The sequence below is a fragment of the Polistes fuscatus genome, unplaced genomic scaffold (assembly GCF_010416935.1).
Source record: "Polistes fuscatus isolate 324 unplaced genomic scaffold, CU_Pfus_HIC Scaffold3, whole genome shotgun sequence".
Lineage (NCBI taxonomy): Eukaryota > Metazoa > Arthropoda > Insecta > Hymenoptera > Vespidae > Polistes > Polistes fuscatus.
The window spans coordinates 5350477-5459415 of NW_025113107.1; the positions used below are offsets into that span (position 1 = coordinate 5350477).

Consider the following 108939-nt stretch of genomic DNA (forward strand, 5'->3'; position numbering starts at 1 on the left):
ATCGATCGGAAAAATCAAACAATAATTAAATTTAATATCGATGGTTCATCGATTAATGGGTAGCAGCTATCAAATTACTACCTGCCAACGTTTAAAATTCGAAGAATATTATGCAGTAAATTATTAGAATGTTATTATAGAATGAAGACAGAGAAAATCACGTAAAGTTGTTATTTAAGAGTTTGAAATATCACAGGGCTCACCGATGAATCTTATTCGGTTTTATCTTTTCGAACAATACATTTAATGTTCTACATACTTATAAAAGTAAATTTAAAATACATTAAAAATACGGATATAAAGTACGTATAATTATATGTGTTATATTTTCATTGATTGTAAGTTTGTATTCTAAATTTTTTATGCGACAAAGGTATAACAAAGACAAATAATGGAATAAATTATTTCCTGGAATATACTGAAAATAATTGTCTGACTCGAGAGACATACATATGTATAAAGGTTTATCCAAAATCATCAGAGCATTAAATCATTAAAATAATTAACATTAAAATATTATTCACTCAGGTCATTATTCAAAGAAGAAATAAAACAAGAGTGATAATATTCTGATCGGTATGGAAATGTTGGCAGAGGAGGCCGCGAAAAAAATATCAGCGTACGACTCATCGAAAGTAAATTATATCCTTGCAATATTTATCTATCCACATGTGTGTACAGATGTCGAATGCACGTGAAATAATATTACATATCAGGAATTGTTTTGTTTAGATTAGAACGCTCGAATTTGTTGTCGACCGTCAATTGAGCATCCTCGATTCAATCGAAAAGTCTCGAAAATGAAAATGTTCGAAAATGAAAATGCTCGAAAATGAAAATACTTGAAAATATTCGTTTGAATCGTCATATTTCGAAGAATCGTTTCATACCAGCAATATCGTCCAATCACCTACAAAATTTTCCATTTGTGAAAAGTACAAAAGCATGTACGAAGAATCACCGAAGATCCAACAACGGCGTTGTTAGTTATTAGTTTTTGATACGAACGTGGCTGACGCTATTGATCATTATAATACTGGGAAATACCCACACTGGCGAAAGTAGCTTATCTCGTACGTAATAATTCATTACCATGAACAACGATTTCATTCCGTTCTTTAAAATCTATTTTCCTTGATACGTCGATTGATAAAATTCATTATCAAGGTAAGCAATAGTATTCTCGTTAATGTTATTTTAAAGATATCTTAACGAGACAATCAATTTAGATTAGAAATGAAAATATTAATAAATTCGATACACAATATTTGTAATTCTTTCAAGATTGTTTTATTCTTAAGAATTTATAAACATACTATAATCGAAAAGAGAGTTTCGTCATTCATCTTTCAATGTACAAATTCCACACGTGACATTAACAAATTCTTTTCTTGTCAAATGAAATATAAAGAGAGCTCCTGTTTTAAGCACACCTTAAGTGCTATAAAATAAGGAAACAATTCCAAGCGTTTATCTTGAACCCTCTTTTGAAACTTCAATAAACAAGGTAGGAAAATCCAAAGAAGCTAATATACTTGTAGATATGGATAAGACCAATGAAACGACTCATTAGGTTAATGCTTCTTCTTTGCTTTTAGTCATAGCATTTTCGAAACGTATATATAAGGCGAAAGGACAATTTTCAATTCTTCAGTATTCTCCGAAATTTCGTCGGGTGAAAAGCTTGGAAGAAAAAGAAAAACAAAATTGTGGAAATAAATACCCGTGGAAATAGTAAAAATAATAAATATGTCGACTATCGCATTTCTAATTCTGGTAGCCCTACAACTGTTACACGGTACCAAATGTAAGTCTTACATTTAATTGGCCGATAAGAAAACGTCCAATTTATTTCATTATATTATTTTCTTTCGTAAATATGAATAACGAAAGGTTTGACGTAAACGAAATTTAATATGAGTAATTGCAAAATGTATATACTGTTTGTGACTCATTCAAACGCAATATCATTTAATAAACCAACTCTAGCTTAGTATTTTCCGTGCTTTCTTCACGCAATCTGACTTTTTTTATTACATATGTAACTGATCTTTGTAAAATATGTTTGTGAGAACGACACGAGTTACAATTATATTTTTTTCTTTATTCAGGTACTCCTGTAAAAAATGATGAAGTACTGGATAGAATTGCAGAAGATATACATTTCTTACAGCAACGTCCAAGGCTATGGTCATCTTTTCAAAATTCTTGGAACATTCCTAATTTTTCATCTATCGGTGATATTTTTAAGGACGACGATGAGGAAGATGACGACAGTGATGAAGAGAAAATACCCAATATAAATGACAGGCTCGGAGGATTGGAAAAGTCACAGAAAGAAATTATTTCGCTTTTGAAGAAATTGTCCAATGGTGAGATTAGAACATTCTTCAATAAAATAATTAATGCAAATATAATTAAAAATACTATTAAAGTAGAACTCTTATTAAATGTAAGACATTACTAAAGATTTTCAAAATAGTAATTTTACTTTCAAGCGATTAATATGACAAATAATAAAAAAAAAAAATCTTTTAATGTCTGTAATGTTACATAACAGATATATCAGCCATGAAGGATCAAATGCAACACCAACAAATAAATGAAAATCAAAAAAGGCCTTCGACTAGTCTTCCAAGCAGCAAGGTAACAGCCACCACAAAACGATCAGAAATAGAATCTTTCCCTTTAACAACGAGTAGCACGTTCCAGGAAACAATCATCACGAAAAGTAAAGAAGAGGTCCCCTCAACAACGAGTAGCACGCCTGTGACTAGTTCACTTATCGTAGAAACGTCAACTTTTCAGACAACTCAACAAACACAACCTCAAACAACCGAACAAAAAGAGAGCACTACCATAAATTCTAATACCGAAACCAAACCAATATCGATCGATTCGATTAGTCAAGAAAATTCTACGCCCAACATTGTTTCTAGTACATCATTTTCGTCAGAAACGGAAATTCCATCGACCACGTCAGAAACTCTGGCTGAAACAATCGAACAAAATGAAAGTACCACCGTAAATTCTAACATCGAAACCACACAAGTATCGATCGATTCGACTAGTCAAGAAAATTCTACGCCCAACATTGTTTCTAGTACATTATTTTCGTCAGAAACGGAAATTCCATCGACCACATTAGAAACTCTGGCTGAAACAATCGAACAAAATGAAAGTACTACCGTAAATTCTAACATCGAAACCACACAAGTATCGATCGATTCGACTAGTCAAGAAAATTCTACGCCCAACATTGTTTTTAGTACATTATTTTCGTCAGGAACGGAAATTCCATCGACCACATTAGAAACTCGGGCTGAAACAATTGAACAAAATGAAAGTACCACCGTAAATTCTAACATCGAAACCACACAAGTATCGATCGATTCGATTAGTCAAGAAAATTCTACGCCCAACATTGTTTTTAGTACATTATTTTCGTCAGGAACGGAAATTCCATCGACTACATTAGAAACTCTGGCTGAAACAATCGAACAAAATGAAACTACTACTGTAAATTCTAACGCTGAAATCGAAGCAGTATCGATCGAATCGGTTAGTCAAGAAAATTCTACATCTGATATAATTTTAAGTACATCTTCACCAGTTGTCAGTGAGACCACAGAGTCGACTGTTTAAATGTACGGCAATGTATGAATTGTAATAAATAATAAGTCGCAAAATAATTTATACGATTTATCTTAAAGTATGCATTGACGTAATATATAGTAATCTTAATTCCGGGTATAAAAATAAAAAGAAGAAAAATAAAATGAAGCAATGATAAATTCCATGTTAATACAATATTTATTTAAACATGAGAAAATGTTCTTGAGTATGCATTACTTCAATGTTATCACGTATTCATTCGAAATTATGATTAATTAAACGGGAAATCTTTAAGATAATTTCAAGTCATGTAATGTCTTATGACTCCAAATATATTGTTTCATTCAATAAAAGAATTGTTTAATATTATTACAAAAATTCATTTTATTTTTCCTAACTTTAATCATATTACACAATGTAGTAATTGATTCTGTAAAAATAATAGTCATTAGTACCGAGAGAAACATTATGAACATTTCGAATATACTTTTCATACATATATATATTGTAATTTTATTATCATATAAAAAATTAGTCATCGTATCAATAATCATATATATTTTATTCTTCATTCGTATGTGTATTTCCAGCAGATATATACACAGTGAGTCACTTAAAGTCTAAATAAAGAATTGATCGATTATTCTTTCGATGATAAAAAAAATAAGATGCTTTTATTCACAATAATCGATATAAAAAGAAAGTATAAAATGTTTTCAGTCTACCTTGATCTACTGTATAACTTTTGTATAGGCAAATCATTAAGTATTATATCAGTTCTTTCTTGAATTAAACATAAGTTTCTCATAAAGATTTCACAATCATTCAAAGTGACCGAGATATTTGTTCGTTTAATCTTAATTGATATTCACCTGATAAACATACACATTCACAGAGTAGTATACATTCTTCGTAAACACTTCCAATCTCGTAATATTCTAGAATGAACCTACATATACTAATATATGTTTAAACATTATAATTCTTCGATTCATTTCTAATCTATCTCGTACATAAACAACATCTACATATGATAGTAATAGTTCTCTCTTTCTATTTCTCTCTCTATCTATTAACTATTTTCTGTTACAATTGTGCGTGTATGTTTATATATCCGAATGTGTTTTTATCGATTCTATCATCGAAACTGTACAATTATTGCACAAGTCTCGTACACTTTGACAAAGCCTAGTCAGAAACAATCTTCTGGGATTCCACAAGGCCACTATAGCGTCACATACGTCGTATTCAAACGACGTTCCTTATTCATCTCGTTAAAATTTAATAAGAAAAAAAAAATAAGAAGACGAAGAAACGATGGACCTTTCTTTCTTTCTACGAGGGAGAAGAAATAAACAGTTATTTTACCTAGAATACTATTGAACTTATGAAATTATGTTATCGGTTATATGAATTCGATGAAAATCGAGATGCTCGTTCGTTCGATGACCACGAACAACACTTAAGAATAAGAATAAGAAGAAGAAGAAGAAGAAGAAGAAAAAGAAAAGGAGATATTACGTGGACAGAGACGACTAGAATTTAAATGTGACTTTTAAGGTCATGCGTATACATTAAAAAAGGGTAGAGCAGAGTCACAGAGAACTCAGAACGGTTTTAGACATGGCTTCGTGCGTTAAGTACCTACTTCTTATTTTTTCTTTCGTCATTGTGCTCACGAGAGCAGGTAAGTAATGACCTATTGACAATGATTTGAAAAACCTTTTACTGTCTCGGTCGAGATGAATTTTTCTTTTCCAACGTAAGAAATGTGCACTTCGGAGGTGAATTTCTTTGAGAAGGAGTGAAAATCCTTGTAACTTTCATTTCATCGATTTAAACGCGAGTTAGAAGAAATAGTTTTTCAAACCGAACCTCGGATCGTTTTTAGAAAGTGAATTTTATCTTGAAATAAAATGTGTTACATTTTCCAAATACAGTGAACTCGTAAAAGTATTCAAACTGTGTCACAAATGTGATTCGGATTATTATAGAAAATTTCAAGTGAAATGGTGACAATTTTGAAACTTTGCCGGGAAACTTGGACGATAGATATTACACAAATGAATGCAGTGTGATATTGGAACGTTGAAGTATCGATTATATTTTATCTCATACGGAGTACTTGAAATCTAGACGTTTGACAGTTGACATGAATTGTTTCTTTTTCTCCTATTTTATCGTGACATGTATCTGAAATGTGAAAATTAGTTTGAATGGTAATATCTTGTCAAACATGTGGAAGTTGTTTATGTTATAGAATTTCAAAATCAAGAATAAACTAACGAGTAGTTTATAATTCATAGGAATATTACTTTGTTCTGTATTTATTTCACAATTATTAATTTATACTTACAATTAGAGAGAAAATGTAGAATTTTTAAGATACTAGAAAAAATTTTTAAATAAATATTTGAATTAATTTAAAAAGTATACAATCACACGGCCACATATAAAATCCGAATCTGAAAGAAAATTTGCTGAGCTTTCTTGTCTTCTCGTTAAAACGAAAAAACGAATAGAGAGAAGAAAATAAAGGAAGAGAGAAAGAGAGAGAAAACGAACAAACCGGAGGCTAAATTTTCCAACCTGTTCGACGTGACGGGAAAAAGAAATGGAAGGTTATAAAAGGTTTAGCGTGTTCATTCCTTTTCGAACAATTTCCTCTTTTCTGCGTGTCACGAAGGAAATGTTTTCTTCTTCTTCTCTTTGTTCTTTTTTCTCTTCCTCTTTTGTTTCTTTTCCTCTTCATTCATACTCGCAGACGATCGCGTGCATTTCAACGATGAACACGAGAAACGATGGAACACACCACCAGAACTGACACCGGAGCAGGTTACCAGGAAAAAGGCAGAGACGATAAATGGAAGAGCTGAGGCACGATTTCTTCCATTCAGTGCGAGCTTCAACATAAACGCTGGCCAGGACAATAGCGAGGCTTTGCAATTGGGAGCGGGCCTCGGGGGTATCAGTGTATCTCAGAGTTCTAGTTTCTCTCAGGCTGCAGCCAATTCCTTCGGGAATACAGGGTATGCCACTAAAGTAAAAGGAATGAACACGCTTTCCTATTTTTACGACTATTTATATCTTATATCTTATTTTCGAAAAATCGAATCGAATAGAATAAAAAAACTCAATTGCTAGTATTTCATATTTCTATAGTTAAGACTCGTGAGATCGTGCTGCTAATAGAAAAGTAAATAAAGTTCGATTAATTGTTTTTTTTTAGATCTTCGTTATCTGCTAGTCAATCCTCGTCGTTCGCTGCAGGATTGGCAGGAATTTCTGCATCAGACGCTAATTCGTTCAACGTAAACCATCCTGTTTTTGGTGGACAGTCAAATTCAAATAGTAATTCATTCAGCGTTGGTCAAGCAAGTGCTTCCTCTCAAGCAAACGCACAGAACGGTCAGGCAAGTTCTGGTTCGCAGGCATCAATCGGTTCCGTGCATTCTTCGGCATCTACCGGTAGCAACGTGCAAGTTCTCTCCGATGGTTTGATACTAGGACAACCTCAAGGCCCAAGAAAACCAGTCTGGACCAACATCGGACCTAATCATGATTTCCCTGGTGCGATATTCAAATATTCATCATTACCTATGCATAAACCTGTTGAATATAACGCGAGTCATTAGCATAATTCAATAACTAACATTACTTGTCAACAGGTCACCCAATTTCCAACAGACCAACATTAACCATACAAGAAGCACCAATCACCAATGGACAAAAACGACCGATAACGTTAACATTAGGTGGCTACGATTCACGCTGGCAACAAAGTAGACCACAACTTGAAACGAACGAATGGTATCCTAACGGGGGAACCAACTTTCAAGGACATCAGTGGAGGCCACATTCAAAGCACGAGTACGCTCAAGGCTATCCGTCGATTCCTAACTCGTGGTCGCAGGGTCAAGGACAGTCAAGCGGAGGTTTGCACATCGCCGTAGGTTCTGCTAATTCCGGTGCCTCGTCGAACTCCGGAGTTCATGCTCAGGGATTGGTTACTTCGGTTCATCGAAATCCTTACGGACGAAACGAAGGCAACTTTGCTAATGTCAATTCCATGAATCAAGGTGGACTATCTGTGGACTTTGTCAAATTCCCTGGACAAACTCATATTCAAAGTATACCACGGGAATTTGTCAGGAGTAAACAAACGTTCAATGGCAAACGTCGAAAAGAAAAAACGGACATTGTTGAAGGTATCGTATCGGACATCGCAGATACGGTGTCGGATTTGTTAGATATTTCGTAATTTCATTCCTTTTGATCTGCCGACAATATTTTAGCAATAGCTCATTCATTTGACTCCCGATCGTAGCGTTCGATAGATGATTAACGATTTGTTCATTATTTCCTTCTCAACGTTATCCTTATTCCAGGACGCATTCCAAGAAATTGATCCACGTTGAGAGATACAAAGAATTAATTAATATTCTCATAAATCTCTCTGCGCAGGGATTATTTATCGTGGTGTCACGTGCCATTGCGTTAAACGCTCTTTAATTAAAAATATGACGAAGTGCGCCGACAATTATTTATATTCTATGAATCAAAGTATATTTAAGTATTTTTATGGACAAAAAAGTCAAGGATTTTCTTAGATCGACGATTAACAATGCGCCGAGTATCAAGAAATTTTATTGATTGTCCCATTTACGTCACTGCCAGATGCGTCAGTTCCGGCGTTTAAATAGGTGAAGGTCAAAGTGCACAATCAATGAAATGCATAAAACGTAAAACTTTAGCACCATCTTTCAAAGATGATCTGTCGATCATTGAAGATTATTTACGAAAGATAATATCGTTCACGCTTCTATTAACTGATGGTACAAAAAATTTTCTCCTTAACAACTGTAGGTTTCTTTATCGACATAAGATAAAATAGAAAAAAGAAATTATGTGGCATAAAAGAAACTAAATATATCATCGGAAAAAATTACCTTGCCAATGTTCAAACTTTACTCATCTTTGAATTGTGTCAGTACTTTTCATTAAAAAGTACCGAATACATGAGAAAAAATTGAAGTATGAATTTAAATTAGAAAAAAATCGAAAAAATTTTCCCACTAAACCAATCGATGACATAATAATAACAATAATAATAATAATAATAATAATAATAATAATAATAATAATAATAATAATAATAAAATAACCAAGGGACATGGTAAGTCCGTAATTATGTTACAACGAGAAGTACAGACGGTTTATTATTAGTATTATTAGACAATCTATAATTATTATCGGAACGTTAAAAACGTCATACGTGCACAGTGCACGTTTATACGTGCAACAAACGATTGACTGAAAAATAAAAAGTTGATTACATGAAACGTGATCGCTACACTCGCAGTAATCAGTATCCATGAATTTTTCTTTCGATAATTTGCGATGTTTTGATATGGGAAGTGCGAGTGACTAACAACAAACCAGTACGGATTCAGAAAATCCCCGATCAATTACTAAATACTATGGAATTAATTATTCGTATGCTCTATAATAAAAAAGAAATAACGTGTTATACTTGCATAAATCTCAAAGAAAAAGAATTCATATATTTTAATTGATTATTTATTTAATCGAAATAATATATAAAGTAAAAAAGAAAGAAAAGAAGGATAGATGTATAAAGTAATTAATTTTAATGAATCTAATTGGATAAAATGCAAAAATAAAAGTATGAGGACCCTTTTTTCATGGTCGCGTTCCATGGTTTGAATTATTGACTCGATGACTTTTATAGCTTACATACTCGTAGCCATTAAGTAACCACGTTAACGATCTCGACCAACGTGCTGTACTACCCACTCGATGGACAGCATATCTCAGATTTGTAAACGATATAGTTCCCTTTGCGGTTGCCCGGTGAAACGAATCGCGACGATTGGTAGACAATAAGAAGAAAACGTCATTTATGAAAATACGTATGTATAAAATGGAATATGCAAAATGATTGTGATTAACGAGTTCTTAAGGAAAAAAATGAAGGAACAAATAAAAAGTAAACAATTGGTGATCTATTCGGCCCTTTCCCATATATACCTCACTCAACGAGGAGGATCCTCTTCGAAGGATTATTATTCTTCCATCTGACCTGAACAGCAATGGTCAAGGATAAGCAGGATTAACGTCCCTCTTCTTCGCGGTAAGAAAAAGACAAAGAGAGAGAGAGAGAGAGAGAGAGAGAGAGAGAGAAAGAGAGGGGAAAGATGGACGAGGTTACGATCGTTACTGTCATCGGCATTGCTTTCAAATCTCAACCGAGTTCGTATATAGGAACTGGCCAATGATCTCACTCTTTTTTCCAAGTAAGAGGATTGCGCAAACTATTTCGAAGAAATGTAATTAAGCTCTACGTAAAGATGATTTAGGGTTGTTGCAAATTTATCTCGTGAAAACAAAAAAAAATAGATTTATGTAACATGAATTTTTATTAGAAGAAACAAACAAACAAACTAACAAAAAGGAAAAAAAGAATTAATATATATATAGGTAATCGTTCATTTCGATTTAAATTTGAATTTATACGCGTATATATATGCATAGATCTATTTTAATATAATTTCCATTCAGACGAAATAAGGAGAAAAGATACCAATTTCACGAAGATCTTTAATTAAGCATCAAATTAGATACGTATTAATAGTGCGTATAATTTTCTTGGGAAACGATCCAATTAACTTGAATTTAAGGGATTAAGAAAAAGTCGAAAGGAAAGGAAGAAGACGTTAAAAGCGAAAGGAAAAGATGAAATCTGTCTTTCTTTTAGGTTGCATACATTATCCGGTAGTATGGTAACTTTAGAGATATGCTCTACAATGTTTAATCTAAATATAGCTACATCGTTAAGATAATCATCGGTGAGAAAGAAGAGATACGTGCAACAAGAGAGTAGTAAAAAAGTATATAATCGTCGATCCTTTTGCCATCCGTCTCAAGAAGAGAGATCGCGAAAATGCAAGGCGTCCTGGCTATGAAACGCATTTAACTGCATCTATACGCAAGCCTTATTCGCCTGCAGACTCGGTCTCCTTGCTCTTGAAAACAAGGGGACGTACTGTTCCTCGATCTACAGGACGATTCATAAAATATTCATTTATCTATTTCTCTTTTTAAATATCATTCACGAATAACAAAATGTAGCCAAGAAACTCCGGATTAGCGCAAAAAATTACATAAAACACATTTATTTATTTTTATTTATATAATTAAACTATAAGATTTATATAATACAAATAATATTTGAGCATTTTTATATTAATATTTGTTTTTCAGACCAATATTGTCTAAAACATTATTCCAAGTATTTGTAAAAGTATCGTTGTAGCGTAGAGATATTACCAAAATGATATTAATAATAAGGATTACGCAAGGGATGCCTTTCTTTCTTGCGACATTTTGTCCTCGATTCTTCCTTTCACTGCGAAGAAATTATCACACGCGTCGTTGTTCGTATATTTTTTGTTGTCTATTATTAATATTTTTATCGTATAAATTAGTTTATTATTATAACCTGAAATAATATTATATGTCACGGATGATGCATAAGTAACTTTAAATTTATATTATTCAAAATATTTCTTAGATAAAAGATCAAAACAAACGATTCAAAACCTATCATACTTTACATATTACGACTCTCGATGTGGAATATAAACAAAATTATTTATGTTATTATTTACTTCATAAATTGTCTTAATAGATGCTCAGTTCTCATCTCAGCGCGCTTTACAAGTTAAATCTCATTGTAACGAAATTCATGGGACGAATTGCAAATTTGTTTCGTGTTTAATGCCTTGTAAGACTCGTTTAAAATAAACGGAAGGAAAGAGAGAGAAGCCCGCAGAAGTCGTCGTTTAACCGTTGTAAGGTCAAGGCCGAGATGAGAGGTCGATGTTCAATGCAGCATAGATGCACCATCGAACGAACTATCTCTAAAAGTATGCAATGTTCTTCTCCTTCTTTTTTTCTCCGTGCAAGATGGAAATAAATGAGCGATCGCGAATAAAAAATGCTTACTTATCTAAATTACGTTAATGCAATGCGCTCGAGTTGCACTCGGAAAAACCCGTATGAGACGTTGATATTGAACAACGAGTAATCAATTCGCTTTGATTTTTTATCTCGTGTTATTTAAATGTTTAATTTAATTATATAATATAAATAAGTAACTTTTTCATATTCATCCTCTGGAAATATATTTAATGTATTCGCATACATTTGATTATATACTATCAAGCATTTTTATCATTCGATTTTTTTTCTATTTTCCTTTTTCTTTTTCCATCCACAAACAATGATGATTCGACGATGATCGTTTAAAGTCTCAAGTACGCAATTAAGGGATCTCTTCTTGAGAACTTTCATGAGAGATGACGTCTATTCTATGTGACGAAGAAAAATAAGATGCCGATGATAACAATGCAACTCGTTATCGAATAACGGCGAAAGATGATGCCGAAGGAAGAGCACATCATACGTAAATACTTTTGTACGCACGAGCTTAGAACGTATCGTTATTTAATCTTAATGCATATTCCCGGAAGTCATTTAATTCATTTTCGAGTTACCAACGTAAATTATTTATCGCCTTCGATAGTACAGGATCAATCTGTTCATTTTTCTTTTTCCTTTTCTTTTTTTTCTCAAGAAGACAATTAGAGCTTCATTGTTATTTTCAATAATAAATATCCAAACTTTAAGAAAAGTATAAGAAAATTATATAAATCCGTGTAAAAAAATGTAGTCCTTTTTTTTTTAAATATTTCTAAATCATATCGATTACACACAAAAATAGCTTATTATGACACTATATAATTATAAGAGATATAAAAACAAACTCAAATCATTATTATAAATCGATATTGTATATTCGAGTTTAATTGGTTATTAAATATTTTTGATGAGTCTTCAATTTTTTTGTTTACGATCAAAACAATACAATAAGATTGGATTTTTAATTTTTTTTCTTTTTATGCAAGATCTTGTGTATTATATCATTACTAATAATCGACGATACACCCATGGATTTATGTATATATACATCCAGACACATACGTACACGCGTAATTGCAATTTTATTCTTTCCTCATAATATCCTTGCGGTTGATTGAAAAAAAATTATAATTTTACACTTTTGACTCTAATAAGAATGAAATTATGAATATTTTGATCAGTAACAAATAATTTTGGCGGCCATTGTAGGAAGAACTATTTAGTTCATGAAATTTCGTAGAAAATCCAAACCGCAAAATGCGAAAATGTGAATGGTCGAATGGAAAAATAACAAAGTAGTATGGAGTGGTGGACTCTTCTCCGAACAACTCACGTATTCAATTATATAATACCTCGTGTAGATCTTTGTCGTGCAAGGATCGATGCCTATAAAAGCGGCAACATCAAAAGATAGCGTTGCAGTGCATCTTCGGATTTCTGATAATCCTAAGATGGCTACTCTTATTTCTAACGTTCTTGCCTTTCTCTTGTTGGCTGCTACAATAGTTTCTGGATTACCTGCACCCGATGATTCAAGTGAGTTTATTCTACAGATCTCAAATCACACATTTCTCATTTATTTAAAATTAATGGAAGATAGTGTTAAAGCTCACAATTATTTTATATCCTTTTCTACATGACGTAAATTATATGTCGTATATATCAAACTACTTGACAGATGAATATAAATATAAATATATATTTAATGAGTTGGTTTTTCCACAGAAATCTCCATCGATACCAATGAGGAAAACTCAACTCTGGTATTGGACCTTGTGCCTCCTATAGAAGGAGAAGATGATAACGGAAGAAATGTCACCTTGTTTATTATAAATCTTTACGCAGTTCGAAATCATTCTGGCGAGAGTTCGGAAGATATGCTCGATAATAATCTCGTACAAAAAATGCCCGATATAATAGGTGAGTTATTTTTGATGAAATTTTCACAAATATTTATAGTATAGAATCGCGATTGATATGCTTGGATCATTTGTTCCAGGTCCCTTGGCAACGTTATTCCTAGTAGTAGAGGAAGGAGGAGACGAGGAACCTGTCGATCTCGACAAAATGGCAAAGTACATGGAGGAACGTGGATTCAAAATCGATAAAATCGACGAGAGTGGTGAAACGAGTGTACTGAAGACAGAAGTACCGGACAAAGATATAGACGACGTCAAGGAGATGTTGGAATCCACGGCAGATAATTATTCATCGTCGGATAAACTATCGAAATCAAAGAAATATAGAGCGAGGAGAATGGCTTGCCATAAGTGTCATGGTGGTGGAGGTAGAGGTGGCGGAGGTGGAAAAGGCGGTGGAGGAGGAGGTAGTTATCAGTATTATGATCCATACGGAGGTAACTTTACTCATAACAATTGCCTATTATAGCGCACTGTAGTTTCCGAAACATGAGTAAGTAGAAATTAGTCGCACGGCAAGACACGAAGCTTATTAGATGTTTGTAGAGTATGTGTTATAATGACATCTAAAAGTATTGGTAATTTAAATATCCAAAAATATGATAATTTAATTTTGTATGTGCAAAAAAAGATAATTTCATAAATTGCCATCAATTTTTCATCTTGATCGATGATAGACCTCCTGAGAGAAACATACACTAATAATAACGTTATATTTTATAAATCCAATACCATGGATATTTATTCACCGATACTTTTTCCAACGATTGCAGATAAATAAACGTATCATTGGATCAGTCCGACGTAAATCAAGTAAATATAGTAATCATGAAAAAGAACCTCCTTAATAATTGAAGAATAAATCACTTGTTTTTTTTTTTAGACAATCCGATCAATTTCCTCGTATAATTTGTTATTGTTATATTCGCAGGACAAATTGGCGTTATACCGGTATACGTAGTACCCGTTGCGATTCAACAACAACCGCAGTACCATCCTCCACCTCAACAGTACCATCCTCCGCCTCAACAGTATCATCCTCAACCAGTGTGCGATCCGTGCCAAGGGTACGTGTCACACATTTTCTTTATTATTTTTTTATTTTCAAATATAATATAATATGAATCGATATACCAATAAACCATTTATTGCATAATTCTATATAATAACATGTTATTTTTCTGTTGATTTAGACGCGGAGGTGGTGGCGGTGGAAGAGGTGGAGGTGGGGGCATTGCATACGCACAAGCCAGTGCTCAAGCAAGTGCCGGTGGAGGAGGATGGTGAAGAACTTTTTGAATAATTCCCTCGCTACGAATATCTTCAAGGAACTTTTATACTTTCTTTCGTTAATATTATTATCGAAGGATAGAAAGAAAAAACCAAATTATTAATTAGCTTTGAAAACTGCCTAACATTAATCACAATTTGTTAATTAAGTTACTTGGGTAGGGAAAACAACAACAAAAATAAAACCTGTTTATTATCCTTTCTTTATACTTATTATTAAGAGTAAGTAAAAACATGTTGCTGACTAGACTAGTCGGATGGTCTACAAGAAATATTAATGCATCATAGTATTACATTTGTAGAAAAATTTCTTATATCGATAAGAAACTGTCTTTTCCGATAAATAGTATAAGAAAGTGAAATTGTAGAATATTGTCGTATGTTCAGGAATGTAAATTAATTTTCATTCGTTTAATTATGAATTGATTGCTTTTATATATATATATATATTTATTGTTGATTTAATTACCTTTGACCTTTTTTTAAATTAATAATTTACCTAGAGTAATTTAAGAGAATTTAATCGCGATCGAGGGCATCGTATATACATTTTTCGTGTCTCAAAATACACTTTATTTTTACAAAATGATCTTTGCAAGGAAAAAACTGATAAACAGGTTTAACGTTAGATCGATAATGTTCCTAGCAATATTCCGTATATATATATATATATATATCTGGGATTTCCTACAATAATGAACAGTAACTTAATTGACTTTACTCGCAAAGCGAAATGAAGTTACATCGTTTTAATAAATGCCACGCTGTAATTTGTATACCTCATTAAATGTTAATACCTAACCGCAAGTTGGAGCGCATATAATCATCGGTTGAGAGAATTTCTAAAAATTACAGAAAGTTCCAATGAAAATACAGGCGTCATCGCGTCGTCATCATCATCAAGATTTCGACTTTTATTTTCAGACTCGTTACAACGCATCCTTTAAGATTTTTGAAATATTTTCCTTTTTCTTTTTTTTTAAAATCCCCTATCAAAAATAGAAACAAGCATATTTTTGCGTATGATTGAAAAACTCTGAAAAAACGAAAGTCTTCACAGGTAAATACTTATGAATATATTCCCACTGTCTTCCCACTATCCAAAATATTATATGTAACAAGAAATTTAGCTGAATCATTCTTGTTCGTAAAATATTCAAAGCCTTAATTATAGGTTTGAAGCGTTAGTAAAGCCATTAACCGGAGCTAGCTTAGATATCCTAGGTCGTCTGCTTTTTTACGTTCTAGGGCTGTCCTAGATCGGCTTTAAAAGCGGTGTCCAGTATCGAGACTATAAATAAGAGTAGGGTGAACGAGTAGGCAGCTTCCAATGAGCGACTCGAGTCGTGGCTGCTGTGTTAACTGCTAGTGTTGAGAAAGAGAGAGAAAGAGAAAGACGGATCCGTAATTATGGTACGACTTGGGTGAACGTAACGGTAAACTTTGAATTTTTTTTCTCTCCATTTTTCCGGATCCGGAGCAGAACGAGAAGTAGAAGAAGGAGAAGGAGCAGTAAAAAGAAAAAAGAGAATATACAATAAGAATATGATGAGGATAGAAACGGGAAAAAAAATTTTCGACGAAACGAAGCCAATTCGAAACGGCAAGAACCCACTACTTTGTCCGCTATTTTAAACGTTCTCTACCTGCTTCGAGACTCGATGATGATTGGCGACTTGAAATTATATCCTCGTCTTCGTTTATATAGTAGAGTTCTTTCAGGGATTTGCTGAAGATGAGAGAAAGGAGAGGAGTTTTTACCTTCATCGCTCTCGAAACCTTCGATTTTCATGCTGTTTAAATTCCTTTGAAAGTTTATCTCCTGCAAGTGTAGATAATGGCTTGAAAAATCACTCGGACATATCATTATAAAGATTTGATTGTGTTATTAATCATTAAATGTTAATAAACGAGTCATTTCAAATATCACTAGATGACACATTTTTGTTTCGAAAGTAGACTTATCTATAATAAATAACTATTTTATTAATATAATATTTAAATACTTAACGAAACGTCGTGTGCATGATGAAATTATCTGATTCGAAATATGTAAGAATAAAAGTCGGAAAGATTCTTCGAAATGAATAGAATGTATGGTAATTTTGACAAATTCGACGCCTTCATTAACCTTGAATTTATTTCAGAAGGATCAGAAAAAGAAAAAACGTCGGTTAAACGTCTGTAATACGAAGAACCGAAGAAAATGTGGGTTTGCAGGTCGACGAATACCCGTTGGCGTCCATCATCGATGTCTCGATCTCTCGGATAGTCTTTCCTTATCTTCGTCTTCTTCGAAGACGCTCTTTTAGTAGCTACATGAGGAGCACGGACTTTCCGGTCGTTGACCGTCAACGTCCGGCGAACGGCCATCCATGGCTAGTGAATTCTCTTCGAAGAGCAAACTGTCGCGGAAAAACTGGGAGAACGAGGAGGAGCCGACACGTTGGTAAAAAAAAAACTTACTCTCTCGGATCGACGTGAGGTAATCGCATTCGTTGCGACTCTCATCTCAAACGAGCTCTATCCCATGGATCTTGGAATTTCGCAGCTTTCGATCTTATATTGATACTTTTTCATGGAAAGTTATTTACATCGGTCGAGTATCTATTACACCTAATATATATTTTATACTATAGTAGGAAATAATTTAATTATAAGATCAAGTATACCAACTCGTTTAGATATCCTGTGTGTATGTATGTGTGTGTTATTTATATATTTATGATATTTAGTATAAAGTACATTGTAACACAAAACTCGTATATAAATTACAAACAGATATCTGGTTTGTTCAAAAGACGCTTCTATTCGTTCTCACCACTCCGTTATTCTATGGAGTACTTTTTCAAAGTCGACGTCGAGGTTAATGGAATCCTGGCGCGAGGCCTGGCAATATCGATCGATCGGTTTATCGAATTGTAAAAAAGTCTTTAGTTTTTTTTTTTTATAAGTATAAGCCAATATATAACATCCTTTAAAAATAAACATTTACAAATAAAATGGAAAGAAATATTTGAACGTATGCAATAATAAATTAATCGAATGTATCATCGCAACCAATCGAAGTGTAAACGTTCATATTGCTAATATCGCTAGTTTATTTTATTCAAAACCCACGGCACTTACATAGAAATTTTGGTTTTTTCTTTTTTGATCACAGTATTATCGAAAGACACTCGTTAATCGACGATCAGTCATCGTAAGATACACGATAAATAAAGCGATTCTAACATTAAGTTGGCCTATCTATCGCGAATCATCGGCATAGTTAGGACTCGTTCGGAATTCGATCTTCGACGCACCGTTAGTATTAATAGTTCTAACACTGCACCTAAGGCAGAAAATAAAAGAAAGAAGAAGAGAGAGAGGGAGAGACAGATTGTACAGAAAATGGCTGCTCGGTGAAATATGTTCACATGTGGAATCACATTGATAACATTCTTCAAAAATACAAAAGCTATCTTTTCTCATTTTTGCAATTCGATATTATTCGAATTGAAGATAATTGTGCGATTAGAAGCAATAATTTCATTTCTCTGAAGTTTTTAGCATCCATGCGTGCTCGTAAAGCTCGTAAAGTGAAGAACCGGTTGGTTGGCGAAACAACTTCAACTTCAACTTTGTTGGTTTATGAAAAAAAAAGCGCGTTCTGCGTCTGCTGCACGAATGCTTTGGAATCGAATACTTATCTTGGGGAAGTAAAATATATATATATATATATATATATATATATATGTAAAGAATTTTTCTCTTTCTCACGTTTAGAGCTTTTCTCTCGCGAGAATCGAGCGAACGACGACCTTACTGAGCAATTTGACGCGGCCTAGAATCGCAATAGGACCATCCTGCCTACCAATTGCGAACGATCTAGTTATGCCACGTCTCACGTTCATTCTATGCATCGAACGGCATGCAGAATCAACAACCATATCCACTAAAAATGATTCTTTAATGGATGACAAATTTCATGGCTGTTCGATCAATAAAAATCAGGAAATATAGGAACCAAAAAGAAATATTCTTATTCTATGATGGTTACCCAAAAAATGGCTAAGTTTTAACATATTACAATATAGAAAAAAGAATGTTTTTAAATACTATTCACAGACGAGTTTAATGCAAAAAATAACGTAGAATAATCTCGAATTAAAACTTTAAACGTGTATCGTATTTCTCGAGCGTATCTGTAAAAGCACATAAATATGTAATAGAAGACACAAGATAAACGCGATAGTAGTTAAAAAACAGTTGTACCTAGTGGATAACTACAAGAGATACAAAGATTTGAATATTAAACCATTGCTAATGATGCGGAAAATGAAAGTAAAATGAACATTGTACGAACAAGCAATTACACATCAATTATTTTATCTTTATTCCAAACATGCAAACAGAGAATTAATTATACAAGAAAATGAAAAATTGGTAAAGCCAAGAGATGGTGTTATCTTGAAGCGAAGAAAATACTCGTGTAATTGTAAGTGTAATGGAAAGTGAGATATAACGGTAAAGAAAAGGGAAGAACCGCGTGCATCGATTTTTCAAAGAAGCTTAGATCAAAGATATACTTCAATGCAGAAACAACCCACTAAACCAGAACACATTAACCGTGTCAACAGAAATTACATATGCTCGTGTGTTCTCCAAATACCCTTACGCGATTCAGTCGTGCGGAAAAGGGGCGTACGTAGTTTATAATCGAAGAAAAGGAGCTACATAGAGCAAAAAAAAAAAGATTAATAGATGTACATATGAAAATGCGGATAACTAATAAAGTATTGTCGAGAGAAGAATCTAAACGTATACAAAATTCTTATTTATATTGCTTAAAAATTAATGATTAGGACTGCAATTAAATTAACACCTTTTCTCTTTGTTTTCTTTTTTTAATTGACAAAAAATAGAAACATCTACGACAAAAAATAATGCTCTTCATTTTGATTTATCCTTTGTAGAAAATATTATAGTGAATCAAAAGTTCGTGCATTCATTATGTTGAAACTTTACTTTGAAACTGCATAACGGATTGTTTTTGTAAAATTTACTTTGGAAATATTCATTTTAAAACGCCCGAACTTTTAGTTCAGCCTAATATGTAATACAACAAATAATCTCTATATTCGAACGATATACAATTCGTGCGCATAAACTTATATTTATATCTAGCAACAGAAAGATAAAAGGAGAGAGATGTAACAGCGCAAAATGGAAAGTGATGTAATTTTAAATCTTGCAGGATGACGATGTTGCGTGACGCGCGCAGACTCCGCGAGTTCAAACCACTAGTCGTTAACACCTGTCTCCATGTAAGAGAGATTGATAGATATTGAAAGAGAGAGAGAGAGAGAGAGAAGACGCTCACCTCGAAGGAGCACGCGAGTATTTCTAGGTCGTACGCCGCTCCTGACCTTTCACCCAGGATACATCATTGCCCCGAGCAAACACGAATGATAAAATGCCACTGAAATCATTCTTCTCTCTTATTAGTATGTTAAATCGCTTTTTAAAAGCGAGACGACGATCAAATTAAGTCGTATACTTAACGACACGAATTAATATAAGCTACAATTTTCCTTGAAACTTTTTTCAAACACGATTATCGATCATTGAGCTATTACTATTAAACTCATTAAAAAATCATTAAGACTTATTCAAATAATCGTATATAATTTATATTAATTAAATAATATGCTAACTCTCTATACACACGACCCATCAGCGATGTGTTCTGAACATAATTTAAAAGCTAAAGCTAAGGATATTCGATCTTTTCGCGAGAAAAATTTCAACCTTGGTTTCTCTCCTCTTCTTCCTGATCATTCGAGCGAATCCGATATACCTTGCTAGTACATATATATATGTATATATATATATACGCTATTCGAGGATAAGAAATATCGTAAAAATGTAAAAGATCGAAGGTCGCCAAATTGATCGACGGACAATAAGAAATCGATAAATCGCAGAGCCGAGCTAGTGCTGCTGGTTGCTGAACGTTAACTCCGGGATTCTCGAAAGGATAAGGCACGTAAGTAAGTACTTACGTGTTTCTCCTCCTCTTTGTTTCTCCTTTTCAAACTATCGAGATCTCTCGGTTTCGCCGGAAATTCTTTCAAGCGGAAATACACCACGAAGAATTCAAGCAACTAAATGGCAATCCGGAGATTGAAAGACGATAGAACCTTTCTAAAAGCTACTTATTCTTTTTTTTTTTTTTTTTTTTTTTTTTAATCAACGATTACAATTTTTTTCTGTTCAGAACACAATTATTCTAAATATATAATACTTCGCTAAAATTAATTTATGTTTGACGTTATAAAACGGATAAAACATGATACTTCTTTTAATACGCCAAGGCATAGAGGCATTGTACTCTTTTGGAAACGTTCCACGCGGAGATCATTGAAGTTACCGTTAACTCTATCATTTCTTTTTTCTTTTTTCAACCGATTAAATCCATTGAATCGAATAAAATACTAACTACGAGAAATTTATGGTTATGCGATCCTTCGCGCGAAACCTTCGTATTTTTTAGAATGTAGATACTCAGTAAAATACGTAAAATGAATAGACGAGAATACAGATTTATCGTCATTAACGTAGTTCGAGTAAAACTGTGAATATATGCATCAGGGATTATAATGAAGCTCTTTGCTTGTATCCTTTGATCTTTGCAAGCACGACCAATGAATCAGCCCCTGTCGTCCATTCGTTCAAATCTCAGGCTTTATTAGTCATAATTTTTATTTATCGTTTGGCAAGCTTAAGGCGATCGCGATAACGTAATTCAAAATGCGACGTATCTTACTAACGTATTGCAAACAAATACGCGACGTGCATAGACATTTCCTATTATCAACGTGTTCAAAATATATTACTGATATTTGATTTTAAACAAAATAAATAAAAGTAATCAGACAAATCTACATTGGCATCGAGGGATACGCGTATGAAAATATTAATTTTTTACAAAATAAAAAAGAGAAAAATATAATATTATATTATTCATATTATTTTATTTGAATATTACATCGAAACAATTTTATTTCTACAACTCGTTCGTTAACGTTCTCGTTTAAAAATTTTTCTGAAGAATCCTTCGGTATTGATGAGAAACCAGTTGACGATACTACGTAAATACATTGGGACGTTAGAAAGAATGCGATAATAGAATCGACGATGTTATCATTGAACGATGAATAGAAGTACCATGTTTAGTTGCGATGCAATAAACAAAAATCATTTTTGCAACATCGAAGAAATCTTCTTTTATTCTTACCTGATTAACCCGACCTATTAATATCCTTTTTATCGCTTTATCCTTTCGTATATTATTTTAAGGTCTTTTGTTTTTCATCATGCAAATTACGCATCGTATTATTCGAAATCGCGCTACCACATTGACTAACTCGAATAATAATATAGTTCGTTGCTTCAACGCCAGTTCTTTTTTTAGCAAGAAAATATCAAAATAACAACAATATCAATGATGATAGAACAAAATTGCGGCAATTTTGAGACGATATTAAAAATACGTATCGAAATCGGTACTCTCTCACAATCGCACTTGCTTTACGATCGAGTTCGTTGCCGAAGAGAACTCCGTGACTTTTTGCTCTAATATTAACGGAACGGAGTTAAAGTCGAGGGGGGCCTTTTCATCCGAAGAGGGAGAGGAACAGAGAGAGAGAAACGATTGGAGGGGTAGGGGGTCCGTAGATATAAAGGAGAGAGCCCCGTACTCTGGGGGCCCAGTACCATTCAAAGATGCAGACTACCGGGATGCTGCGTGGTACCAGGGCCATCTACTTTCTCGCACTACTCGCGCCTCTCGTTGATAATGCTCGTGAGTAAAAGGATAAGATCCCTTGTGAAAATCAGTGACGTGAAGTGAGAACCGTGATTAATATTTTTCTCTTGCTTTGTGAAAAATATCAAATGGGAGTACTAATGATAGTAATTGATACGAAGGATCGTGTGTTAGTTTTTCTTCGCACTTGGAATATTACTCGATTTAATCAATTAGTGTGGTATTTGACGTATTTGTGAACCGTCGTATCATTTTACAAGCAGACAATTTTGATATTCTTTTAATAAAAACTAGCATTGTTAATAACTTGTATAAAATTTAATCTGATCCAAAATTTCACTAGACTTCTCTACCTGCTTATTAATGAGATAGTTTATAATTATAGGATTTGCATAAATTTATTTGTAGTTCATCTCTATTAGAAGATTGGCTAATTGTATGTGTCAAATAAAATAATTAGAATTTCAAAAGATTTTAAAAACGAAACTGCGTAGATTTCCCGCGTTTATTTTTTTTTCTTTGTCAACATTTCGACATCTACTCTTGCATAATCGTTTAATAAACAAAACAAAACAATAAATACAAAGACTTTTCTTATATGTTATATCAACTATCCGATTCTAATTGTAAGAGCAAAATGTTATATGTTATGTTTAATGAAAGAATATAATCATTAGTCTAACAATTAGTTCACTTTTCAACACACTTGACGAGTAATTTTCCAATTAATTTAATATGAACGTGCACGATTATATAATTAATCTATTACTCACTCCCTTGTGAATAAAATCAATGATTTGAGATTTACGATTAAATTTCTATAAGATGTTAATTGTTGTCAATCATACGTTCTCTATCTTCATAGATTCGTATCCCTATCAAATATTGCCCAGCATCCCCGGCTACATTCCTGTATACATAAGAAATGGAGATCAACCGTTGGAGGAAATAAATCCTGCCTTGGCCGAAGCATTCCAAGAACACTCGGGCTTATCCAAGGTATCGATTTTGCTGTGATCCTCTGGAACAAGAACTAGAAAGCGATAACTAAAATCGTTTAACAAGAAAGTTCGATGCAAAGTAGGCCCGAATCTAATTCTTTTCTTAACGCGTTCAACTCGTACGATACATATTTTTGTGAATAATCAAATTTAATAATTGATAACATTTAAAATATCTTATAGTAAATTTCGAAAACCGTCAACGATGACGCTAACGTTTGTAATTAAATATTTTTTATTGAACAAATTGAAGAAATCATTTAATTTGATGCAGAGCATTCGATTAGATCACAACTTCAGCCAGCTCGAATCTATCGAAGAAAGCAGAGCCAACTCGGTTGTGGATGAATCGAGAAAAAAATATTACCCTGCATACGCTAGGGAATCCGGAAATTCAATAGCCGGTAATGAGAAGCGTGAGGAAGAAGATACGCACGCTGAAAAGAATCCTGGCTTTCAAGTACCGAAACTCGTTTCCCTTTATGAATTGCACGAAAAATTGAAGAAGGCGCAGAAGGAGGATCAACTGAAAGATGGTTCCGATTTCAAGGTGTCTCTGGAAAAAGTAATTTTATATGATTCTTTATAATTATGGATGTATTTACACAAAATAATTTTGTTAATCGACTCTGATATAGATTTATTTTCTTTTACGAAATTTACCGGCAACGAACAAACATCTAAACATATTCCAAATGAGTTTGCATAAGAATTCGCTTCGTGAGTCATTATAATTATCGTGATAATTGTGAAATCATTATAATTAAAAATAAACATTATTTTACACGATGTTCTCATATACGCAAATGACGAATAAATACTATGACGTTTCTCCACGAAATGACCATTAATTATTTCTATACGCGTTGAATCTTCGATTGAATTATGCTACGCGTATATCGTATTTACATGCAGAAAAATATCTGTAGATCTTTATCCGTCTGTAAGGATTGCTGATTGAGCGGATAAAATGAATACATTCAATGTCACGCGTTATATCTCTATAATTTCTCTTATTCGCATCATGTTACAAGAAAATTAAACAGCTGATTAAGATTTGATTCACCGATTCAACGGGTTACCAACGAATACGTACATCGTTAATCATTCTGATTAATACAAATCCGTCCGACTATATTCGACATATTCTCACATTGGTAAAACTTGAATTCACATTCGAGAGATCACGGTGAAATAACTTTTCCAAAAGAATCCAAATGCAAATTTACATATTTGATACACAGTCTCGTCTAACTTATCATTTAAAATATTCCTATTTTTGTTTTCTTTTCAACAAAATATGTTATTTTAATTTCATAGGTAAGTTCGATCTTATCGACAGAAAAGAGGGATAATTCAGACAGACTGTCGACAGAGATTGAGAAAGAGGAAAGCAAGCCGAATGATTTATATGATCCTAATCCAAATTATCCTGAGCTACCTGCTGAGATCGGGCACAATCGTGATACTCCGCAGGACTTCGTGTCTGTGATAGGACTAGAATCGCTGACCGAGCAACCGAACGTTCGCCAATACAAGGATCTCTCACATCTTACCGAGGAGAAAAACGCGGTCGACGATAAAAACACGAAGGAGGAGGAACCGGTTAAGGAGCAACGTCCTTCGGATATTTTGTCGAACGTGCAGAAACTTTCGCCGATCGCTCCACCGGAAGCTTACGCGAGTCAAAAATCCGACGAGAAGGTAGAAAAGAAAACCGAAAAAAAAACGGATAGCAAAACAGAAACATTAACCACGCAAGAGCCGACTCCTCTCTTTTATAAAGATTTATCTCATCTTTCCAATGACCAGAAGGTAATCGAATCTTCCAATAAGAAGGATGAAAAATCAGAGAAGGAAGAAGAAACTTCTTCGGATGCCATTAAGGATACAGGTATTTATTTTAAAGTATTATTATTGTGAAATCATTTATAAAAACTATAAAATTGTATTATATATAAAATGATTTGTGTGTGAATTTGTTGTCACCATTAATAACTATATAATAATAGAATGAGTATTTAAATTGATCGTTTTATTTTTCAATAAATGATTTCTCTCTTACAGTAGTGAAGGAAACAGCGAAAGAAAAGAACCCTACGAACGTTTACAAACTTTCTCCAATTGCTCCGCCAGAAGCATACGAAACGGAAGAGAAAACAACGAAGAACAAAGTCGAAGAGAAGCCTATCAATACGTCGCTTGTTCATCTACCGATTCACCAACCAATGGTCCATCTTTATAAAGATCTCTCTCATCTCTCGAACGATGAAGAAGAAACGGCCACCGAAAAAGAAAATGAAACGCCGATAAAGGTGGAATCTCCTTACAATGTTTCAACAAACGTTTTTAAACTTTCACCGATTGCACCACCAGAAGCATATTCGAAAAAAGACGATCAAGATATTGTCCCTAGTGCGATACTCATGCAAGAAATCGTCCACGATGATGAAAAAGCAGAGTCTCATAGGACATAACGACGACGTATCAACGTAATCTCGAATAAAAGAGACTATTATAATACTTTCATCTCATTGACTGAGAACTTTGTCGTCGATCGATTCAGGATCCTCTCGTTTTACGATTTTTAAATGTAGGATAACATTTCCGTTTTTTTCTTGTTAAGGAAGAAAAAATAAATACGTAATATGTCGATCCTTTATAATATAGGCACGTATATTATTTCGCTCAATTAACGTTGTCCCGAAAAACTTTGTTCAAATTTACAGAAGCTCGAAGAGATATTGTAAATTTGTTGAAACAATAATCTTCGATCTCTCTTCGTCATCGGTAACGTTGGTTTGAGCGGATACATAGAGAGGATTTCGATACTTCATTTATAATAAATCTTTGAAAGATTTCAGCGTTCTTTTCTTAAATCATCCGACATGCTTCAATCGATAACAATAAAAATATGATAAAAATATTATTCTATCTAAAAAGATACATGAAATATAGCAACACATATTTTAATTTGAAATTTTATTAATACAATTGATCGATAATTGATATAATGTATCTGATTATTTAAAAATGACATTAACTCCGCATACAAATTTTTGATTTCGTAATTTCTATCTTATAATTTATTTCGTATCCTATAATTATTTTCACCATTTTTTAAAAAAAGCGTTACCGGAAGTTTCTTAACGCCAACAGTTCTGACTGCATTCGAAGCAGCAACAATCCAATTCTTTGCAATTTCCTCGTCCACGTATATATCAAAGTAAGATCTACGATCCTCGAGAAATCTTTCACTGGTAAGAACGAAGATCTTGTCGTAAAGTCGACAAGCATAAGCCGGTAATTTTTTGCCAGCTTCCGGCATGTAGACATCTTCAATAACGTAACAACGACAATTTCCTTGAGGCCAACTGGGTAATACAAGTTCATTTTTCTTCTTTTTTTCAAAATCCAATCGATACTTTTGATCCTTTGCATTGGATAATTTTTCGGAGGATCTTCTTAAAGTACTTGGATCATTATCCTCGTCGATGCGAATTTTTGCTATTCTAGATAAAGCTGATACTAGACAACGATTTTTATCCTTTACGCCAGAACACAAATCAATTTTCGTGTTCGAACTGAAATTCTTCGATGATTGATAACTCGGTGGATCGTCGATAACCGAAGAACGTGAGATTACTTCCAACGATTTAGTTGTATCTTTCTTTTCTTTCGTCGTTACGTTCATCCTTGATTCTTTTTCTTCAATCAACTTGCCACCGATATTAAAGACGAGACATGTTAACGTGACCAATAAAATAATGTGATGCATAGCGTTACTTTGCGATTAATTGGATATCACTCGTAATAATTTTGATAAAATATTATTTTTAATGTCTTGTTAAAAGACAATATCGAGAGCGTCGTCGCAATGTCTTGCTGGAAGAAAATTTACTGAAACCGAGAGAAAAAAAGGAATAATAAATATTAAAGTTATATCTACGAGTTCAAACAAAGTGTTAGAGTACGTTACGAGCAGAAATTATAAAATATTCTGCTTCGTAAATGTCTTTTATGTTCAAAGACCTTATTTGTTCTTCAGATATTCTTCGATTTTGTTTAGTCTGCTTCTAACTGTTCATCGTCTTGATTTTATCGACGAAATTAAATAGAATTATATTCGACTTTGAACCAATCTGTGATTTAACTGATACTAAATACTAATATTGATTCTTGTCTATAGATTATTGCGTTTCAAATTTTTACTATAAAAAAAGATTTGATAAATAATTCTAATTCTAGTTATCAATAATTGATACCCAACGTTTCTTCATAATTATGCACATTTTTTTTAGATTACAAAGTCAACAATTTAGAATGTGTTCTTTTGTTAATTTTCTTTTGTTTTGCAAAAGTAACAGACGATAACAAATATAGCTAATAAAAAATTGAAATAGGTACGAATGTGTTAAACGAATATCACGAATTTCAATGAATTAGAAAAATTAATTTTGTTTTCTTGCTACTAATTAATAACTTTCTCGATCTGTGAATACATTGCGACATTAGATGAATTAAGTTTTATGAATGAAAAGCATTCATTCAACAAACGTCTCACAATCAGATAAATGTAAAAATCTTGAGAAAACTATAACAGAAAATATGTTTAACTTTTTAAACAAAATTTTGTAAAAAGACACAATGTTTACGAAATGAATTCTGTAATTCCAAGAATTTTACTTTTCATATAAACGTAAACGCAATAATTATTACTACGAGATTTTACTTATCCCAACGATCGAGTCGACATTTATACGGAGTATGGGCATGCGCATGCGATTGGCGATGTCAACAATTTAATGCAGCGCGTGGCTTGCACCTCATTTTTCGGGGAGACGTAAATGCATCAACCTTGGAATGAATTTCTTGCATTCTTTTAACTGCTGATATTGTTTTATTAACTGTAATCTAAAAATATCTAATACTATCGTAATCAAAAATAATTCCTTGCAAAAATAAAAATTGATAAATTTCAATTAATGAGTGTACAAAGTCTAACCTAACCTAACGTAACCTAAAAGAAGTTACATTACAACTTATTATCATCGTTAGATAGAGCTATTAATAAATAAAAGATTCTTACTAAATAAAGAAATATGGCTGGACAACAGCATTCCTTCCCACCTGGATTTCCAAATGTGCAACATTCTGCGATGAGAACACAATTTGGAGGAGGAGAAATGGTTTCTGGTTTAATGGGACCTCAACAAGGCGGTGAGTATTTACAGTGAAGTTGTTAATTATTAAAAAGTAGAAATATAGAAAGAATTATAGAATAGCATTAAATATAGTAATATAACGGTGCTAGGTATAGTAAGTCCGCAGCAATTTGGAGTAGGAGTAGGTGTTGGCGTTGGAATTGGAGGAGTAGGTTCTAACGCTATGGGAATGCCAAATGCTCAACAAGTTTTAGCCCAACAACATCAACAACAATCGGTTGCCATGCAACAACAAATGCAACAGATGCAGCAACAACAATTGCAATTGCAGCAACAACAACAAGCAGCTCTCGTACAACAAACTAATCAGATTAGTAATCAGGCTACTACACCGCAAACACCTGTTGCACCAACACAACTTCCTCCTCAACAACAACAAAATAAAGATCTCAACACTGTTAGCTTGTGTAAATTTGGACAAGAGATTGTACAAGATATTGTAAGTCGTACTTTAGATGTCTTCCAAACGCTTAAAGTACTTCAACTACCTAATGGTAAGTTTTGATTTAAATAAATTGGTTTGGTAAATACCAAATTGATGATATAAGATTCTATTTGATTACAGGTACATCACAAGGAGCTAATATTGCCAACAGTAAGAAAACTAAAGTACAAGATCAGTTAATGACTTTAAAGATGTTATTTAACCGTTTGAGGCGGATTTATGAAAAATGCAATGAAAATTGCCAACTTCAAGGCATGGAATATACACACATTGAAAGTTTAATACCGTTAAAAGAAGAATGGGATATGAAATCAGAGGAGAAAAAGACATCTGAGGCTTATAAATTAGCATTCAAAGAAAGTGAAGAAATAATGGAGGTTAGTAAAAGTTTAGAAAAAGTTTAACACATGTCATATTTTATTCTAATCAATTATTTTATGTTTCTAGCAAGTCATATCAAAAAGTAAGCACATTAAAGAAATAATGGACAAATTAAGACGTATCATTTTCGAAATAAATATTATGTTAAACATGCGCCGATCTTAGATTACGAAAAATATATACTTATTTAAGTTGCAATAGACTGATACTATAAGATAAAGTAATAATATCTTAATTAATATAAGAATGTAAGGAGAAATGTATGACTTACCTACCTCTTAAAATAATCTTACTATAAGATAAAAAAAATTGTTTATCTTTCTACCGAAAAGCCATAATGTTTGCAAACGAGTTCTGTGATTTGAAAAACTTTACTTTACGTATAGACGTTAAATGCAATAATTTTTGCTATGAAACTTTACCTATCTCAACGATCGAATTGACATTTATACAGAGTATGGGCATGCGCATCGCAATGTCAAAAATTTAAAGTACAACGCGATTTGTATGTTCTACAAAATAACGTATATGAAACGATCTTCTAATGAATTACTTGCGTTTTTTTAACTGTTAATATTATTTTATCAACTACAATCTAATAACATCTAACTCATTGTAATCAAAAATAATTGTTTACTTGAATAAAAGTTGATACGTTTCAATTAACCCTTTTATATCATGACTTTACTTAAATTATCGTATTCAAATGTTAACGTAGTTCATTTGCCAATTGGCTCGTGTCATTTCGCGCGGCCATATTTTATCAGTATGTGCGAAATATTTTGCGACTGCAGAACAAAGCAAGTCGTAGCTCACGAAATAATTTGTGCACAGAAATACAAGATAATCGTTATGTGCGGAATATTCCGTTTAGGGACACATGCAAATGCGTTAATGAATATGTGAAGTCTAAGTCTAACATAAAGTAACCTAAAATAGGTTATACTACGATTTGTTACTGCCGATTAATAAATAAAATATTCTTATTAAATAAAAAAAAATGGCCGGGCAACAGCATCCCTTCCCATCTGGGTTTCCAAACGTGCAACAATCTGCAATGAGAACACAATTTGGCGGAGGACAAATGGTTTCCGGTTTAATGGGACCCCAGCAAGGCGGTGAGTATTTACAGTTGTTAATTAATAAGAAGTAGAAATATAGAAAGAGTTATAGAATAGCATTAAATATAGTGATATAACGGTGCTAGGTATAGTAAGTCCGCAGCAATTTGGAGTAGGAGTAGGTGTTGGCGTTGGAGTTGGAGGAGTAGGTTCTAATGCTATGGGAATGCCAAATGCTCAACAAGTTTTAGCCCAACAACAACAGCAACAACAATCGGTTACCATGCAACAACAAATGCAACAGATACAGCAACAACAATTGCAATTGCAGCAACAACAACAAGCAGTTCTCGTACAACAAACTACTCAGACTAATAATCAGGCTACTACGCCGCAAACACCTGTTGCGCCAACACAACCTCCTCCTCAACAGCAACAAAATAAAGATTTTAACACTGCTAGCTTATGTCGATTTGGACAAGAGACTGTGCAAGATATTGTAAGTCGTACTTTAGATGTCTTCCAAACGCTTAAAGTACTTCAACCACCAAATGGTAAATTTTGATTTAAATAAATTAGTTTGGTAAATACCAAATTGATAGTATAAGATTCTATTTGATTACAGGTACGCCACAAGGAGCTAGTGTTGCTAACGATAAGAAAACTAAAGTACAAGAACAGTTAAGAATGTTAAAATTGTTATTTAAACGTTTGAGGCTCATTTATGAAAAATGCAATGAAAATTGCCAACTTCAAGGCATGGAATATACACACATTGAAAGTTTAATACCGTTAAAAGAAGAATGGGATATGAAATCAGAGGAGAAAAAGACATCGGAAGCTTATAGATTAGCATACGAAGAAAGTAAAGAAATAACAGAGGTTAGTAAAATGTCAAAAAAAGAATTAACTCATATCGTATTTGATTCTAATCAATTATTTTATGTTTCTAGCAAGTCGTATTAAAAAATAGGCACCTTAAAGAAATAATTGATCATTTAAGACGTATCATTTCAGAAATAAATACTATGTTAAATATGCGCCGATCTTAGATTATGAGATGTATGTATACTTGTTTAATTTGCAAAAGATTTATACTATGTGATAAAGTTATTTCTTAATTAATATAAGAATTTAAAGAGAAATATGTGATTTACCTACCTTCTAGAATAATCTTAGTATTAATTATTTATAATATTCTCAACTTCCATGGAGATAATATCATTTGTTCTGAGAATAGCTTCTGGAATTATTCCAAGCGGGGTCTCCAAATTTCTCACAAATAATTCCAGGCAGTCTATGTCAGAGCCACGAAATTCACCAGTTACGTGTGAATTTTCATACAAATTAAATTTGGCCTTTTTTCCTGCAAAATAAAGTAAATAAAATAGAATAATTTACTAAGATAACTTATAGAACAAAGTATTAAAACAAATCACGTTGGTAGTACTTTATATGTAGAATATCGGATATTACATTCCAATTGCAAATGCATAAAATCATTGAAATTTTTGTTAGGATATTTTTGAATTCTTTTCCATTGCGTATTATTCAAGTTAAACAACAAAAATGGAGTCTCTTTATTGGCGCCATATTCAAGTGTTACTTTGAATATAGAAAAATACGATACAATTATAACTATTTACTCGATTTCTCATTAAAGTTAAGTATTTATTCAAAGAATATAATTGATTTTAACATTAACATTTAATTATTAAAATTAGGTTAAATATGCAAACTGATAAAAAATCAAAATAACATACCGACAATACCAGTTATTATACGTAGGAAACGTTCTCGTAAAAAAGCACGTGCTTCTTGATTCTCCGGCGACGAAAAGTCTAATTTTACATTTTCTTCGTTAGTTTCAGTATTCTGTTCTTCTTTTTCAATCATTTTTTGTGACAAAGTATTTTGACTGTTTAGCATCGGTCTTTACTTATGGCGGAGAAAAAGAGAGGGAATAGTTTTGCTACATATTACTGCGCGCGCATCCTTTTCCTGTGTGCGCCAAATTTGAATTTACGATATGATGAATACATATATGCGCTATGATTTTTTATTAATAATTTTGTTTGTTACCATACGATTTTGAGCATTATTGAAGTTAAATTTTTTTTAGGACGGTACCGAAAATTTTCAAGTAAGACGAAAAATGAACAGTTTTGAGGAGCGCGCATTATTTGAGTGGCAAGGAAACAATGGGGAAATATCAAACGAGAAAAAATATGCATTTCAATTAAGCTTATCAAAAATGCAAAATAACATTTAATAATTATTTCTAAAATTATTTCAATCGAAGAACTAATATAAACACACACATACATATATTTATTATTCATTTAAATATTAAGAAATAAATAAAAATCTATCATACATCAGAAAACATACATCAGTAAAAAAGTAACTTCAATACATTCATTTTATGTTTTTTGTTTCTAAGAGTTTATTTTATAACATGCATATTCACTTTTTACTTTTATGTATAGTAATAATTCATATGATTGAATGTACATATGTGTTGAGAGAGATAGAGGGAGAGGTAGATGAAGGGGAAGGTCAAAGTTAAATGATGCTATGTTTATATCACTTGGCGAATTCCAATAAATTTGTCCTTTATCAAGTACATATAGAAAAACATTTTCGAACGACTGCCTAAGTTGATTGAGAGGGGAGAGGCGACTCGTACATCCTATTTTAATTTTGGATGACGTAGAGACAACTCGTAACGTGTTCGCTCTCCTTGTAAAAATTTATTCTTGTGTAATTAAATAATATTTGATGATTGGCTGATGTTAGATGTATTCAAAAATTTTAACTTCTCGTTTCGTTAATTAATTGTAATATAAATTAAATGATTTATTGAATTAATTACTTAATTACGCATTACAATTGTTGTTTAAATTTTATTGATTTAAATTCATTTTATTTATTGTGGTATATTAAATTTACATAAATAATTAAAGGCACGTTTAATCGTTTCTAATTAATTATTCGAATGATTATTTATAAATTTGTGCGTTATTTAGTTTTACACTAATGCTGTATCTATTCTTTCCTATTTAAAATCAGTGTTTGTTTAAAAAAAGTTGCATTTTTTGTGTGCAATCACGTAGATTGTAGAGTCAGTGTTTTTTATCGGATAAAAATCTTCTTGGTCGCATTTAAAATCAACGCAAAAATTTGTTAAAATATTCTTATTAAAAAACAATTTGCTCGCTATGTGATTAGAATCGTTAACACACTTTCAGCCAATTCGGGAGAAGAGGATTTACGTTTCGTCATAAATTAAATATTGTCATAATCGAAAGTGTAAATTAAACAAAATTCTTTAACATCTCCAAATCAATGATTAGTATTATTTTGTAATCTTAATTATTACTTCTCAATCATTTTTTACATCATGGTTTGCATTCATAAAAAGTATTTTGAATGATATGAAACATAATTAATTTTATTTTGTATTTCTAATTACAGATGAATCATCGATTCAACAATTCAACAATTCAACAATGAATCCAATTTTAATCAACTTAACGACATCATTCGACTAACAGCGAGGAGGACGAGAGTTTTAGAGCCATCGTAGAATTTTCTTCAGAGTAAGTATTAAAGTTTAAAGTTCCTTCAGTACCCAATTATGCCAAGAATGAAAGATCAAATATCGGCACGAATTAATGGCTGTATTCATAGATTTTTTCCTTCTTCGAAACGAGCATAAGCGACCGTTAATAAGACTTTTGGTTTTGCTAGATTATTTTAGTTTTTAAGTACAGTGTAAATGTGTAAAAAAAAATAATGAATAATCTAATAATTCAATAAAGTTACCAACAGAAAAAACTTAAGAAGTTTCACTTCAGTCATGTGTTGGTTTCACGCGTTTTTTTTTCTATAAGATTGAAAGTAATATAGATTATATCTATGTTGGTGTGGAGCTGTTACAAGTACTGCATCTAATCATATATACGTTCTATATCGATAAATTTGATAAACGCATTTCGTTCATTATTTAGGAAAGTTTCTAATCTATACCGAAATATTTATGTTTCTGCGAAGTATCAATCTATAACCCACATTTTCTAATAGAAACATTTAGAGTTAGACAATTACCATATTTACCCGGATATCTAACAAACGTACTTTCTCGAGCATGAGGGTTACCCGCAGATTTTGAAGTTGGCCAAGTGAACTGCTCGAGTTTCTCTTCACTTTGGAATCGATCACAACAGAGCGAGGATGAGCTCCCTAATCGCCCTATTTTCAATCTTCATTTTTTGCTGTAGCGGTAAGAAATTGACTAAATATTTTATTATAATTTATAGAACGTTTAAATGAAATCTTATATTATTTTGTTGATGGATTTACAAAAGTGAAGTGTGGTATTATTACGACGACAATCAAACCCCAGAGTGCAATGATTTTGAAAGAAAATGACAGTCGTCCCTTGGAGAAAGAAACACCGTGGTCGAATTTGTTATTAAAGCAACTGGAATCGGTTAATATCAAGAATACGGAAAAGTTGGAAGGCAGTAAAATAGATAAAAATACAATGGAAACGTTCAACAAACGAAAATCAAAATTCTTAGGAAGCCTAGCTTTTCTAGCCGGACTTGGTTTTGGTGGACTCGCCAGTGCTGCATCGTCAACTGTGAAAGCCTATGCAAAGTTTCCTCAAGCCTCAATAGCCATGAACTTTGTTCCTTCGAAACAAGGGCCTTATTTAGCTGCTTATTACGATCCCTATCCTTTTGCCCATAATCCTTATTTCTATCATTCTCCTTTGGGATTCTATCCTTTAGTCGATCCTTCCAAATTACAATCCCTCACGTCTCAACAAAATGGTATCAATCGTCCGACTCAAATTATTACTTTATTCGACGATAAGCAATCTTCTGATTCCGATTCCGATGATAGCGAGGAAGAATACATAGTGGAAAAAACAAAAACAGATAAATCGAAATCTTCGAATCGTCTCAAAAATCATGCCGAAAACACGGAATCCCGTATTGACAGCGTCTATAAACAGACAGAAGGAGAGGTAAGAATTTAACGAATACTAAATTGAAACCAGAACGGAGAATCGCGTGACATAAATTCCAATATTTTACATTTCTGTGTCAATAATTATCTTACCGTTCGAAGAATCTACGATCGATCTTTTACGACCTTTTTTTATTTCTTCTCGATCGCCAATTCCGATTCCGTTACGATTTTTCTTATTCTGTGAAATAGTAAATTCTCAATTGGAATTTTTTCAGATGACGAACGGAGTCGTTGCATGTGCAACACGAAGTAAACTCGAGGAAGAAGCAGCTGATGTATCGAATAGAGATTCTATGGCGTACGATTTGGAAGAGTTACAAGAAGATGCCGATGACTCGAAAGCAATCATGAATAGAGTCAAAAATCAAGCTCATAATTCAACGATTGTCAATCGTTCTACTGCAAGACCTAATTCAAGACCTACTCAAAGGCCTACTCAAAGGCCTACTGAAAGACCTACCCCAACGCCTACTCCAACACCTACTCCAACACCTCATCCAAGACCTAATACTACCGATACAGCCACAGAAGAAAATTCAACGACAATGGAGAGTAATATTACTTCTACGCCATTTTTTGGTTATTACGGTGGTAATCCACAAGATGTAGAACAAATTGATCTCACCTCTGATATGCAACCACCCATTTATCATGAACCTAATCCAATTAATTATCATTTACCTTACGAAAGACCTGCCAGTTTTTATCCCGAGGAGAAATATCATTTCTATTCGAATTCTTTTCCTAATTCGTATCCCTCCGGACCTTTCATTTCTGAACATATAACAGATTATTCGAGCAACGATTTCAATCGATTTTTATATCCACCCGATAAAAATTCTCCACCATACGCTAATCAATTTAAACCTCTAACGTATAGTTAATATGCATATTTGTAATACATATTCACAAACACGCACAATGATCACCTTTTCATCAAAAATACAATACCACTGGATGAAAGTTCAATTTTAATTTACACGGTTACGAACAAAATACGCATTTTCCATTTGTCATTTATTAAAAAGTAAATATAGATGGTTACTTTAAAAATTATTTACTTACTAATTTTAGGTTTTAGCTTAATATATATACATATATATATATATTTATTTTGATTATTTTTCATATTCGCCAGCCTTCTAGGGATAATATAAAATATATGTATTATTCTTTGAAAATTTATTGATTAACAGAAAAAAGTGAAAAATTATGTCGAACAATATACGTCACTTTTGAACATTACGTTGACATATTATTAGCACTATTTCTAATATGAGTATATTGTTATTGCTATTTAGAATAATTTCATTATCACTTTTATATATATTTTGAAAATATTGGAGAGTTTGAAACGCATGTTAATATCATCGACCTCTGTGCCTTCATACCAACGGAAACAATTCTCGATAAGAACTTTGATTGTCAACAAAGTAAACAATACGTAATGAGACGTATCTATGTGAACAAAGATTTCTCTTAAATAACGTTAGAGGATAATTTGACGTCGCTATAATTTTTTGGTGGGTAAAAGACAGTGTCGTATCTTCATTAAAACAATCATCCAGAAGTGTTTGAAGAATTTCGTTAATATATAAAGCGTACGTATTTAAATCTTTTAATCTAAATAATTATGAAAGTAGTGTGTTTAACCAAATAATTTGACAAAATTCAATGAAATATTTCATTTCTCTCGCATGGATCTACATTTTAATAATATGGAATTATAATGAAAAGTATATATAAATGTACAACTTATGCTACTTTGATAATTATCAGCATATATGTAATATATATATGTGTGTGTGTGTGTGTGTGTGTTGTGACATTGAGAGAAAAGCATTATGGCGATATATCGAGAAGTAGTTAACTTTTCAAGAAATCAACATACTAATTATGACTTTAAATCGGTATCTCATATTCATATGAAAACACGTATACATATATTTATAATTATTTGCCATGATTACATTTTGATGATACTTATACCCCCGATAGAGAAAAAGATAAGAGAATCGCGTTTTTACAGCCGTTCTTAGATGACGTTTCATGGGACTTTGTTTGCACAATTGTTTGGACATTCGTGTGTGATCGTATGGACGTAGAAAATCCTTGAAACGATAACAGGAATAATTCGTCACGAAATCGTGCAACGATTATATACATACATATAATACAATATGTTCTACTTTATATACAGTGTTAAAGAGAATCGAACGATTTAAATAACAAAACTAATAGCAGATCGGAAAGATTTTTGTTCTTTTGATAATGAAATTAACTCAATTTCACTCGTAGTAAAAGCATAAACAATCCATTGTTTACTTTATCATACGAACACGAGGATGATAATCAATTGCATTATCAACATGAAAGACGAGGGTACCCACTTGGAACAGGGTTGATTTTTGGGAAATCGTTTCGTTAATCCGTAATCGTAAGGAGGGATCTTCTTTTTAACACCGTGTATATGAGAGAAAAATAATCGGAAATAAATCGCAGCTCGTCTCCGCACAGTCTCCGCCTTGTCTCGAATTTAATACACGACGCGTTCTTCCGTCAGTCCACGCCGACCAATTGGACGACTCGCGGCAGCTTCCAACGAAGAAACCTGTTTTATTTTCGGACGAATTTGGAGAGCCGGGCTTCTCATCTATTTCGAGAAGGCCGCTGCCACCACCGTTCTGGTATTGTATCTCCAAAGGAATCAGTAATTTGCAAATTTTCATTAACGATCGATTTATATGACTTTTATTTCACGATTTTTCCAACAACGGAGAAGGATTTTATAATCTCTCGTTATTCTTAGACTCATAAAACAATTATTAAATCGTAGATATTATTTTTAATCAAATTCAATTGAATTTTTAAGTTATCTTAATAAACAATATTCTTTCGTAGTAATCGTCGTCATTATTATTATATGTAATTACACTGGCGATATTTTACACACATCGTATTGTGACATATGTTAATGTACATTTGATAAAATATGGTGTATTTATATACATATAACAAACGAGAAAGATATTTCTGCTGTACTAATAAGTACTCATTAGAAATAACTTGTTCCTTTTTATATAGAAGATTATGATAATTGATTATAATTTGCATATATTCTATAGGTATGTAATAAAGACAAAACTGGTGCGTGCTAACAGTTTAAACGCAGTGACACAGAGACACACATACATTATATACACACGGCGCGGATCGAACAACTCCGGTGAACGTGGAATCGCGTGCACGATTATGCAACAACGCGTACCATAGGAAATGATCGACTTCCTTTACGGAAGTGGCAAGCACTTTTCGGTGCAGCTGATATTATCAGCTGATTTCGCACCGACGGACTTAACGAACGATGTTACTTTCTGAACGAATTAACGTAAATCATTGTTCTCGAAAAATAACGAATTTAACTTCCGTAATGCATCTCTTATTCTTCTATTAATATAATTGATATAGGAATTTTATGTATTTCATTCGAAGGACAAATATTTTCTAGCCGAGGTATTAATGTTCATCTCTTTATCTCTCTCTCTCTCTCTTCTTTTTTCTTTTTATTTCCAATAGTCACGCCAAAACGTGAATTTGCCTATCCTCGATGTACTCCTAGACTTCGTAGAGAATTCCAATGATCGCGCATCGATCGAGGAAAATCAGCAGTGCTTTGTCGGCTCGCTTCGAGGATACCTAAGATATATCGAATTAGATCTGGTCTCTTTAAATCTAAATATACGTCGAGTGTCAGGGTTGAACGTCCTGAGCTTTCCGGTTCTTGCCTCATATACTGTGGTTCTCTCTCTCTCTCTCTCTCACTCTTACTCTTACTCTCACTCTCACTCTCACTCTCACTCTTTCTCTCTCTTTTACATCTTTTTTTCTTTTCCATTTTTATTTTATTTTATTTTTTTCTTCGTTCTTTTTTCTTTCGGTACAAGCACTTACCCTACCTGTTTTATTTTTCTGATGTCTCTTCGTCATTCCCCATTTTCTTCTGTTGGATTTTATTTTCTGCAGCTTCTTCTTTCTCTCATGTTCCATCATTTCTTTTTCCACGCGAAACCTAATAGCCTTGTATCCTCTAGGACACTTCAGGACTATTTCCTGCGAATACACGTTGAACGAGCCGGATGGGAAACCGCAAATATAAAGCCCCTTACGGTATTCCAATAACATTATACGCATGCGTTATAGCTACATACATATACATACCAAAGATGTTTGTAGATCGTTTTTATTTCGACACAACAGGAAACATTCGAATTTTTATTCTTTTAGACTGGATACGTACGAGCTCCTCTTCGTGTATAAATTTCCGGCCGGTTCAAATCTGGAATAACGGTTAACCGGTTTATACGGATTATCTTTAAATCTTTTTGTTGAAGTATCAATTGTTAGTTATAATTATAATTGATTGACCAAACGAGAGAGAGAACAAACAATTCAGTTACATAGATATTATATTATTGTTCATTGCGCAATATTTTGCAAAGAAATTTTATGCAAGTTCAATCCTATCCAATTTGATTTTATTATTAATCATTCTCGTATCTTACATAATCGAGCATAGGAGATATACATTACTTATATTTATGAGAACTGGAAAGAATATACGGCTGTAATATGTAGAATGTTAAGATACGACTTTAATAAGCAAATAGGTGGACGATTTTAGAATCACTTTTCGCAACGGATCTTCCCGCGAATCTTCTTTCCCCATCGGCCCCTTCCCTTTACCCCATTCTCGCCGTTGGCCGTCTTCTTTGTCGTTCCGCGTTTAGCAGCGAGCAAAGGGTGAACCTGCGGATCAAGTATGCATCGCCAGGGACGACATTAGCATCGTACACATTAACATTTGAACGCTTGAATTTTACAAGACCCACTCAATTTTCTTTCACTGTTCTACGTAAGACATTTTTATTGTTGATAATTATGAAAAGTACTCGATTAACTGCGATAATTGTTCTCGCATACGCTCACAATCGGGGCTGAATCAATAAGATAGAAATAAATGATAATTTAGTTCCTTTTATAAGAGCATTTGGCTGACTTCGTATTTTATTAGATTTATGTTAATGGAGATTTGAAAAAAAAAAGAGGACGGCCCTGCGGACAAAAGCAGAGACATCGACGGTGGGTGCAGCAGGCGCGTGCAGTACGCGCGTGCAATAAGCGCGTGCACTGGCATAGGCAGAAATATGCGCGCTCGCGCGCTCACGCGACATGTGCAGGGCAAACGGAGAAACGAAACCGTCCGTCCGTTCTCTGTGTGGATACGCGTAGACGCAAAGCACGCTCGACTAAGAACCATGGACTTTGTGGGCTTGGGGGACGATGGAGGAGAGACAGCTGTGGGACAGCTGGCAGCGCGTGCCACGAACCTATGGGGTCTCCTTTCTCGACGACTAACAAGTAAGACCAAGACCAAGACCAAGACGATGCAACTATATCATACGACAAGAAGAAAAAAACAGATAAAGAGAGATATATTTTAACGCTTCAAGACCTGTGTTGATCGTAGATTACCCTATTTTGCAAATTTCACTGTTACAATTTTTAGAAGGGAGAGTTATTCATTTTATAATATTAGGAAAATGTAATTGGAAACTGATGAAGTAATTTATGACCTAACTAATATTTGATCTTCTTATACACACATGAAATAAATAAATAAATAATATTTTATGATATTGAAAATAAAAATAAACTTTAGAATGAAATAGATAATAAAAGAATTTTAAAAGCGAGCAGGTGAGCACAAAAATGAATGCTTGTAATACTTTTGAGAGAGCGAAGAAAGCGAGACGATCGAAACTGATACGCAACAAAGTTATCGAGGAACCATCGGTAATCATCGAAGCGCAAAATATGATTAAAATAGTGTACTGCCTTTTAAAATGAAGATATTCCTCGTGTTATACGAAAATGATTGAAATAGCGAACGAAGTAGCGAACGAGAAATCAACGTGCGGAAAGAAAAAATCGCGCTTCGATGGGTCACAGCAGAAAGCGATACGATACTCACGGAAATTCACAGAAACTCACGGAACTTTCGCTTTTAATATGACGTGAAGAAGTTACCGTAACGATGAATCTTCCACTTTTTTCATTGCTCAACGTATACCTACGTACATTCATTCGCTCGAGTGTTACAAATTCACTCGCTTAACTTTTCCATTTTCTTTTTCGACGTAAAGAAACGTCACCGTTCTATTTCTTATCTAATTTTGCAAATTGAACTATATAATCTATTAAATGTATTTTTTTATTTTGATTAATATTCTTATTTAGATATGCTATATAAAAAAGAGAAAGAAAAAAAAGAGAGATAGGGAGAGATATGAGAGAAATATAAAAGTATTCCAAGGACAAAATGGATCGAAAATAGGGGAGTTAAATTACTTGAAGAAGTTATATTTTATAGGATACGAACAATGGCAGGGTTTGTTTACTATAAAGTAGTTAAAATCATCCCTACTTTTCTCGTTAACTTCTTAGCCTTCCAAGGTTTATGATCGGTCGTTCGTCGTTTGGAAAATTGTTGGAATATGAAACACGATAAAGCTCTAATCCTATAGTTTGATTTACTGTACCTCAAGAGCTCGTAGCAAAATTCGTTCGGTAACATGTTCGAACGTTATTTATTTCAAGGCTGAAACGAGCTGGATAAATAAACTGAGCTTCCTCATTGCTCTTTGTTCACTGTTTTTAAAGTAACTCAAATGTTGTAAAATTTTAGATATATCTGGAAATCTGTCGATTGATCAATATTTATCCTAAAAAATTTGAATAACATAGAATTCTAAATTTCGAGAACAACGTGATATCGAAACGACATAACGAAAGTTGTATATAACAGAAAGAAAATTTTAATAAATTTACAATGAGACTTTTACAATTATTATAAATGCTCGAGTATAGACAAATTGACGACATAAAAAAAATAGAACGTGCTTTTTTTTGCAAATGAAGTATTTTTATCAGCGTTCGTATATGCCAAATAGAGGGAAGAAAAGAAAAGAGGAAAAATAAAAAGAAAAGAAATCTGCGAAACACATCGGAATCAGACGCAGCTGGAAATTTCGGTGGGCTTTTCTGGAAAGGTTTTTCGTTCGTCCGAAAGAAAAGAGATCAGCGGGTTCAAAGCCTTCGAGGGAGCGTTTCAGGTTGGCGAACATCTGCCGTCCTCCACGACGATAATAATTCGAATAGCTGATACCTATGTACATCGGTACGATTCGGCTCGTCTCGGTTACTTTCGGTGGTTATGAATCTTGCGTTGCGATCGTTCACGGTGCCCTGTTCGTTTTCTTTCTCTAGATCTTCCTTCCAAGGGTGGAAGAAAAGAAAGGAAAGATCTCCATCTTACTTCTTTCTCCCTCTCACCGTGTCCCCCTCTTTCTTCTCTCTTTCTCATCCCTTCTTTCATCACGTTTGCGTTTCATCTTTCCTTGTTCGATCGGTGGGACGCGTTTCGGAAAAAGAGGGCAGGAAACGCGTCTGACGTAATCATCCGGGTTAACCGGTCCAAACGATTTCTTCATATTTTAAACAAAAAATACAAAACCATTCTTAAATTCAAACTGATGGAAATACAGCTATAGCAAACAGAAATGAAACATCTAACTTTTGTCATCGAATTTTGGCTAGAAGAGGAATATTTTTTGTTCGTTGCTTAAAACTCTCGTAAGAGACACGAGGTTAAAAATATCCGTATATTCGTAGCAGGCTCTCGATCAAATCGAGACGTTCCTGACCGAATCGTGTAGTAGGGAAGACATTTGAACCAATGAGAAGTCGGTAAATGGGGGGATCTTGGGAACTGGCGCGCCGTATGGTATTCCCAAACTATAAAGCGGTCGCATTCGCACGTGGGCACTCGATCGTGTCAGATCTATACGAAAGTTAGAAATATATGAAGAAACAACAACGTCATACCAATATACGATCACTACTAGCATCTTAACTATTATTAGCCCTGGTGTTGTAGTCCGCATCATCGTGAACTTTAAGTGATACAAAGAAACTAATCCTTAGTTTCTTCTTCGTCATCGTACCAATCATCGGCAAGTGATTCTTTTTTAAATCTCCCGCGTTTTTTTTTCTTTCGAAGAAATCGACGTCATCCTCGTCGTCGTCGTCGTCGTCATCGTCGTCGCCGTCGTCGTCGTTGTCGTCGCCGTCGCCGTCGTTGTCGTCGTCGTCTTCGTTGAAAAAAATAAAAAAAAAAATCTCCCAGCGTCGCCTCACTGCGTCGTTTTTTTTGTTCGCCAAGATAGTGTGCCATCGTTGTTCTCTCCCCACTACTACCCACTACTCACCGTATACCTCTAGCACCCCTCCAGTCGATCAGCAGTAAGTTTAACGAGTTAAGAAATAGTTCGTGTTCGATCAAGGAAGGACGTGGATCGTGTCGTGCAAGATTTCGGTGTTTATACACGCTCCCAGTGTTCTCACCCTCTTCGTTGGATTATTAATTAAACAGTGGGATTATTTTTTACGTGTACGTACAAGTGTTAAAGAAACATCTTGAAGAAACAAGAGGTTAGTTATCATCTCTTTTCTTTCTTTATTTTTTTCTTTTTTTTTCTCCTTTTCTTCTCTTTTATTAATTATATTCGATATACATATGTCTCTGGATACAGACATTTTTCGCGTGTCAATTTATTTGTGTCTTTCTCTTTCTTTTTCTCTTTTCAACGTAAATATATGGAATTAAGATAGCAAAGGTATATCTATCATTCTACGTGTGCACTATGCGCATTCTATGCGCAATGTTCTAATTTCGCGTTTTCTTTACTCGTTACTTTTAAGGTTGTATGACGTTGTTGAATATATTTCAAACTGTTCATTATTCGCGCGAACAAACAGAAATTCATTTTGCACGATAGATTGTCGATCGTGAAAATAAAGTAAATGTCGTCGTATATGCAGGAAAATATACGGAAGTGTATAAGTATGCTTTTGAAAAGTAGTTTTGACTCAGCTTATGAGAAAGAAAGACATGACCGAAGGATTCTTCGAGTCTTGGACTTTCTTCTTGTTCGAAAGTTGTTGCACTTTCGTTCAATGGACTTTCATTTGATAAGAAGAATTAGCTTTGCAGAAAATGTAGGTTTCGACTCGTTATTCGTTTCTCTTCAAATACATTACACACACACACATATTCATATATATTTAATCCATATTTGATTATTACAAAACAATGAGTTCATACTTTTCCAACAAAAATAATAATTTCATTTTGTTCCACGGTATCTTCACGAAAATAGGAAATAATAAAACACAAAAATTACCGGTTGTTAATGGCTGACAATGAGTGAATTTTCGTTTATATATATATATATATATAAACACACATGCAGTGAGAGAGTGTGTGTGAGAGTGAGAGAGAGAGAGAGAGAGATAGAGAGAGAAGATATAAGTTTATGAGAAATACAAGGTACACAGGCAGTTATTTATTTTTCATTCGTTTCTCAACGATGTCTTGATCGCTCATTCGATCCTTGCTTATTAAAGTAGACGATTTTTTCTTCCTTGTTAGTTTTCTGTTTCTCTCTCTCTCTCTTTCTCTCTCTCTCTTATATATATATACCAAGAATATATATTTTAATTTTTTAATTATACAAGTATATATATACTTAAAATCTTGAATACTTACATATCTATTCGTAATCGCGTACTTTCGAAAATATGCTCATTATAACGCGATCGTAGTTAGCCGCTCGAAAAAGACTACTTTCGCAATTTACTATTGTGTCGAGAATCGTGCTCGATGGTTCCACAACCATAGACACACGGATTTAAGGAAAAGTCTGTGTTTACACGATGACACCGAACTTTTTCGAGTTGGACCAGGCTGCCTGCCTGCATATGCCTGCTTGCTTGTCTGTATGCGTGCCTGCCTGCCTGCCTTCCTCGGGTAAAACGATCCGCCTGGAAATCTCCCTCGGCACTCTACCGAATCCCACTTCTTTCATTCTTTCTTTCTTTCTTTCCTTCCTTTCCTTTCTTTCTTCTGCCCTTTTTCCCTTTTTATCTTCTTAACCTATCTTCCTCGAAATATCTTCCTTTTCTTCGACGATTTATATTTTACATCTATAAAATATGTTACTAAATATTTCCAATTTTTATTTGTCGATCTTTGGGGAATCGAATATATATTTAAAGATATGCGTTAATCTTTAAACTTGCGATCGTAATATGAGATGAATCGACAATGCAGTACGCTCAATATCTTTATACCGTCGAGAAGGTGGCTTAGTTTTTCAACGAAAATTGTTCTTTTTTTTTTTTTCTTTTTTTCGTTTTATCATTTAAACCTATGATAATTAAAAAATGAATTAATATTAAATTTATGGGTTGTATTATAAAGGGTAATCAATAATAACGTCTCGGTTAATTTTATTACGATAGACGGTCTATTAATTTCACGCGTTACGAGAGATATCACATTTTCGATATAATAATTCAAATATGAGTATGCATATTTATAATACATAATCATATTATTACCACGTGATACGATTAATTGCTAGTATATACTTAGGTAAATGAATTAGAAGAAATAGTGTTTTTGTTACGAGAATAAAAAACATTCATTATTTGGTTATGAATGTAATAATACTTCTGACGAATAAGCACGTCTTCCTCGAATTAACCGATTAAAATCGATTATTATTTAGATTTGGAAAAATGCGCGCAAAAAGTGGCCATCGTGCTTAGATGTTAGTAAGCATCGTTTGATCGTGCTTCAACAAGTGTTTTCACATGAGATGCAAACAATTCGATAATCGCGTTATCGACGCTTCGTCGAGCTGCCCATTTGAAACGATCTCTTTCGAAATTCTTTAAAGTCTACGAGAAAAACGTTCACCTATCTATTTCTTCTCTCTCTTCTTTACTTATCACAGAAATTTCAATAAAAATTTGTTTTTTACTTCAAATTCACGTTGCAACTATTACTATTACGATTGTTGTATATTTCTCGCTCTCTTCGAGATTGACTATAAAATAATCTACATATTAACTCAACTTTTTTTCATTTATATTCGAAGGTAGTACTTCCAAATGTCATATAGACGATCGCGAGTTAGAATTTTGTTTTCTACCACAACGAGTATCTCTACTCGTAAAATTACGAGCGTTGTATAATAAAGTTCTTCATTTCTTTCTCAAAGTCTGGCCTTTGTGACTTTGGCCGAGAAGATATTTTCGTGGGCAAAATCGAGCGCGTGGCAATTGGCCAGCATCGAACACGCGCGATAAAACTCGTACGTCGTCGTGACGATGTTCATGACGATGATATAAGGATATTTGTTCTATGCATTCGAAAATTCCCGTTTGTCATGTTTGTTCTACTATTGCCAAACGAAGCGAGCTTCTCTATTGTGTCAGAGCGAATAATCGATTTGAGGAAGATCGAGTTATGACTAACTCAACTGCGTCCCGTTTAACGGCTGTTATTCTTTCTTGAAACATTACTTTCTCCATCGAGGGTTTCAACCGTATATACCTGAAGGGAAGACCAGAAAGGATGAAACGTTTTTCGAACACCCGTTACTCTTGGCATTTAGATATAATAGACTTTTTGGGTCCTTTAGAACCACATTCAAAAGGGCAACTATAATCTTATATTATAACTACAATAGTTGCTTTAGAAATAAGGAAAGGGAACCTACTTGGTATGCCATATACAGAAATAAAAAATTATTTGTTAAACATTTTTCTATTGTATAACGAGAGTATCATCAACGGCAGGTACATTTGAAGGATCCAAATGATATATATGCAATTATTTATTTTTTTCTTTTTTCTTTTTTTTTTATAATCTTTCATTTCCTGAGAAGCTATATTTCAAGAAATTCATTAGATAATATGCAATATTGAAAGCTTGATTTGGAATAAAAAATTGATCTCTTTTCGAAGACAATAAAGTAAACTAGTTATCTTGGTTAAACTCGTACATGATAATATTCATGTTGTGTATTCATTAAATAATGGGATACTACTTGTGGTCATTGTTTTCATGGTTGTTGCATTCAGGCAAGCAAGCAGCTTTTGTGCTCGACCGATCGTTCTGGCAAGGTTTGCGACTAGGAGGATGGTCTAGGACCTTCCGAAAGAGAAAAGGAGAGAAGAAGAGAGACAGAGAGGAAGGGTGGGAAAAGGTTAGTGGAGGAGTAGAAGAAGTTGGAGGAGGAAAGGAGCCGAACGCACTACAACAATGTGGATTATACACAGTGCTGCACCGGTTTTCTGCAGCAGCTGCTGGATCGTTTTGGGGGATTCGGCAGAAACGAACGAACGAACGACGAACGAATGTAAGAACGAGCGAACGAACGAAACGGCCACCTACGACGAACCTACGAACGAACGAACGAACGAACGAACGGACGGACGGATGGACGGACGGGCGGACGGACGGACGGACGGACTATGTCGGTTCCCGGGTAAAAGGGCCCGGTGGTGTTGTTTGTGGTAGGGGTAACGACGCTCAGGGAGAGACGAAAGCTAGGCGAGACGAGAAGTAGTGTATTTGGGAGGAACGAAGAGGGAAGTACACGTTGAGTCCTCGCCGAGGCCCGGTGCGCACAATGAGAGAGGGACCCAGCAGCTCGTCGCTTTAGCTTGCTCTCAAATAAGGAAGAAAAGAGAAAGAGAGAAAGAAAAAGAGGACCTTCCGTTTCTGCAGACCCGTCGCTGAAACCCGAAAGGCGAGAGCCCTACGAAAAATACACCCTATACACGATCTACCTGAGCAAGCTGTAGTGCCTAAGCTGTGCTACCTCCCTTTTTCAGGCTCTCCCAACCTTGAATGGAGGTCAGGGTTCCCACCTCCTTGCCCTTTTCTTCTCCTTCCTCGACGAGACTCTTCTAGATATCTCTCTCTGCTTCTCTTTTTTTTCCTTCTCCTTCCCTCGCGGCTTCCGTGCAAAGGGGAATTTTTATCTGTTCGCTTTGTACATGTTGAAGTCATCGATTCGTTGAGAGAAAGAGAGAGAGAGAAAAAGAAATGGTTCGTGACGAAGGGAAAACCATTTTCGTTCCTTTTCGACCGTTTCTTCAGGACAGTAACAAGAGATGCGTTGAATATTTTAAAACTGATAGATTTTCAGATCACATAAAATAGATTTTAAACAGTTAAATAGATAATCGAATATGGAGATAAAGATTGATGTTGAATAATAAAAAAAATGTTAATATCGAGCAAGAATAATTTATAATTCGTTCGACCATAACGTGTTTTTAAAATGAAATTTTGTATATATTTTCAGGAAGAGTAAGCTTGCATTAGTTTGACCTAGATGCTGTTGAACCAACGGCACGCCTGATTTATTTTCATCCCGACAGTACCAAATAAATAGTCAAAATTGATCAAGTGTTTCTTCCGTCCGGCGGTGGTGATATCGCCAAAATTTGGAGGATGTTGATGCCCAGTGCCGCCGGTCTTAGTGCTGTAGGCGCTGTGGGAGCACCAGGCCCGGACGAGCTCGTTTCCGGGCTGGGTGCTCTTGCGGGTGCCACACCTCAGCAAAAAGATACCACCTGGACTAAATTATTCGTTGGCGGTCTACCGTATCATACGACCGATAAAAGTCTCAGGGAACATTTCAGTGTTTACGGGGATATCGAGGAGGCCGTTGTCATCACTGACAGGCAGACTGGAAAAAGCAGAGGCTACGGTTTCGTAAGTAATCAATTTCGTCTTTTCTATCATTTTATCGTATGTCTTAACAACTTTCATATTTATTATAATATGAGTTAACGTGAGCTGTAAAATCGAAAAGGAAAAGTTGTTCGTATAAGTTTAATTTGACTATAGACTATTAAAAACCATAACGTTTATTATAATAGAATGAATTACTGATATCTCTAGTTAAATGAAAACATACGTAAGGTAATAAGAATATACATACTTTTAATCTCATCAGAGCTTATGTTCGTATAATTTACGGTTCTAATCGAGTTTGTTTCTTTTCGAAGGAAATCCGGTACCTATCGATAAACCCGTAAATCATTGCGATTAAAGCAAGCAACTAGTTTTCAGGTTCTTACCAAAAATGTTCGAGTTCTCACACGGTACCCTCTTTAACTTACTGATAAAGTTCTTTAGCAAATGTTGCGAATGTTACAACTGCAAGTTACTTGGTTTAGAAACCCGTTCTTCGTCTTATCATTACACCACTTAAGATAATATGGAAATTCAAGCATTGATGTTACGTCATTTTTGTTGATTAACGAAAGTATCTTGGTCTTTTTCACATCATTTATTTACCGCTCGTAATTCGACGATAACGTTCGGAGAATCCAAATGAGTTGGATCAACCGATTTTGTTCATAGGTCATCATGGGAGACAGAGCGGCAGCTGAGAGAGCCTGCAAGGACCCCAATCCTATCATCGATGGCCGCAAGGCCAACGTTAACTTAGCAATTCTCGGAGCTAAGCCGAGGGGTAACTTGCAAACCAGTAAGTTCACTTCTACATGTTATGTCAATCCCTTCTTTTCTTCTTATTTCATCTTATCGTTAGAATAATAGTCAAAAGTGAAGTTGTGATATTGTTTTATGAAAAGTACTATCATTTGATTAAGTTTGAACTAATTTTTGAAATTCTTTTTTTCTTCCCAGTAGTATAGATTGTATATCATTTGTTACAATTTCCAGGGAACCTTACGTCGCGTCAGTTCGATGTTTAACCTCGTGAACATTCGGTCTATTTTTAAGCGAATAATGAACATTTCGATGTGTTCAAGAAATCGTAAAAAATTGAAACGCGAAAGCACGGATGAGTCATACAGCGTTTGCCTTAGGATATTATAGTACTACAGTGCTTGGTTATTCCAAGATCTACAGTTTTACTTATTTCCAATCTGTTTAGTACCGAAAGCACATATGTATGTACACGAGCGTTTTACGATTCTGACACTAATACTTATGTTGGAAATGTGAGTGTTCTCTGTAAATCATATTTACCCTACCGAATGTCCAATGATACGAAAACGTTGCTCAGTAACGAACGACTTCAGTAAGTTTTATCTTGCCAGAAGAACATAATACACATTTGAAGTTTTGAAATAGGAAATACAATACACAAAGAGTAGATATACGTTTTGTTCATGTTAAATAATAAAATATAGATTCGCGAAAGAAAAATTGAACAAACTTTTCAACGTCAACGTGTATGGTTTATTGCCTGAAAATATGGAATCTTGTGGAATATTGTCGATCGTTATGTTGTAGTCTAAAACTCTCCACCCTTTACTGTATATTAGAGATCTCGATCGTAGCTAACTTATCGTACAGTTCACTCGTTTGTTTCTTTAGCTAGATGTTGATAAAGATAGAAGATTGAGTATAGTCGCGTTACGTAACCCTCAGTTTGATCTTTGATCCTAAAAGAGAGTAGAGAGGGACGATGGCAGAGCACAGAAAGGGCGAGAAACATTTTTGAAAGCCCAAATGAAGTGGTAGAAGCGTTCTCAGCATCGTTCTTGCTCCCACTTTCTCTCTCTTTCTCTTTATCTCAAATGGCTTTAGGCCAACATAGTTTTGGAGTCTGATGCGAGTTTAAAATTGCCTTAACCGAGCCCCCGAATTTACATTTGTCCTTTTTCTTTTTCTTTTCCTTTTTTTTTTCTCTAGCCACGTTCTTCGTTTCAGTCAAATAGCTATTTTATTTATCGGTTTTATTTTATTTGTTCTGTCTCTTATTTCATTAGATGCATTTAGAAAGTACTAATCGTGCGTCTTTTTTTGTTCGTATTTGTGCGTAAATACCATGGAAAAATAAGCGTAGTGTCCTTTACGGTCGACGATTAGAAAACTTAAGTAGAAATTAACTCAAGACCATTTATGATTTTAGCATTCCCATTTGGTGCCGGTATTAGAGCTGGATATCCTACGGTTCTTCCTGGCCAATATGGGTAAGTCTAACGTTGATGTGATTTTTTTCGAAATATATTTAAGAACGTAAGTGTTGTAACTTATCGCAGAATTTAGATGAAGGAAGTAGCGTAAGAAGCATCGAATCGATCGGAAAACATTGTCAAGACATTTTGGTGATTTTCAAGGCAACTAGACAGAAAGTAAAAAAAAGAAAAAAAAAGAAAAAAAAAAGAGAATTATTTTTTCTCGTAAGATCTGATCAATACGAGAGATATTTTTTCCCTCACTCATGCAAATTAATTTTTATATATATTTTTGTTTGTCTTCTTCACCGACAAAATACCGCGTATACACACAATACATTTTTAGATAATATTAAAATATATATGTAGGTATATATACATAAATGTTCGTTTAATTGGATACGATTCGTGCTGAGATCATAGATTTAGTTGTTGAAAGCTGTCTTATATATATAACGTTTCAGCATCCTGATGCGTGCGCGTAAGGCAGCAAGCAGAGAGTCCTCTTTTCGAGATCCTTGAGAGGGCCGTGGGCCGTTCTAAGGAGCAAAAGTAAAAGAAAATCGAATGAAAAAAAAAAAACAAACAAAAAAAAAACAAAAATGATGAAACAAACGTTTATGAAAGAGAGATTAAAAATAACGAACGAAAGAAACGAAAAATAGAGTTCATCTTCTGAAAGAGAAAGAATGGGAGAGAAAGAGAGAGAACAGATATATAAATATGTAGATAATATATACAGGAGATACTATATGAGAAAAGAGGGAGAATGATTCGCGAAAACTATGAAAGAAAGGGGGAGAAAAAGGGAGAGAGAGAGAGAGAAAGAGAGAGGGAAATTGAACAGCCAGAAGATCGAGAGAAAGAGCGCGGGCTAATATACCGGCACCCGCACCCGTATACGAAAGCACGGCCGACGAGGCCACCGAGAGGAGAGACGAAAGAGAGAGGAGAAAAACAAGGGGAAGAAAGAGAGAAAGACAGAAGGCCACACGAGTACCTACGCATTTCTTTCGATGAAGTATACACGCTACTTGCAGGGGAGATTTCTTCGGAGGGTTCGGTCTCTTCCTCTTTTTCATCTACCGTATTTTTTTTTCTTTTTGAGTTGTGGTTTTTTTTTCTTACTTTCCATGTTTCTACTTTCTTGGTGAACTTTACGTTGAAGTGATGAATAATTGAGATTGCGGTTGCTGAGCGAGTTGCGATTGTTTGTTTACTGGTTTTGACTCTTTCTTTTTTTTCTTTTTCTTTTTTTTTTTTTTAATATCTTATATTTACTCTCCAATTACACGCCCACACATACACACACACACACACACACACACATACACTCTTTTACTTTTCTTAATCAAGCATAATCACAGTAATGACACGGTAACGACGATAACGACTTATTAACGTGTAACGTAACGATATAGATAGCCAATATGCCTGTGCGTTCGAATTCGTTTCTCTTTTTTTTTTGCGATTAGTTTTAATTATTGAAAAAGGAAAAAAAGAAACGAACATTGTGTTTCCTTTTAACGATTTTTTGGGGAAATAAGAAGGGCTGAAAATAAGAGTAAGAATGGAAACGTTTGCAATGATTTTATTTTACAATTAATTATTAATATCTGCGATAGATTGATCTTTCCTAATAATGCGATTATTTTCGATTAATCGTGAGAGTATCGAAACGACGATAATCTTTAGTGCTTTTTTTCTCATTGTCAATGAATTATTATCTTCAATTTTTCCGTCATTCGTTACGCCTCGTTTCTGTGATTGTAAGTATGCCTACGTAATTATTTATTTCTTATTTTAATTATTTTCTTTCTTTTTTTTTCCTCCGCTATGCCTCTGGTGGCGGTACACTTCTTTTCCATATTTTGAATGAATCGATTGTTTCTTCGATTATCTTCAAGAGAAAATCATCCGATACTCGAGTTACTTCCAAAACCGTCATTTGAAAAAAGTTAATATAGAATCTGTGACAAATAAATATAGAAAAATATATCGGTCACATCGGGTTTGAAACATTGTGTGTTGGTAACAAGGAACAACGGAACGCGTTCAAAAATTCCCGTAGGGATAAAATTGAGATTTTCGTTCACGTCTCCGGGAGCCATTTAACTCAACGCAAATATTTATTCTTTCGCGCCGGACGAAAACGAGCGCGTGCGCGTGCTGCTCTCTTTTCCTTTTGTCCGGCTAAAAGCGAAAATAGATTTTATCAGCGACGTCGACGAGGACTCCTCCTCACAAAGAGAGAAAAAGAGAGGACAGAGTTAGAAAAAGAACGCGGAACGACACGCCGAGTATCGTTTCGATCGTGAAAAATCGACCTGGCTTGGCCCAGGACACAAACCTTGCTGCATCGTTAATTTTTTATTACATTTCTATCGATTTTATCGCGGTTCAACCTTATTTGGCACGACCAGATTGTTCCGTGTTACTTTCCGAACGAAACTTCTTATGTTAGTTGTGATTGAATGACAATAACGAGGAAACGATTTTTTCCAATTTCCGATTTCTTTCAAATTTTCGTGTGTTTCACTTTTTTCGAATAACTTATTCCTTATAATTTAAATTATTCATTTCGTTTCGTTTATTATTTAAAAATAATTGTAAAGTAATACATTTTTGATTCCTAAATAGAATTAATCGCGAAATTTCAACCGGTAGATAAGTTTTGAAGATTCTTTAATAAGTCGTTTAGTAGATATCGTTAGAGTGATTCACGGTATGGTGAATCGGCATATCGTATTGGCACGTGTCGTAAGTTTCGCGGAAAACCGGAAGTCTCTTTTTGGAACATGGACAAATAAATAGAAAAAAAGTGAGATAGGTGGAGAATCGGAAGATAGAGTAAAGAGGAAAGAAAGAGTAGAAAAAGAGTAGATAAAGAGAGAGAGTCTAGTCGAATGTACAGGCTCCGCTAACCACTGTAATATTAATAATAACCTTGTGTGTGTGGTGAAAGCTTACACTACACTTGGTGTCGCTATTGGTGTTGTATTTTTTATTTTTTGGTGTTGTACTTGGTGGTTTTTCTTTCTTATTATTTAATTTCTTTTTTTAGAATTTAATTATAACAACTTGAAGAAAAAGAAAAAAGAAAAGAAAATTTCAGACTTATTTTTTCGAAATTGAGATGAAGAAAAGACTCGGACGCGTTCGTGAAAGAGAGAAGAATGAACGAAGAATGAGCGAAGAATCGTGAATACGCGCTTTCGACCCCATGGACGAGGAGAATTTGTTCTTTTTTGCTGTGCTCCGCGATTCAGGCCCCATGCAAAGCTTTTCGCATCTTTCGAGAGATATTTAGTCGGCGTCTTATTGTTCACGAGAAAGAGAACGTTTCAAAAGTGTTATATGTGTCTCCTATATACCGGCTAATTTATTAATATGTCATGAAAATCCAAGAGAAAGGGATAAAGAGAAATAGAGATAGAGATAGAGATAGATAGAAAGAAAGAAAGAAAGAAAGAGAGAAAGAGAGAGAGAAATTTGGCGCGAGTTTCGAATCTCGTACTACTCTGGCATTTGGCATGAACGCGCGCGCGCATTTGGCACGCATAAGAAAAGTTTTAAATATTGTTGCGTTGGGATTTATTTTCGATGGGGACGCAACATAGTGGGCGTTATAAATTAATGGTTAGCCAATGAGAATAATCGTCTAGTATATAGTAGATGCGCGCGAATACATGTAACGTAAGTAAGTTTCTATGCGTCTAGGTGAAGGCGTAATTGGCAAGGATATTGCTTGCGTCACGTTCTTCTTCTCTTCATTCTACCACCACGTGGCAGAAAACGCGTGTCCTCGAATTAGCGAAACGTAGGTGGGATAAGTGAAATCTAACACCGTCCAGCCCGCCGACGCGTCCGCGATGCTTCTTTCAACACGGAAGAAGCATTTGAACTTTCTCCTTTTTTTCCTTTGATCCAAAATTCGAGATTTTTGTTTGGTCTTATTCGAATCTCATAGATGTTGTTGTTGTCTTGCAAATTCTTACTATCTTTCTTTTTTATTCTTTTTTTATTTTCTACCATCGCGACCATGATTTTTTTTAACAAACGTATCGTAGCGTGTTAAAAAGATGGAGGAAGAAAATGTTTCAATTCGATTAATAGAAGTGAATTTTGAACACAAAGAAAAATTATGATGCATGAAGTTAGTCGATCGATAGACCTGACGAGAAGAAAAAATAAGATAATAAAAAAAGAAGTAGTCGTTGTCGTGAACGACGAACGAACGAACGAAGCAACGACGACGACGACGACGACGACGTCGTCTCGCATCTCGGTGTCGGCCATCTTTGTGGCTCCTGGCGTCGGTCCAGTCTTTATTTAGATCCACCTGTCCCCTGTGTCAACTTCTCGGCGCGAGCCGTCGCGTCGTCTCGAGAAAGGAAGAAAGAAAGAAAGAAAGAAAGAAAGAAAGAAAGAGGACTTCACTGCTCTCCCTCGTGAAGAGGATTTAAGAGTCTTTAAGGCCGTTTCCGCGCTATCGCGACGTCTATTCTTGAAGATCCCTTTTCTAGTTCGCGCCGTCTTCTCTCTCTCGTTAACGGGATACCAAAGCGACGAGAGAACCTACTTACGCGTTCGTTCCTACACTTTCCTCGACTAACGATTAGGACGTCTGCCAAACTGCATTTTCATGATTGCGTCTGCATAGACAATTCGTTCTTTTCTTTTTCTTCTTTCTTTCTTTCTTTTTTTTTTCTTTTATAAATATATTTCGATTATTTATGTGGGGTTTATGCTTGGTGTATGGGTATATAATTATATATGTATATGTTACCGTGAAGAACCGAAATTGGAGAATGTTAAGATTTTACATGGTCGCTTGATATACGTCTGAAATATTAATATATAAGAATAAACTCAAATATTCGGTCTTTCATCGACGTGTTTAATATATATTGACAAGCGATCATGTGAATCTTGACATTCTTTAATTTCGGTCCTTCACGGTAACCTATATATACATATATATTTATTTTATGTTTGTATTATTTATGGTTATAATATTTCTTTTCTAACTGTTTATTTAATTTGGAATTTAGGAACGTTTGTCGATAGGATTCTGTTCTTCCTCTCTATTCCGATATATAATATTTCTCGAACGATTTAGTTCGAATAAGAAATCTTGGAAGCGAGAATTGGGGGCCTCGGCAGAACTTCTTATTACCCTTGTTCTTTTGCTCGCATTTCGCGTCATAATCCAGAACGTCGTCGTCTAAAAGGACCGCGCTTCTATTTCCATTATCGCGACTCTCTTCTTCTCCACCTGTCGTTGTCGCTCATCTGACGCAAATTCTTCTCGATGTCGTCTCCTCGCAGCTTCGTCGAACTATCGTGTCTTTTAGACGATGATCGACGTTATAAATCTTGGCGCTTATGCCGTCAAACTTTTCTTAATATATACGTCTTGTTTGTTACACGCGACACTAGAAATATATTGCGATAGTTACTCAACGAATAATAAGAAGTATATGAATTATTTTGTTTAAATTATTATATACTTTTATTAACGAAAATGATTAGCGACGACGAAGGATTTTTCTTTTTTCTTTTTTCTCAAAATTTTATTTTCGTAGAATTTATTTGAATCTTTTTGTCCTTTCTTCTTTTTCTTCTTCTTCTGCTCGCAACATCAAAAGCCCTAACGAAATCGTAAGTATTTAAATGAACTTCTATTTTCAACACGCGAACGTTCGTCGTCATCGTGCATCGCCCATCGTGCATCGCCCATCGTGCATCGCCCATCGTCGCGTTGTTCTTTCAACGAACGCAGTCTGTTTTCACGCGACATATATTTCATCCTCAAGGTTCCTCTCTCCCTTCTTTATCCTCGTCGGTATCTCATTTATTTCATCGTAGTATTTATTTTTATATAAGCATCCCCTCTAGTGCACATATTGTAAATACGTGCATATTGCTCGAAAAGTATTATAAAATGTATTTATGTTTTCTATAAATCATTAGAGATATAGTCGTGGATGCAGACAGTCGATCCCATTAAATTCATTTTATTCCGATCGTTCGCATTAATAATAGTAGCTCATCAATCTTTCCAATTTCATATTGTGTTTAGATTTAAAAGGCAGGCCACTGCTTCGAATATTTATTTTCTTTATTATTTTACTTTAACATCGTCGATAGCCAAATCTATATTTAATATTTTCAACATCTTTCTTTCCTTCTGTCCTATGTCAACGTTCATTCCGTGATTTAAAAATAAAATGTTAATGATAAAATAACTCTTAGAGCTATTGAAATCGAACATCTAAAACAATTTGATTGGACCGATCGATGTGTCAAGTCGAAAAAACTAAAGAAATGATTAGTGTTTGCGTAGGAAAAGCAATTAAAGTATGACGAGGCACCACCCCCAGGACTCTCTATTGGTCCGGCCCGGTTTCCGTGGATTGGCGGATGATCCCATTGGATTATCCAGGGCGCCGGCGCCACGGTACAGCCTTTTAGCCTATCCTCTCTCCCTGCGCATTGAAAGCGAGCAAGACACGACCCGGATACCACGCGACACCTTCCTCGAGTTCACACATGCGCGCAAACTACCTGTACGCACGCACACACACACACACATACAGATACACGATTAATATCTATGAGCCGGATTTCCAGTAATTCAGTAACCAAAGACTATTTATTATCAGTAACGGTAGAGATTATTGAAAATGAATTTATTTACTAAATAATTTCTTCATTATTTGATCATAATTAACAGCTTTTGATAGCTAGTAAGTTCATCGATTAGATACTCAAAGATTCCGTATAAAAAAGTTCATTTAAAATGAGATAATGTTGAAGGTCGAGTAGATATATTAGTAGTAGTCTACATCATTCAAGGATCGACTAATCCCCTGACCGACTTTAACTATATCTTTATTCGTAATTCGAAGAGTTAAGAAACACATCATTTTCTTTCCATAATATGTACATACAAGCTGCAAACATACGTCAGAGCAGGTGTACGATGACAATAATTTCTAATCACAATAACGTTCTGCCGCGGTTTGCACCTGCACCCTCTTAACGAACTTGAAACATATGTACGCATACACACTACCTATACACGTGTGTATATAAATACAAGTACCTATATAGACATATATACGCTGATTCGAAAGGCTACGTTCCCTCCCACAAATTTATTACCTCTACCGATCTTCACCTTTACGCGAAGTTCATTTTTCCTCCCTATTCTCCTCCTTTGACATCGACTCTTTGACTGTATCGAAACACAGGAGGAGGACGAGGAGGAGGAGGTGTGTTCTTCTCCTACTTTCGTGCATTTGTGAGTCCGTGCGTGTCTGAGTCGTTGGCGAACAAGTCGAGAGATCCTAATCGCGACGTACGACCACTTTATGTCGGAAATCGAGGGTGGTCACTTAGATCCGTCACGAAAGGACGATTCCAACGGGAGGTCGGGGAGGGATCTGTCTTCATGACTTACCAACGATTTCTTTTTCCTTCCCCATTCCTCTCCACGAGTCTTCTAGGCTTACAACATGGCACGCGCGATTGAATTCCAAGTTCTCTTTTAATGGTCTCTTCCTTTTGGACGACTGATCGTCTTAACTGCAATCGCGAACAGACTGATATTTACATACAGCAATTCATTTTGTCAATTTATATCAAAATGATTAGAATATTATCGATTACATCGACCATCAAAGAATATTTTGCTGCAAACAGGTTAACTCAAGGTTCGTTGAATGACGTTTCGTACTCATTTACGAGCGAAAAAATATTTTGATATTGGAACGAACTTAATTTGTTTTTGTCACAAAAAGTCTAAATGTCGGATGAAATTATTACGACACTTTGGCTCGCTATAATAATAATAATAATAATAATAATAATAAAAATAATATTTTATAATTTGTTAATGGATATAGAAATGTATGTATGCAAAAACTACGTAAAGTGAGTAAATTATCACTAAATTGATGAAGCTAGAAGACATATTATGCTCACTTATCTCCACGAGGAATGGCATAATGCGTTCGACCCCTACACCAATATACACACTCACAAACACACAAATTGAAAGAGGGTTACATCGATCGTATAAAAGCTTTCCGTATAATGTTCGTTCAGTCGCGATGCGCCACCACGCAATTTTACATCGTGGCGAATTACGGTACGTATTAAAATGACAGTACGTGCATTTTGCGGTAACCTACCAAGGACGTCGATGTAGTCGTGGACAAACGATCGATGCGAATATCTCATCTTGAGATACTTTATTTTCTTATCGTTTCAATCGAATTTTTTGATATCTTGATTGAATAAAATTAAAAGAGAACGAAACACCGAATTTATTAATTTACAGAAGAAAAAAGAAAAAATACATAAACAATACAATTTATATTAATGATGAATTTAATATATACCTAATTAAATTAATTAACCGATGTCTATTAGTATTAATTGTTTGTCGCAAGCTATTTCATTTGTAGAATAACCTTGAACATTTTCCATGTTAATCGATATCAGCGAGATTAACGTGACACTACAATTAATCAAGAAACATGAAAAATTTTGATTACGAAGTATATAAGGCTTGTATAAATAACAAAATTGTTTCTACAAGCATGGTCGTACGTATTCCAAATTTGTGTGCTAATTTGTCATACGCACTTATGTCGGTTTATATCGTGCATAGGTGTAATAGGATTGAGATTGAAAACAGTCGGGAGGACGATCGGTATGGAAGAAAAAAAGGAGGAGGTTGGAGAGGGAGGAAGTTGGAGAGAAAAGAGGATATAGAAAAGGGACACGCGGAGTAGGAAAAGTAGGGTTGAGCACACGCGAGCCATCCATAATGCACGGGCTTCGTACGAGATACGGATTACAGATAAGTTCGATGGAAAAGGAAAGGAGGTGTAAAAAGGAATAAAAAACAAAACAAAAAAAAATACAAAATATATGAAGATATGGAAAAGCGGGACTTAGACGAGAACAAAGAATATGATAGTTTTAAAGCATACTTTAAAAAGACTTCTATTTTCCATATTTAATAATCGATCTTTCTGAAGATTATCTATTGATTATTTTTTCAATAATCAATCTTCGGTCTAATCGAATCTAATCGATATGATAATCCAACTGTCAATTGCGATTTTATTATTTGAAGTTAATGTTTAATGTTGGTCTTTCGTCTTATAAACATTTCTAACGTAAATATTTCAATTTCGAGATTAGATTGGTAATCAAGTTAAGTGCATTATTCTCTTTTGTATGTTTTACGTTGGATATTATTATATTATATATTTCCCCACTTTAGTTTCATTTTCAAATGGCACATTTCATATGTTATATTGTCTAGGAAAAATGTGTGATGGTTTATTGTATTCATTTATTCTATGATAGATACAAAGAGTTTATGTTATTCAACAACGGCACTTTACAATTAGTAGGGCAATTTCTATTTATAATTCAAGAATGCAATTCTAGAGCAACGTAATGAGTGGGCTCCGTAGATGATTACCTCGAGAGATATCTTGCCTTCGTAGTTACTTTAATAGATCGGTATTCGCTATAAAAGGGGGTTATAAATCAGTCGAAAAATGATGGATCTACACGTCATCTTATAGTATGATCTGCCGGATACTCGTTCCTTTCGAAGTATCGTCATGGAAGTAAAAGGAGGGAGAAAGAGAGAGAGTAAACTAGAGATAAGGAGCATTTGGTAGTAAAAGCTGGTAATGTGCCAAGCCTGATATTTTTGTGACGATCGTCGATCGACTTCCGTGCTTTAAATTATTTTCAAACTACCAACAGTTCATAAATCTTTTTTTCTAATGTTTAACAAAATAAAAAATATTACTTGCAACCACGTGTTTTTGATTTTCTAACGAAGTATGCAAATTGTAATGAAAATATCGTTGTTTTCTCTCTCTCTCTTTTTTTTTTTTTTCTTTACAATAAATATTACAAATTATGATGAAAATTAGATATATTTTAGACAAATGAGAATTTTATTTTGACGATATTAGTAATTTCCAAATATTTGTATTAAGTCTGACATGAAAGAAAAGTTAAACGGTGTTGCGAATATACTTAGAAAAGTTCATTGTCAGTGTGTGTAAATATAACTGTGGAAAAGTAAGAAGCTCCGGGGTGATTTAACCGATTGGGGAGGGGAATAACGCGACAAAGGAAAGACAGTTTGGCGTTTCCCCGATGGTGCGATGGCCCCGGTAATCCGCTCGCCGGAACTCGGAGAAACCAGAGGAACGGGACCGGTTCGATGCCGCAGGACGACATATTGATTTTCCTCCTAGACTGGACACTAGCCGTTATCGATCCGTTAAAAAGTTCAGGGCTGTCTCTGGGAAAAAGAGCCAAGGAATTATCCTCGTTTCTGATGATTTGCTAATTTATATATTGTAAGCGCGTATTTCTCGGAAGGAGGCACCAACTTTAACGGATCTTCTTCCTCGTTTCCTTTGAGATCAAGAAAGCTGTTTAGTAAGAAGAACGATGACGATATAATGATCTTTAATATATCTAATGAACAGCTAAATCGTAAATAGAGAAATAAAAAATAAAAAATAAAAAATAAAAAGACATTTACAAGAACAACGCGTAAACGTATACTTGATTTTTATTTTATATTTTATTTGTATTTTTTTTTTTAAATTATTTTTCTTCTCTTCCTCTCTTTTTCTCTTTCTCTCTCTTATCATGACTATTTCTCTGTCTCTTTTTTATTTTTGTTGTTTCTCTCTTTAATTCACGTAAAAGCTAGGTACTAACGTTGGTGTAAGATAATCGTGTGCCGTGTGCCGAAAGAGTATTTCTCACTCGTACACGTTTGTTATTGATGGTTTGCTGTTGTTTTGCCAACACGTTGAAAGGATTTTTTCTTGGATTGTTGCGTAACTTTTTTTGTTGTTGTTGTTGCCTTATAATTATGTCACACATTATAAACACACATACACACCTGCGAAACAGGATTCGCTTCCTTTTGCGCTTTCCTTTTCCAATATTGTTACTTTCCATCCCCTTTTCATTCGCTGGCAATCGCGTTCTATGATAATTGCTATTTGGGTTTGATAAATATAGAGAAGAAAAAACAACTATAATTAATTATATAAATAAATAAATATGTATATGTATTTGAATGTATAATAAAATATTCGGTCCTTCGCTCATCTTGCCGGTTTGGTGTTGTTTGGTTTTGGTAGAAAGTTGCGCACGAGCGATAGACCGTTAACATCGATGATCATTAAATTTCGTGTTTTTTGATAATCCTAATGAAAATCGTCTATTTGTCGACGTGCTTGAATATAATTAATTTTGTTACACCTATATTGGTAGAATACGGTAACAAAACGTTTATTCTAAATCATTGATACTAAAAGAGCACGCACGTCTTTGACAATAAAGCACCCAGTAGTGAGCCAGTAGTTATGAACTTATCACCGGGGTTAAAAAGCATTTTTTCCTATCCATTGAATCCTATCACAGAAGGAAGAGAATTGTTCTTCCGAAAACGGCCGTGCTCCGAATTTAGACCGAAGTATCGAAATATTTGTTTAAAATTGATCCATATTGTTTCAATGAATATCGTAAATTCGCGATTGATTAAGTGAAATTAATGAATCAGAGCGCGGCAGTTCTCGTGAGGTTTGAAGAGGCCTGGATAAAAAAAATGTTGAACACCTTACCAACGATCGTATTCACGTTTCAGAGTACCACCGGGCTACGTTTACCAGTCTCCTTATCTGGCCGCAGCGGCGCCAGGCGGCTTGGTACCACTTCCGGCAACGCAGTTGAGCCACGCAGCCGCAGTTGCAGCTACGCAATTTTACGATTATCAAAATGTAGCAGCAGCGGCTGCCACCTATCCGGGTGCTTCCTACAATTTCGCAGAGGCCTATCCGTACACCAGTGCTGCCGCCGCGGGTATGTTTACTTTGAAAAATACCCAGGAAAAAGAAAATCATCACTGTTGTCATGATACTTACGATAATTATAATATTCGTGATGATATCACTTATTACAATTATAACGATCAAATTGATAACTACGATAATATCGATTATCTAGATTATACCGATAGCGAGTATAATACAAATTACTTAGCTCATCTAGCTTACAAAGATATGCTTACAATTAGTAACACAGATTATTTAGATCACCAAGATTACTTAGATCATCAAGATTACTTTGATCACCAAGATTACTCAGATCACCAAAATTACCACGAAGATCACCAAAATTATTACGAAGATCTCCAAAATTATAACGAATATTACCAAAATGACCTAAATCATTTTTCTTGCGAAGAACACCAATATTGTCTAGATTATCTACCTTACGAAGAACACCAAGATTGTCTAGATAATCTACCTTACGAAGAACACCAAGATTGTCTAGATAATCTACCTTACGAAGAACACCTAAATGACACAGAACACGTAAATGGTCACCACAATTATCCAGCTTTGCAAGATCATCGCTATTGTCACCATGTCCACCAGCAACAACTTTGTCTGAACGATAAATGTCCTCTTCAAGTTCTTTTCATTTATGTTAGGGATACTTAGTTATGGACTACGTCGAATATTAATTGGATTTACTGCTTTCATTCCGGCCTGGAAACAGTATATGTACGATATTAAACATTTCAATTCGTGGTATATTTTCGTCTCTGATGCGTCTCATTGTTCTTTTGTTTCTTATCGATTATTCGTTTGAAATTATCAAGTGATTCATTGACGAACGTACCTATAATGTTGGTAAAATGTGAATTTATTGTTTAGTATACGTTTATCAGTACATCAAATATATATACATTGATCTATAGAAGTTTGTTTTACATTGTTCTAGGTTTGTTATGTAGGTTGTTATTTGATTGTGTTTTCCAATTAAAAAGAACATGTACGTTTCCGTATCGATGTGTTGTTTTATGGTAGTGTGATGGCAATAATAACTACGATATGACGGTGGTAGTAATAGTCGTAATAATAATAGTGATGATGATGATAGTGATGATTTAATTTGATGTTTAGGCAAACACTAATCAATTTGTATTGTAGATATATATCTGAGATTATTAATTATACGATATTAATGAAAGATTGGTAGAAAGTAAATATAATTTATTACTTTTTCAGTGAATGCAGCGGCAGGTTATGTGACGCCGTACACATATGCGACTCTACCAGGTGCAGCAGGTTTGCCTGCTGCTGCTGCTGCAGCAACGGCGGGTGCTGCTTTCCCAGGATTACCGTACCAAACGACGCCTCAGGAAGCAAGATTACAATGAGATATGGATCTGCTGTCAAAAACGAGAGTCGTTCATAATAAGCTAGAAATATCGCGAGCACTGATTTTGACGATAAACGACAATCGTTCATTTCTGTTTTATAATCAAATTAATAAGGGACACAAAGAACACATTTACCGCAGAATCATTTTATTATTCACGATTAGTAATGATAGAGAGAGAAAGAAGAAAAGGAAGAAGAGTTTTTTTTTTCAAGGATTTTATGAGATATTTAAATCTTTTATATTCGAGATCATCGAATCTCGATCTCTTCGCAAGTGCTAATTATATATATATATATAATATATATCCACAAACGTCCTATATATATGTATATATATATTAGCAATTATATATACGTATATGTACATATACGTTTATGTATATATATATATATATATATTATATATGTATACACACACAAAGTATATATCTATATACTCTCTCTCCCTTTCTCTTCTAACTTAAGTCAATTCTCTTCAGTTTTTATAAAATGACGAACGAATTCTCGTGTTGACATGTTGGTTGAAACGTACATATTTACGTTTCTATCTTATTCTTGAAAAATTCTCGCTAATAAGCGGAGAAAACGACGACGAGCGATCATGTTCGATCGTATAGTTTAGATACATATTTCTATTTATTCGTGTGTGTGAGTCATGAAATTGGGAGAGAGAGAAAGAAAGAGAATGAAAGTGTTGAATGTGTAAACATATCTTGTTGACGTAACTCAATTTTTGGTCATTTTTAAAATCATTTAGAAAATTGTAAGAAAAACAAAAAGTAACAAAGAAAAAAACAAAAAATGAAATAAAATGAAGAAAAATTTATCCGAAAGATTTGGCGTTGACATGACATTTTATCTATTAAAGAAGTTAAAACTAAGTTGCGTTATTTTTGTTAAAACGAAAATAGCGAATCGTTTGTTACTATTACTCAGTCATAAGTACTACTTTTTGTCAGGAAAACCATAGAAATAATTTTAGATAATAATAAAGTGATAAGAGAAGGTGACGCCTTCTTAGGAATTTTTTGTAAATTCAACGAAGAATAATAAAGTGTCTTACTCGTGTGGCCTTATCTCCTGTTGAGAACATTTATTTTCATTTAAGAATTGAAGGAAGAAAGAGACGATATTGTTTAAATCATCATACGCGAGTGAGAGGGAAGTAAAATGGCAGAAGAGAAATCAGACCAAATTTTCTTAGTATCTAAAAGAAAAAGCATATTACGAACGAAGATAAAAGAAACATAGGAAAAAATGGGATTAGTTTCCCTTTAGTTCGGTGCCTTTATAAGACTCAGCACAATTTGATTATAGTTTTAACAACTAGAAACTAGTCAGTAATTTGTAAAAAGCGATAATGTCAATAACATGAATGTTATTTGCCTGTTGGATACGCCTATTATATACGCTAAATCGGAATGCAAGTGATGACGCTTTGAGACTTTGATTGGTTGGAAAATTTAACAGAACACCTAAATTATTGCATTCGAAGAAGTGATATCATACAAAATATGAGGTCTACTCAATTCAATAGATTTTTAAGTAGAATATGTATTATATTCGAAGAGGAAAAATAATAGTTTCGTGACGAGTTAGAAAGAATAACAAAATGTCGTTAGAGATTGGGAAGAGGGGTGGGGGAAGGTATATAAGGCAGCTTGTAATATCGTATTTTATTAATAAATATAGTTATAAAGTAAATTTATATTATATATTACCATTACTATTATTTCTAAATATATAGTTATTACTATTATTATTATTTCAATTTATTATACTTAATATTGTCAGTTTATTATTTTATTATTACTATTATTGTATTCATTATTATTCGAATTAGTTATTGGTTATATGTTATTATATTATTATATTATTTTTATCTTTATCAATTACTGATGATTATGTACTTAAAGAGGAAAATTGTAACGTAGACACGCACGTTCTACAGCGGGAACGAGTAGTGCGGGAAAAATACAAAATAGTTTAAAATATGTTTGAACGAAATGTAAAAAAAGAAAAAAAGAAACAGAAATAGCTTCCATCGTCGACAAGCAAAAAAAGAGTACATATCGAAATAGAAAAAAAGTCATCAGAGAGAATAGATCTTTCTTGACTATGAATGATCTTTTCTCGGATTTTCTAGATGCTTAGAATCGACAACTGTAATATATTGTCTGTTATCTTAATTAATAATAATTATTATACGATATATTGATAGATTAAAGAAAAATTCGAAGCAAATATATTCCATCTAAAAGAAACCAATGTGACGTTGTTATTAGTTAATCTATCAAGCTTGTTCTTTTTTATAATTTTAACTGCCTCGTTTCATTATTGGATCAATTCGTGTAAATATGCATGAATTAATCTAATAAGTACGATACATACTTGTAATACTAATTTCTACGTTGGTTCATAAATAAGTACTGTAAGGTCTTTTTTTATACGCGAATCATTTTTATGATTGAAATTGAAATCGAATTGATAATTGAAATTGTACAGTTTGTATTTAATTCACAAAATGTCTTGGGCGAACATGTACATGTAGGCTTGTTAAAGAAAGCCCAAGTATAAACAGTCACCAAAACTCGTGGTATGCTCAAAAATTGCTTTAATTATTCTATTAACATACAATCTATTAACATATATCGTTTTCAACAAAAAATTGCACCACCTACAATGAGCGGTTTTCGAATCATTTAAAACTTTCAATAATTATTAGAATTTTTGATGTAACCTATAGTCTAAAATCGCATAAATTGATGCTAGCTTAAAAAAGAAAAAAAAAAGAAGACGAATAAAATATTTAATTGTTAACGAGACCCCTTTTTAATAAAATAAAATTAAAATATTTTTTACTTCATTTGAATTTGTCGCGATATTATGGACGCAAGGGAGGAAACGTATTTCTGTTTGTCTGATTTGTTCTAAGAAGGGGAGAGCCAAATGGACAAGACACCGATTTTTTCTAATTCTCCACAGTTGTAGGGCTCCATCAGAATCACACACTATGAAAGCAGTAAGACCCCAATACTTAATCGTTTACAAAGAAAACAAAGGGAGAAATATTACATGCATTCTTATATATCAGTTCGTTTTAGATAAAAAAAGAATAAATTTTTTACAGTTTAATTCAAGAAAAAGAAATAGAAAAAATGGATGGGTTGAAAAGTTTCTAGCCTTAGATGATGACTAAAAAGTTTTCAGCTTAACACGAGTAGAACTGAACAATTATTCAACCTTTTTCGTATTAAGTTCAGAACTTTTCAACTCATCCATGTTTCTTGTTTTAGAATTTAAGTAGGTAAATTTTTGTTTATGCCAGTTTTTATATGAGCTTTTCTGTAAAACGTATCTACTGCATAAAACGAGAACATACAGTACTGTTTTTTGAATAGTAATATTTATTTATGAATCAATCCGAGATAATATTTTTTGTTCGCTTTAAGGAGTCGAGTTTATCCACTTCGAGTAAAGGAATGAAATCTTTTACTTTCAAGTTGTAAGAAGAGAAGGAGGAGGATGAGGAAAAAGAGGAAGAAAGAATGAGGTAAAAACGGATAGGATTCGACGTCAGTTTTCGAGCGAAATACGATCTCATCGTTTTTCGTAACTAAAGATAATCCTGTAGCTTTCTTGGTTGTTCTGGATGCTGGATGCTGCGCGGGGTTCTACGCGGGGATGATATATTGGAGCGTGCACGAGAGTAGAACGAATGGATAGTCTTCTCCTTCTCATCTTCCTTTTCTTCTCCCCCTTTCCTTTGGCAGTTACCACCAACCGTCTCCACGTAAGAACCGAACAAAAATAACCGCTCGTATTTTCCGCACGAAGTAACTCGTCTCCGATCATTTTCTTCTTCTCGAGTGGCACACGCTAAGGCCAAATGTCCAATTTTTTAATGAAACTTTCAATTTTACGATACGCACATTCGAATCCTATTATTTTCAAATAAACTAGGCAAAAATACGTATATCATTGAATAATATCTATATTGACATATTTGAAGTAATAACAAGAACAAAAAAAAACATATTACACACTAATATAAATATATTACAATCTTCATATTTGTGAAATCATTTTAATATGGAAAATAGATTACCGACGTTAATCGTTCATTCATTTCCTATTATCGATACGTAATATTTTCGATTAGGTAGGAAAGCATTTCAGTGAAGGTGTGTTGGGGACGACTGTTACGTATAATTAGTTTGGTTTACAACCAAGCAAATAAAGCGCTCTCTATAACCGTTCGAACGATTCACGATCATAGTCGTCGTGTATACTAACTGATGAGATGTCAGCACCAGTGCACTTCATTCAGACCGTCCTTTGAATGACGTACCGCTTATCATTCGATTTGAATGATGGGGCAATAGTAGTAGGGGAGCATCACCATTGATACAAACGAGAGCGAGCTCAGTAATCCCGCGATTATCAGCGCAAACTGGAACGCTCTTGGGGCCTCCAGATCTTTTTTCTCTCTCTCTTTCTCTCTATCTCTGTCGCTCTTCTTTAAACTAAACCGGCACAACTAAACGCAAGAGAAAGAGAGAGAGAGAGAGAGAGAGAGAGAGAGAGAGAAAGAGAGAGAGAGAGGAAGAGAAAAGGACGAAGTTAAATCTAACGTGGTTAACAAGGAAAAGACTCAAGGATCGCGATCCAAGGAGACTCGCGACCCTGAAAGTCCTTTCCTTTTCGGAGAGTCCATGCAGAAGCCACTAGTTTAAGGCCAAGGTGAGAGATCGAGATTCTACTTGTCTCACGTGCCTCTATTCTCCTTCATTAAGCAATCATTACTTATTTTTTCTTCTTATGTTATTATATATGCATATATTTTTCGAATCTAATCATTTCTTTCTCGTTAATGTTAAAATATTCATGTTAATAACTATATATAACCAGACAAGGTCTTTATTATTTCATATTTGTCATATTTCAATTTGCTTAATCATAGCCATTAAGACAGTACGAGAACCGGTCATCAGAGAAAAGTATATTATTCCCCTATAAAGCGTAACAATTTTGTTTCGTATCGATGACACCTGTAAGCTGTCTCCTATCTCGACATATAGGTACGTTACATCGTTCGGGTAGGCCATGCGTAGTTGAATTACTAGCGTCTTATTCGTTTAAACAACAAAATGTGATCTATAATTTTTTTTATTGCTATAGTCCGTGCTTATATATTTGTATATAACGTGCGTTCGTATTTTCGAAAATAATAATTATCGCGTGATTGATCCTATCTAAAATACATTCGATATTTTCGTAAATTGATAAGAAATGTTAATCTAGTTGAAATTCGATGATAACTTTCTTGTCGATCATTCCTGAAGAATCTCACTTATCGCAAGGCGGAAGCGTTCGAAAATGCACGTTGGCGCGATCGTTGCCAATGAAAATCTCCGTTCGCTTGTTGCGATTCCAATTACGTAAGTCCGTGTCTTCTCAGGTAGGTGTACACATGCACAGAGATCCTACCGAGCGCAGTTCTTGCCTCAAGACGATTCACGCGAAAACCGACTACTTCCAACTTCAGTATGTAAATCTTATTTATCCTTTTTTTCCTTCTCGCGAAGCCGATCTTCTTGAACTTTTTACAAATTTTTCTCTTTCACGTTCAAGTTCATTGCACTACTTTGATGATAATTGTATTCTTCTTCTTCTTCTTCTTCTTCTTCTTCCCTTGGATTCGTCCTTGAAATAAATCAAGTATTTTTCTTCCTTATCTATCGTTTGAGCACAGAATCACTGATAATGAGAGAAATCTAACATGAATAATATATACGTATATATGAAACGCGTTATCATTATCTACCAACATTATTATATTTTCTTTTCTTTTATCATTATCAAGCAAGAAGATGGTAGATCGTAGGCGAACGATTTCGAGCAATTTTTGCAAATTGCGGTACAACGATCGTAATCCGAGTCGCGGAAGTTAATTGTCTTTTAGTGGAACAAGCCTAACTTCTCGTTTAATCTAGACATATATGGATATTACGAACACGGAACGAAATAATGCAAAATATTGTTGAATATTATTTATATTGCGCTTTAAATTGATAAGCGATCAGTTAGGTTTTCTTAATTCAATTTAATCTTCAGCTCGTTCATACCTCTTTTCACGAACCGATAATTTTAATCGTATTGGCTTTGATACGCTCGAACAATATCCATTTATTTGTCTGTCGCATAAATGCGTTACCTATAATATCGTATCTTATTCGTGAGAATCTTATGGAAACGTACAACTTATTCAAGAAGAGAAAGAAAATAATTAAGTAGAAGTAAATCATTGAAAAATATGACGTTTATACGATAGGTTGTAAAGCGTTCGTCTTATAAATTAAATCACGTAGATTTGAAATTTGTGCGATAAACTATTGCCAAGCAGAGGACGTTCGCGCGTTATTCCATTCGAGGCACATATAATTACGCGGATTCATCTATCGTAGATAAAAACGTCAACGTAGCGTGTTCCGAGTAGATAAACCGCAATTTCTTCATTACCACTTTTGCTTCCGTCGGCGATCTCAGTATCGATTACCAAATCTTTATTCGATTTCGTCGTGCGTATATTGTATCATAGTATTTATATCAATTGTTAATCTATACGTTATACTATCTCAGTTATGTCATAAATTTATATTAAAAAGATGAAATAGAAATATTTGTTAATAGTGTGAAATAATGTGAAAAAAAAATAAGTTTCGATCTCTACGCACGATTTAGAAAATTAGATATACAACATTTTTCAGCGACGTCAGAGGGATGAACAACAGTTGCGGAATATTCGGGATTTATCCCAAATGGCTACGAGATCGAGCTACTCCGAAGAATTTCATAGCCGTTTACGGTCTTCTGGGTACCGTGCAGGCTATGGCTTTCATTTATATCGTCGTCACCCTCACGACATTGGAGAAAAGGTTTAAGATACCCAGTCGTACGACAGGTAAGATCACGTTCTCAATAAAGAAGAGAAAACAGAAGCGATCTAGTTAATGCATTATTAATTACTTGCCGTGTTTAAAATGTAAATATTCGCGTCATAAAAATACAATATTTTTGTTGTTGGCTTTTATCTGTAAAATTGCGAATCGCTTTATAGTTACGTATAATGGCACGATAATCTTGTAAATTAGTTATCGCAGATATAGTTCATATCCTAATTGTCCGAATTAGTTCTAAATTTATATTAGAGAATGGAAGCTTTTTTTTTTTTTAGCAAAGATGTGAATATCTGGATCAATAGAGATATTATAATAAAGTTTTTGAAGAGCCATTAAAACCGAAGATCCATTCCCGCGTTATAATCCTCGTTTGACTTTTGCAAGACGGTACATCCGATATCGTGCGGACCTCCACTTATCTAATTCAAGCTAGACCGAGGGTCTTTCGCAGGCTTTGGTTTTATTCCTTCGGTCCGATGTACCACTTGTCTCGTACGAAAAGACATCATAATTTGCTATCTTTTTAGAGAGTTGATTAAATCCAATCCATTCCGAACGAAAAACTGTTTCCATTATTTTTGTATTACTTATCATCGAACTCTAGCAACGAATTGTATTTTGAATGTGTTTGCCTTTAACTGCTTACGTTTTCACTCTAACGCACGCTCGTGCAACGCATTCGAAGTTTATTCATATATATGTGTTCGTATTCGTGCATGTATTCGTCGACTAGGTAAGTAGTTCCTCTCTTTCTCTCTCTCTCTCTCTCTCTCTCTCTCCCTCTCTCTTTCTCTCTTTCTTTATATATACACACATATATATGTATCTATATGTCGCAATCACAGAAGTGAGAAATATGTCGTTAGATGGACCAACTGTGTACATGATTTGCACCACTAATATACTCACGTGTTTGTGTCAGTGTTACGCGAGAGCTTTGTTGTTAATCATAAAACGACATCTTCTAGTGAGAGGGTAAGGGGACACGAAACATTCGTAGAGCTAAGAAACGTCGTCGTTGATCACTTAAAGGCATTCGCAGTTGCAATTATTCATTTTTTAACGATCGATCGAATCGTAAATGTTCAATGTATTGCGATTATTCTAGAGTATTACATCAACGTTTATATTTTTAGATGGTGTTATTTTTTTTTTCTACAAATATTATATAATTGATCGAAAGTATTTTTTTGTTAGTAATATGAAAATGAGATACACGTTTCTCTTATCGAGTATCGTGTTACAGGCTTGATACTATCGGGAAACGAGATTTCTCAAATTCTCTCGTTGATTTTAACGTATTACGGTGGCTCTGGTCATCGACCAAGATGGATCGCAGTGGGTGTTGGGCTAAGTGCATTGTCCTGCCTGATTCTTGCACTTCCACACTTTATATTTGGTCCTGGGAGAGACGCGATGGCTTTGACGAAAGAATACCTGGATCAAACGTTGCTTAATGCCACGACAGTGCCAAGGGACATTGCGATTTGTCCACGAATGAACGAACCGGAACACTGCGATGACGAAGCTCTTTTAGATGTTAGTCTTCTTCCCCGTTTGCTTGTATTTCTCTCTCAATTCATCCTTGGAATTGGCACAACTCTTTATTACGGACTTGGTCAAACGTATTTGGACGACAACACGAAAAAAAAGAATACACCTATGCTGTTGGGTTAGTATTGAAATAAATCTTTACAAAAATCGCTCGTAAACAATTTCAAAGATTTTTTTAATCAAAATTGATTACACATAAATATTCTATTATCATATAGAAAACGTTGTTGTTCGACAGGTTAGAAGATAACTTTTGAGCTCGATACCTCAAACGTGTTAGCGTTTATTCTTAGTTCCTTTTGTCTAGCTTATCTTTTATTCTAGCGTCATTTCTGATACGGATAATCTGATGACCGAAATTGTCGATAAAATGGATAGATAATGTACAAAGAATAGAATTAACAAAATTTTGAAAATAATCGAAATTTTTCTTTAGGTTTCACGTTCGCCCTTCGAACCGTGGGGCCGGCGATTGGTTTTCTTTTGGGATACGGTTGCCTAAGCCTTTACATCGATCCAACCCTTCATCCCGTTATAACGAAAAAGGATCCAAGATGGTTGGGTGCTTGGTGGCTGGGATGGATCATTTTAGGCGTTACCATGGGAATGTTCTCCATACTGATCGCTATGTTTCCACGGGATCTTCCAAGACCACGTAACACCTTGAAAAAAGTAAGAACAAGCGAGAATATTTAAACTTCATTAATCTTCTAAATTCTATATCAAAAATAAATATTATTTACCATATTAGAATGGTGAGTTGCCATTGAAATTAGAGCAAGCCCTTCAAGAAAAATCAACGAGATCGTCGTTATCGATAAAATCGACGAATTCGTTGAAGCAGGAACACGTGCCGACTATGCGAGAATTTCCAGCTGCCATGAAACGACTTTTAACTAATTGGCTGCTTACTTGTAACAATCTTAGCGGTGTATTCTACGTTCTCGGTGCTTCTGCCTATATCACGTTCTTGGCGAAATATCTCGAAGTGCAGTATAATACATCAGCCGCTGGTGGCACGGTTATTGCAGGTAATGTTATTTTTCCACCATTTGTTTTTGTTGGAGATAGCAAATACTTAAGATACTTCATTTAAATAATACACACGAATTCGCAGAGAGTTAAGATAGAAACTAGTGATAATTTGGATAATAAAATTGTAATGCTATTTTTATATTATTGATTGACTGATTGAGAACAAAAAGTAATACTTTATACTGAATACAAATTATGTAAAATAATGTGAAAAAAAAAAAGAATATGTAGAAATACGTTGTGCACTGGTCGGCGGTCCATTATTAAGCACACAATTAATATTGTATTTTTATTCTCCAATTGTTATATACCAGGTCTAGGCCCATAACCTCTGTGTGTGAATTCGTGTATATTATTTAAATAAAGTATCTTAAAAAAATAAATACTGCGAATTCGCCCTGCTATTTCCAACAGTTTTCGACAACAAATGTAACACTTTAAAACGTCGTGTTAACCGTAACCTTCTTAGGTCCGTTATCTTTGGTGGGCATGGTACTAGGATTTTTATTATCAGGATTGGTGATAAGTAAATTCAAGCCAGGTCCTAGGCCTTTGCTCGCTTGGAATGTCCTCGTTGGTGTTTTTTTTGTCGCAGGACAAATTTCTTTTATTTTTCTTGGATGCTCTGATGTAGGAATCGAAGGAGTCGACCTTAAAACTATGCAGTGAGTATGGCAATTTACTTGACATCACAGAAAAATGATTAAGCTCTAATGCTATAAAGCTATGATAATGCACGATTAATGCACGATAATGATCGTTTTCGTTCGACAGAATGAATTTAACGTCCAACTGCAACGCTGCGTGCAATTGCGAATACGTTAAATACGCACCGGTCTGTCACGAACCCTCGAGCACAACTTTCTTCTCTGCCTGTCACGCAGGATGCCGTACGATCGTCGACGATAAAGAATTTGGTAATTGCAGTTGCGTGCCACCGATAGAGGTCAGTTTAACAAGAGATCAATTAGAAGAGAAGAAAGGAAATGAAGGCTTCTTTGAAAATAAATTCCAGCCTCTCGATGTCCGATTATCCACATATTCGGACAAGGTCCGAGCTGGTCCCTGTCCCTCCAGTTGTAACGGACCTTACATACTCTTCACAGTGCTCACTTGTATCATACAAACTCTTGCTTGTTCTGGCAAAATCGGCAACGTCCTTGTAAATTACAGAAGCGTCGAAAAGAAGGACAAAAGCTTTGCCCAGGGTGTCACGCTTATGATTATTTCACTGTTCGCCCTGATACCAGGACCAATAATTTACGGTGCGATCATCGATTCGACCTGTTTGATCTGGGAGGAATCCTGTGGGACTCGAGGCAACTGTTGGTTCCATCACAGAGAAAATTTTCGATATCTCGTTAATATCTCGTCGGTTGGTCAGTATTATATTTTTTATTCTTTGACAACGTTCGATAATAGATGAACGATTTTAAACAAATATTTATTATTTTGTAGGATTTTCTATAATAGGTGTACTGTTCGATGTAGCCGTGTGCTATCTCGGAAAAGATTTAGATCTTTACGGGACACTTGAGAACGACAAACGTCGTGAATTCATTAAAGAGGACAATTTCGAGGATATCACCGGCTTGAGCAAGAAAAAAGTTTTTAATGGAAACGCGAATCAGAGGATAGAACGCACGCCGCTATAATGTTCTGTGAATTTATATTCAATGTAATGCATTTAAGGGAAAGAAAAAGAAGAGAGAAAGAGAGAAAGAAAGAAGGAAATGGAAAATGATTTGAGAAACGTCTAACCGATGAAACGGCTCGGATTTGTAATCGTAGAAAATTGTGATTTTATTACGAGATCCGCTAGGTACCTGAAAATTGCCGGGAAGATATCTAATAAAATGTTACGAACGTTGACCGTTCGTATTACCACGAGGGGAATAGCAATATTTTATATTATATACTATACATATATATATATATATATATCGTATAAACGTACATGTATATATACAATTATTTTAATGTGATGTGTGAAAAAAATACTCGCGCTGTACAAACACAACGCGTAACTCAAGCGTTATAAACACACAGGCACACACAAATCTAGAAAAAAAAGAAGGCGTACGAAAAAAAGGAAGTTTCATTTAGACTATTGCTCGAAATAAACAAAAGTTTTCAACGATGGGTTCATCACCTTGTTATCAACTGATACATATATAAAAAACGAAAATTATTCACACATATGTATAGACATATTTATGATTTACATTTCGCTGTCCTTGTAATAAAATAGGAGATGCTTGGTTTTCTTTAAAAAAGAAAAAAAAAAAAAAAATAGAAAAGAAGGAAAAAGTAAAGAAAAACTAAGAATAAGAAAAAAATAGAGAGGAACGTCGAAGTTTCCTCCTGTTACCACCGTCATTATCGTCGTGGCACCAAACGCCTTCAGATATCTTTCGCTCGTTAGCTTCGAAAATAAAATACAAACGCGTATCGTCGTCGAAACGTTTTACGAGTTTTGTTGCTATCGATCGATCGTATTATCGTGGAAGGTTACGAGTCGATTAGCGGCGACTCGCTATGTCATATTTTCATTCGTTTAACTCTCGTCGACCATTCACCTCCTCTTCTCTTATGACTTCCCGAATATTTTTACCTTTTTCTTTTTTCTTTTCATTTATTAAGTATAATAATTTTTATTTCAATAGAAATAATTGTAAGATAACGCAAATACATGTTAAATGTTGCGTATTTCTGAAGACAAGTAGAACAACAACAACAACAAAATGTAAGAAATCCATCCATTTCGACGAGGAACCCTCCAGATTTGACGTTAAATCTCTCGCAAATAAGGGGTAATGCCCAGCCCTGGTAGAGGAAAGGGTTTTCGACCTGATGATAAAAAAGAAAATAATAAAGAAATAAAGGAAAGTGGTAGGTAAATCGTTCTCGATCGTAGTAGTCGTCATCGTTGTCGTCGTCGTCGTCGTCGTCGTTCTACCTTACGTTTTTACTACGAAAGGGTGAAACAAGGATATCTGGGGGGAAGAAAAAAGAAGAAGAAGAAGGAGGAGAAGAAGAATAAACGGAACCGGAGAGAAGGGAGAGAGAGAGAGAGAGAGAAAGAAAACGAAACCGAGGGAGATAAAAGAGAGGAGATCGAGGTCTTAAGGGGTCGTCTTTAGACCTCAGCCAAATTCTAGATGGACGGGGAAAAAGATAGGTATAGAGAAAGAGAGAAACAGAAAGAAGGGATTACTATCGCGAGCCCGAAAGTAAAAAGGGAGTGTTTGTTTGAGAGTCTTTTAATTTTTAAGCCCACCCAGAAGAGCCACGGGCCGAGGTGGGAGGTGGTAGGTAGGTGGTAGGTGGGTGGGTGGGTATAGCTGAGACGGTAGCTCAAATAGTATGGGGGGAGGTGCTGGGGCAGCGAGTGGGAGGACTATGTTATAATGAATTCGCGACGTCCCCGTGACGTCAGGACGTTGCTATCGATCGCCATCCTTTGCTATAACGACGCTTACTTCCTTCCTTCTGGGAGGATGCGCTTTCCTCTTACCTTTTACGGGATTTACGAAAAATGCGAACGACCTCGACTATCTTTTACCTTCTAAACGGCACCAGAGAGAACGATTATCAATCTATTTATTTTTTTCTTGCGGGGAGTTCTACTTTTTCTATTTATCATCGTTTCGATCGATATCGAATTGTGTGTACCGTGCTAGGATTGATAAGGATTCTTCAATAGTCATTTTAAAATTTTATACTTGCACTCGAGTATAAGCCGTATGTATATATATAATCATAATTCTTAGAGTATATACTTCGTGTCATTGATCTTTTGGGCTTTTTTTCTTGTTTTCTTTTTTTATATTTATAAGATCCACGCTTTAGATTTAGAAGATAACCTACTTTAAGAAGTTATCTTCATTTTAATAATTATAAAAATATTGATGAGAGAGAGATTATAGTAATTGTTATTTTCATTCTAAATCAATTTTTCTTCGACGACGATTGATTTTTCATCGTCATTCTACGACGATGCATATCGAAATTATCAATTGTAAACAGTTTACATGCACATACGTTAAACAATTATTAAACGCGATACGATGAAACAATAAGCTTACATTTCGTCGATAAATCTTAGATATCTTATAACAAATAGATGTCAACCAATTGTTGGATGAAAAATTAAAAAAGGAGACACGATGCGTGTCACTAATCGATTCAAGCTTATCGATTATTGACTTGTCTAGCGATTAAGCGAATGTTTGAACGACGAAGGAGAGAAAGAATGAGACGGAGAAGATGGATCGAATATCTCATTCTGTCTATAGGTCAGCATTCATAAGTTTTGTCGATGTATGTACGTGGTCCATTGTGCATGACCCTGACCCATCTTTCATATAGACCTCATCAAAGTCTTCTAAGTCGAGGTACAGTCCCATCTAGTCAACAGTCTCGACATCTTCGGAGTTTGACCGGCAAAGAGAAATGAAACATCGCGATCAACGAACCGTTCATACTCCTCAAAACGAATTCGCTCTTCAAAACTCGCGACGAAAGATCTAATGATTGCAAAGAAATAACTAAAGAGAATAGCGACGATTATTAACGACGGCAGGAATCCGTGTTTATTTTTTACCATATTTTTAACAGCAGTAAAACAATATTAAAATTACAGTCACGTTTCTGTGTTTCGCGCGAGAAAAAAAATATTGAAAATGATTTGATCAGAGCAAACAGTAGATACCGCGAAGTTTTAATGGAAACAGCGATTATTTCGAGAACGAAAATAGAATTCTCAACGTAATAGTTGGCCAGTAATAAACTCGATGAAGTAATATTCTTAAATATTAAAGTTGTAATCAATCGAGATACGCCATCAGTTTTGTGATTTGACTCTTTTCGAATACAAATCTACCTAATAACGTCTTTTTCTGACGTACTTACGTATCTTCATATATATTATGTATGAGAAGTTCTCGACGTAAATACAATAACGTCTGCGTGGGATGCTGTACAAATATAAAAGAAAGAAAGAATCATAAATTAAACGGCGTTTCTTTCTCTTTTTTTTTTTTCTTCTTTTTTTTTTAAAGAACGAATTGTTACCGATTTATCGCGTCAAATAATTTTTGTTCTTCAATTCCCTTTCCACCTCAAAATCTTTCGAAATGATTTTCTAAGAATTTTCCATGATTTTAAAAGTATCAAAGTTTCCATACTTCGTCTAATCGATCATTTAGAGTTCTCTCGAGATAAGCTCAAACGGCGTCACCTCTTCGAAATATTTTCTTATTTTTTCAAGAGAAAAGAGAAGAAAGAGGGAGAAGAAATCTCAGCGCGGCGTATGTGCGTATGCGTGTTAGTTCGCTAATGGTACCTGGATAGAAAAGTAATAATACCAAAGATTTTTCGTTCAGGCTACGAGAACATTTCCAAGATTGCAAATAAATTTATGACAACCCGTTATCGTCGATGTGTAAATGTTCATACGTCTTGTCATACTCACGATCGGAGCGTAAATATTGTCAAAGAAGCAAGACGTTTCTTGCAAATCACGTTGTATGTTAATATACACGTACGTATGATTCCGATTACATGGGATTGAAATGAATTATTTAATTTTTATGTTGAAAACATTATTATTGAAAAAGTTGATTTATAATATTAATCATATCCCTTGTAGATATAACGTAGATGGTATATAAACATAAAAATGAACCCAAGGTGGATCATTGCTACTAGTGATTAAATCTTATTTACAATCGAAAATCTACTTAAATACTTATTCTTAAATATCGAAGTTTTTTAATTATTCTACAACATTTTATACGTAATAATAACGTTTTAATGAAACCGTTCCAAGCCAATGATCGTCAAGAATATTAACGACAGTCGTATATTAATAAGCTACGAAGTTAAATAACAAAATGAAAGTTATAAAATATGAAAAAAATGTTTGTTCGTGATAAGGAAAATCGACGAGGACGAGGACGAGGACGACGACGAGAACAAGAACGGAAGCGAGGTTTGCGAGTATTCGATTTAGTGGTTGCTGGAGCACGACGAAAATTAAATTCCAGCAATTAGCTGACAACTAATAGCGGTCTAGCTATTTGGTGTGCGCCATTAGCAATACGCAGGAATAGACGGAAGAGTTTAAGGCGGCGGCGTGTGTAGCGAATGTGTGCTCGAGCGCGCGCGCGCGCGCGTGTGCATCACGTCGTCTCATCTATTAAATCATAATAGGTTCACAATGTGAGCCTATACTACGGTGAGCTCGGCTAGAAACGAGCTTAGACATCGAGCTACGAGACTGGACGAAAGACCTCCTAAGGCTAATCACGATCTACTTTGCTCCCTTTCGTTTTTTCTCTGACAACTATTTTTTTTCACTAAAGGCTATCAAGACTCTCTACTTTCACGACCATTTCTTTTCAAACCAATTTCCTTTTCCTTTTATTTCCTTATTTTCGTTTTAGATTATTCATTACGTCTCTTAAATTTATCAAACGAACAAATTATTCTTACTAACAGTTAAGTTACATCGAATGATCCTAATGATATAAGAAAAAGAGAGTAAAAGGGTGCGAAACAGACGGAGATTTAGCAAGACAGGAGAGAACAAATAGAACGAGTGGAGTCGTAAGATAGCAAATGCTATATGGAATAGATCGTTCTAGCAAAAGAGAGGTAGAAACGAGCGAGGCGGAGAAACGGGAGAATGAGAGAGAGAGAGAGGGAGAGAGAGAGAAAGAAAGAAGGGGAGAGAGAGAAAGACAAAAAAAGACGACGAGGAAGAGGGGTGTTGCGTAGATTCGAGCGATGCAATGGCGAGAGAGAGAGAGAGAGAGAGAGAGAGTAAGATAAAGATAGAAAGAGATAGGAGATACGCATCTAGTTGATAACAGAACCGTCGAAGCGAGGATATCATAGGTGCGTATCGCGTCGATCTTCGCGCCGTGGACCTCCGTAATTCGGTCGATCTTCAGGGCCCTAAAGAATTAACGAAGGTGGGGATCCTTTATGAGATCCCGGATTCTTTCGTTGTCACGGTTCACCGACGTCGTCGTCAGTTTCTAAAGAATAATCGTTGTTTCCAGACGGTTGCGAGCATTATTTCGTGTAACGGTGTGTGCTTGCTTGGACGAACTTCCTCGGAAGACTTTCTTTATCTCGGAACTTTAAAGAAATCTTACTCGAAGATTTCGTATTATTAACTTATAGTATAAGGGAGGTTGTGGTGACATTATCGATAGATTACAGGTCTCTCGCTTTCATTTTTTCTTTCTTTCTATCTATCTTTCCTTCTCTGTAGTGTCAAGAAAGATGGAAAATCGTGAGATCTCACGAGAGGAGTGAGTTTCAATTGATCGAAAGGAGAACATTAGAGGGAGGAAGAGACGGAGACACAAGGAAAGATAGAGAGGGAAATAAAGAGAGGGAGAATAAGATTAAGTTCCATCGCGAGTTGTTGCTACGGTGTCGCGACGGTATTCGCATAATTTGTAAAAGGAAAAGCGATGCCAAGGACCGGAGATCGGAAACGGAACGCGACACGGAATTGAGGTCACTCGAAGAGAGAAAGATCTGAGGGTGACTGTCGTAGAACTAAGCTCTAGGAACAACGCTAATCGAAGATAATGAAGAATTCTAAAAATTCGACCAACAATTCGGGTCATGAAAAAAATGGTCCCGAAAGTTGTAAGCTCTTAAGGGTGCCTAGTACCCCGCCAACCACACCAACGACACCTACCACGCCAACCAGAGGCCTCGAAGATGTTTTCAGGGAATTACCCATCACGGATGACACCTCCTGTGGTATATGGTGTCTTCGTGGACCAACTCTACAGAGGTTTGCCAATAAGAAGGCGTAGTATCGGTCAAGTCCGTGTCGGCGGACGCCCCCGAGAGAAACGAGATAGGAGACGTCATAACACACACCGGTTGGTCGGTTCTTAATTAAATTAGGAAGCGTTGAAAACGTAGCTACTCTCATTCACGCCTCTTACCATTTCGTACTCTCGCCATCGTACGCTTAGTTATGCTTAGATTCATTCATTCATTGAACGGTGAAAAGGCGCTCGTGGAGTACTTGGAACTTTGCTGTCGTCCATTTTTTACTTGTCGCTAAAAAGATCGTTCGTTATTTCGTCAAATATCATCAAGAGACTTTCGTTTCTTCCTTTTTCTTTCCCCCTTTCTCTCTCTTTCTCTCTCTCTCTCTCTCTCTCTCTCTCACTTTCTTTTTCATTATTATTTTCTCATATCAATTCTTAAATCTAATTTAAATATCGTAAAACAAAGTTTAAACGTTTCGTCAGTATTTGTTTAGTTACACTCGGAAATCACGTAAGGTCAAACGTTCGCACACCGTCTCATAGGATTAATTATGACACATTTATCACCCTTTCGCGATATTGTTCAGAATATACAAACGTCGAGTTATCATTAAGATAACGAACGGTAAATATCATTTTTACAAATTTTATAGAAAACAGTATTTTTCGCCCTTTCTACAATAAATTCTTTTCTAATGAAAACTTTGTACTAATACGTAAAAATGTTAAACGTCTTATTAATAAATGAATCATTGTTTTTCTTTTAGGTTGTGCTTTTTTGCTGTTTAACGATGTTGCCGCACTTTCTTTATGGACCAGGCGAGGATGCATTAATGTTAACCAAGGAATACGGCGGAAAAATTCAAAATTTGCCCAACACTTCGACTAGCAGTTTGATTCCCGACAAGCATCGGAAATTTTTGTGTTTGGATAATGCCCGTGGGCCAGAGTTCGAAGATACCGATAGTAATTTCGCGCCTCAAGTATTACTCTTTATTGCTCAGTTAGTTTCGGGTGTCGGTGGATCGCTTTATTACACCTTAGGTGTCTCTTACATGGATGACAATATACAAAAATCTAAAACTCCAGCGCTCATAAGTTTTTCATACTTTTTGAGGATGTTGGGCCCAGCGATAGGTTACGGTCTGGCATCATTTGCTTTGAAATTTTACATCAGTCCGACCTTGACACCGACCATTACAACTCAGGATCCAAGGTAGGAACCCTGTTACGATTCGTAAGAACTATATAAAAAATTTAAATGTCGATAAACGAACAGGTGGCTTGGCGCATGGTGGTTAGGTTGGATAATCCTGGCCTTTTTACTCTTCCTCTTTGCATGCGTGATCGCTCTCTTCCCAAAAACTTTACCAAGAGCAGCAGCTCGCAAAGTTCTGGCCTTGGAACGGAATAAATCGGCTGCTAGTATCAAGGCAAACGATCAGGAACCTGAACTTCCTGCTTCCTTGTCAGATATGCTAAGAACGTTTAAACGTTTACTAACTAATACAACCTTGATGTGCAACAATCTAGCTACGGTCTTTTATTTTATGGGTTACATGCCGTATTGGATTTTCATGCCGAAATATATCGAAACTCAGTACAAACAGTCGGCATCGGTTTCTTCGTTGATCACTGGTACCGTCGGTCTCATTTCCAGTGCTTTTGGAATTCTACTATCCGGTTTGATAATCTCCAAATACAAGCCAAAAGCTAGGTATCTAGCAGCATGGAACGTAATGGTTGGTGCCATATCCATCATGGGAATTATTTCCTACGCCTTTCTGGGGTGTTCAGCAAACGACGATCAAATGGCCATTCAATCGAACGGAGTACTGAAAACCCAATTGCCTTGCAACGAGCTTTGCCATTGTGACTACGTTACGTACAATCCAGTCTGTTCTGAGCATGGTCAAACATTCATTTCAGCCTGTCACGCTGGTTGTCGAAACATGCAGGTTTCTTTTTTGCTCAATCTTACAATGCAATTCAATTTTTGATAATGCAAAAAACAAGCATGATTTGTCTATTTTCTCTAGCTGCACAAGGACGGCAGTAAAGTCTACACCGATTGTGGTTGCGTGAAATCGAAATATTCTGGAATTCTGGCACACTTTATGATGCCGAAAAAATTTTCAAGCCTTACAACTGAGCTATCCACGCAGATTATGGAACCCGAATCGATACCAACTTTAGGTACAGCGATACCCGGAGCCTGTCCCGTCGATTGCATGAATAAATTTTATATCTTCCTCGCGGTTATGTGTCTACTCAAGTTTAGCGGTGGTACCGGAAGGGCATCGAACTTTCTTGTTTCTGTGAGATGCGTCGATGAGAAAGACAAAACGGTAGCCATGGGTTTTAGCTTGACTATCATGAGTTTATTTGCCTTTATACCATCACCCATTTTATTTGGATTCATTTTAGGTGTGTTTTTTCCTTCCTAATTTACATAATATCCCTAATCTTTTCTTTTAAAAAACACCAAGTATATATATATATATATATATATATATTTTTTTTTAGACAAGACTTGTCTCGTATGGGGTAAGACGTATACAGGAACCGGAAATTGTTGGCTCTACAATGGCGAGGCTCTTAGATACTTGTTGAACTTCACTGCAGCAAGTAAGTTATTTTTGTTTATTCGTATACAAGATGATAATTAAGAAACGAAACACTTAATTATATTTTTTCGAACGAAAAGACGTGGAAAGAAAATGGGTATCATGCATAATACATGGCTGATATCGATGACAACCGATGACTTTGATAGCACTGATAAAAATGTACTTGGAACGAAAATTTGTTGTTCGCTATATTTTTCTTTTTTAAAGCATGCAAAAATAATCGCTGACAAATTCAAAGATATTTTAATAAAAAAACATTTCTCTTTTTTTCTTTTTTTGCGAAGGTTTTGTGATCATGGAACCATTGTTCGACGTTGGTGTCTGGTATTACGTAAAAGACGTGAAAATTTTCGACGAAGAGATCGAGCTCGAGGATATTGCTGAGGAGCCCGGTGAAACACTTTGAAGAATTCTATGGTGTTTTTCTTCCAAGCGAGATGCAAGTTTGAGACGATTAGAGTTTCAAAAAAGGAGAAAGACTTGAAAAGGAAGAACAAGGAAAAGAAAAGATAGGGGCCGACGAATAAAGACTTTACAAGTACCTTAAGAATCATTTTAAATATTTAAAACTCGTGATACCTATAAGATTGAACTCTTATATTGGTTTATCTCATCGAAAAGACTTTGTCGAATAAGACCTGGTCTCCTTTCTATTAATTTTACTAATGTTTTCATTTACTTGATACCTATGTGATTATACACACAATTAACAATTGTAAAAATGGATTATTTTTATCAAAGAATTACGTTCGCAATCGATGAAAACTAGATTAGCTTTATTACAGATGAAAAAGGATGTCTGTATACGTTGCTTGAAAAATAATTCAATGTTTTATGATAAAAGACGCGACATCCCGATCCTTTCCTAACGTTTTCAAATATTTCTTTAAATTAGATCTGTGAATAATAAAATATACATCGTGAAAATTCTCTTTCCGAAACAACGATATATAAACGATCATCTTTTCTTGCGAATATATTAAATCAAATAAGATAAAAACTCAAATTCACATTTACGATATAATAAATTTTAATTGAATAATAAATATAAAATATAAAATAATAATGATCATACGATCAAGATTTGATGATCGTAAGCAACGAAAGTAAGGATATCGACGAGAGAATAGTTCAATAGAGATCGAAGATAATTCCAGTCCGTGTGTTTGTGTATGTGTGCGCGGATGGATGGAAGGGTGGGGGGATTGGTTACGGTCGTGGTTTTACGGAACATAAATAATTCACAAATCGGTACAGAGTGTCCCTTTGCTACCCTTGATAGAAGAGTTCTTTGGACTGGGAGTTCCTCGAGGATCGGAGGAGCTTTCCCTCAAGCTGCCAAATCCTGAAGAAGCTTGTCCGGAAGAGAGTCTCGGTTGAGTCATAGCTACGAGAGGAACCCCAGTTTTGCCAGCCGATCTGATAGATGCTTGATCATCCTCCAAGTGTTCTTGGCTAGAGTTCTTTTCGTATTGGTTTATCAACGATTTGACGTCTTTCAAGAATGGAGAGTTTGATCCAGTCGAGTTATTAGCACTCGGAGGATGATATTCGACTATTGGTATACCAATTTCATTGAAGTCCCCTTTTTTCGAAGGGCCCGCCTTGGAATACTCAAAGCTACTTGTTTTGGATGATCCATCTTCGTTATATCTCCAATCCTTCTTCAAAACGTTTCTTAACGATCTTGGATCCCCATACTCGTCTGGATTAGGAAATTCTCGTTTTTTCGAACTCATAGACGAGTTCGATCTCTCCGTGAATTCATCATAATCCTTACTAACCACCCGCTTTCTTGACCTTGCCGCTACGCTTCCAAGATCGCTTTCTACGTCCGAATCAAGTTCTAATGGTTTATAGGCAACCTTAGGGCTAGAATCTTTTTTACTTTCGTCGCTGGAACTGTCCAATTCGTCTTCCGTTTCGAGAACCATTTGCTTTCTAGGAGGATCCCGTTGAACTGGTTTGTCGTTGCTAGTCCTTCGTCGATCTCCTGGACCCAAAGGACCGTCTATTAAAGGACGTTTTAATTCTCCTTCTTCTTCTACTTCTTTTTTATCTTCTACATTATCTTCTACTTTTGTCTTTGATTTAGTCGTAAGTTGTAATATTTCTGTTTCTGTAGTTTTCGATACTTCTTCTGATGTTGGGACGATACCTAAATAATCACAAATAATTATTAAATTATATCAATATAGACATTGTAAAATAAAAATACGTTTTATTTCTATAATTACCATTGTTATCAGATCTGGGCACAGTCTCGTTTTCATTCGAATTTATTGAAGGTTGCATTGGCATCAATTCCTGCGACTGAACCGTGTTCTCTTCGTTTTCGTTAATCGGTTTACCATTATTCATTAAATTTCTACAGAAAATCCATACTAAAATCTTAACAATAATACAGATAGCTAGTACTAAAGTCGTCAAGAAGAATATATAGTTTCCAAACTTTGGACTCTCGTGAAAATGACATATGGTCCTTTTATTACCCCAATATATACACGTTATGTTCGCGAGCGTTTGATAAAGAATTTTGCCAGGTACATTGACGAATAACGCAACCCACATCATCCAGAATCCTATGCTGCTCGCTTTATCTTGTCTATATACCGATCTGAGATTGATCAACAGATCTCCAACGAAAGTAGATGCGATCAAAGCGTAAGCAAGCAAAGTACCAAACTGAAATAGAATCATTTTGTTTTTAAAAAACAAATTCGTTGCATTTGTAGAATAATAATTAAATGAAAAAATCGCTGCTATACTTCAAAAGCTAGCAATCCGATTTGACAGTTGGACGAGCCACAGGGACCTTCCTTGGCGTCCAGGTTTCCCGCTATTTCTTTGACCACAAATGCAGGTCCCACGTAGATTCTTAATATTGTTCTACTGTATTTTCTACGGGACGTTGTCATCCGCTGTGACAAGGAGTAACAAATGCTGTGCGTGCCCTCTGGTCCTTTTTAGCTCGTCGTGTTGGGGACTGGTGGGCCGACAATATCTGCAATACCTTCGAGCAACCGGCAATCTTTGTCCTCCTGCACCTATTTCGCCTATACACATCATTGTTGATTTCTTGCGTTTGATGTGACCCCGCATTCATTTGAACTACTCGTGTATAAAAACATTATGCGTAATTAAAGAGGATTAAAGTAGTATAATTATCAAAAATATGCATACTTACGATCCTTTATTCAGCCCATAGACTGATGGTGAATCGCAATATGTGAAGACCAAAGCAAATATTATGACAGTTGCTCACACTGTTGCAATGAAGCTGTAACCAGCTATGAACGTTGCTCGGGGTTTAGCTCTGGACAATACCAATCCAGAAATAATTATGATCAGTCCAATCAAAACTGGTTTTAAAAAACTCGAGATCAATCTGGAATGTAAAGGATCTCCAAATCCGAGCAACATTCCCGTTGGTTTGGGTATGTGATATCTGGATTCCAAAATTATATTCTCGTGTGTCATGAAATTTAAGAGCGCAGTGGCGCAAAAGGTCGATGCGAGAATGTTGCATATTAGTAGTTTTGTAGTAATCAGCCTTCCGAGCATCGCACAAAAATTTGGAGTGCCGATTTTATGATCGACTGATCTTAAACGACGTAAAGTTAGCGTACCTGCTCGATCGAGGATCGAAGCAGCTGCTTGTTCCCCTACCTATCAAATAAATTCTCGTTATCGTTTGTTGTTAATAATAAAGTTTTTATGAATACATGTTTTATTTTTATAACTATTGCATGTTTTATGGTAGTTTTACCTCGGAAGGTAATCGTCTAGGAAACCATGAAAGTAAGAGACCAGGAATTGTCATGGCTGCTGCAAGAATAGGAAAACCGAGCCACCAAGCACCTATTTGTTCTTGATAAGATTCCACCGCTTTCAAATTTTCCGCGTCTATCCTAGGTAAAGATAAACGATGACAGATTTAAAGAAATACTTTGTATATTTAAAGCTGTCTAATGGAGAAATATTTTCTATTTATTATTTAATTACCGAAGACAACCCCAAGCTAGAATGTATCCCAAAAGAACACCGATGATTTTCACTGCGATAATTATTCCGAAAAATCCTGCCACATGTTGTTTTTTGGTATTATCATCAAGATAGGATATGCCGAGCGCATAGTAAACTATATTTGCCATGCCTATTAGAACTTGTACACAACATAAAACTGCGAGAGTGAAATAGCAAGTGTTATCATCCTCTTCTATTATTATTCTTGATGCACTGGACGAGCATAATTCCGGGCTATCGTCTGAAAATAAGCTACAGATTCGTTAATTCCGCTAGGATTCATTAAATGTTTTTTAAATTTTATTAATATTTGTATAATCTAATTAACAGAAATATTACCTGCGTATAGAGACATATGAGTGACATTAAAGGTTTCTTCGATAACTCTAACTTTGTGAGTTAAATGTGGTATTACCAATATCACATAGCCAGCACATTGCAATAATACCAAAGCACCTATCCACGATGCCCTATGAATTTTGTCACCCCAATATGCAACGACAACACCAAGAAAAAAAGGCGTTAATTCCGACACGACCAAAATCCAATCTGCAATGAAACAAATATTTCAAAATAATTTCTTAGATTGATTTTTGCAAATCAGCATCACATACCAATTAAGTAAGGATCGAATTGAAATCTCCTGGCTATCGTAGAGCCAATAATATAAAAATATGCAGATGAAGCAGCTTGAAGAAGGCCGACCCAACAGATTAATCCAACGAACGTACATCTCGTTGCGAATTTTGCTAATTTTGGACAAGGAAATTGTCTACATCCACAATCTATCGATTGACTGGGTATTGGATTAGCCGGCCCTGACAGACCACCTTCCACTTCAGATCTTACAACTTCTTGAAGATGAATGGTCATAATTTAAAAAGGAGATTTTCTTAAACAAAGAAATTCGTCAATCAATATACGTATATTATTAATTATATTTTTTGTTACATTTTATTAATAAGATATTTTTACAAGCTTATAAATAGGAGTTTCATTGAATAAATCACACGTGTACGTAAAAAATACGCTACTGATGCGTCATCGTGAATCACTTGAGAGTCAATTTTTTTAAACACGTTTCTAATTAATCTGAATCATTTTCTCTTTAAATACTTATTTATTTCGAAGATCAAATTAGAACGCTTTGAATTTCGCGATCGATCCAAAAAAAATGTAAAGTATTTTTCTAGAAGAACCTAATCGTTTTGTTATTTTATACCTGTTTTGTGACTTATCCAATGTCCAATAGAAAAATTATATTAATTAGAACAACACTGGTGTCTTTCGTTGTTGTCACATGATGCAATATCATCAAATTCGATTTTTTAATTATTTCTTTTTGTATCCCCCGTCAATCGACAATACTCTCACGATTTTGTTTAAATTTTTGTCACGAACCACACTTAGGAAAGACTAAGGAGAGAACTCGAAGGTGCGGCACTTTGGCTCAACTAACGCGCACGTTATCTTATTACAGATACGCAGTTGAGATATCTTTCGATAAAGGCCGAATGTACTACATGCGTATACTATGATAGGAACGATCTTGTTACTCGTATGCACGACAAGAATAGATCGAAATTGAGCGCCCTGTGAGACAAAAATTAATCGATAACCATAAAAGCATTTGTCATCCGAATGATATTGAAACATCAAATTACGAAGAAGATTTTGTCAAGAGTTTTTCATTGTCGCTTAATGTGAATATCTTGGTAAAATTTAATTAATCCAAATAATCATTGACGATAATAATTTACAACAAAATGATATTTCATTTCGTTTTAATGATGCATCTCGATTAATCGCATCCCGACTAATGTGATCTATAAACGAACGTGTTAATATTTGATCAATATACACGAAGAAAAAACTCAAGTCGTCATAGGAGGAAGAAATTTATGAAGGCCTATCTTGTCAAATGAGATGGCATAAAATGAGATGGAAATAAGGGACGACGAGAGAGACTTTCGTCAAGATTCTAGCGAGATTTCTCGACTTTTCCTCTGTGTATTAAGAGTCGAGAGGCTCGTTCATTTTTCTTACAATTCGGAGGTTCTTTCCTTGCGAGCGTACGGGGATGAATCGAGAAGCGAGCAATTTCGAAGAAGACTACTCTTCTTCGGCCAATGTCTGAGAAAAAAAAAGAAGAAACATGGGGATAGAGAGGTAAGAGGAAAGGAAGGGGGAGTTGGGAGAGAGGTGGGAAGGAGTTAGCGTGCTTAAGCATACTTAAGTCGGTGCCATAAGAAAATGACGAATGCTAATTAGCATATGAAAAGCTTCCCAACCTCTCTTTCACCTATACCGCCCCCATCTCCCCCTCCCCCTGCCTCCTTCCTATCTCTTTTCTCACCTCCACTCTTATTTCTCTCACCATCAGGAGGTTTCTCCCCACTCCAGGGCTACGATCACGCTCAAACTCGGAGTCGCTTGGCAAGGCGATCACGTTTTTGAATATTAAGGGTGGGATTACACCGTAGGCTTAACGCGCGAAATTTAGTCCGGCGAGGCCAGAGACACGGGAGGGTACAAAAAATCACCCTTAAGACTCTGAGTAACGGAGTTCGAAGAAGAAAAAGAAGAAAATACGGAAAGAGAGATAGAGAGAAATAAGGAGAGCATCTAAGGTTGATAGCTACGAATGTTGCTCTCGTACCGCTATCATGCATCATCTCTTTCTCTTGAGGATGAAATATCTTCGCGATGACGCACTCGTTCGTTGACTGATAAAGAAGATAATAAATAACACCCGGATACTCGCCGGTGGTGCTTTTCCGATGAAATCTTTCTCTCTTTTTCCATTTTCCTCATTTTCTATTTTTTTCCCTTTTTCCTCTTCTTCTTCTTCTTCTTTGGAAGGTATCAGTGTTCCCTTCGTTTTATTAAGAGGGAAGATTTTGAGAGACAAAGAAAAGAAAATAAGTCGTGGAAGGATTAAAAATTTAATTATTAATATTTTCTTTAGGTATATATATTGTTTCCGTATAAAACTGATTTCATTGATCAATGGACATCGTTGAAATAAGATTGAAAAATCTGTATACATGTAATATCGAGTGCATATCTATTATTCTTTTTTTTTTTGTTTCTATAAAATCTCTAAAGGCAGACAGGAAAAATTCCAGGTGGATTTCTCGCGAAGTCGATTGAATATGGCTGATAGTAGCCGCGTACGAATGCTATAGAAAGTGGGGATAGTGGACGACTATAGGGATACACATATATGTCCTATATATATATATCTTTCACTCACCTTCTCTTTCTCTCTTTCTCTCTCGCGTATCGAGGATGCAGAGCTTTCCATTAGCGGAGTAAGTGACCGTCGCTCGCATTTTCTTTGATGTCAGTTAATTTACTAATAACATCGTTCTATGGTCACCATCCGGGCCACCCTCTAAATATTTGTACCGCTAACATATCGCGACTTGGTCTCATGTAATTGAGCTTCGTTATTATTATTATTATTATTATTACTATTATCATTATTTTTAACGTCAATCGGACAAAGAGTAAAAATCTTTCAAGTTTTATATTATTCGACGACGACGACGACGACGACGACGACGACGAAGTAATCCATTTAATAAGAAATATTATACGTACAATGACTGCTACCCTCGTTCGAGTCGAGTGAACTTAAGAAAATTCTTCTCTACCTTCTCAGAAGTCCTAATCTTTAGCGATTAACGTACGATATAGAAAAAGACGATTGACGTAGAGAAAGTTAGGATCAGAAGGGCCGAAGGGGTGTGGGGGAGTTGAAAATCAGGGCGGAAAGGAAGCTCGCTTGGCTGGGTCGACTTGGGGGGTGGTGGGGAGGGAGCTCGGTTCAAGACGATCTTAGCAGAGGATTACGTAGAATTAAGTCCTGGACGAGGGCGTGCCCCCGTAACACTTAATTTTTCCCTCGATTTTTTAATCTCTTGGTAAATATCGTCCACCCCCCAACATTCGCCGTCCACCCCCCCCCCTCCTTCGCTCACCTTTTCCGCCTATACTTCTCTCTCTCTCTCTCTCTCTTTCTCTTTCTCCTTCTCATTCTCTTTCTTCTCTGTACTTTTTTTTACTCTTCGTTCTTAGAGAGGAAGGTTCCACCCCTTATCGCGGCCACCGTCTTCCCTCTTTCCCATTCCCACCCCTTTTACTACGGTTTTTCTATCTTTCTCACACTCTTTCTTTCTTTCTTTCTTTCTTTCTCTCTTTTCATTTCTCTGTCTTTCTTTTACCATCGTCAAAGGAGAACCCATTTAAAAACCTCATCAATGCTTAAGCTCCGATGCTACCATAGGAACTAATCCCTCCTATTTTAACGCAGAACAGAAAGAGAGAGAGAGAGAAGAAGTGAGTTGGCGGTGCGCGCTTTTAAAAGTAAGACTCCGCCTTTATTAGTAGATACAACAGTTTTATTTCCACCGAAAAAGACGCTGGTTAGGAGTCTCTCACCCAACGACTACTCTTTTACTTCCTTCGCTAGCTTCTTTTCTTTTACCCCTTAACCCTTTCTTTTCTTTCTTTGCATGTAGTCTTCGTCCTCTATCTTGAGAGAAAGAGAGAGAGAGAGAGAGAGAGCTTTCTAATTGGTTTGATACTTGTATTATCGGAACTCGTAAAAAGTTTCCTCATTCTATTCAGAGTCATTGTTTTTATGATCAAAAAATAATGATATGTGTATAAAAAGGAAAATATTAGTTAATCAATGCTTACAATTAGTTCGAGAGTGATTCCATTTCAATAAAATGAATAATCAAATGAAACGTGAATTTAAAAAAAAAGAAATATCAGATTCTCTCATTTGCTAAGTCTTAATTAGAATGAAAACAAAAAGAAATGATGCTTTTCGCAATAGTAGACGAAGCATGCTCGTGTCGAATGAAATTTAGGTAGAGGGACAGCTTATTCGAGTCGATTTCGACCCGAACTGCGACTGCGGTCAAACGTAAGGGGTGTGCGCACGCTCGCGGTTATAATACGCTTTAAACTGTTAATAGAGTACGTCGAGGATGCTTCACCTCGGCTGAATCTCGAGTGTTGGGCTAACACTTATGGACGGAATTAATCTACACACCAAACGACCGGATGGACGCTGGCCGAGTTGGAAAAACCGTCGATTTTCGTCGCGAGTTTTCCGCCCAACTCCCCCCTCATGTTCCCTTCCTACCAACGTCCATCTATTCTCCGCCCACTCAACGTTGACCTCTACCCTTTACAATACGAACATGTTCGAATATGGAACACGCTTTGTCCGAAAGCGATTCGTTCGAGAGCTGTTGACCTTTCCATCAGGATAATTGAAAGAGATTTTTTTGACAAAAAAAAAAAAAAGCAACTTCAGAATGGATCATCTGATCGAATTATTTCGAATATCATTTGTATTCTATGTGTTGGAAGACGACGGGAAAAGAAAATTTTGTTGTTTAACGGAGTTAAGATTTTGAGCAATGCGTTAAAGAATTTTAGAGATTCCAAAAATGACTATTCGAGATTATCAAATATATTTGGGAACTTATTTAAGATTTGCTTGTTTCAGGTGTCATTGACGTTGCAACGCCTGACGAGAATTTGACGAGGAAAATCGTTGAAACCGCAAAGATTATTGTTCCTATTCGATATAATAGTTTACGATACCGATGCTCTTGCGAAACAAGGCTGAAGATTTTCGGTATTGCTTTAAAAGGAAAATATAAAATAAGTAAGGTTTCTCTTAGAAAAGGAGTTCCAACGCGATAACGGAGCTTGCATTAAGAAGACCGCGAGAAGAGTGAAGAACGATAGCTTAACATTACAATACCTACTGAGAGTTCTTCCTTCCTCGCACTCGCTCTCGCTCTCTCTCTCTTACACTCTGTTAAGCACTTTCCTGTTTCTCTTGCCTATCAACGAGTCAATGAACGAAATATCAGCGAGACTAAGGATTAGAAGTCTTTTATGAATAGCAGATCTTGATGAATCGTCCTACGTTGAATAAAATCTCTTCCTCTCTTTCTCTCTTTTTGCGTTGAGTCCAACCGACGCTAATGGCTTTTCTCTCGATCTTTGCGAGCTATTTTAAAATAATTAAATTTCAGCAGCCATTTACTATCATAGTCCGATTAAGGAGATACTTGAAACTTATTTGAAGAAAAGAAAGGTTGGGGTATAGAATTTCTATCTTAAGAGAAACACAAAGAACGTTTTATTTATTAACGACAAACGATCCGAAAATGTTCATGATCTTCTTTTGAAAAAAGAACACAAAAAAAAAACGGAAAAAACAATAATATGCACACAACATTATTTTTCTCTACAATATGTTTTTTCTGGCGATTCAAAGAAACTACGAGTCGTTCGCGTGAAATCCTTGCCGAGATAAAATAGAGGTAGTACTCTCGAGGTAAAACTCGATATCGAATAAACGATGATGGTGAATGATTGGCGGCAAATATTGCCTCGACGATTTTTTCAAATAGAAATAAGAGTTTTAAGAATCAACATATGCTCGCACGGCAGATCAAAAGACACGCGCCCATCGATAATTGGTAGAAATCTTTTCACTCAATTCCCAGCCCTAATACCCCTGCCCTGTCGTCGTCTCGTCTTCGTTTGAGGATTATAAGCGTTTCTCCTTGCCAATGGTGCTTGCCAATGAAAAAAGATCGCATATTTATTCTGTGTCTTCGATATCGTTTGATGGCGGGTATGAGAGGGCTGAGAAGCTCGCTGAGAGTTTGGAATTTATAGTGGAGAGGAAAGTCGAAGGGGTTGGTGGGTGGGTAGGAGTCGGGGTTGTGGAGGGGGGTGTTTGACGCGGTCTGTATCGATAGGACGAAACGAAAGGTTCTCTCCAATCTCTCTCTCTCTCTCTCTCTCTCTCTCTCTCTCTCTCTTTCTCTTCCCTCGCAGAGTCACTCAAATGAGGATGTCTTTACTTTGCGCTTTACTTTTATTTATCTCTGTGAAAGACGAAATTCACGGAAGCGACTCGAAGACGACGAATCTTTTTTTGCATGAAATGGAAAGAAAAAGACGCTCCTCTCACTTTTTCATTTATTATGACGTTTTTCTTTTTCCTCCCTTCGACTCCCACCCTATCTCTTTCATCGTTAAGAGAATCGATCGATCATAAATAACACGTATATCCAACCGCAAGTCGTAATAAGGATCGATACACAGAGTTACGAGAAATGTTGCTTGAAAACACATTTTCATTGTAATTAACAAATAGACGAATGTTTGTAATGTTTATCGATTGAACAAATTTCGTTGAAAGAATTCGTTTCCGTTGCCAGACCAATCGGATAAACCTCCTATGACGAACGAGAGATCGCCTAACAATATCTGTTCTCGATTTTGGTAAGAGAGATTTCGAAAAGAAAAGATGCTGCGGATGAAACGAAGGTAGGAAGAAGAATAATAAGAAATAGAAGAAGAAGAAGAAGAAAAAGAAGGGGTTAACTTCTAATTGTTTTGTTAAATGACGCGCGAGTAAGAATCCCTCGGAGGACTTAAGCCCCAAAGCGAGCGCGCTCGGTGGTTTCAGTTCATTCCGTTTTCTCTTTTCTCTTTCCTTCTTCTTTCCCTCCCATCCCAGTTTTCCACCCCCTATACCCTCCCAGCTACCTTAATTCTTAGCTTTATTCTCTCCTAAGACTCTCTCTTAATTTCTTATTTCTCCCTCCAACGTGCCCCGGTCTTCCTATCCTACCTTTCGCAATTTATACTCTAAAGAGAGAGAGAAAGAGAGAAAGAAAAAGAAAGAGAGAGAGCGAGAGAGAGGCCACTGAATGCCAGGCTTAAGAAGACAATGCTTCGCTTTCAAACGGCGGCTTCTGGGACCTTTCTTTCGCATTAGATACTTTAATTCTTTAAACGTGTCCCTCCTCAGCCGTGCAGAACCTTATTCTTCTTGTTCTTATTTTGTATGTACACAAACATAGATACTGCATATACAGATATATATATATATATATATATAAAGAACGTAGATAAAATCTTGTCGAAATAAATTCAGTTTATCTTCCTTGTTGAGAAAAATAAAGCGATGGATGATATCGCCAAGATGGTCGGTTACTTTGCTAAGGTAACCATTACGAACCGCGAAAATGATTCTATATCTCTTGATACACCTAATTGGACAAGTTCTCCGAGAATCTGTAGCGAAATAGAGAGAGAGAGAGAGAGAGAGAAAGAGAGAGAGAACGTGAAAACGATACGGAAGGTGGAAATGAAAGCTCTTGACCAAGATGAAAAGAGATAGAGAGCCGAGTGGGTGGTAAAGAGGAGAAGGCTGTTGATACTCGTCGATTTCTGATGACCATCCACGAGCCAACCATTGGCTGGTAATGGCCACTTTGAGGGCCCACCATAAGCTTTCCCAAAGAGACGAACCCTTGCCCTAAGTGGTCTTACACCGACGTTTCGACGAGGTAGATACTTACCTATCCGCAATATAATGACCACCTGGCCTTTTTCCCCTTTGCAGCGTCCTTTTCTCTTTAAACTTGATATTTTCTTTCCTATCTATCAATATCAATCTCTCTCTTTCTCCCTCTTTACATTTTGCTTTTTGCTACGGCCAAAATATCTAGCGTCTTTCTCTTTAATTAAATGGATATCAATTACCGACGTTTTCTCCTTGTCACAATCCCAAAGGAAAGTCGGGAAACCCCCCACCACCACCGAGCTTGGAACTTTCGACTGAAAAAAAGTCAATAAAACTTTTCGCTTCCTATTTCTTCATGATTTTCTTTACATTTTGCTCTATTTTTTTACAATTCTTTTCATACTCCTATCTATAAATTTGTAATTTAGATTGATCCATTCTTTATTAATTGTAATCCCCCATTTTTTTGTCTTTAAATTTTCATACCTTCTGGTTCGAATTTTGATTTGTTTCTTTATTTTTCATACAAGTAATGATCCGAGTATAATCGAAGACAATCGAAGAAATGTTTCAAGGATGTATCACAACGAAGGAAGAGGAGGACAACGACGACGACGACGACGACGAAGACAAAGCCGAGACTTTGGATAGAGTACGAGAGAAGATGGAAGAACGCGAAGGGTTGGAGAAGAGAGGACGCGGGTCGGCAGAAGTACCGGAACAGGGGGTTTCAGAGGCTAAATGGAGCCACGGCAGAAGCAAGGGTTAACTCAATAGAGCTCTAAGTGAATTACTTATCGCGTACATCCAGTATACAGTCTAGATGCGTTCAGCTATAGCTCGTGGATACACAGGGCCGACCTTATATACCTTTTCCTCATCCTCCTCTTTTTTTTCTCTTTTATTAGGCCCATGCACATACGTTTTATTTAGTTGATACTCTTTTGCGTTACTCTTGTTTTTTTCCTCTATTTTTCAATAACGCGATGTTTTTAAAATAACTTAATTCCAGTGTTTCTCTTTCACATAATAACATTTTCGATACCGGTCCTAACTAATCGCGTTATCTAACTTTTTCGTCGATACAAAGGAATGCGTCCAGCTAGAAATTTTCATGTTTCGTTAAAAGCTCGATAAAGCTGGTCAAAAATTGATGAATCGATTGGTTACCGATAATTTCATTAAAACGCCTAATTCCATAGAGAAATATTTTACTTTTATCGTATGCCATCAAAATCATTCGAAATAAAAACTAAAAAAGAGAATATTCTAAATCTACAATATTAATTGTTATCGTTTCTAACTTTTGTATTCTTACAGAATCCTATCAAACTAATTGCCCGTGTGAAAATTGATAAATAAAAACTAATAATAAAATAAATATTACAGAGTATCCTAAGATCAAAGATGTAAAAATTGAAATAGTTTGATAGAGAAGATTCTTGATGTTACTCTTAGGAATAAGCGATCATTTAATATTGTCAAGAGACGATATCGAACGGAGTTGACGGTCCTGCCTGGGAGAGAGTAGCGAAAGGATGCAAGCAGGTTATGGCATTCCAGGGGAGCCCTTAGAAGGCCTTCTACTAGCAGGATCTTTGATGGACGCAGCCTGGCTGCTCAAGAAAATTCAGTTAGTCCGCAGCTTTGTGTCCTGTCGCGAATCGAGCAAGCGAGAAAGAGCTCTGCATGAGCTAGATAGAAACAGAGGGTGAAAGAGAGAGAGAGAGAGAGAGAGAGAGAAGGGTGGCAAAGGGGTGGGAAGGAAGAGAGCTAGTGCTCGGACGGATGTCTCCGCTCCCAACTTAATTAGCCATCGCTACCTTAATTGCCGCCTGATATTGCCCGGGGGACAATTAGCGCAATTAGTTCGAAGAAAGTGTTGCATTTTCTTTCACGTTGCTCTTTCTTCTATTTTTTGATACGTGAAATAGATATGCCTACGACAGAAGTTCATTCTTCGTTTCACTTTTTAATATAAGAATATCATTAATTATTTATATTATAAATAATTTCTTATATTTATTTATATATACTTATATTATTATCTTATATTTATTAATTTTTTATATTTATAAATAATTTTTTTTTTTTAAATTGATAAATATTTCAATAATTTGTCAAATTTAAGGAACTTTTAATCGATGATATAGATCTTCGATGAATACATCGAATGACGAATCAAGCGGGAAAGAAAAGACGCAACAAAAATAATTGAGAAGAAATGTGGTTCGTAGAAAATAAAGCGGCGTTCGTTCGAATATACCGAAGAAGAAGGAGAAGAAGAAGAGGGTGGAAAGGGAAAGGCGGGAAGAAGGGGGTAGTTGGCATAGGCGGCCAGTAAAAGGGGTGAGCTCACATAATGTAGCCGGCACGGCATAATAATTCAGAAATTTGCATGTACGCGGGCTAACTCCCCAAGTAGGTTATCTATGCTCGAAAGTTTTCCACTTGATATATAACGTATCCGAGGCTGGCTTCGTACGTAAACGTTCGTTCATACTGCATCTTACGTCCACGTGTTCCCTCTCTTATTCTCTCTGTCTCTCTCTCTCTCTCTCTCTCTCTTTCTAGAGAAGCAAAGGGATGGGTGCTTTTACAAGTGGACGTTACAGAGGAAGGAAACAGAGGAAGCGAGAAGTTGTTGTAAGAGAACACGCCTTGGAAGCCTCCAGACATCTTATCTTCAACGAATTCGTATTATGCGTGCAACGTGCACGAAGAGAGGAGGTCGTGGAGTATCTCTTAAAGATATTTATTTAACGAGTAACGAGTAAAATGCAATAATTCAACGAGTTATAGGTGTTTTAAAGGTCTTATCGATTACCACGTTAGTTTCATCAATAAAACATGTTATATATTATACAATATACATTAAGCATATAAGTGCTTTTATGTAAAATTCGAAAATTCTTGATTATTTATTTCTGCTCTTATCATATTCCACATTTGATATTGACATAAAAAATATTACGTTATTTTTCATATTTTTTTCTCTTTTGTACATTCATAGAACGTAACACGAATAGAGTAAGATAGGAACAGAGGCAGAGCAGATTTAATTCGAGGATTCGTTCCTTGTCATCGATCATGAATTGACCCTTTCATCCTGAATTACTAAATACTCTGTCGTAATATATAGCGTGTCAGACGAACACGTTGAATATCGCTTAACGTTTAATCCATTCTAGTTTCCAGTAGTATCATATTCGTGAGGAATCGTCATAAAATCGTTTAAGCAGCTTGCCATCGTTTGCCACATAGGCCTGCTTATGAGTACACACATTCTCGACCATAGCACATACGAGAGAAAATTATGAGGAAGGTTCATCAGGGATGTGTCGCATATGGTATAGAATGAAAAGTTTCTCCTATCGAGCAAAGCAATAGAGAGAGAGAAAGAGAGGAAGAAGGTCCTAATCCAAATTACAAAACCTCATCTTGCCTTTGAAATCGGCCCTATGCTTCCTCACAACTTTGACATGAGATGTTCCGTGCGTGTTCATCGTGGATGCTTTACGGAATGAAATCCGTAGGGCGGACGATATGCTTTGGTTCGTCCTTTCTAATTGAGAGAAAGTTACTAATCCAAATATTATAGCGTCTCTCTCTCTCTCTCTCTCTCTCTCTCTTTCTCTTTCTATCTCTATTCCTCTTTGTATCATTTGCCTTTGAAATTGAGTTGCTTGGTCGACTCTGCTGCATACGAGTTTAGAAACATATAGCCGGTTAAATCGATGAGAGGTGCAAAATGATGAGAAAGATCGTAAGAAGATAGAAATCTAAACCAGATAGGTGCATAAATTAAATAGACATTTCGTGTTAATGAACTCTTGAGTATGCTATTATTCTGATTCTTCTTTGGATAGAAGAACTTTTTGCGAACGGTTTATTTTTCTGTTACGGTTATTTCTTTGGAGATTTAAGATTCCTATAGATTTCGAGCTCCAGTATTATTATATTACATTCTAACATGTGCGACGTGAGATATTTAACTTGAATTTATTTCTTTTATTTAATATGTAAATATATAACGATAAATTTCGGAACAAAAAATTCTTAAAGTAACGTTACAACATATCGTCTAAATCTTCAGTGACATATGAGACTTAGAATCTAATCGTGTTATCTCTTTTTCTCCTTCTCTTAATATTAATCAACTCTATTACTTAAACGAAACGTTTCTATCCTCAAAGAGATTTTGAGTCTCTGGCAAAGGGATTACACTAGCTGAAACTTCTACCGCGAGTTAGAATTTAGCGACGGAAAGCTGTAGTAGAAACCATGGACGCGAATTTATTGAACGAAGCTGTATCAAATTCCGCAATCGTTCGTCGAGGCAAACTGGATACAAGATAAAACATAGGTAACTACGATGAAATGGAAACCCGATGGAGAAATGATTTTCAAAGGGAAAGAACTAACACAAAGGAGAACCGTCAATCGATCAATCGAATAATTCAATCGGGAATGGAACAATAATTATTACAATAGACCAACTTATTCGCAAACCATAAATAAATTTTTTAGTCGTTTAAAGGTAAACTACAATATTTTGTTCAATGTCATATTTACCAAATTTTCAATGTCGATAGCAAAAAATTGTTCATTTATTTGAATAATAGCATTTCTAATGATACATACTTGCACATAAAATCCGAAATATTTGTACGTCTCGTCGCGCATCATCATTTCGAATAAAAAAAAAGTAATTTATATTATACGTTCTTTTTATTCCAAAGGTTTCATATCAAGATAAAAATCAAAGCGTTTTGTTTCGAGTGTTTGAACCGCCAGGAGTGCTTCTTTTCCTCCCAGAACAATTTCAATGTACATATTTTTTCCATAGGCAACTCAAATGCATACATGTCGCTAGATGTATTAAAAAAAAAGGATTCTTTCGTTTTGGAAAAAGCTCGCGTATTCGATGCGCGAATGTAGTCAAGCATGTACTCGCGTTCGAGCGCTTCTGCTCGATCGAGCGATAAAAGGATCGGTTTCGAGATGAAGAGAAGTGGAGTAGTAGGTAGTCAAAAATATTGCTATCTCTCGAGAAACGTAGGATACTTTTTACCGCTCTTTCTTTAAAACGTTTTATGCATGCACCCCCAACCACTACCTCTGTCCCCCAAGTTCTACGCACCCACGCACGCACATACGCACGCACATAACCCTCCCACGAAGCGTCGTAAAGCTGAATTTATTAACACCGGGAACGACGGTAAGATTTGCCGAATGGTTTTCAATTTGTACTGTAACGTTCCAGAAGGAGAACATGCCCGACAGATTCCGTCGGTGCTTTCGTAGGAACATCATTATTATTATCAGAGTATGCTTTCGAAGTGTCTTTTTATTATCTTTCTTTTTTTCTCTTATTGCTTTAATATATATGTATTTATATATAGATAAAAGTATTTAGTTATTTATTACTCCATTATCATTCATTTTGTTTAGAGTAATATTAAAGACCGATTAGTTATAGTAATGTGAAATTATTTAAATATACATCATACGTACTACTGTACAATAATACAATTTATAGAACATTTTTTACGAACATATCTATATCTAGATAGATGATAATTTAGTTTATCTGTACATGTATGTATGATATTACTCGCATATTTGGCTTAAGTGTTTGTTATAAATATCGTATGGTTGGTTTCGATTTGAAAGGCTAGACTATGGTAGGCAGGCAGCCTTTCTCGAATGCAAATCATTGTGGAAAGTGCAGTGTACGTGCAGTCTCCTCCTGGTTTTCTCGAGACTTCGTCTCGAACGTCGATGCAGCGACCGGATTGGAGAATAGAAGGAAGCCTTGGAGATGTTCGCGGACGAGGATATTCGAATGCATTGCGCGGGATGCTCGTAATTTCCCCGGGTAAGCTCCAGCAAATTAGCTCCGGGCATACGTTACCCGCGCCTTAGTCCTTCCTTTCCAACACCCAGCCCACCCTAGCCTACCCCACACGCCCTGTCTCTTCTCTACTTTTCTCCCCTTCGCTACTCTCTTTCCGAGGGCAGCTTTTCTAGAAACGTAGAGATGGAGGAGAAAGAGGAGGAGAAGGTTGGTGCGGATAGGACACCGGTCTTCCAAATGTCTACGTTACTCTCTATCCTTGGTATAGGTGAGCTCGCTGTTAAGGAGGGGTGGGGGGTTGAGACGGGAGGGGCAAAGCTCAGCTACCGCCTTGGAAAAGCTCCAAGAGAAAAGAGAGCTTCGAGCTCGCGTAGAAGCGAGACGGAAAGTCCAAATAGTAGGAAACAGAGATAGAGAGAGGAAGGAAGAGAGAGAAAGGCGAAGGGTCGAAGAACACCTTGCTGCTTTACCAGACAGACAGATAGATAGAAAGAGAGAGAGAGAGAAAGAGAAAGAAAGAGAGAGGGAGAGAGATAGAAGGAGATATCTCTCGTTCTTGGAAGGCGTAACGAGAAAGCTCCGCCTGCAAGCTCATCGGTACACGCCCTGGGAGTGTAGCTTTGCCACCCACCAGGCGAACCTGGAAAACACTTTGGCTACCACCACGATAACGTTAACCCCACTCCATTCGGCTCTCTTTCTCTCTCTCTCTCTTTCTTTCTCATCCTTTCTATCCCAGTTTGGCCAGCAACCTTCTATTCCCCTCTCCTCTTTCCACTCCTTTGCCATCCTCATCCGCCTCCACTCCTGAATCATCCTTTCTCTGTCTATTCCGCTCGACTTGGGTAGGAGTCGCAAGTTCGAAGCGCTTTGCACACAGATTGCATCGGAGGCATCCGTGGATGCAATCGTTACCCCACTGTCGCCTACCTTTCCTACCCCTTCTAACTCCCCCCTTCGAAGCCCCTTCCTAGAATTCTCTTCTTCCTATTCGTAGCTCCCACGACAGCTCCTCTTTACTCTCATCCGCAAGCGGCTGGAGGCGCGCGCTCGTGTGAGTGGATTTGTCGAGCAGCTATGGCTGCATAGAGACCAGCAGCAGTCTACCCTGAAACTTCCTTCTTCGCTTCACTCGATCCTTTCCTTACCGATCCAAGTTTCTATCTAAAACCCACCTTCCTGAACGTTGAACAACGTTGAAGCACGTGGACGCCTTCTCCTCTGAGAGATTTATACTTTCTCAATCTATGTCAGCTTCTTGGCTAACTTAATGCTAATCGCGTCTTTTCTGCTTCATTTTCGCCATACTGTGAAATATTTGGAAGACTAAAGGATGGAATATTCTTATAAATACTCATAAAACATTTTATATGACAGCAAATACGATTATTATTTACCGGCATTTCCGTCTATCCATAAATATTTTGCTAAGATTAGTTATTGTAATCGTTCGAGATAATAGTTAAGGCGAATAAGAAAAAAAATGTTATTAACAGTGAAATTGGTCGATTCAATTATTGCTTGTAGATGTAATGATGCTTTTATCCTGGTACAAATTCGTTTGTTATATTCTTCTTGATAACATAGGACCATATGTGATCGCGATATAAGCGAGATTAAATTTCGGCGCCGTCGTACGCATTTTCGTACACATTCTCCATCGGAAATCGGATTTGATGAGTGTAAAACGTTGTAACGTTAAACGAAATCTTTCAAAGAATTCTGGATCCGTCGGGGCGAATCTGTTCAAGAGTGGAGCTCATTGCAAACACATCATTATTTTCAAAGTAAAGGTAAATCTCGTGAAAACAAAGTAGGTATATGCGAAAAACTTTCTAATCATTCTTGTTTCATATCGATGTCGTACATATTCCGACAACCATTAACGTAATACAGCATGTAATGTGAAAAAAATAATCATAAGATTACTTTTAATAATAAGATTACTTTTAAAATAGGTATCTTAGGAAATTTGGACGGGTTAGAAATTCTTTTTGAACGTTATTTTGATCTAGTTGTACGTTTCGTCCCTTTATTGGGACTTCATCAGCAACTGAAATTTTTATTATGACTTATTGATATATATATAAAGAAATTACAAGAAATTAAAAAGAAAGTTATTTTTTACCTCGATCGTTATCGTTCACGAGTCTATATACATTTTTTCGAAGACATACATTTCTTATTAATAAACTACACTTAACATTTTATAAGACTTTATCCTAAAAACCGTTATGCTAAAACATATAATCAAACACTACTGATTCAATCTAGACTAGTGTTTAATAGTGTAGATATCCTCAATATTACGATGTCCTCTATTGCTAAGTCCTATTATGATAATTAAATTTTAAAATTTCATTATAAATGCTGTTTAAATTATTCGTGTCGGTTCTGTAATTTACTGTATTATTATTTGTTATGTGGTACATTTTACTTTTAAAATTAAGTATAATTTCAGGATACTATAAATAATAAGTAATATTCCATTTGTATTATAAATAATTTGAAAAGCTAAAAAATATTGCAACGAGTGAAAGCTCGTCTGGCAGTTATCTTTGCTAATACGAAAGATTTATTTTCCAGTGGTTAATACAATCATCGGATTATCCGATTTAGGATACTGCACTGTTGGAACGAAGATGACAAATAAAGGTATACTTCTCTTCCAGTTTCGAGATCAATAACATAAATAAAAATATCAAAAAAACGAACGGGTTACACAGTTTTTATTTATTTTTCTTTCCTCTATCCCTCTTTCTTTCACTCTATTCCTTCTTCCGATTGAAATCCATGCAATATCATTCATTCGTATACATTCCTAATTAAAAATGACGTAGACTCTCCTATCTTGCGGTACGTTAAATATTAAATCGTATTAAGATACGGTTATCCAACGGAAACCGGAAATGATAAATTACAATGTCATCGTCGGTATATCACTTTGGTCCTCGCATTTCTAACTGCTAATGTCAAAGTATAGAAAATAAGAAACAAATATATCCGAAAAATAATGATACGTACAGTAGTCAGCGATCGAAAAATAAATATCTACAGGTAAATAAACTTAGGACTACACACGTATAGTCTCGTATGGACATGTATATCTAATAGAAATTATAAATATTGCTGTTTCATATGTTTCCTGTAACACATAAAAGTTTATTCTTTTGAATATGGCATACATGATTACAAATTTAAATCCTATTGTAACAAATGCAAATACAGTTTTAAATACATATGTAAGTTTAACCTTGTTTTACATAAAACTGCTTAACATATAAATCGCATACATAATAGTGAACCTACAATTTTGGAAATCCAAATTTTAGCGATTGTACCTTTGGGGATAAATACAAATTCTAAAAAAAATAGCGAAGAATGAAAATAAATTATTAGTTAGATTTTGCAACGATGAAAAAAAGATCGAAAATTAAATTCAAACATAAACGGCGAGAAGTCAAAAACAAATATCTATATGTCGTATGGAGACCTATGACCTTTACAAGAAACTATATTTATATAATATATTTACGTAAGAATTTGGTTTAGATTAAAAGTGAAATGCAGGAGAGGAAAATTCGAGCGTAACGAAAAAGAGGGAAAGCAGGCATATCGCGGACCGATATTGAGAAGCACCGAAAATGGTGACTGAGGAATAATAATGATTTTACTTACTTGGTATACCATCATGCGTTTAATGTCACTTATTAACACTTTGCGGACTATCACCGCATATATGTGCATAATTGGCTGAGTAACTCATATGTGCGTTTGGCGAACACAACTGACAGAGCTGAAAGACACAAATGTGTGTCTTACGCAAAACAAACTGCAGTGTCCGACGAAGCTTATATTTCCTCATTGAGAATCTCGAGTAATTTGCTTTAGTATCAACACAATCAGTCAGCGTTTTGTCCGCTATTCGACAAAGCTATTATTTTAAAAATTTTGCAATTCCTAAAATGAAAAGAAGGTGCAAAGTAAGTGAGGAAAGCGGCAGTAGTGGAAATATTACATTCAACGAAGAAGAAACTTATTATGAAAACAGTACAGATACTATGGAAACATCGAATGTAGAAGGTGAGAATAATATTATAAATATCAATATGCTATTATTGAATGGGAATAGACGGAAGCGCAGAATAATGAGTACGAGTTCAGAAGATTCGATTGAAAATATTAATAATTTTAGAAACACACCTACAAGTATTTAATAGTCAAAAAATAATTTGAACCAAATATTGCATCATTTCAATGAAACAAATTTTGGAATTAAAGGTAATATAAATTCGAACCATATTCGTTACTCGTTACTCATTTAGTCGTTTGATTTACGTACATATAATAGCAATTTATTCGAAATTTTACAGAATTTTATACCTTAGAGTGCTATGAACGAAAATTGTGCTTAAGCTGGCAATTTGGAATGACGATTGCGAAAGCGGTTCGACCCCGTTGAATGCTTTGCTTCGTATCGTTCCATTCGCAAAGGATTAATTCTCTCTAATCATCATTCGAAGCTGGAAAGTTACTAATGAAATGCCCATTGCATCGCGTTTATTCGTACATAATTTTTTATTACGAATCATTTATGATCCTTTGAATTTAACACTTGTTATACGATAGGTATAATGAACTCTTTTGGATATTAATCTTTAGCCGTCGTATAAAATTTATACATAGATGTCATTATGGTCCCAATTAATTTTTGATGAATGAAAGGTAATACAGCATATGCAAAATCATGAAAGAAAAACAAAATTTATTAACTCTTTTTTAGACAATAGATATATGTTTTCATAATAATATGTGTTTTAATGTAATTTTTTTATGTAAAAATTATATTTTATAATTCTCCATCGTGCGGTATCTATCAATGCAGTCTCCAATACGAAGCCCTGATTTTCGAGAACATATGTCGCAAAAATAATTAGTTTGGTGTCTTCCGCCCTGGATTTTTCTGTTTGAGAACAATCTTTATTCTTTACATTTTTATAATGCCGCAATTGGTATGTAGTTTGCCATTAAACCTTTCCTCTTTATCTGAGGACGATGGTCTTCCTGATTTTGAAGATACTCAAACACGAAAATCACCTACATTTTGATTCACAGATATCCGAACAAACATAAAATGTGACATAGGCGTCTTGTTTTCTCTATTATTTGACACCTTATATAAGATGTATCTTTAAATGTTGATTAAGATAAAATTTATATAATATAAGATTAATATGGTTCTTTGCTGTGGTGGCTGAGAGCAGACATACGACGACAAAGGATTAATATATATGTACTTTATATCTTTATTATTAATCAACGAACTAATATTGAACTACTATGGTGGAAATCACACTTAATTGTCAAAATATCATTTCTTGTCTTTTTTTTAAATTACACTAAATTCTAAACGTACAACAATAATTAATTATTTACTTAAATAACAATTGAAATAAACTTTTCGATAATATCGAAGCAATAATCGGGGGAGGGTTTAACAGGAGAGGATCGATTATATTTAGAAGAGATTGTAAACTAGATCGTTGCGCCTAAGCTAGGACGATCACGGACTCGGTCTAAGAAGAAAGTGTTGCAGATGCACAGGTGCAACAGAGTAGAGTAGTAGTAGTCTTGCATCTTATCTCTCGGGACACACCCCCGAGTAATAGAACGATCGAGAGAGTAG

At 35.2% G+C, this 108939-nt stretch overlaps 12 protein-coding genes and 1 long non-coding RNA gene across 26 annotated transcripts; 10 read left to right on the forward strand and 3 right to left on the reverse strand.

Annotated features, from left to right (window-relative positions):
• Window positions 1-355: 355 nt before the first annotated feature.
• LOC122519980 (flocculation protein FLO11-like) lies at window positions 356-3963 on the forward strand. Of its 4 annotated transcripts, none has more exons than XM_043639839.1 (6): window positions 356-1167; window positions 1412-1507; window positions 1599-1807; window positions 2112-2372; window positions 2561-2646; window positions 2809-3963. In XM_043639839.1, exons 3-6 carry the CDS (start codon window positions 1750-1752, stop codon window positions 3643-3645), a joined length of 1242 nt encoding a protein of 413 aa, XP_043495774.1. In that variant the 5' UTR covers window positions 356-1167; window positions 1412-1507; window positions 1599-1749; the 3' UTR covers window positions 3646-3963. The 4 variants fall into 4 exon arrangements, with proteins under 4 accessions (XP_043495774.1, XP_043495772.1, XP_043495773.1 ...); XM_043639837.1 differs by having other exon boundaries at window positions 356-635; window positions 717-1167; window positions 2561-3963; XM_043639838.1 differs by having other exon boundaries at window positions 356-635; window positions 733-1167; window positions 2561-3963.
• Window positions 3964-5148: 1185 nt separating this feature from the next.
• Window positions 5149-9145, forward strand: LOC122520290. 2 transcript variants are annotated; one of them, XM_043640402.1, is made up of 5 exons: window positions 5149-5302; window positions 6380-6644; window positions 6845-7185; window positions 7284-7823; window positions 8004-9145. In XM_043640402.1, the coding sequence occupies exons 1-5, from the start codon at window positions 5239-5241 to the stop codon at window positions 8021-8023; spliced, it is 1230 nt and encodes a 409-aa protein (XP_043496337.1). In that variant the 5' UTR covers window positions 5149-5238; the 3' UTR covers window positions 8024-9145. The 2 variants fall into 2 exon arrangements, with proteins under 2 accessions (XP_043496337.1, XP_043496336.1); XM_043640401.1 differs by having other exon boundaries at window positions 7284-9145.
• Window positions 9146-12986: 3841 nt separating this feature from the next.
• LOC122520292 lies at window positions 12987-15635 on the forward strand. Its single transcript, XM_043640403.1, has 5 exons — window positions 12987-13155; window positions 13345-13539; window positions 13619-13945; window positions 14470-14605; window positions 14732-15635. Exons 1-5 carry the CDS (start codon window positions 13002-13004, stop codon window positions 14823-14825), a joined length of 906 nt encoding a protein of 301 aa, XP_043496338.1. The 5' UTR covers window positions 12987-13001; the 3' UTR covers window positions 14826-15635.
• Window positions 15636-22569: 6934 nt separating this feature from the next.
• On the forward strand, window positions 22570-26502 carry LOC122520293. 2 transcript variants are annotated; one of them, XM_043640404.1, is made up of 5 exons: window positions 22570-22677; window positions 23507-23640; window positions 23917-24207; window positions 24963-25536; window positions 25710-26502. In XM_043640404.1, exons 1-5 carry the CDS (start codon window positions 22599-22601, stop codon window positions 26117-26119), a joined length of 1488 nt encoding a protein of 495 aa, XP_043496339.1. In that variant the 5' UTR covers window positions 22570-22598; the 3' UTR covers window positions 26120-26502. The 2 variants fall into 2 exon arrangements, with proteins under 2 accessions (XP_043496339.1, XP_043496340.1); XM_043640405.1 differs by having other exon boundaries at window positions 25713-26502.
• Window positions 26503-26643: 141 nt separating this feature from the next.
• Window positions 26644-29985, reverse strand: LOC122520297. Its single transcript, XM_043640414.1, has 2 exons — window positions 29969-29985; window positions 26644-27542 (listed from the first exon to the last, which is right to left on the reverse strand). Exon 2 carries the CDS (start codon window positions 27418-27420, stop codon window positions 26722-26724), a length of 699 nt encoding a protein of 232 aa, XP_043496349.1. The 5' UTR covers window positions 27421-27542; window positions 29969-29985; the 3' UTR covers window positions 26644-26721.
• Window positions 28366-30359, forward strand: LOC122520296 (mediator of RNA polymerase II transcription subunit 30-like). Its single transcript, XM_043640413.1, has 4 exons — window positions 28366-28862; window positions 28957-29361; window positions 29433-29689; window positions 29760-30359. The coding sequence occupies exons 1-4, from the start codon at window positions 28745-28747 to the stop codon at window positions 29856-29858; spliced, it is 879 nt and encodes a 292-aa protein (XP_043496348.1). The 5' UTR covers window positions 28366-28744; the 3' UTR covers window positions 29859-30359.
• Window positions 30360-30398: 39 nt separating this feature from the next.
• LOC122520295 (mediator of RNA polymerase II transcription subunit 30-like) lies at window positions 30399-34285 on the forward strand. Of its 2 annotated transcripts, none has more exons than XM_043640412.1 (4): window positions 30399-30811; window positions 30901-31308; window positions 31380-31636; window positions 34232-34285. In XM_043640412.1, exons 1-4 carry the CDS (start codon window positions 30694-30696, stop codon window positions 34268-34270), a joined length of 822 nt encoding a protein of 273 aa, XP_043496347.1. In that variant the 5' UTR covers window positions 30399-30693; the 3' UTR covers window positions 34271-34285. The 2 variants fall into 2 exon arrangements, with proteins under 2 accessions (XP_043496347.1, XP_043496345.1); XM_043640410.1 differs by lacking the exon at window positions 34232-34285 and adding an exon at window positions 31708-31879 and having other exon boundaries at window positions 30408-30811.
• LOC122520294 (protein TIC 214-like) lies at window positions 34275-36850 on the forward strand. 3 transcript variants are annotated; one of them, XM_043640408.1, is made up of 4 exons: window positions 34275-34356; window positions 34904-35039; window positions 35125-35792; window positions 36013-36850. In XM_043640408.1, the coding sequence occupies exons 2-4, from the start codon at window positions 34991-34993 to the stop codon at window positions 36679-36681; spliced, it is 1386 nt and encodes a 461-aa protein (XP_043496343.1). In that variant the 5' UTR covers window positions 34275-34356; window positions 34904-34990; the 3' UTR covers window positions 36682-36850. The 3 variants fall into 3 exon arrangements, with proteins under 3 accessions (XP_043496343.1, XP_043496344.1, XP_043496342.1); XM_043640409.1 differs by having other exon boundaries at window positions 34290-34356; window positions 34922-35039; XM_043640407.1 differs by having other exon boundaries at window positions 34307-34356; window positions 34841-35039.
• A 145-nt stretch (window positions 36851-36995) lies between these two features.
• Window positions 36996-65197, forward strand: LOC122520298 (RNA-binding protein 24-B-like). Of its 2 annotated transcripts, none has more exons than XM_043640416.1 (6): window positions 36996-38484; window positions 49081-49493; window positions 50148-50274; window positions 51670-51730; window positions 63432-63646; window positions 64861-65197. In XM_043640416.1, the coding sequence occupies exons 2-6, from the start codon at window positions 49230-49232 to the stop codon at window positions 65010-65012; spliced, it is 819 nt and encodes a 272-aa protein (XP_043496351.1). In that variant the 5' UTR covers window positions 36996-38484; window positions 49081-49229; the 3' UTR covers window positions 65013-65197. The 2 variants fall into 2 exon arrangements, with proteins under 2 accessions (XP_043496351.1, XP_043496350.1); XM_043640415.1 differs by lacking the exon at window positions 36996-38484 and adding an exon at window positions 44000-44347.
• LOC122520299 lies at window positions 61745-63480 on the reverse strand. Its single transcript, XR_006304503.1, has 3 exons — window positions 63409-63480; window positions 62682-62780; window positions 61745-62066 (listed from the first exon to the last, which is right to left on the reverse strand). It is a non-coding gene; the product is annotated as an uncharacterized LOC122520299 (long non-coding RNA).
• A 4213-nt stretch (window positions 65198-69410) lies between the features above and the next one.
• On the forward strand, window positions 69411-76766 carry LOC122519189 (solute carrier organic anion transporter family member 5A1). Of its 5 annotated transcripts, none has more exons than XM_043638506.1 (10): window positions 69411-69759; window positions 70478-70563; window positions 71787-71980; window positions 73225-73650; window positions 73969-74204; window positions 74284-74563; window positions 75037-75232; window positions 75342-75513; window positions 75741-75946; window positions 76026-76107. In XM_043638506.1, the coding sequence occupies exons 2-9, from the start codon at window positions 70490-70492 to the stop codon at window positions 75930-75932; spliced, it is 1770 nt and encodes a 589-aa protein (XP_043494441.1). In that variant the 5' UTR covers window positions 69411-69759; window positions 70478-70489; the 3' UTR covers window positions 75933-75946; window positions 76026-76107. The 5 variants fall into 5 exon arrangements, with proteins under 5 accessions (XP_043494441.1, XP_043494438.1, XP_043494440.1 ...); XM_043638503.1 differs by having other exon boundaries at window positions 69415-69759; window positions 75583-75946; window positions 76026-76766; XM_043638505.1 differs by having other exon boundaries at window positions 69415-69759; window positions 75495-75946; window positions 76026-76766.
• Window positions 76767-81414: 4648 nt separating this feature from the next.
• On the forward strand, window positions 81415-85848 carry LOC122519280 (solute carrier organic anion transporter family member 74D-like). The gene is made up of 6 exons (XM_043638637.1): window positions 81415-82405; window positions 83143-83591; window positions 83655-84333; window positions 84415-84802; window positions 84902-85003; window positions 85290-85848. The coding sequence occupies exons 1-6, from the start codon at window positions 82178-82180 to the stop codon at window positions 85409-85411; spliced, it is 1968 nt and encodes a 655-aa protein (XP_043494572.1). The 5' UTR covers window positions 81415-82177; the 3' UTR covers window positions 85412-85848.
• A 350-nt stretch (window positions 85849-86198) lies between these two features.
• Window positions 86199-90479, reverse strand: LOC122519281 (solute carrier organic anion transporter family member 1A2-like). Its single transcript, XM_043638638.1, is given in 9 exon segments — window positions 86199-87163; window positions 87243-87690; window positions 87774-87906; window positions 88193-88674; window positions 88775-88916; window positions 89011-89272; window positions 89371-89580; window positions 89646-89923; window positions 90254-90479. Coding segments are annotated over 8 exon segments (2853 nt in total). The 5' UTR covers window positions 89905-89923; window positions 90254-90479; the 3' UTR covers window positions 86199-86246.
• Between the last annotated feature and the right edge of the window lie 18460 nt (window positions 90480-108939).

Bases quoted from the DNA above. Each gene is read 5' to 3' on its own strand.
- LOC122519980 (XM_043639835.1), top strand. From the start codon at position 1,750: ATGTCGACTATCGCATTTCTAATTCTGGTAGCCCTACAACTGTTACAC. The intron at 1,808-2,111 runs GTAAGTCTTACA...TTCTTTATTCAG, and splicing joins ACTGTTACACGGTACCAAAT to GTACTCCTGTAAAAAATGAT. The intron at 2,373-2,560 runs GTGAGATTAGAA...GTTACATAACAG, and splicing joins TTTGAAGAAATTGTCCAATG to ATATATCAGCCATGAAGGAT.
- LOC122520290 (XM_043640401.1), top strand. From the start codon at position 5,239: ATGGCTTCGTGCGTTAAGTACCTACTTCTTATTTTTTCTTTCGTCATT. The intron at 5,303-6,379 runs GTAAGTAATGAC...TCATACTCGCAG, and splicing joins CATTGTGCTCACGAGAGCAG to ACGATCGCGTGCATTTCAAC. The intron at 7,186-7,283 runs GTGCGATATTCA...ACTTGTCAACAG, and splicing joins ACCTAATCATGATTTCCCTG to GTCACCCAATTTCCAACAGA.
- LOC122520293 (XM_043640404.1), top strand. From the start codon at position 22,599: ATGCAGACTACCGGGATGCTGCGTGGTACCAGGGCCATCTACTTTCTC. The intron at 23,641-23,916 runs GTATCGATTTTG...AATTTGATGCAG, and splicing joins AACACTCGGGCTTATCCAAG to AGCATTCGATTAGATCACAA. The intron at 25,537-25,709 runs GTATTTATTTTA...TCTCTCTTACAG, and splicing joins GGATGCCATTAAGGATACAG to TAGTGAAGGAAACAGCGAAA.
- LOC122520292 (XM_043640403.1), top strand. From the start codon at position 13,002: ATGCCTATAAAAGCGGCAACATCAAAAGATAGCGTTGCAGTGCATCTT. The intron at 13,156-13,344 runs GTGAGTTTATTC...GTTTTTCCACAG, and splicing joins ACCTGCACCCGATGATTCAA to AAATCTCCATCGATACCAAT. The intron at 14,606-14,731 runs GTACGTGTCACA...CTGTTGATTTAG, and splicing joins GTGTGCGATCCGTGCCAAGG to ACGCGGAGGTGGTGGCGGTG.
- LOC122520295 (XM_043640410.1), top strand. From the start codon at position 30,694: ATGGCCGGGCAACAGCATCCCTTCCCATCTGGGTTTCCAAACGTGCAA. The intron at 31,309-31,379 runs GTAAATTTTGAT...ATTTGATTACAG, and splicing joins AGTACTTCAACCACCAAATG to GTACGCCACAAGGAGCTAGT. The intron at 31,637-31,707 runs GTTAGTAAAATG...TTATGTTTCTAG, and splicing joins AAAGTAAAGAAATAACAGAG to CAAGTCGTATTAAAAAATAG.
- LOC122520294 (XM_043640408.1), top strand. From the start codon at position 34,991: ATGAGCTCCCTAATCGCCCTATTTTCAATCTTCATTTTTTGCTGTAGC. The intron at 35,040-35,124 runs GTAAGAAATTGA...GATTTACAAAAG, and splicing joins CTTCATTTTTTGCTGTAGCG to TGAAGTGTGGTATTATTACG. The intron at 35,793-36,012 runs GTAAGAATTTAA...GAATTTTTTCAG, and splicing joins ATAAACAGACAGAAGGAGAG to ATGACGAACGGAGTCGTTGC.
- LOC122520298 (XM_043640416.1), top strand. From the start codon at position 49,230: ATGTTGATGCCCAGTGCCGCCGGTCTTAGTGCTGTAGGCGCTGTGGGA. The intron at 49,494-50,147 runs GTAAGTAATCAA...TTTTGTTCATAG, and splicing joins AAAGCAGAGGCTACGGTTTC to GTCATCATGGGAGACAGAGC. The intron at 63,647-64,860 runs GTATGTTTACTT...TTACTTTTTCAG, and splicing joins CACCAGTGCTGCCGCCGCGG to TGAATGCAGCGGCAGGTTAT.
- LOC122519189 (XM_043638502.1), top strand. From the start codon at position 70,490: ATGCACAGAGATCCTACCGAGCGCAGTTCTTGCCTCAAGACGATTCAC. The intron at 71,981-73,224 runs GTAAGATCACGT...ATCGTGTTACAG, and splicing joins GATACCCAGTCGTACGACAG to GCTTGATACTATCGGGAAAC. The intron at 75,947-76,025 runs GTCAGTATTATA...ATTATTTTGTAG, and splicing joins CGTTAATATCTCGTCGGTTG to GATTTTCTATAATAGGTGTA.
- LOC122520296 (XM_043640413.1), top strand. From the start codon at position 28,745: ATGGCTGGACAACAGCATTCCTTCCCACCTGGATTTCCAAATGTGCAA. The intron at 28,863-28,956 runs GTGAGTATTTAC...TAACGGTGCTAG, and splicing joins AATGGGACCTCAACAAGGCG to GTATAGTAAGTCCGCAGCAA. The intron at 29,690-29,759 runs GTTAGTAAAAGT...TTATGTTTCTAG, and splicing joins AAAGTGAAGAAATAATGGAG to CAAGTCATATCAAAAAGTAA.
- LOC122520297 (XM_043640414.1), bottom strand. From the start codon at position 27,420: ATGCATCACATTATTTTATTGGTCACGTTAACATGTCTCGTCTTTAAT.
- LOC122519280 (XM_043638637.1), top strand. From the start codon at position 82,178: ATGAAGAATTCTAAAAATTCGACCAACAATTCGGGTCATGAAAAAAAT. The intron at 83,592-83,654 runs GTAGGAACCCTG...ATAAACGAACAG, and splicing joins ATTACAACTCAGGATCCAAG to GTGGCTTGGCGCATGGTGGT. The intron at 84,803-84,901 runs GTGTGTTTTTTC...ATTTTTTTTTAG, and splicing joins TTTATTTGGATTCATTTTAG to ACAAGACTTGTCTCGTATGG.